This window comes from Chiloscyllium punctatum, chromosome 2 (assembly GCF_047496795.1).
Source record: "Chiloscyllium punctatum isolate Juve2018m chromosome 2, sChiPun1.3, whole genome shotgun sequence".
NCBI classification, from domain to species: domain Eukaryota; kingdom Metazoa; phylum Chordata; class Chondrichthyes; order Orectolobiformes; family Hemiscylliidae; genus Chiloscyllium; species Chiloscyllium punctatum.
Window position 1 is genome coordinate 25,992,956 of NC_092740.1, and position 144,179 is coordinate 26,137,134.

At 45.8% G+C, this 144,179-nt stretch overlaps 2 protein-coding genes across 3 annotated transcripts; one reads left to right on the top strand and one right to left on the bottom strand.

Annotated features, from left to right (window-relative positions):
• Nucleotides 1-13,081: 13,081 nt before the first annotated feature.
• neil3 (nei-like DNA glycosylase 3) lies at nucleotides 13,082-75,264 on the top strand. Of its 2 annotated transcripts, none has more exons than XM_072594595.1 (10): nucleotides 13,082-13,251; nucleotides 35,023-35,147; nucleotides 37,438-37,572; nucleotides 46,036-46,249; nucleotides 50,271-50,345; nucleotides 54,263-54,429; nucleotides 59,589-59,758; nucleotides 60,403-60,850; nucleotides 65,889-66,060; nucleotides 74,793-75,264. In XM_072594595.1, the coding sequence occupies exons 1-10, from the start codon at nucleotides 13,159-13,161 to the stop codon at nucleotides 74,973-74,975; spliced, it is 1,782 nt and encodes a 593-aa protein (XP_072450696.1). In that variant the 5' UTR covers nucleotides 13,082-13,158; the 3' UTR covers nucleotides 74,976-75,264. The 2 variants fall into 2 exon arrangements, with proteins under 2 accessions (XP_072450696.1, XP_072450697.1); XM_072594596.1 differs by having other exon boundaries at nucleotides 35,056-35,147.
• An 11,342-nt stretch (nucleotides 75,265-86,606) lies between these two features.
• LOC140495489 (N(4)-(Beta-N-acetylglucosaminyl)-L-asparaginase-like) lies at nucleotides 86,607-132,778 on the bottom strand. Its single transcript, XM_072594598.1, has 9 exons — nucleotides 132,556-132,778; nucleotides 124,508-124,661; nucleotides 122,894-123,006; nucleotides 121,696-121,808; nucleotides 121,469-121,586; nucleotides 121,266-121,341; nucleotides 109,802-109,909; nucleotides 101,410-101,543; nucleotides 86,607-86,875 (listed from the first exon to the last, which is right to left on the bottom strand). The coding sequence occupies exons 1-9, from the start codon at nucleotides 132,671-132,673 to the stop codon at nucleotides 86,781-86,783; spliced, it is 1,029 nt and encodes a 342-aa protein (XP_072450699.1). The 5' UTR covers nucleotides 132,674-132,778; the 3' UTR covers nucleotides 86,607-86,780.
• Between the last annotated feature and the right edge of the window lie 11,401 nt (nucleotides 132,779-144,179).

The window sequence follows — 144,179 nt, forward strand, 5'->3', positions numbered from 1 at the left end:
GAGGACAAGTCCCAAAAACTTCACTTATTTTTGACAGCGCTTTACCTTATGGGGTGGGACCACACACCCAAGGGAGTACGAGAAGTTCAGCAGTACTGTGGTGCCAGTCTCGCAGTGGACAGGCTGCTACTGGCGATGAACAGGTCATCTACGTATTGGACAACTGTCGATCCCTGCGGGAAGTGCAGGGTGTGTAACTGACCATGGAGGGTTTGTGAGAATAGAGTTGGAGAGTGGACAAAGCCCTGGGGCAGGCAGATCCAAGTGTACTGCTGGCCCTGTTTGGTGAAAGCAAACAAATAATGAGTCCGGGTGCAGCAGAACAGCAAAAACTATGTGCTGTAGGTCAACAATTGTAAAAATGCAGGCATCGGCAGGTATGCAACTGAAAATAGTAGCCGGGTTTGGGACAAGGGGGTGTAAGGGTGCAACAATACTGTTAATCTTCCTCAAGTCCTGCACTAAGCGCCAGTCCTACTGGCCCGGTTTGGGGATTGGAAAGATTGGGGTGTTGCAAGGTGATTTGCACAGGACCAGAATACTTTGTGCCAGCAAGGAGTTAATAAGGGTCTGGATTCCTTGCTCTGCCTCCAGCTTAATGGGATACTGTGGGATTGAGGGCAGAGTCTGATTATCTTTTAGTTTTATCTTTATGGAACACAAGGGGTATAGCCAACTTCGTGCCTAGAGGCAGCCCACAACTGGAGTTCAATTTCTCTGGTTGGGTCCACAGAAGATATGTGGTGGGTCAGAATGGCAATTTTCTCTTGTGGGAATTCCCAGTATTTCAAGCAAGCCCCTGTAAAGTGCTGCCACAGCCCCTTGGTGTCTGAAGTGAGTTGTGTCAGGGTGTAGGCAAGATGACCCAAGTCTTTAGGCTTATACTCAAGGTGGACGGTTCAAGTGATATGTGGGACTACCAACCCCGTCTGCTGCCACAAGTAATCTGGGATCCGAACAAGATAAGCAGAGCCTTCCTTACCTTCAACATCACCAATAACCGAAATGGAGAATTCCACACCCCGAACAGTGTAATACTGGCTATGTTCAGCTGAGCGTCCAGTGGAATCAGAGCAAACCATCACTAGAGGGTCCGGTGTTGGGATCGGCGGTGTGAAAGTACAGCGGTCAATGCTGAGCCCCCACATTGGGATAACCGCAAACTAGGGATAGTGTGTTCTGCTGTGTAGTCCCAAAGTTATTCCCTCATCCATCCAGATGACCTCAACTCCTAGGGGACAGAGCAGATCCCTCCCTGCCAACTCCATCCAATCTTAATTGTTACCATGAAAGCAATAGTACAGACCCGTCTATAGAACTCAGTATCCTGCGGCACGGTTTTAGAATATATTCCATTTGTTCCTTCAAACCCAGCAAGAGCCACAGTCTCACCCGATAACAAATCCTTCATCCCTCATAATTTTCAGATCGAGGGTGGAATTGGTTGCCTCCGTATCAATCAAAACAGGATTGGAATTCTAGCCACCTATAAGGTAATATTTGGTTCCTGCTGTGGGGGGGGCGGGTGATGGACTGATGACTGGGAGATTCCAGCTCGAATGTCAGGCGAAGGGATTGGGGGTAGAAAGATTCTGGGGTGGCAGACCTGTTGGGAGCATTTGATGGACTCTGGGCGAAAGGGACATTCAGCCCTCCAGTGACCAGGTTTCCCGCAGCTGAAACACAGGCCTGTCTGCCTAACTGGATATCGACCCCGTCTCCCCCTCTTCCAAGGTACATCAAAGGACACCCCCGGTTCACCCCCTCTCCAGGGGCCCCCTTGGGGAATGGCCACATGGCATGAGCTGAGGAATAGACTTCTGAGGGAGATTGTGTCCCCACGGGGTATCGTGGTGAAACTGACTGAAGGTGCATTGTAATCTTGGAGCAGCGGAACAAACTCAGTTTTTGTCTGACCTTTAGAGCAGGAGTTGCGGTCATTCTGGTTGTCCCAGAAGTAAATAAGGGCTCTCCTCATCTGCAACCTGGTGTTCTCAGACCAATTCATGTTATTTGTGTGTATAATGTCCGTGACACTCGAGGGGACACATTGTAAAAGCATAGAGTTAAACAATGGTGAGTCCCTTCCGCAGTTAAGAACTTGATCCTCAGCAAAGATCCCATTACAGGGAACAAATCTTTCCCAGAAGTTCCTCCGGACTCTCCCAACTTAGGTCTGCAGTCCAGGACCTTACTACTGTTGATAGCCTGTTGCAGGGTGTGCTCTAACGACTGGACAATTTGGTTTGCTTGAATGTCATCTTTGAATGTCATTTAAATCATCATAGGTGTGGACAGGTCCCTTTCCGTCACCCTCGCCCATTTGCTCCTGCCACTTAGTAACTTCTTCTGGTGACAAGATCATACAACAGAAGGCAAACAGATCCTGGGGTGTTGCATTGTATATTTGAATTGTGCACTGGATGTATTGGGCTAATTGGGTAGGTTTCCCTTTACAATCCGGAGCATGATTCATTACCATGATCATCTCTTGGGGTTTCCAAGGGAGATAGACCCTAATAGTTGGCAGTTCATCCTCCTCATCTGTCTTGGAGTTTCACAGCTGCCTTATAGGGAGCATAGTTTTGGGGGTGACATGGAGATAGTCAACTCCAGTGCAAAGGTCACAGGATCCCGCTGGTTTTCTACAGCACATCTTAACCCGAGCAGCTGTACAAGTTTTCTCAGGTCTCGCGTATGGATGTGGGGACGGAGTCATAGATGGCTCAATGGGAGGCACTGGCGCACTAGGGTCACATCCTCATTTCTTCTCTACCTCGGTATCATTCCCTCCCTCCTCAAACAGGGTCGATATGCCAGACCTGAGCTCGGGATCCCAAGAAGTGCTTAGGTTCTCTCTACAGCGCTGTTGTTTAAACCCCTCTTGTTTATCTTTCTCAGCTTTAGCCTCTTTACACTGTTTCGCCTGTTCCTTTTCTCGGCTACCATCTACCCAGTCGCATTCAGCCTTCAATGCCTCCCAACTGTTGGGAGTCCCATCTGCCATTAATACCTCCATTCCCCTGTCACAAGCATTATTTCTCCGGCTGGCTAGTTAGGTGGCCTGCTATTTACTGTCAGCTCTCACCTTCCATTCCTTAATAATGGATTTCCATTTTTACCCACAATTTGTTTTGCCAATTCAAGTGCACCGTCTGCTCACGGGAGTCCACATCCCAAGTCTAATCCAGAGGCCAAATCTCGTCCCCTAATCGTTTGTGTAGTGCCGCACATAATTTTCACAAATCATTTTCCTGATTAGGTAATATGCTCTGAGGGGTGTGGGGAGAGCCTCCTTCCCAGCCACATCAAATGATTGCCCCATTATCCCTACCTGCTCTAACATGAACACATTTCCACTGGCCATATTAGTACTTATTATCTATTAATTTCCACTGACCATATCTGAAAGAGGCAGCTCCCTAAACCAAATCCGTCAGGTAGTGCCAACCACTTCTCTGACCAGGGTACCCAGTTCTGACTTTTCTCCTACAGAAAGAATACAGAGTAACCAATGTCACCACGCAGCAACATAGAGCAATTGGATAAAACTTTCCCACCTTACAAGCTGGCTCCAGGTAGTTCATTCGACCTTTTCAAGGTACCAGTTCCACTGGGCAAGGGACAGATTGTCTGGCCGAACACAAGGAGTGGTCTGGGCTAAGATACCCTGGGCTGCCCTTACTATTTATTCTGTTCAATTCAGACTTTCAGGCCACTTATTCAGCCCATTGAGATGTTCCCTATGTTGAGATCTGAGTCATGGCACCAAATGTTGAGTCTTAACTCTGGACAACACAAGTTTCAGTTCAAAGATGGACACATTATTACTCAACAGCTGGCGAGAGATTCAGGGTGACACCAAAAGGAGTCTTGTAGCCTTCTTGTGGTGGCAATCCTCAATGAATCTCTGAACATTGCATGCAAGCAGTATATTTTATGCCGTGTTCGGGTATGACTATTACGAAGTCCGTAACATCACATGGCTGATTGCTGTTATGTTGTTAAAACAGGTGTTTCTCAATCTTACAATGACTAATGATTTCAACCTTCCTGTGACAGATTTCAAATTGTCCACAAGAGCTTGTTACTGTATTATTCACAATCGTATGTTAATAAGAAAGGAGGTAGATATTAGGATTTAGTATTGTCCTCATTGTTGGTCTTCACATACCCTTGTTCATAGGCAAGGAGATGTGTTAATAGGAACAGGAGGCAGTTAATAAGATTTATAATCAGGGCTGAGAGTCTTAGTCAGGGAAACAGGTGTCTTTGTCTGGGGCTGGGAACAAAATACACTTACGGCTCCAGACGATTTTGACAGTTCGGAAGTAGCCAGACATCCACTGTGATTTCCGGTCTCAGCCTATCAAAGGACAGGTACACAATCAAACATATAGTGAGTCACTCTAATAGGGGATCTTTAACCACTGAGTTGCCAATACTCCAAAACACTATGATAAGCCAGTAAACTAGAAGTCTTTTTTACTTTTGGGGTTCTCAAACTTCATCAGTGCCATTAAGAGGTCATTTGGGAATAAGGAAAACTCAAGCCAAAATACAAAAACATTTTTCGGGCCTGGACTGTATACAGACGCAGTTGAACTTTGACAGATATATCACACTTGTCAGATAATAGGAAAACCTCAGGCAGTGATAAACACCAGCATCCTTAATACAGGTCATTCTGCTATAACACCCACTTCATTAATGCGGATTTGTTGTAACACGGTTGACAAATTGGAGACATTGTTTCAACAGTGCAAACTTTTAAAGCATGCGTCGGCTGTAACATGATTACATCGCCAACACTTTAAGCGCTGATTCTAAAGTGCAATTTTTCTATAATGAAGGGTTGCACAAGAACGCAACCATCACGTTACAGAACAACTACCTGCACCTATTCCAGCATTTGAGACACCTTTTTGAAGAGTATTTAATGATTGTGTTGGACCCCTCCCTAAAACAAAAAATCGGAATCAATATTTGTTGACCAAAATGGATTTGTCTGCTAGATTTCTGGAGGCCATTTCATTACAAACCATCACAGCTCAGAGGATTGTAAAAGAGCTACTCAATTTTTAAAAAATTTAATACCAGCTACACATAGAAATACTATTAATTCAAGGTCAAGTTTTACATCAAAATTATTCAAGGAAGTTATGGATTGCTTAGGAAAAGAACAATTTAAATTTACTGCATACCATCTAGAACAGTGGCATCAAACCACAAAGGCCATGTTGAGGGCTTCTCATCAAGACTATCCAGAGGAATGGGATAATGGAATTCCATTTGCACTTTTTGCAATTAGGGATGCATCAAATAAATCAACTAAAGTCAGTCCATTTGAATTAGTTTTCGGGTCTGAGCTGAGGACCATTGAAATTAGTTAAGTAAAAAATTGTTAAGTCAAAGTTCAGAGACCACACATTTGGACTATGTTTCAAATTTTAAGGAAAGATTAAGTCAGGTGGGGGAGTTGGCTAGACAGCATTTGAAAGTAACACAGTATGCGATGAAACAGGAAGCAGTTGAGAAATCAAAAATTCATAACTTTGCTAGGGGAGATGAAGTGTTAGTATTACTACCAATGGTAAGTAAACCTTTCAAAGCAAGGTTAAGTGTGTCTTAATAAATGAAAAGGAAATTGAGTGAGGTGAATTATTTGATAAGAATGCCAGATAGAAGGAAAACTCACAGAGTGTATCATGTGATTATGCTCAGATATTATTTTGATAGGGAAGGAAAATAAAAAGAGAATGTGGTACAACACAGAGTGAAGAACCAAGTTCAGATGATTCCAATTGAACGTTCTCAAATTAAATTGGGTACTTGCTTTCATCAGTCATGGCAAGAAGAAAACACAATGTCACACTTATACAGTTAGCTCGTTAGGCCAAAGCTGAAGTACTATGTGCAGATTTGGCCACCTCACTACAGGAAAAATGTGATAGCACTGGAAAGGTACAGAGGAGGCTCACCAGGACGTTGCCAGGGATGGAGCAATTGAACTATAAAGGAGACACCAGGTAGGCTTGGATCATTTTCTTTTAAGCACAGAAAGCTGAGGAAGTCATGTGTTTGAGGTGTAAAAAATTATGAAGGGAATGGACAAGGTGAGTAGGGAACAGTCATTCCCCTTGGTTGACGTTCAATCAGGAGGAGGCATTGTTTAAGGGTAAAGGACAGGAGATTCAGAGGAAAATTGAGAAAAATCTTTTTCACTCACAGGATGCTGGGAATCTGGAATGTACTGGTTGCGAAGGTATCAGAGGCTTGAAACTTTATCAGCTTTAAAAAAATATTTGGATAAGAATTTGAAATATCATAATATTAAAGGATATGAACAAGAGGAGGAAATTCGAATTAGCACGCTTTTAGTGATAGTTATTATCAGTGTAGACTTAATAGGCTGAAAGGCCTTTTCTGTGCTGTATGACTCTGACTCTGCAGTCACAAATAGTGGTGGAGAATTAAACAACTCAATGGAGAAGGAGATTCCACAAATATCCTCATTCTCAATAATGAAAAAAGCCTAACGCATAAATGTAAAAGTCTGAAGCATTTCCAGCAATCTTCAGTCAGAAGTGCAAAGTGGATGATTCATCTCAGCCTTCACCAGTGATCCTCAGTCTTGAGGCAATTCAATTCACTGTACATGATATCAAGAAATGGTTAGAGGCTCCAGATACTGTAGATATCACAGGCCCGACAACATTTCTGCAATAGTACTGAAGACATGTGCTCCCAGCCAAGTTCTTCCAGTAGTTACAACATAGGCACCAACCTGGCAATGTGGAAAATTGCCTTTGTGTGTCCTGTACACAAAACACGGGATAAATCTAACCGAGCCGATTAAGTACACTGAATACCAGAGGTGAAATGAGAGAAATAGCTCTTCAAATGAAGGGCTTTTGCCCGAAACGTCGATTTCGCTGCTCCTTGGATGCTGCCTAAACTGCTGTGCTCTTCCAGCACCACTAATCCAGAATCTGGTTTCCAGCATCTGCAGTCATTGGTTTTACCTAAATCAAGGCTACAGTCAACCGAACATGGCATCAAGGAACCAAGCAAAACTGGAATCAACAGTTATCAGCAGGAAAACTCTCCACTAGTTGGAGTCAAATCTGGCACAGGAAGATGGCTGTGGTTACTGGAGATCAGTCATCTCAGCTTCAGGCCACCTCTGCAGAAATTCCTCAGAGTAGTATCCTCAGATGAACCATCTTCAGCAGCTTCGTCGACGACCTCCCCTCCATTATAAGGTCAGAAGTGGAGATGTTCACCAATGATTACATAATGCTGACTTAGTTGTTTTATCTCAGTTATGGTCTTGTGAGCTGTGAAGCTTTTCCCCTTGAATACGCACACAACTGAGAGCTTAAACATTTTCAGTCTTTTAATAATCTGCAAAACTTTAAACAAACACTCCTCATCTGAAAGTTAAAAAATTGTATTCACTGAGTTTTGTTTTATTAACTTGTGGGATGCGGGCATCACTGACTTGCCTGTCCCTGGTTGCCCTTGAGAAGGTGGTGGTGATGAGCTGCTTTCTTGAACTGCTGCAGTCCATGTAGACAGACCCACAAAGATGTTAGAAATGAAATTCCAAGATCTTGACCCAATGACATTGAATGGTGATATATTTCCAAGTCAGGAAGGTGAGTGGCCTGGAAAGGAGCTTGCAGCTGGTGGTGGAGTTCCCATGTATCTGCTGTCCTTGCCCTTAAGGATGAAAGAGGTTGTGGGTTGGAAGATGCTATTTAAAGATCTTTTGTGAATTTCTGCAGTGCATCTTGCAATTTTGAACAGTGCTGCTACTAACCCTTAATGGTGGAGGGACTAAATGCTTGTGGATACGATGCCATTCAAGTGAGCTGTTTTGTTCTGGATGGTGTCAAGTCTGAGAGTGATGTTGAAGCAACACCCATTCAGGCATGTGAGGTGTATTCCATCTTACGCCTGACATGTGATAGTGGACAGGCTTTGTAGAGTCAGTCGCTGCAGTATTTCTAGCTTCTGGCTTGCTCTTGTAGCCACTGTTTATGCGGTGAGTCCAGTTGAGTTACTGGTCATTGGTATCACCCAGGATGTTGGTACTGAGGGATTCAGTGATGCTAACACCATTGAATGTCAAGGGGTGGTGATTAGATTGTCTGTTATTGGAGATGGTCATTACCTGGCATTTGTGTGATGTGAATGATGCCTGCCACTTATCAGCCCAAACCCAAATATTGTCCAGATCCTGCTACATTTGAACCCTGGACTGTTTCAGTATGAGTCATGAACAATGCTGAACGCTGGGTTGTTGAACAAGGGATTCTAAACTACAAACACTGCACAGAAACATATTATTTTCAGTTAACAATTATTATTATATGTCCTGTAAGCTGATAAAATTTATGATTAGGGTATTCTATAAAGTTCTTGGATAAATTTAAACTCCAATGACTTGGATATACAAACATCAGCAGCAAGTTAAACAGGAGGTATTAAGAGGCTGCTGCTGTGGTGAATGCAGTGCCGATCCAGGTGTACCTTGTGGCCATTGCAATTGTGTCCTGGTGGGTCCTATGATGTGGTAGATTGCTTCGGCGATGAGGTGGGTCTGGATAAGGGATTGCAATGGCCCAGGATTCCTTATAGTGGCTTCTGCAGCATGGAGGGTCCAGCCTGGCCTGGGATTCCTTGCAGCAGCTTATTTGGTGTCATGGTGGGTCCAGCCCAGGATTCCTTATGGTGCCTTTTGGCATCCTTGGCATTGATTTCTGGCAGTGGCTTGGGATTCCCTGTGGATGCTGCAATGTTGGGTTTCCTGAACCTCAGGAGCCCTGGAGCCAAGATGGACTTTGTCTTAATTGTTTTGTTTTTTTTTAACATATGTAATGTTATTAAAATGGTGATGCAGTACTGCTATTTAAACACTTTTCACAGTATATTTTTATAAAAAATATTAAAAATACAACGGACAATAAATTACCGTTGCACTCAATATTACGCAATCATTGACAAACATCTCGACTTCTAACCTTATTATGGAGGTAAAGTCATTGATGAAGCAATGTTTCAGCAAAAGACCATAAAGTTACACTTTTAAAAGTAAACAAATCAAAATATGATCTCAGGCCAGATTTCATTCTGAGACCTGACTTGTTCAATTGTAACAACAGCTGGGACAATAGCAATATAACTAAAGGAAACTTTGTTAAGCAGAAATCTGCAAAGCTTACAGATAGCTATCAATGCTCCCTAAAATTTTAAAGAAATTGCTTATTACTACAAAACTGGAAATAAGACTAGAAGACATAGGAACAGAAGTAGGCCATTCACCCCATCAAGTCTGCTCAGCCAATCAATCAAATCATGATTGATCTGATAATTATCAGCTCCACTCTCCTGCTTTTTCCCCATAACTCTTGATTCCCTTTCTGATTAAAACACTGTTTATCTCAGCCTTGAATACACTTAACAACCCAGTCTTGAAAGTCTGCTGTGGTAAAGAATTACACAAATTCGACAACATCTGATTCTGCACAATCTCTTATTTTGATGTAATGCCCTCTTGTCCAAGACACTCCAAGGGAAAACAACTTCTTCTTATCAGGTCCCCAAAGAATCTTGTAGATTTCAATAATTCTCTGCATTATTCTGATTCACAGACAAGGGCTCCCAAATTCCTCTGTTCAGTAGCTTTTTGTCATCTTTCTCCAATTAAGTAATATTCAGCTGCTCTACTCTCTTGCCAAAGTGCATTATCTCACAATTTTCCATATTTTATTCAGTCTTTCAAGTTTTTGACCACTCAGATAACCTGTCTTTATCCCTCTGCAGACTCTCTATGTCACCTTGGCCCCTTGCTTTCTCACCTATTTTAGTGTAATCTGCACACTTGGCTATAAATAGATTAGATTAGATTAGATTACTTACAGTGTGGAAACAGGCCCTTCGGCCCAACAAGTCCACACCACCCCGCCGAAGCGTAACCCACCCATACCCCTACAGCTACATCTACCTCTTACCTAACACTACGGGCAATTTAGCATGGCCAATTCACCTGACCTGCACATCTTTGGACTGTGGGAGGAAACCGGAGCACCCGGAGGAAACCCACGCAGACACGGGGAGAACGTTCAAACTCCACACAGTCAGTGGCCTGAGGCGGGAATTGAACCCAGGTCTCTGGCGCTGTGAGGCAGCAGTGCTAAGAAAAGTATTAATTTTCTTTATCCAGATCATTAATATATTTTCTAAATAGTTGTGGCCCAGCACTGATCCCTGTGGAAATCTGCTAGTTATACACTGCTATCCTTAAAATGGCTCCCTTACATCAAATCTGCCTTCTCTTGGCTTGCCAATCCTCTTTTCCAGCCCCACATTCCTGATGAAGAGCTTATGCCCGAAGTGTCGACTCTCCTGCTCCTTGGATGCTGCCTGACCTGCTGTGCTTTTCCAGTGCCACACTTTTTGACTCCAATTTCCAGCATCTGTAGCCCTCACTTTCTCCTAATACTCTATCCATGTTAATATACCTCCAACATACACTATTAGTTCTTATCATGTTAAATAGCATAATATAACCACACTATTTAAAATGGGGTAGACAGAAAACAGGGTCAGTTCGCCTGACATAAGCAGTGGGAAAATGTTAGAGTCCATTATAAAAGATTTAATAGTGGTGCACTTGAAAAATGGTAGCAGGATCAGACAAAGTTCATATGAACTTACAAACTGCAACTCATGCATTGTGATTATCTTAATCGAAGGCATATGACATGGTGGTGTTGCTATCTCTGGTCCAAGAGGCCTAGGTTCGAGTCCCACTTGCTCCAGAAGCCTGTTGTAATGCATGCATTTTGCCCCAAAACTAAGCAGTTATTAAGAGAGAAAGAGGAGACCGTAAGCTTGGTTAGCCTTGGAAAAAAATCAATATTGCAGTTATGCTGGAGGTGAGCAAAACCACTGACACCATTACTCTGTAAGTTTAAGCAGACATTGGACACTACATCCAAATTTTACCCATTCGCTAGCACTGATGTTCTCTCCTCTGTTCAGCACAGAAGTCACAAAAACTAGTTAAGTTGTTCAATTAAATAATAAAATATAGTCAATAGAAGCGCCAATCCACCAGAGCTGACAAAAACAAAATGATACAGAACAGGATCAAGTGAGTAGAAGCCAAATTGTCATTAAAGCATTATGAGAAGTGAATTAAAAAATTGAATAAACAACCCTAATGAGAAATAGATTACTGGAAAAAATGTCACTGAAAATCTGAGTTTGGGTTCAGTGTGAGTTGAAGGACACATACCCAAATGTTAGGTCTGACCCATCTATTGCAATAACCTGAACTGATAAAGTACATTTATTTGGCATACAACATACTGAATTACAAGTGATAATTTATTTTGTATGTTGATTTAACTAAATTGATTGATAGGCAGACTCATATCCCAGAGTGACCAAGGTCAACTCAACTCTATTTCTTAATCTGAATTCTCTTGTGTTTGCTTGAGTAATAATTCAATGCAAGCAAATACATTCGTATAACTTTTAAAATTTCCAAAGACATCCACATGCAGACATACATATCATGTTATGTGATTATACCACCTCATTACAAACAAACACAAGAGCAATTTCAAATTCTGGAAATAGTGCAGCAAAATGTCACAAGAGAAACCCTAGTCTCAGGGATAAGACTTCAACATGAGGAATTTTTTATTAATTTATGGGGGCTTGCCACCATTTGTTACCCATGCCAATGGTCTTTGCTGGCTCATTTTATGAGTCAGTTAAGATTCAATCACATTGCGTGGGTCTGAAGTCATGTATAGGGCAAACCGTGTAAGAAGAGCAGATTAGACTCCTTAAATGGCATTTGATGGGTACTTACACTATTCATCACAATGATCACCACGAGACAGTTTTTGTTTTAAGTTGAGAGTATGATGCCAAAAAAGCACAACAGGTCAGGCAGCATCCGAGGAGCAGGAGAGACAACATTTTGGGCATAAGCCCTTCATCAGGAGTGAGACTTGTGGGCCAGGGAGGCTGAGATAAATGGGAGGGCTTGGGGTTCAGGGGAAGCGAGCTAAGAATGCATTAGGTTGGGGAGAAGGTGATAGGTAGGAGAGGAGGGTGGAGCAGATAGATGGGAAGGGCAATGGACAGGTCAAGAGGGCGGTGCCGAGTTGGAAGGTTAGGACTGGTAATAATGAAGGGGGAGGAGGAATCAGGTTTTTGTGGAATTCAAATTTCAGTATCTGCCATTGTGGGGTTCAAACCCACGTCTGTATCCGAGGACAATGGAATGCTATTCCAGTGACTTCATCATTATGCCACTGCTGGAGCTAGATGCTTCTTACATCCTGGAGATAATAACTACTGGACATGCTTAAAATCCTTTCTGCGGGTTTCCTGTTCCAGTCAGGCTGCTTAGAGACAAAAAGAAATTGCAGATGCTGGAGTCCTGAAGAAGGGTTACACCCAAAACATCAACTTCTCCATCTCCTGATGGTGCCTGGCTTGCTGTGTACTCCCAGCCTCCTGAGTGAGAATATCTACGCCACATGTAAGACGCAGACAGAAGAAGGGGTTAGGTGGAGGGTTGAGTGTGAGGTGGGCTGATAGCAATATTGTTGTGGGGCAGAAAGGTAGAGATAAGATGGGCACAGGGCTGTATGTGAAGGCAGAGGCAGATCTCAAAGGGGCACTTCACATCCAAGACCAAAAACAACAATTTGTGTTTCTGTTTCTTTTCTAATGGACTCAGCCCTTCGCAGCTTCAGTTACCTACAGGAATAAAACCACAGTAAAATCAAAGTCACCCACACTGTACTTGCGCAGACGCAGTTCCACCTCACGTTGGACTGTTTCGGCGAGTTTTTCACTGCGCATGCCCATTGCTGGCCACGGAGAAAATGTTTTGCAGACGCGCATGCTCCGTACCGGCAGTGGTGCTCATGGTATTAGCTAAAACGCATGCCCCGTCCTTAATCCGGGCACGTTCCTTCGCTAGGGCGCATGCTCCGTGCCGGCCGCTGTGTGGACTGTTCGCTGGGCGCATGCTCTATGCCGGCTGCCCGGTTTAACTGATTTTGGCGGGTTCCTTCTCCCTGTCTTGGTGCTGGTTCCTGTTGTTCACTGATTTCATTCGACATGGTGGAAGGCCCTGGCTGTACCTTAAATGGAGAGAAGATCAGGAGCCGAGTGAAGCAAGGGCAGCGAGTAGTGGAGCTGAGAGGGAGCGTGGTGAGTGGTAGGGCTGGAGGATATCACCATAGACTCTGTCAATATAAAAACAATATAGACAGTGACTGTCAATGTAGGGGCGGTGTGGACAGTGTCAATGTAGGGGCGGTGTGGATAGGGACTGTCAATGTAGGGGCGGTGTGGACAGTGACTGTCAGTGTAGGGGCGGTGTGGACAGTGTCAGTGTAGGGGCGGTGTGGACAGTGACTGTCAGTGTAGGGGCGGTGTGGACAGGGACTGTCAATGTAGGGGCGGTGTGGACAGTGACTGTCAATGTAGGGGCGGTGTGGACAGTGTCAATGTAGGGGCGGTGTGGACAGTGACTGTCAGTGTAGGGGCGGTGTGGACAGTGTCAGTGTAGGGGCGGTGTGGACAGTGTCAGTGTAGGGGCGGTGTGGACAGTGACTGTCAGTGTAGGGGCGGTGTGGACAGTGTCAATGTAGGGGCGGTGTGGACAGTGACTGTCAGTGTAGGGGCGGTGTGGACAGTGTCAATGTAGGGGCGGTGTGGACAGTGACTGTCAGTGTAGGGGCGGTGTGGACAGTGTCAGTGTAGGGGCGGTGTGGACAGTGACTGTCAGTGTAGGGGCGGTGTGGACAGTGTCAGTGTAGGGGCGGTGTGGACAGTGACTGTCAATGTAGGGGCGGTGTGGACAGTGTCAGTGTCGGGGCGGTGTGGACAGTGTCAGTGTAGGGGCGGTGTGGACAGTGTCAATGTAGGGGCGGTGTGGACAGTGTCAGTGTCGGGGCGGTGTGGACAGGGACTGTCAATGTAGGGGCGGTGTGGACAGTGTCAGTGTCGGGGCGGTGTGGACAGTGTCAGTGTAGGGGCGGTGTGGATAGTGTCAGTGTAGGGGCGGTGTGGATAGTGTCAGTGTAGGGGCGGTGTGGATAGTGTCAGTGTAGGGGCGGTGTGGACAGTGTCAGTGTAGGGGCGGTGTGGACAGTGTCAGTGTAGGGGCGGTGTGGACAGGGACTGTCAGTGTAGGGGCGGTGTGGACAGGGACTGTCAGTGTAGGGGCGGTGTGGACAGGGACTGTCAATGTAGGGGCGGTGTGGACAGGGACTGTCAATGTAGGGGCGGTGTGGACAGTGTCAGTGTAGGGGCGGTGTGGACAGGGACTGTCAATGTAGGGGCGGTGTGGACAGTGTCAGTGTAGGGGCGGTGTGGACAGGGACTGTCAGTGTAGGGGCGGTGTGGACAGGGACTGTCAGTGTAGGGGCGGTGTGGACAGTGACTGTCAGTGTAGGGGCGGTGTGGACAGTGTCAGTGTAGGGGCGGTGTGGACAGGGACTGTCAGTGTAGGGGCGGTGTGGACAGGGACTGTCAGTGTAGGGGCGGTGTGGACAGGGACTGTCAGTGTAGGGGCGGTGTGGACAGTGACTGTCCGTGTAGGGGCGGTGTGGACAGTGACTGTCAATGTAGGGGCGGTGTGGACAGGGACTGTCAGTGTAGGGGCGGTGTGGACAGTGTCAATGTAGGGGCGGTGTGGACAGTGACTGTCAATGTAGGGGCGGTGTGGACAGTGACTGTCCGTGTAGGGGCGGTGTGGACAGTGTCAATGTAGGGGCGGTGTGGACAGTGACTGCCAATGTAGGGGCGGTGTGGACAGTGACTGTCAATGTAGGGGCGGTGTGGACAGTGTCAGTGTAGGGGCGGTGTGGACAGTGACTGTCAATGTAGGGGCGGTGTGGACAGTGTCAATGTAGGGGCAGTGTGGACAGTGACTGTCAAAGTAGGGGCGGTGTGGACAGTGTCCGTGTAGGGGCGGTGTGGACAGTGACTGTCAGTGTAGGGGCGGTGTGGACAGTGACTGTCAGTGTAGGGGCGGTGTGGACAGTGACTGTCAGTGTAGGGGCGGTGTGGACAGTGACTGTCAATGTAGGGGCGGTGTGGACAGTGACTGCCAATGTAGGGGCGGTGTGGACAGTGACTGTCAGTGTAGGGGCGGTGTGGACAGTGTCAGTGTAGGGGCGGTGTGGACAGTGACTGTCAATGTAGGGGCGGTGTGGACAGTGTCAGTGTAGGGGCGGTGTGGACAGTGACTGTCAGTGTAGGGGCGGTGTGGACAGTGACTGTCAATGTAGGGGCGGTGTGGACAGTGACTGCCAATGTAGGGGCGGTGTGGACAGTGACTGCCAATGTAGGGGCGGTGTGGACAGTGACTGCCAATGTAGGGGCGGTGTGGACAGTGACTGTCAATGTAGGGGCGGTGTGGACAGTGACTGTCAATGTAGGGGCGGTGTGGACAGTGACTGTCAATGTAGGGGCGGTGTGGACAGTGACTGTCAATGTAGGGGCGGTGTGGACAGTGACTGCCAATGTAGGGGCGGTGTGGACAGTGACTGCCAGTGTAGGGGCGGAGTGGACAGTGACTGTCAGTGTAGGGGCGGTGTGGACAGTGACTGTCCGTGTAGGGGCGGTGTGGACAGTGACTGTCCGTGTAGGGGCGGTGTGGACAGTGACTGTCCGTGTAGGGGCGGTGTGGACAGTGACTGTCCGTGTAGGGGCGGTGTGGACAGTGACTGTCCGTGTAGGGGCGGTGTGGACAGTGACTGTCCGTGTAGGGGCGGTGTGGACAGTGACTGTCCGTGTAGGGGCGGTGTGGACAGGGACTGTCCGTGTAGGGGCGGTGTGGACAGGGACTGTCCGTGTAGGGGCGGTGTGGACAGGGACTGTCCGTGTAGGGGCGGTGTGGACAGGGACTGTCCGTGTAGGGGCGGTGTGGACAGGGACTGTCCGTGTAGGGGCGGTGTGGACAGGGACTGTCCGTGTAGGGGCGGTGTGGACAGGGACTGTCCGTGTAGGGGCGGTGTGGACAGGGACTGTCCGTGTAGGGGCGGTGTGGACAGGGACTGTCCGTGTAGGGGCGGTGTGGACAGGGACTGTCCGTGTAGGGGCGGTGTGGACAGGGACTGTCCGTGTAGGGGCGGTGTGGACAGGGACTGTCCGTGTAGGGGCGGTGTGGACAGGGACTGTCCGTGTAGGGGCGGTGTGGACAGGGACTGTCCGTGTAGGGGCGGTGTGGACAGGGACTGTCCGTGTAGGGGCGGTGTGGACAGGGACTGTCCGTGTAGGGGCGGTGTGGACAGGGACTGTCCGTGTAGGGGCGGTGTGGACAGGGACTGTCCGTGTAGGGGCGGTGTGGACAGGGACTGTCCGTGTAGGGGCGGTGTGGACAGGGACTGTCCGTGTAGGGGCGGTGTGGACAGGGACTGTCCGTGTAGGGGCGGTGTGGACAGGGACTGTCCGTGTAGGGGCGGTGTGGACAGGGACTGTCCGTGTAGGGGCGGTGTGGACAGGGACTGTCCGTGTAGGGGCGGTGTGGACAGGGACTGTCCGTGTAGGGGCGGTGTGGACAGGGACTGTCCGTGTAGGGGCGGTGTGGACAGGGACTGTCCGTGTAGGGGCGGTGTGGACAGGGACTGTCCGTGTAGGGGCGGTGTGGACAGGGACTGTCCGTGTAGGGGCGGTGTGGACAGGGACTGTCCGTGTAGGGGCGGTGTGGACAGGGACTGTCCGTGTAGGGGCGGTGTGGACAGGGACTGTCCGTGTAGGGGCGGTGTGGACAGGGACTGTCCGTGTAGGGGCGGTGTGGACAGGGACTGTCCGTGTAGGGGCGGTGTGGACAGGGACTGTCCGTGTAGGGGCGGTGTGGACAGGGACTGTCCGTGTAGGGGCGGTGTGGACAGGGACTGTCCGTGTAGGGGCGGTGTGGACAGGGACTGTCCGTGTAGGGGCGGTGTGGACAGGGACTGTCCGTGTAGGGGCGGTGTGGACAGGGACTGTCCGTGTAGGGGCGGTGTGGACAGGGACTGTCCGTGTAGGGGCGGTGTGGACAGGGACTGTCCGTGTAGGGGCGGTGTGGACAGGGACTGTCCGTGTAGGGGCGGTGTGGACAGGGACTGTCCGTGTAGGGGCGGTGTGGACAGGGACTGTCCGTGTAGGGGCGGTGTGGACAGGGACTGTCCGTGTAGGGGCGGTGTGGACAGGGACTGTCCGTGTAGGGGCGGTGTGGACAGGGACTGTCCGTGTAGGGGCGGTGTGGACAGGGACTGTCCGTGTAGGGGCGGTGTGGACAGGGACTGTCCGTGTAGGGGCGGTGTGGACAGGGACTGTCCGTGTAGGGGCGGTGTGGACAGGGACTGTCCGTGTAGGGGCGGTGTGGACAGGGACTGTCCGTGTAGGGGCGGTGTGGACAGGGACTGTCCGTGTAGGGGCGGTGTGGACAGGGACTGTCCGTGTAGGGGCGGTGTGGACAGGGACTGTCCGTGTAGGGGCGGTGTGGACAGGGACTGTCCGTGTAGGGGCGGTGTGGACAGGGACTGTCCGTGTAGGGGCGGTGTGGACAGTGTCAGTGTAGGGGCGGTGTGGACAGTGTCAGTGTAGGGGCGGTGTGGACAGGGACTGTCAATGTAGGGGCGGTGTGGACAGGGACTGTCAATGTAGGGGCGGTGTGGACAGTGTCAGTGTAGGGGCGGTGTGGACAGTGACTGTCAATGTAGGGGCGGTGTGGACAGTGACTGTCAATGTAGGGGCGGTGTGGACAGGGACTGTCAATGTAGGGGCGGTGTGGACAGGGACTGTCAATGTAGGGGCGGTGTAGACAGGGACTGTCAGTGTAGGGGCGGTGTGGACAGTGTCAGTGTAGGGGCGGTGTGGACAGTGACTGTCAGTGTAGGGGCGGTGTGGACAGTGTCAGTGTAGGGGCGGTGTGGACAGTGACTGTCCGTGTAGGGGCGGTGTGGACAGTGACTGTCCGTGTAGGGGCGGTGTGGACAGTGACTGTCCGTGTAGGGGCGGTGTGGACAGTGACTGTCCGTGTAGGGGCGGTGTGGACAGTGACTGTCCGTGTAGGGGCGGTGTGGACAGTGACTGTCCGTGTAGGGGCGGTGTGGACAGTGACTGTCCGTGTAGGGGCGGTGTGGACAGTGACTGTCCGTGTAGGGGCGGTGTGGACAGTGACTGTCCGTGTAGGGGCGGTGTGGACAGTGACTGTCCGTGTAGGGGCGGTGTGGACAGGGACTGTCCGTGTAGGGGCGGTGTGGACAGGGACTGTCCGTGTAGGGGCGGTGTGGACAGGGACTGTCCGTGTAGGGGCGGTGTGGACAGTGTCAGTGTAGGGGCGGTGTGGACAGTGTCAGTGTAGGGGCGGTGTGGACAGGGACTGTCAATGTAGGGGCGGTGTGGACAGGGACTGTCAATGTAGGGGCGGTGTGGACAGTGTCAGTGTAGGGGCGGTGTGGACAGTGACTGTCAATGTAGGGGCGGTGTGGACAGGGACTGTCAATGTAGGGGCGGTGTGGACAGGGACTGTCAATGTAGGGGCGGTGTAGACAGGGACTGTCAGTGTAGGGGCGGTGTGGACAGTGTCAGTGTAGGGGCGGTGTGGACAGTGTCAGTGTAGGGGCGGTGTGGACAGTGACTGTCAGTGTAGGGGCGGTGTGGACAGTGTCAGTGTAGGGGCGGTGTGGACAGTGACTGTCCGTGTAGGGGCGGTGTGGACAGTGACTGTCCGTGTAGGGGCGGTGTGGACAGTGACTGTCCGTGTAGGGGCGGTGTGGACAGTGACTGTCCGTGTAGGGGCGGTGTGGACAGTGACTGTCCGTGTAGGGGCGGTGTGGACAGTGACTGTCCGTGTAGGGGCGGTGTGGACAGTGACTGTCCGTGTAGGGGCGGTGTGGACAGTGACTGTCCGTGTAGGGGCGGTGTGGACAGGGACTGTCCGTGTAGGGGCGGTGTGGACAGGGACTGTCAATGTAGGGGCGGTGTGGACAGGGACTGTCAATGTAGGGGCGGTGTGGACAGTGTCAGTGTAGGGGCGGTGTGGACAGGGACTGTCAATGTAGGGGCGGTGTGGACAGGGACTGTCAATGTAGGGGCGGTGTGGACAGGGACTGTCAATGTAGGGGCGGTGTGGACAGGGACTGTCAATGTAGGGGCGGTGTGGACAGGGACTGTCAATGTAGGGGCGGTGTAGACAGGGACTGTCAGTGTAGGGGCGGTGTGGACAGTGTCAGTGTAGGGGCGGTGTGGACAGTGACTGTCAGTGTAGGGGCGGTGTGGACAGTGTCAGTGTAGGGGCGGTGTGGACAGTGACTGTCCGTGTAGGGGCGGTGTGGACAGTGACTGTCCGTGTAGGGGCGGTGTGGACAGTGACTGTCCGTGTAGGGGCGGTGTGGACAGTGACTGTCCGTGTAGGGGCGGTGTGGACAGTGACTGTCCGTGTAGGGGCGGTGTGGACAGTGACTGTCCGTGTAGGGGCGGTGTGGACAGTGACTGTCCGTGTAGGGGCGGTGTGGACAGTGACTGTCAGTGTAGGGGCGGTGTGGACAGTGTCAGTGTAGGGGCGGTGTGGACAGGGACTGTCAATGTAGGGGCGGTGTGGACAGGGACTGTCAATGTAGGGGCGGTGTGGACAGTGTCAGTGTAGGGGCGGTGTGGACAGTGACTGTCAGTGTAGGGGCGGTGTGGACAGTGTCAGTGTAGGGGCGGTGTGGACAGTGACTGTCAGTGTAGGGGCGGTGTGGACAGGGACTGTCAGTGTAGGGGCGGTGTGGACAGTGTCAGTGTAGGGGCGGTGTGGACAGTGACTGTCAGTGTAGGGGCGGTGTGGACAGTGTCAGTGTAGGGGCGGTGTGGACAGTGACTGTCAGTGTAGGGGCGGTGTGGACAGTGACTGTCAATGTAGGGGCGGTGTGGACAGTGACTGTCAGTGTAGGGGCGGTGTGGACAGTGACTGTCAATGTAGGGGCGGTGTGGACAGTGACTGTCAATGTAGGGGCGGTGTGGACAGGGACTGTCAATGTAGGGGCGGTGTGGACAGGGACTGTCAATGTAGGGGCGGTGTAGACAGTGACTGTCAGTGTAGGGGCGGTGTGGACAGTGTCAGTGTAGGGGCGGTGTGGACAGTGACTGTCAGTGTAGGGGCGGTGTGGACAGTGTCAGTGTAGGGGCGGTGTGGACAGTGACTGTCAGTGTAGGGGCGGTGTGGACAGTGACTGTCAATGTAGGGGCGGTGTGGACAGTGACTGTCAGTGTAGGGGCGGTGTGGACAGGGACTGTCAATGTAGGGGCGGTGTGGACAGTGACTGTCAGTGTAGGGGCGGTGTGGACAGTGACTGTCAGTGTAGGGGCGGTGTGGACAGTGACTGTCAGTGTAGGGGCGGTGTGGACAGTGACTGTCAGTGTAGGGGCGGTGTGGACAGTGACTGTCAGTGTAGGGGCGGTGTGGACAGTGACTGTCAGTGTAGGGGCGGTGTGGACAGTGACTGTCAATGTAGGGGCCGTGTGGACAGTGACTGCCAATGTAGGGGCGGTGTGGACAGTGACTGCCAGTGTAGGGGCGGTGTGGACAGTGTCAGTGTAGGGGCGGTGTGGACAGTGACTGTCAATGTAGGGGCGGTGTGGACAGTGTCAGTGTAGGGGCGGTGTGGACAGTGACTGTCAGTGTAGGGGCGGTGTGGACAGTGACTGTCAATGTAGGGGCGGTGTGGACAGTGACTGCCAATGTAGGGGCGGTGTGGACAGTGACTGCCAGTGTAGGGGCGGTGTGGACAGTGTCAGTGTAGGGGCGGTGTGGACAGTGACTGTCAATGTAGGGGCGGTGTGGACAGTGTCAGTGTAGGGGCGGTGTGGACAGTGACTGTCAGTGTAGGGGCGGTGTGGACAGTGACTGTCAATGTAGGGGCGGTGTGGACAGTGACTGCCAATGTAGGGGCGGTGTGGACAGTGACTGCCAATGTAGGGGCGGTGTGGACAGGGACTGTCAGTGTAGGGGCGGTGTGGACAGGGACTGTCAATGTAGGGGCGGTGTGGATAGGGACTGTCATTGTAGGGGCGGTGTGGACAGTGACTGTCAATGTAGGGGCGGTGTGGATAGGGACTGTCAATGTAGGGGCGGTGTGGACAGTGACTGTCAGTGTAGGGGCGGTGTGGACAGTGACTGTCAGAGTAGGGGCGGTGTGGACAGTGACTGTCAGAGTAGGGGCGGTGTGGACAGTGACTGTCAGTGTAGGGGCGGTGTGGACAGTGTCAATGTAGGGGCGGTGTGGACAGGGACTGTCAGTGTAGGGGCGGTGTGGACAGTGACTGTCAATGTAGGGGCGGTGTGGACAGTGTCAATGTAGGGGCGGTGTGGACAGTGTCAATGTAGGGGCGGTGTGGACAGTGTCAGTGTAGGGGCGGTGTGGACAGTGACTGTCCGTGTAGGGGCGGTGTGGACAGTGACTGTCCGTGTAGGGGCGGTGTGGACAGTGACTGTCCGTGTAGGGGCGGTGTGGACAGTGACTGTCCGTGTAGGGGCGGTGTGGACAGTGACTGTCCGTGTAGGGGCGGTGTGGACAGTGACTGTCCGTGTAGGGGCGGTGTGGACAGTGACTGTCCGTGTAGGGGCGGTGTGGACAGTGACTGTCCGTGTAGGGGCGGTGTGGACAGTGACTGTCCGTGTAGGGGCGGTGTGGACAGTGACTGTCCGTGTAGGGGCGGTGTGGACAGTGTCAGTGTAGGGGCGGTGTGGACAGTGACTGTCCGTGTAGGGGCGGTGTGGACAGTGACTGTCCGTGTAGGGGCGGTGTGGACAGTGTCAGTGTAGGGGCGGTGTGGACAGTGTCAGTGTAGGGGCGGTGTGGACAGGGACTGTCAATGTAGGGGCGGTGTGGACAGGGACTGTCAGTGTAGGGGCGGTGTGGACAGGGACTGTCAATGTAGGGGCGGTGTGGACAGTGACTGTCAATGTAGGGGCGGTGTGGACAGGGACTGTCAATGTAGGGGCGGTGTGGACAGGGACTGTCAATGTAGGGGCGGTGTAGACAGTGACTGTCAGTGTAGGGGCGGTGTGGACAGTGTCAGTGTAGGGGCGGTGTGGACAGTGACTGTCCGTGTAGGGGCGGTGTGGACAGTGACTGTCCGTGTAGGGGCGGTGTGGACAGTGACTGTCCGTGTAGGGGCGGTGTGGACAGTGTCAGTGTAGGGGCGGTGTGGACAGTGACTGTCCGTGTAGGGGCGGTGTGGACAGTGACTGTCCGTGTAGGGGCGGTGTGGACAGTGTCAGTGTAGGGGCGGTGTGGACAGTGTCAGTGTAGGGGCGGTGTGGACAGGGACTGTCAATGTAGGGGCGGTGTGGACAGGGACTGTCAGTGTAGGGGCGGTGTGGACAGGGACTGTCAATGTAGGGGCGGTGTGGACAGTGACTGTCAATGTAGGGGCGGTGTGGACAGGGACTGTCAATGTAGGGGCGGTGTGGACAGGGACTGTCAATGTAGGGGCGGTGTAGACAGTGACTGTCAGTGTAGGGGCGGTGTGGACAGTGTCAGTGTAGGGGCGGTGTGGACAGTGACTGTCAGTGTAGGGGCGGTGTGGACAGTGTCAGTGTAGGGGCGGTGTGGACAGTGACTGTCAGTGTAGGGGCGGTGTGGACAGTGACTGTCAATGTAGGGGCGGTGTGGACAGTGACTGTCAGTGTAGGGGCGGTGTGGACAGGGACTGTCAATGTAGGGGCGGTGTGGACAGTGACTGTCAGTGTAGGGGCGGTGTGGACAGTGACTGTCAGTGTAGGGGCGGTGTGGACAGTGACTGTCAGTGTAGGGGCGGTGTGGACAGTGACTGTCAATGTAGGGGCCGTGTGGACAGTGACTGCCAATGTAGGGGCGGTGTGGACAGTGACTGTCAGTGTAGGGGCGGTGTGGACAGTGTCAGTGTAGGGGCGGTGTGGACAGTGACTGTCAATGTAGGGGCGGTGTGGACAGTGTCAGTGTAGGGGCGGTGTGGACAGTGACTGTCAGTGTAGGGGCGGTGTGGACAGTGACTGTCAATGTAGGGGCGGTGTGGACAGTGACTGCCAATGTAGGGGCGGTGTGGACAGTGACTGCCAATGTAGGGGCGGTGTGGATAGGGACTGTCAGTGTAGGGGCGGTGTGGACAGGGACTGTCAATGTAGGGGCGGTGTGGATAGGGACTGTCATTGTAGGGGCGGTGTGGACAGTGACTGTCAATGTAGGGGCGGTGTGGATAGGGACTGTCAATGTAGGGGCGGTGTGGACAGTGACTGTCAGTGTAGGGGCGGTGTGGACAGTGACTGTCAGAGTAGGGGCGGTGTGGACAGTGACTGTCAGAGTAGGGGCGGTGTGGACAGTGACTGTCAGTGTAGGGGCGGTGTGGACAGTGTCAATGTAGGGGCGGTGTGGACAGGGACTGTCAGTGTAGGGGCGGCGTGGACAGTGACTGTCAATGTAGGGGCGGTGTGGACAGTGTCAATGTAGGGGCGGTGTGGACAGTGTCAATGTAGGGGCGGTGTGGACAGTGTCAATGTAGGGGCGGTGTGGACAGTGACTGTCAGTGTAGGGGCGGTGTGGACAGTGTCAGTGTAGGGGCGGTGTGGACAGTGACTGTCAGTGTAGGGGCGGTGTGGACAGTGACTGTCAATGTAGGGGCGGTGTGGACAGTGACTGCCAATGTAGGGGCGGTGTGGACAGTGACTGCCAATGTAGGGGCGGTGTGGATAGGGACTGTCAGTGTAGGGGCGGTGTGGACAGGGACTGTCAATGTAGGGGCGGTGTGGATAGGGACTGTCATTGTAGGGGCGGTGTGGACAGTGACTGTCAATGTAGGGGCGGTGTGGATAGGGACTGTCAATGTAGGGGCGGTGTGGACAGTGACTGTCAGTGTAGGGGCGGTGTGGACAGTGACTGTCAGAGTAGGGGCGGTGTGGACAGTGACTGTCAGAGTAGGGGCGGTGTGGACAGTGACTGTCAGTGTAGGGGCGGTGTGGACAGTGTCAATGTAGGGGCGGTGTGGACAGGGACTGTCAGTGTAGGGGCGGTGTGGACAGTGACTGTCAATGTAGGGGCGGTGTGGACAGTGTCAATGTAGGGGCGGTGTGGACAGTGTCAATGTAGGGGCGGTGTGGACAGTGTCAATGTAGGGGCGGTGTGGACAGTGACTGTCAGTGTAGGGGCGGTGTGGACAGTGACTGTCAGTGTAGGGGCGGTGTGGACAGTGACTGTCAGTGTAGGGGCGGTGTGGACAGTGACTGTCAATGTAGGGGCGGTGTGGACAGTGACTGTCAGTGTAGGGGCGGTGTGGACAGTGACTGTCAATGTAGGGGCGGTGTGGACAGTGTCAATGTAGGGGCGGTGTGGACAGTGTCAATGTAGGGGCGGTGTGGACAGTGACTGTCAATGTAGGGGCGGTGTGGACAGTGACTGTCAGTGTAGGGGCGGTGTGGACAGTGACTGTCAATGTAGGGGCGGTGTGGACAGTGTCAATGTAGGGGCGGTGTGGACAGTGACTGTCAGAGTCGGGGTAGGTGTGGACAGTGACTGTCAATGTAGGGGCGGTGTGGACAGTGTCAGTGTAGGGGCGGTGTGGACAGTGACTGTCAGTGTAGGGGCGGTGTGGACAGTGACTGTCCGTGTAGGGGCGGTGTGGACAGTGACTGTCCGTGTAGGGGCGGTGTGGACAGTGACTGTCCGTGTAGGGGCGGTGTGGACAGTGTCAGTGTAGGGGCGGTGTGGACAGTGTCAGTGTAGGGGCGGTGTGGACAGGGACTGTCAATGTAGGGGCGGTGTGGACAGGGACTGTCAATGTAGGGGCGGTGTGGACAGTGACTGTCCGTGTAGGGGCGGTGTGGACAGTGTCAGTGTAGGGGCGGTGTGGACAGTGTCAGTGTAGGGGCGGTGTGGACAGGGACTGTCAATGTAGGGGCGGTGTGGACAGGGACTGTCAATGTAGGGGCGGTGTAGACAGTGACTGTCAGTGTAGGGGCGGTGTGGACAGTGTCAGTGTAGGGGCGGTGTGGACAGTGACTGTCAGTGTAGGGGCGGTGTGGACAGTGTCAGTGTAGGGGCGGTGTGGACAGTGACTGTCAGTGTAGGGGCGGTGTGGACAGTGACTGTCAATGTAGGGGCGGTGTGGACAGTGACTGTCAGTGTAGGGGCGGTGTGGACAGGGACTGTCAATGTAGGGGCGGTGTGGACAGTGACTGTCAGTGTAGGGGCGGTGTGGACAGTGACTGTCAGTGTAGGGGCGGTGTGGACAGTGACTGTCAGTGTAGGGGCGGTGTGGACAGTGACTGTCAATGTAGGGGCCGTGTGGACAGTGACTGCCAATGTAGGGGCGGTGTGGACAGTGACTGTCAGTGTAGGGGCGGTGTGGACAGTGTCAGTGTAGGGGCGGTGTGGACAGTGACTGTCAATGTAGGGGCGGTGTGGACAGTGTCAGTGTAGGGGCGGTGTGGACAGTGACTGTCAGTGTAGGGGCGGTGTGGACAGTGACTGTCAATGTAGGGGCGGTGTGGACAGTGACTGCCAATGTAGGGGCGGTGTGGACAGTGACTGCCAATGTAGGGGCGGTGTGGATAGGGACTGTCAGTGTAGGGGCGGTGTGGACAGGGACTGTCAATGTAGGGGCGGTGTGGATAGGGACTGTCATTGTAGGGGCGGTGTGGACAGTGACTGTCAATGTAGGGGCGGTGTGGATAGGGACTGTCAATGTAGGGGCGGTGTGGACAGTGACTGTCAGTGTAGGGGCGGTGTGGACAGTGACTGTCAGAGTAGGGGCGGTGTGGACAGTGACTGTCAGAGTAGGGGCGGTGTGGACAGTGACTGTCAGTGTAGGGGCGGTGTGGACAGTGTCAATGTAGGGGCGGTGTGGACAGGGACTGTCAGTGTAGGGGCGGTGTGGACAGTGACTGTCAATGTAGGGGCGGTGTGGACAGTGTCAATGTAGGGGCGGTGTGGACAGTGTCAATGTAGGGGCGGTGTGGACAGTGTCAATGTAGGGGCGGTGTGGACAGTGACTGTCAGTGTAGGGGCGGTGTGGACAGTGACTGTCAGTGTAGGGGCGGTGTGGACAGTGACTGTCAATGTAGGGGCGGTGTGGACAGTGTCAATGTAGGGGCGGTGTGGACAGTGTCAATGTAGGGGCGGTGTGGACAGTGACTGTCAATGTAGGGGCGGTGTGGACAGTGACTGTCAGTGTAGGGGCGGTGTGGACAGTGACTGTCAATGTAGGGGCGGTGTGGACAGTGTCAATGTAGGGGCGGTGTGGACAGTGACTGTCAGAGTCGGGGTAGGTGTGGACAGTGACTGTCAATGTAGGGGCGGTGTGGACAGTGTCAGTGTAGGGGCGGTGTGGACAGTGACTGTCAGTGTAGGGGCGGTGTGGACAGTGACTGTCCGTGTAGGGGCGGTGTGGACAGTGACTGTCCGTGTAGGGGCGGTGTGGACAGTGACTGTCCGTGTAGGGGCGGTGTGGACAGTGTCAGTGTAGGGGCGGTGTGGACAGTGTCAGTGTAGGGGCGGTGTGGACAGGGACTGTCAATGTAGGGGCGGTGTGGACAGGGACTGTCAATGTAGGGGCGGTGTGGACAGTGACTGTCCGTGTAGGGGCGGTGTGGACAGTGTCAGTGTAGGGGCGGTGTGGACAGTGTCAGTGTAGGGGCGGTGTGGACAGGGACTGTCAATGTAGGGGCGGTGTGGACAGGGACTGTCAATGTAGGGGCGGTGTAGACAGTGACTGTCAGTGTAGGGGCGGTGTGGACAGTGTCAGTGTAGGGGCGGTGTGGACAGTGACTGTCAGTGTAGGGGCGGTGTGGACAGTGTCAGTGTAGGGGCGGTGTGGACAGTGACTGTCAGTGTAGGGGCGGTGTGGACAGTGACTGTCAATGTAGGGGCGGTGTGGACAGTGACTGTCAGTGTAGGGGCGGTGTGGACAGGGACTGTCAATGTAGGGGCGGTGTGGACAGTGACTGTCAGTGTAGGGGCGGTGTGGACAGTGACTGTCAGTGTAGGGGCGGTGTGGACAGTGACTGTCAATGTAGGGGCCGTGTGGACAGTGACTGCCAATGTAGGGGCGGTGTGGACAGTGACTGTCAGTGTAGGGGCGGTGTGGACAGTGTCAGTGTAGGGGCGGTGTGGACAGTGTCAGTGTAGGGGCGGTGTGGACAGTGACTGTCAATGTAGGGGCGGTGTGGACAGTGTCAGTGTAGGGGCGGTGTGGACAGTGACTGTCAGTGTAGGGGCGGTGTGGACAGTGACTGTCAATGTAGGGGCGGTGTGGACAGTGACTGCCAATGTAGGGGCGGTGTGGACAGTGACTGCCAATGTAGGGGCGGTGTGGATAGGGACTGTCAGTGTAGGGGCGGTGTGGACAGGGACTGTCAATGTAGGGGCGGTGTGGATAGGGACTGTCATTGTAGGGGCGGTGTGGACAGTGACTGTCAATGTAGGGGCGGTGTGGATAGGGACTGTCAATGTAGGGGCGGTGTGGACAGTGACTGTCAGTGTAGGGGCGGTGTGGACAGTGACTGTCAGAGTAGGGGCGGTGTGGACAGTGACTGTCAGAGTAGGGGCGGTGTGGACAGTGACTGTCAGTGTAGGGGCGGTGTGGACAGTGTCAATGTAGGGGCGGTGTGGACAGGGACTGTCAGTGTAGGGGCGGTGTGGACAGTGACTGTCAATGTAGGGGCGGTGTGGACAGTGTCAATGTAGGGGCGGTGTGGACAGTGTCAATGTAGGGGCGGTGTGGACAGTGTCAATGTAGGGGCGGTGTGGACAGTGACTGTCAGTGTAGGGGCGGTGTGGACAGTGACTGTCAGTGTAGGGGCGGTGTGGACAGTGACTGTCAGTGTAGGGGCGGTGTGGACAGTGACTGTCAATGTAGGGGCGGTGTGGACAGTGACTGTCAGTGTAGGGGCGGTGTGGACAGTGACTGTCAATGTAGGGGCGGTGTGGACAGTGTCAATGTAGGGGCGGTGTGGACAGTGTCAATGTAGGGGCGGTGTGGACAGTGACTGTCAATGTAGGGGCGGTGTGGACAGTGACTGTCAGTGTAGGGGCGGTGTGGACAGTGACTGTCAATGTAGGGGCGGTGTGGACAGTGTCAATGTAGGGGCGGTGTGGACAGTGACTGTCAGAGTCGGGGTAGGTGTGGACAGTGACTGTCAATGTAGGGGCGGTGTGGACAGTGTCAGTGTAGGGGCGGTGTGGACAGTGACTGTCAGTGTAGGGGCGGTGTGGACAGTGACTGTCAATGTAGGGGCGGTGTGGACAGTGTCAATGTAGGGGCGGTGTGGACAGTGACTGTCCGTGTAGGGGCGGTGTGGATAGGGACTGTCAGTGTAGGGGCGGTGTGGACAGTGACTGTCAGTGTAGGGGCGGTGTGGACAGTGACTGTCAATGTAGGGGCGGTGTGGATAGGGACTGTCCGTGTAGGGGCGGTGTGGATAGGGACTGTCAGTGTAGGGGCGGTGTGGACATTGACTGTCAGTGTAGGGGCGGTGTGGACATTGACTGTCAGTGTAGGGGTGGTGTGGACAGTGACTGTCAGTGTAGGGGCGGTGTGGACAGTGACTGTCAATGTAGGGGCGGTGTGGAAAGTGTCAATGTAGGGGCGGTGTGGACAGTGTCAATGTAGGGGCGGTGTGGACAGTGTCAATGTAGGGGCGGTGTGGACAGTGTCAATGTAGGGGCGGTGTGGACAGTGTCAATGTAGGGGCGGTGTGGACAGTGTCAATGTAGGGGCGGTGTGTGCAGTGTCAATGTAGGGGCGGTGTGTGCAGTGTCAATGTAGGGGCGGTGTGTGCAGTGTCAATGTAGGGGCGGTGTGTGCAGTGTCAATGTAGGGGCGGTGTGTGCAGTGTCAATGTAGGGGCGGTGTGTGCAGTGTCAATGTAGGGGCGGTGTGTGCAGTGTCAATGTAGGGGCGGTGTGTGCAGTGTCAATGTAGGGGCGGTGTGTGCAGTGTCAATGTAGGGGCGGTGTGTGCAGTGTCAATGTAGGGGCGGTGTGTGCAGTGTCAATGTAGGGGCGGTGTGGACAGTGTCAATGTAGGGGCGGTGTGGACAGTGTCAATGTAGGGGCGGTGTGGACAGTGTCAATGTAGGGGCGGTGTGGACAGTGTCAATGTAGGGGCGGTGTGGACAGTGTCAATGTAGGGGCGGTGTGGACAGTGTCAATGTAGGGGCGGTGTGGACAGTGTCAATGTAGGGGCGGTGTGGACAGTGTCAATGTAGGGGCGGTGTGGACAGTGTCAATGTAGGGGCGGTGTGGACAGTGTCAATGTAGGGGCGGTGTGGACAGTGTCAATGTAGGGGCGGTGTGGACAGTGTCAATGTAGGGGCGGTGTGGACAGTGTCAATGTAGGGGCGGTGTGGACAGTGTCAATGTAGGGGCGGTGTGGACAGTGTCAATGTAGGGGCGGTGTGGACAGTGTCAATGTAGGGGCGGTGTGGACAGTGTCAATGTAGGGGCGGTGTGGACAGTGTCAATGTAGGGGCGGTGTGGACAGTGTCAATGTAGGGGCGGTGTGGACAGTGTCAATGTAGGGGCGGTGTGGACAGTGTCAATGTAGGGGCGGTGTGGACAGTGTCAATGTAGGGGCGGTGTGGACAGTGTCAATGTAGGGGCGGTGTGGACAGTGTCAATGTAGGGGCGGTGTGGACAGTGTCAATGTAGGGGCGGTGTGGACAGTGTCAATGTAGGGGCGGTGTGGACAGTGTCAATGTAGGGGCGGTGTGGACAGTGTCAATGTAGGGGCGGTGTGGACAGTGTCAATGTAGGGGCGGTGTGGACAGTGTCAATGTAGGGGCGGTGTGGACAGTGTCAATGTAGGGGCGGTGTGGACAGTGTCAATGTAGGGGCGGTGTGGACAGTGTCAATGTAGGGGCGGTGTGGACAGTGTCAATGTAGGGGCGGTGTGGACAGTGTCAATGTAGGGGCGGTGTGGACAGTGTCAATGTAGGGGCGGTGTGGACAGTGTCAATGTAGGGGCGGTGTGGACAGTGTCAATGTAGGGGCGGTGTGGACAGTGTCAATGTAGGGGCGGTGTGGACAGTGTCAATGTAGGGGCGGTGTGGACAGTGTCAATGTAGGGGCGGTGTGGACAGTGTCAATGTAGGGGCGGTGTGGACAGTGTCAATGTAGGGGCGGTGTGGACAGTGTCAATGTAGGGGCGGTGTGGACAGTGTCAATGTAGGGGCGGTGTGGACAGTGTCAATGTAGGGGCGGTGTGGACAGTGTCAATGTAGGGGCGGTGTGGACAGTGACTGTCAGAGTAGGGGTAGGTGTGGACAGTGTCAATGTAGGGGCGGTGTGGACAGTGACTGTCAATGTAGGGGCGGTGTGGACAGTGTCAATGTAGGGGCGGTGTGGACAGTGTCAATGTAGGGGCGGTGTGGACAGTGACTGTCAATGTAGGGGCGGTGTGGACAGTGACTGTCAGTGTAGGGGCGGTGTGGACAGTGACTGTCAGTGTAGGGGCGGTGTGGACAGTGACTGTCAGTGTAGGGGCGGTGTGGACAGTGACTGTCCGTGTAGGGGCGGTGTGGACAGTGACTGTCCGTGTAGGGGCGGTGTGGACAGTGACTGTCCGTGTAGGGGCGGTGTGGACAGTGACTGTCCGTGTAGGGGCGGTGTGGACAGTGACTGTCCGTGTAGGGGCGGTGTGGACAGGGACTGTCCGTGTAGGGGCGGTGTGGACAGGGACTGTCCGTGTAGGGGCGGTGTGGACAGGGACTGTCCGTGTAGGGGCGGTGTGGACAGGGACTGTCCGTGTAGGGGCGGTGTGGACAGTGACTGTCCGTGTAGGGGCGGTGTGGACAGGGACTGTCCGTGTAGGGGCGGTGTGGACAGGGACTGTCCGTGTAGGGGCGGTGTGGATAGGGACTGTCCGTGTAGGGGCGGTGTGGACAGGGACTGTCAGTGTAGGGGCGGTGTGGACAGTGACTGTCCGTGTAGGGGCGGTGTGGACAGTGACTGTCCGTGTAGGGACGGTGTGGATAGGGACTGTCCGTGTAGGGGCGGTGTGGACCGTGTCAATGTAGGGGCGGTGTGGACAGTGACTGTCAGTGTAGGGGCGGTGTGGGCAGTGACTGTCAGTGTAGGGGCGGTGTGGGCAGTGACTGTCAATGTAGGGGCGGTGTGGATAGGGACTGTCAGTGTAGGGGCGGTGTGGACAGTGTCAATGTAGGGGCGGTGTGGACAGTGACTGTCAATGTAGGGGCGGTGTGGACAGTGACTGTCAATGTAGGGGCGGTGTGGGCAGGGACTGTCAATGTAGGGGCGGTGTGGACAGTGACTGTCCGTGTAGGGGCGGTGTGGACAGGGACTGTCAGTGTAGGGGCGGTGTGGACAGTGTCCGTGTAGGGGCGGTGTGGACAGTGACTGTCAATGAAGGGGCGGTGTGGGCAGTGACTGTCAATGAAGGGGCGGTGTGGGCAGTGACTGTCAATGTAGGGGCGGTGTGGGCAGGGACTGTCAATGTAGGGGCGGTGTGGACAGTGACTGTCCGTGTAGGGGCGGTGTGGACAGTGTCAATGTAGGGGCGGTGTGGACAGTCTCAATGTAGGGGCGGTGTGGACAGTGACTGTCAGTGCAGGGGCGGTGTGGATAGGGACTGTCAGTGCAGGTGCGGTGTGGACAGTGTCAATGTAGGGGCGGTGTGGATAGGGACTGTCAGTGTAGGGGCGGTGTGGACAGTGTCAGTGCAGGGGCGGTGTGGATAGGGACTGTCAGTGCAGGGGCGGTGTGGACAGTGTCAATGTAGGGGCGGTGTGGACAGGGACTGTCAGTGTAGGGGCGGTGTGGACAGTGTCAGTGTAGGGGCGGTGTGGACAGTGTCAGTGTAGGGGCGGTGTGGACAGTGACTGTCAGTGTAGGGGCGGTGTGGACAGTAACTGAACTGTCCACACCGCCCCTACATTGACAGTCCTTATCCACACCGTCCAACATTGACAGTCACTGTCCACACCGCCCCTACACTGACAGGTCCTGTCAACACCGCCCCTACATTGACAGTCCCTATCCACACCGTCCAACATTGACAGTCACTGTCCACTCCGCCCCTACATTGGCAGTCACTGTCCACACCGCCCCTACATTGGCAGTCACTGTCCACTCCGCCCCTACATTGGCAGTCACTGTCCACACCGCCCCTACATTGACAGTCCCTATCCACACCGTCCAACATTGACAGTCACTGTCCACTCCGCCCCTACATTGGCAGTCACTGTCCACACCGCCCCTACATTGGCAGTCACTGTCCACACCACCCCTACATTGGCAGTCACTGTCCACACCGCCCCTACATTGGCAGTCACTGTCCACACCGCCCCTACAGTGGCAGTCACTGTCCACACCGCCCCTACACGGACAGTCACTGTCCACACCGCCCCTACACGGACAGTCACTGTCCACACCGCCCCTACACGGACAGTCACTGTCCACACCGCCCCTACACGGACAGTCACTGTCCACACCGCCCCTACACGGACAGTCACTGTCCACACCGCCCCTACACGGACAGTCACTGTCCACACTGCCCCTACATTGACACTGTCCACACCGCCCCTACATTGACAGTCCCTGTCCACACCGTCCCTACACTGACAGTCACTGTCCACACTGCCCCTACATTGGCAGTCACTGTCCACACCGCCCCTACACGGACAGTCACTGTCCACACCGCCCCTACATTGACAGTCACTGTCCACACCGCCCCTACACGGACAGTCACTGTCCACACCGCCCCTACACGGACAGTCACTGTCCACACCGCCCCTACATTGACAGTCACTGTCCACACCGCCCCTACACGGACAGTCACTGTCCACACCGCCCCTACACGGACAGTCCCTGTCCACACCGCCCCTACATTGACAGTCCCTGTCCACACCACCCCTGCACTGACAGTCCCTGTCCACACCGTCCCTGCACTGACAGTCCCTGTCCACACCGTCCCTACACTGACAGTCCCTGTCCACACCGTCCCTACATTGACCGTCACTGTCCACACCGCCCCTACATTGACAGTCCTTATCCAGACTGCCCCTACATTGGCCGTCCCTATCCACACAGCTCCTACATTGAGACTGTTCACACTGCCCCTACATTGACAGTCCCTATCAACACCACCCCTACATTGACAGTCCCCATGGTGTGGATCTTGACTGTGAATGTAGGGGCGGCGTGGACAGTGTGAATGTAGGGGCGATGTGGACTGTGACTGTCGGTGTAGGGGCCGAGTAACAGTGACTCTTGCCGTAGGGGCGATGTGGACAGCGACTGTTGGTGTAGGGGCGATGTGGATAGGGACTGTCGGTGTAGGGGCGGTGTGCACAGTGACTGTCAGTGTAGGGGCGATGTGGACAGTGACTGTCAGTGTTGGGGTGGTATAGGAGTATCTGGATCTCTGGGATAACAGTCCAACAATAATACCACTCGACCAACACCACCTCTCAGTAAAGGGTAGGTATGGAAAGTGTCTGTCAAAGTAGAAGCAGTACATGCAGTGACTGTCAATACAGAGATGGTGTCTATATTGACCATCACTGTCCACGCAGTAGACTGTCGTCAGTGACAGTCAATCAAGGTTGTTGGAGCTGCATTTGTCCAGCCACGTTGGGCACATTCCATCACATTTCAGACTTGTGCTTTTTAGATCATTCACTTTCCTGCATGAGTTCAGCTCCAACAATATAATAAGCTCAACACTGTGCTTGTCAAAGCACCCCCTTTGATTGACTCCCCATTCACCACCTTCTACGTTTCTTCCCTTCACCACTGCGCACTCCATCTGCAAGATATGTTGCAGCACTAAATCTCCCCCAACAGTACCTTCCACACTTGTGATCTGTAACACTGTGAAGGACAAGGACAACAGCTGCATGGAATCTGACCTGTAAATTCCCCTCCAAGCTACTTATCTTCCTGATTTCAAACAGTAGTGCTGTTCTTTCAGTGACACCGGATCAGAAAAGTTATAAGGACATGGTGCAGGAGCTGGAAATCGGGATTAGTGTGGTTAGATCTCTGTTGTGACTGGTGCGGACGTAATGAGTTGAATGGCCACCTGAGCTGCAAATGTTTAGCAGTCTGTCTGTGGATTTCAAGAAGACACCACCATCTTTTGAAGGGCTTTTGGGGATGGACAGTAAATGGTGGCTTAGTCAGCTTTGCCCATATCCAGGAATTGGCATATAAAAACAATTAAAATCAGGCTGTTCTGCGTTCATGTCAGCATAATAACTCACTTACAAAAGTCAAGAGAAATCTGTTACTTCCCCTAAAAACCTTTTGAGGATGAGTAAAATCAAAAGCACCGAGACCATAAGAAATAGAAATAGGAGTAGGCCATTTGGTCCTTGAGCCTGCTGTGTCTTTCAATAGGATCATGACTCATCTAAGGTTTCTCATATTCACTTTCAAATGTTTTCCCCATAACCCTTGATTCCCTGACTGATGAAGAATCTATCTATCTCAGCCTTAAATGTACATGAAAACTCTGCCTTCCACAGCTCTCTGTGGCAGTATTTCAGAAGACTTTCAGCCTGCCAAGAGAAGAAATACTCCCTCATCTCAGTCTTAAATTTGCACCCCTTTATGTCCTGTTCTAAGCTGAGATTTGTATATTTATGTTTAGCAAAGGGACTCAAAGGTACAAGTCAAGGAGTTAAGGTGCAAGTAAACCATGAACAGGCTTGAAGGGCTGAATGGCCTCCCATAGTTCCTGTACTCTTAACATTTTCTTCTGATTTCTAATTATAGTTGAGATATCATTTAAAAATGCCTAAGATACATTACTTTAAAATGGGGATAGAGTTAAGTTGCTTAATTTAAATGATTGAACTCTTTAAGCACATAAAAATGTAAATGCCCTAGTTATGTTCTGCTTCAGAACTGCAAATGAGCGAGAGAGTTTATGTTTCAGATCAATGATCTTTTATTGGAACTGAAAAATAAACTTGGCGATTTACTTTTTTTATTCTTTCTCCAGATCACTCAAATTAATGGATCTGTTTCTTGTCAGAATGGAATCCTACTCCTCAAAGGAAAGGTTTACACTGATGTGAAGACATTGGGCAAGGAACTTTTCATTTTCTTTGGCCTAACTACGCTAAGGTAGTCTGTCTTTTTTTTTAACTGAATAAAGTACACCCTTGTTGAAAGACTCTGTTTATTGTAATAATCCTGCAAAAATGTTGGACACTGAAATGTAAGATTAAAGTTCAACTTTTCTGTGGCTGAATTCAATGATAATGTCTCCACTGAGTCCCCTGAAAAGGACAAGTATTGACTGAGAGCCCTGCCCTGGGTTGTTGCTCTTAATCACCACCTATATTGGAATAGTCATAAATATGCACGCAAGAATTTCGAAATAAGAAGTGCTTATGAAGTGCTGAGGGTTATCTTAGTGAGCTGCAGGTTTTTAAAATGTTTAAAAATATTGCTGCAATGTATTGAATTGCATGGTTTAATTAGTCATTGGGAATTGTAATTTAACAAAAATGTATCCATAATATATTGCTCAATGTATCAATATCATAGAGGTCAAATAGTTAGTATAGTCTCTTTCTCATTGCTTTGTGGAATGTATTTATTGCTGAATCAAATTGCAGTGTTTTATTTATAATGTACTGAGCCAGTAAGAACAGTTCTTGTATCATTGAAAAAAAATTGGGAAAACCATTTTTTTGAAGGCATAGTTTAGCTTCAGTGCCAACTTCAAAAATCATACAGTAGAACTGCTGTGGATAAATGATATCTGGAATGTGTTTGCATGTCAGTACTTTAGCTTGTATTGAGAATAGAACTTGACCTTCATAGAACTTCAGTGAACAAAACACTGAACTCCAACTCAAACAATGCCAGTTCCAACATTTACATGATCTTTATATCTGACTTGTTCCACTAGATCTTGATAGTCTACTGTTTTTTTTCTTTATTCATTCACGGGATAAGGGAATTGCTGGCTAGGCAGCATTTATTGTTCATCTCTAATTGCCCAGAGGGCATTTAAGAGTCAGCGGCATTGTTGTGGGTCTGTAGTTACATATAGGTAAGACAAGGTGAGGATAGCGGTTTCCTTCCCTAAAGGACATTAGTGAACCAGATGGGTTTTTCCAACGATCGGCAATGAATTCATAGTCATCATTTGACTCTTAATTCCAGATTTTTATTGCATTAAAATTCCATCGTCTGTTGTGGGGGGATTCGAACCCTGGTCCCCAGAACATTACCTGGGTCTCTGAATTATCAGTCCTGTGCTAATACTGATAGGGTTGTAATTTAGGAGAGGTGATAACCTAAGATATCTTAAGAGTCTTGGTGTATTACTTGCCCATTTATTTCCTTCATTCTCACTATCCAAGGCCCCAGACATACCTTCCAGGTGAAGCAGCGATTTATCTGCACATTATTCAAACTAGTTTACTGTATTTGCTGTTCACAATATTGTCTCCTCTATATTGGGGAGACAAAATGCAGACTGGGTGATTGCTTTGCAGAACATCTACAGTCTGTCCATAGATATGATCTCAAACTTCCCGTTTCCTGCCACTTCGACACACCAGTGTTCCTACATTTCTGTCGCAGGGCTGCTGTAGTGTTCCAGTTACTGTTAGCGAAAGCTTGAAAACCACATTCTCATTCCCTTGTAGACTCTAGAACTCAACACCGTGTTCAATCACTTTAAAGCATAATTTTGTCTTTTTATGTTTTTCTACCCACTCCCACACCCTGCCCCTGTCATGACATGATGCAGTGCAGCCAACCCATTCTTTCCTAATCTCAGCTGTCATTATCACTTATTCAGCCTCTCTTCTCTTCAGGTCTACTGTCAAGAAACAACCACCATTCCTTGTGCCTCCCAAGCTCCTTCCACATCCTCCCAACCTCTCATCTTTCATATCTTGCACAGTGTTTCTCGCAAACTATCCCCACAGCTCTTTGGCCCCTACACACAGCACCCCACCCACCAAACCTCTTTGTCAGCATGAATACTGCCTTTTCCTATCTATTATCAGTTCTGATGGTGAGTCACCAGATTTGAAATGTTAACTCTGCACGCTTCTCATGGATGCTCCCAGACCTGCTGATATCTGCTTGCAATGTCTAATTTTGTCTCAGCTCTCTGGCTCTGCAAACTTGCAGACTAATCCGTATTTGAAAATTTTCATCAATTCAATGTTTATTTCAAAGTGAGTGTATCATTATTTTTAAAAAATATTTTCCTGACTAATTTTTCATTAATGCAGACACCAGTATATGAACGTAGGTTCAGAATAACCAAAAGTTTTTGATTTGATTTTGTATTTCACTTTGGAGGGTTTGTCGAGAGGGGCATTCAAGGAAAATTCTGACATGCCCTTAGTTTGAAATAAGTAAAACTGTCATTCCTATGCCATTACAGGATACATTTTGGTATGCATGGTTCAGTGTGTATCAATTCATCTGAGAGAAGGCAAAAGGATGGAGCTGCAGCAGTTTTAGAAATCCAGCTGACCAATGATTTGATTTCCTTCTTTGACTCCACAGTGGATGTCAGGTAAATATGTATAAACTTAATTTTTTTGTTTATTTTTGAGATATTCTTTGTAATTTTATTTATCAATTTATATGGTTTTTTAATCTCTGAAAGTAAATCACAAGTTTCTTATCAAAATGTCTGAACTTTAGCACTGAATTTGATGGGTGGATGGTGAAAACATGTTTACTGTTATGGTTGAATCTAGAATTAGGGGTCATAGATTAAAAATGCAGGTGCGCCCATTTAAAACAGAGTGGAGGAAACATATTTTCTCTGAGGGTTGAGTGTCTTTGGAATCCCCTTTGTCAAAAGGCAATGGGTGTAGAATGTTTAACTACTTTTAAGGCAGAGGTATATAGATTCTTTACACCAACTTTTGTTTTTTGTTCATGTGTTTGTATAGTTGTGTGTTTTCGTTCCACACATTTATTTCCTATGCCATTTTGAAGTATGGGTTATCAAGCCACTACTTATGAAAAATGTCCACAATTTTATTATCATATCGTTGTCTGTGCACTGTTCATAGTTTTAAGTACTTGCCGTGTCAGCTGTAAATTTTCTCTGTTGTATATGTATTCTCATGTCAGGCAGTACCTCAGTGAATCTGTGCTGCATCCTCTTCACTTTCTGAATATTCTATAATAAAGATCCATTAACTCATAGAGTAAAAGATTTTTATAGCACAGATTTGATACTCCTCAGTGAGTATAAAAGTTCCCGTCGCCACAACCAACAGTTATATACAAAAATCACTTTCTCCTAAAAACCATGTAAAGACTGCCACAAACATTACATAGGGCAAACTAGTAGAAAACTACCCATCAGGATACTTGAACACTAACTCGCCACCAAGACACATGATCAACTATCACTGGTGTCCACACGCACAAGGAGGGACAACAATTCGATTGGGACAACGTATCCATCCGAGGATAAACCAAACAGAGACATGCACGGGAATTCCTGGAAGCCTAGCACTCAAACCGGAACTCCATCAACAAACATGTAGAGTTAGAGCCCATATACACGAACCACTAAGAAACAAAACTGGAAGTGATATCATGCATTCCAGCAAACCAGGGAACATAATAGCAAGAAGGACAGAACACCCATGCTTTATCAGAGGCGCACTGATGATGTTACCTAGAATGGTGACAAAATGTCTGCAAACAAGCTCATTAGCTCAGCGAGCAATACAACAACCTAATCCACACCCTGAGCTACAGATATTCTCCAGAACTTTTTTTTATGGTGTCTGCAGAGCAATCATATCCTTCCTATAATGTGGTGATCAGAATTGCTTACAGTTGTGGCTTAACTAACATCTTATACAATTCTATCATAACCTCACAGCTCTTGTATTCAGTGCCTTGACTAATAAAGGCAGGTATCCTATATGCCTTCTCAATCATCTTATCCATCTGACCTGTTGCCTTCCCTTATAGGAAGGGGGGAAAGTCTCAGATACAGTCACATAGATGGGTTAACTCCAGGATGGGTACAAGAGGTAGGCAGCGAGAGCAGGAGTCTTTTGTGAATATACCCATTTCAAACAGGTATGCTGTTTTGGAAAATGTAGGGGATGATGGATTCTCAGGGGACGTGTACACCAAGGTCCCTTTGATCCTCTAAACTACATAGGTTCTTATCACTCATTGTGTGTACTGTCTTATTTTATTAGCCCTTCCAAAATACATCATCTCTCACTTCCATGGATTCAATTCCATTTGCCACTGTTCTGCGCATCTGACCATTTATATTGTCCTGTGTTCTTCCACGTTATTTACCACACAACCAATTCTCGTTTCATTTGCAAACTTACTGATCAAACCCTCTACATTTCTGCCTGGATCATTTAATGTACTAAACAAAATTAATTTGTAACTCTTAAAATTTCTTCAATTGAATTCTAATTAGGATTTGATATAAATTCACAAATGTATCTTGTTTTTTATATTCTATATTCTATATTACTTGCCTTAAAACTGGTGAACATTGGCTTTTGTTACAACCTTATCACTTGTGGTGCTGCTTTTAACTATATGAGAATATGAACACAAACATTTTGCTCTTCTTCATCCAGTTTTTCAACCGTAATTATTTTTACTTTTTATAATATTTCCAGTCTCACATTTGAAATCCATGTCTTTTTTTTCAATCCATTTCACCATCTTGTCATTCTGCCTTTGCAGCTCTCGGTAGTTCTCCTGAGCAGAATAGATGGATTTAGTAATATAGCACATAGCAGGAAGAGAACATGCAAAAAATGCAATGCCGTGAGAATACAAAAAGTGGCATGCACTTGTGTAGGAAAGGAAACACAAAGTAGAGCTTAATTAATTTTGATCAAGAGTGCAGAAGGAGAACAGTTTGTGCAAAGGAAAATGGCAAGTATGATGCACTCAGAATGAAAAGGTAACATACAAAGTATGTAATGAGAAAAAAATTGCACAAATATGTCCAGAAAAAATAAGGGGGAAAATGTAGTGGAAAACGTAAGCTCAATGTGACTTGAGATTTTGAAAAAAGTGAAATAACTGAAGTTAAAGGCAATAATGCCTTTGATATTACACTTTGTAGAGTAAGATAAAAATATCTTAAATATGTCTACAAAATGAACTCAAACTGGAATAGTGCAACCAGGGTAATTGCATTGGTTCATTTAAATTGTTTGGCACAAAAAAATGCACAATGGAAATATTTTTGAAAGAAAACCAAATTAGTAGGGACTGACTGCACAGTTACCGCCTTTGCTGTTTGAATTTGTGTATCGCTGGACATCGGAGTGCATCTGGGAAAATTAACAAACACTGAAATTCACAACTAATCTTGGAGGAACTGTTGGGCGAAGTTCGCAGCACAGAATCAGATAAGTTCATTGTTGTTTTAAGTCTGTCCAAGAATAGGTTGCAGTAGCGGGTACAGTGGATTCTTTCTTGATTCTATGTTTTTGGAGATAAGTCTCTTGATTAAACTTAAAATATAAGCCATAGCTATTAATTTAACCTGGGGCAGTGTTTGTAGAGGAATAAGATGGTGTTGTTTTCAGGGTCTGTAGATTGTGAAGGAGCAAAAATGGCCTTTGCAGTGATATGTACTTCTTGTCAGATGTGGGAGTTTAAAGAGAGTTTTAAGGGTTTCTGTGGATTATATCTGCCATAAATGCTGTTGGATGCAAATCTTATCAGATCAAGTGGATCGGTTGGAGAGACAGATAGAAGCAATGAGGAATTTGCAACAGCAACTGTATGTGATGGATGGCAGTTATAGGAAGGGGGGAAAGTCTCAGATACAGTCACATAGATGGGTTAACTCCAGGATGGGTACAAGAGGTAGGCAGCGAGAGCAGGAGTCTTTTGTGGATATACCCATTTCAATCAGGTATGCTGTTTTGGAAAATATAGGGGATGATGGATTCAGGGGAACGTAACACAAACAGCCAAGTGCCTGGTATTGAGACTGGCTCTAATGCGACGAGGGGTACGTCAGCTTCCAAGAGATCAATTGTGTTAGAGGATTCTGTAGTCAGAGGTACAGACAAACGTTTCTGTGGCCAGCAGAGAAAAAGCAGAATGGTGTGTTGTTTCCCTGTGTGCCACGATCAAGGATATCTCAGAGAGGGTGCAGAATGTTCTCACAGGGGAGAGGGGCCAGCAGGAGGTCATTGTCCACATTGGAAGGGAAAAGGTTGAGACTCTGAAGGGAGATTACAGAGAGTTAGGTAGAAATTTAAAAAGGAGGTCCTCAAGGGTAGTAACATCTGGATTACTCCCAGTGCTACGAGCTAATGAGGACAGGAATAGGAGGATAAAGCATATGAATGCATGGCTCAGGAGCTGGTGTATGGGAGAAGGATTCACATTTTTGGATCATTGGAATCTCTTTTGGGGTAGAAGTGACCTGTACAAGAAGGATGGATTGCACCTAAATTGGAAGGGGACTAATATACTGGCAGGGAAATTTGCTAGAACTGCTTGGGAGGATTTAAAGATGGGGGGGGGGAGGAGTGGGACCCAGGGAGATAGTGAGGAAAGAGGTCGATCTGAGATGGGTACAGCTGAGAACAGAAGTGAGTCAAACAGTCAGGGCAGGCAGGGACAAGGTAGGACTAATAAATTAAACTGTATTTATTTCAATGCAAGGGGCCAATCAGGGAAGGCAGATGAACTCAGGGCATGGTTACGAACATGGGACTGGGATATCATAGCAATTATGGAAACATGGCTCAGGGATGGGCGGGATTGGCAGCTGAATGATCCAGGATACAAATGCTACAGGAAGGATAGAAAGGGAGGCAAAAGAGGAGGGGGAATGGCATTTTTGAAAAGGGATAGCATTTCAGCTGTGCTGAGGGAGGATATTCCCGGAAATACATCCAGGGAAGTTATTTGGGTGGAACTGAGAAATAAGAAAGGGATGATCACCTTATTGGGATTGTATTATAGACCCCTCCAGTAGTCAGAGGGAAATTGAGAAACAAACTTGTAAGCAGAACTCAGCTATCTGTAAGAATAATAGGGTAGTTATGGTAAGGGATTTTAACTTTCCAAACATTGACTGGGACTGCCATGGAGTTAAAGGTTTAGATGGAGAGGAATTCTTAAGTGTGTACTAGACAATTTTCTGATTCAGGATGTGGATGTACCTACAAGAGAAGGTGCAAAACTTGACCTACTCTTGGGAAATAAGGCAGGGCAGGTGACTGAGGTGTCAGTGGGGGAGCACTTTGGGGCCAGTGACCATAATTCTATTCGTTTTAAAATAGTGATGGAAAAGGATAGACCAGATCTAAAAGTTGAAGTTCTAAATTGGAGAAAGGCCAATTTTGACGGTATTAGGCCAGAACCTTCAAAAGCTGATTGGAGGCAAATGTTCGCAGGTAAAAAGATGGCTGGAAAATGGGAAGCTTTCAGAAATGAGATAACAAGAATCCAGAGAAAGTACATTCCTGTTAGGGTGAAAGGGAAGGCTGGTAGGTATAGGGAATACTGGATGACTAAAGAAATTGAGGGTTTGGTTAAGAAAAAGAAGGAAGCATATGTAAGGTATATACAGGATAGATCGAGTGAATCCTTAGAGTATAAAGAAAGTAGGAGTATAACTAAGGGGGAAATCAGGAGGGCAAAACGGGGACATGAGATAGCTTTGGCAAATAGAATTAAGGAGAATCCAAAGGGGTACTTACAAATATATTAAGGACAAAAGGGTAACTAGGGAGAGAATAGGGCCTCTCATAGAACACATTCCACCCTGACCTTAAATTTACCTGGACTATCTCTGACACCTCGCTCCCCTTCCTGGACCTCTCCATCTCCATTAGTGACGACCGACTTGACACTGACATTTTTTACAAACCCACTGACTCCCATAGCTACCTGGATTACACCTCTTCCCACCCTATCTCTTGCAAAAATGCCATCCCGTATTCCCAATTTCTCCGCCTCCGCCGTATCTGTTCCCAGGAGGACCAGTTCCACCATAGGACACACCAGATGGCCTCCTTCTTTAGAGACCGCAATTTCCCTTCCCACGTGGTTAAAGATGCCCTCCAACGCATCTCGTCCACATCCCGCACCTCCGCCCTCAGACCCCACCCCTCCAACCGTAACAAGGACAGAATGCCCCTGGTGCTCACCTTCCACCCTACAAACTTTTGCATCAACCAAATCATCCACCGACATTTCCGCCACCTCCAAAAAGACCCCACCACCAGGGATATATTTCCCTCCCCACCCCTTTCCACCTTCCGCAAAGACCGTTTCCTCCGTGACTACCTGGTCAGGTCCACACCCCCCTACGACCCACCCTCCCATTCTGGCACTTTCCCCTGCCACCGCAAGAACTGTAAAACCTGTGCCCACACCTCCTCCCTCACCTCTATCCAAGGCCCTAAAGGAGCCTTCCACATCCATCAAAGTTTCACCTGCACATCCACCAATATAATTTATTGTATCCGTTGCTCCCGATGTGGTCTCCTCTACATTGGGGAGACTGGGCGCCTCCTAGCAGAGCGCTTTAGGGAACATCTCCGAGACACCCGCACCAATCAACCAAACCGCCCCGTGGCCCAACATTTCAACTCCCCCTCCCACTCTGCCGAGGACATGGAGGTCCTGGGCCTCCTTCACCGCCGCTCCCTCACCACCCGATGCCTGGAGGAAGAACACCTCATCTTCCGCCTCGGAACACTTCAACCCCAGGGCATCAATGTGGCCTTCAACAGCTTCCTCATTTCCCCTTCCCCCACCTCATCCTAGTTTCAAATTTCCAGCTCAGTTACTGTCTCCTTGACTTGTCCGACCTGCCTATCTTCTTTTCCACCTATCCACTCCACCCTCTCCTCCTTGACCTATCACCTTCATCTCCTCCCCCACTCACCCATTGTACTCTATGCTGCTCTCTCCCCACCCCCACCCTCCTCTAGCTTATCTCTCCATGCTTCAGGCTCACTGCCTTTGTTCCTGATGAAGGGCTTTTGCCCGAAACGTTGATTTCGCTGCTCGTTGGATGCTGCCTGAACTGCTGTGCTCTTCCAGCACCACTAATCCAGTATTTGATTTTCAGCATCTGCAGTCATTGTTTTTACCCCTCATAGATCAGCAAGGCGGCCTTTGTGTGGAGCCACAGAAAATGGGGCAGACACTAAATGAATATTTTGCATCAGTATTTACTATGGAAAAGGATATGGAAGATATAGACTGTAGGGACATAGATGGTGACATCTTGCAAAATGTCCAGATTATAGAGGAGGAAGTGCTGGATGTCTTGAAACGGTTAAAGGTGGATAAATCCCCAGGACCTGATCAGGTGTACCCGAGAACTCTGTGGGAAGCTAGAGAAGTGATTGCTGGGCCTCTTGCTGAGATATTTGTACCATCGATAGTCACAGGTGAGGTGCCGGAAGACTGGAGGTTGGCAAACGTGCCACTGTTTTAGAAGGGCGATAAAGACAAGCCAGGGAACTATAGACTAGTGAGCCTGACCACGGTGGTGGGCAAGTTGTTGGAGGGAATCCTGAGGGACAGGATGTGCATGTATTTGGAAAGGTAAGGACTGATTCGGGATAGTCAACATGGCTTTGTGCGTGGGAAATCATGTCTCACAAACTTGATTGAGTTTTTTGAAGAAGTAACAAAGAGGATTGATGAAGGCAGAGCAGTAGATGTCATCTATATGGACTTCAGTAAGGCGTTTGACAAGGTCCCCCATGGGAGACTGATTAGCAAGGTTAGATTTCATGGAATACAGGGAGAACTAGCCATTTTGATACAGAAGTGGCTCAAAGATAGAAGACAGATGGTGGTGGTGGAGGGTTGTTTTCAGACTGGAGGCCTGTGACCAGTGGAGTTCCACAAGGATCAGTGTTGGGCCTTCTACTTTTTGTCATATGCTCGCATACAAATCATTTATGTAAAAGGTACAGTTAGTAAGTTTGCAGATGACACCAAAATTGGAGGTGTAGTGGACAGCGAAGAGGGTTACCTCAGATTACAACAGGATCTGGACCAGATGGGCCAATGGACTGAGAAGTGGCAGATGGAGTTTAATTCAGATAAATGCGAGGTGCTGCATTTTAGAAAAGCAAATCTTAGCAGGACTTATACACTTAATGGTAAAGTCCTAGGGAGTGTTGCTGAACAAAGAGACCTTGGAGTGCAGGTTTATAGCTCCCTGAAAGTGGAGTCGCATGTAGATAGGATAGTGAAGAAGGTGTTTGGTATGCTTTCCTTTATTGGTCAGAGTATTGAGTACAGGAGTTGGGAGGTCATGTTTCGGCTGTACAGGACATTGGTTAGGCCACTGTTGGAATATTGCCTGCATTTCTGGTCTCCTTCCTATTGGAAAGATGTTGTGAAACTTGAAAGGGTTCAGAAAAGATTTACAAGGATGTTGCCAGGGTTGGAGGATCTGAGCTACAGGGAGAGCCTGAACAGGCTGAGGCTGTTTTCCCTGGAGCGTCAGAGGCTGAGGGGTGACCTTCTAGAGGTTTACAAAAGTATGAGGGACATGAATAGGATAAATAGGCAAAGTCTTTTCCTTGGGCTCGGGGAGTCCAAAACTATAGGGCATAGGTTTAGGGTGAGAGGGGAAAGATATAAAAGAGACGTAAGGGGCAACTTTTTCATGCAGAGGGTGGTACGTGTATGCAATGAGAGGATGTGGTGGAAGCTGGTACAATTGCAACATTTAAGAGGCATTTGGATGGGTATATGAATAGGAAGGGTTTGGAGGGATATGGGCTTGGTGCTGGCAGGTGGGACTAGATTGGGTTGGGATATCTGGTCGGCATGGATGGGTTGGACCGAAGGGTCTGTTTCCATGCTGTACATCTCTATGACTCTATGACCTGTCAATGTAGTTAACTCAGCACCATTAGGTTGATTTAAACAATCCTTGGATTAACACATGGATGATGATGGGATAGTGTAGGGGGAAATTGTATGTAATTTTTAACACTGATTTTGTTTTCTCATCAATCAGGAATACATCTGAGTGCGAGCAGAAATTAAAATTGTTGGAAGAACTGGATGTTTGTTCGGCTAGATTCAGTCATTCCCGAGCTGAGAATGAATTGAAGCAACATGGTGCTCGCATGATCTGTGATGTGCTGTTGGACCAGACTGTGTTTCCTGGAGTGGGAAATATCATTAAAAATGAATCCATGTTTGATAGCAGCTTACATCCTGCTGTGAAGGTAGAAGCCTTATTTAGCTGAGTCCATATTTGAGTGCCATTAATTGAAACTGATCTTCATTTTTTAAAAAATTAATTCACTGCTGTCACTAGCTGCGTCAGCATTTATTGCTGTCTCCCGAATTGCCTGGTTATTGTTCACACCTCGTTGCATTTGGTCATGGACTGTTCCAGTACCTGAAGTCATGAATAGTTCTGAACGTTGTGCCATGATCAGTGGACATCCCTACTTCTTACTTTACAATGGTAAGACAGTCATTAATGGAGTAGATGAAGTTGGTTCTGCCTGCAATGAGGGTCTCCCACAAAGATGTGCTGGAGCTGAGATGGCTGACTTCTGACAGTCATGCTCATTTTCTTTTGTGCCACTTATGACTTCAATCGATGGAGAGTTTTCTTCTGATATAATTAATTGCAATTTTGCAACGACTTCTTTATACCATACTTGGTCAAGTACTACCTTTGATGTCAAAGGAAATCAAACATCCTCTCTGGAGTTTCGCTCATTTATCCATAATTAATTAATTGAAACCATGTTTGGACAAATGCTGTAATGAGATCAGGAGTTGCGCGAGCCTGTTGGAACTCAAACTAAGCATCAATAAGCAGTTTATTGTTGAGTGAATACCATTTCAAGGCAACGTCATTGGCCCCTTTCATCACTTTGCTTATGATTGAAATTTGACTGATTGGACAGTAATTGGCCAGATTGCGATGGTTCTGATTGCGATATACCTGGCAGTTTTGCACATTGCTGGGTACATACCAGTGTTGTAACTGTACTACCTAGGCTTGGCTAGAAGTGTGGCTAGTTCTGAATCATAAGTCTTTGGTAGTGTTGCTGGAATATTTTGAGGATTCATAGGTTTTGCATTCAACAGTTTTTTTGATATCAAGTGGTGTGAATAGAATAAGCTGAAAATTGGTGTCTGTAATGTTAAGGATTGGAAGAGGAATCTGAGATGGCATAAATGGTAGGCATTTCTGGCAGAAGATGCTTGTGGATGTTTAGGCCTTGTCTTTTGTACTGATATGCTAGATTCTAACCCGCCCTACCTCCCATAATTGAATGGGATATCTGTAGAACTTCTTTTTCCAATGAGTTATTTGATTGTCCACCACCATTCACAACTGGATGTGGCTGGACTGCATAGCTTGGACCTAATCCATTGGTTATGGGATCACTTAGCTCTGTCTATTGCATGCTGTTTATGCTGCTTGGCATGCAACAGAATGACACCTTTATTTTTAAGATATGCTTGGTAATGATGCTAGACTGGGGTATTCTGGACTATTTTGTTACAGATTGTGGTAGAATACGGTTCAGTTGCTGCTGATTGCCCAAAAATGGGTCATGGATACCAAGCCTTAAGAGGCTAGATCTTTCCAAAATCTATCTAACCTAATTAGTGCATTTGTGAGTGTCACAGAATGTGGGAGTATGCTCCCTATGAGAGTGGAACTTTGTATTCACAAAGGTTCTGTAAAGATCACTTCTGTTGATGATTCCACGGACAGATGTATCTGCTGTCGTTGGATTTCAGAAGATTAGGTCAAGTAAATGTTTTACTGAAAGTTGATTTCCTGAACCCTTACTGCAAACTAGTTTAACAGTCCTATCCTTTAGGACTTGGCAAGTTCACCTAGATATATATATACTACTGAGGTGATACATTCTGGGCCGTTGCTACTTTCCATATGTAGTCTAAGTGGTGTTACATGTGGAGGAGAGCTAATTCATTGGCAGAGGATGGGATGAATAAAAAAAGAGTGACTTCATTTGAAAGGGCATTTGTTCAGGGTCCACTCTGTAGTGTTGGATCCATAATTGAAACTTGTCAATTAGGTTGCCTTTTAAATTGGATTATGAGAGCATTTGAATTTATGCTGGCGTTCTAGGTTCCCTAGAGCGAGGGAAACCCAGAAGTTAAAAGGAGACCAGAACAGATGGACCAAGCAAGTGAGTGTTTTTCAACAATGCTTTGGAGAGCAACACAAGCATGCGCTCACCTTTCTCATTCCCTCACTATCCCCTCCCCCCCGCCGCCACCAGTTGCTTAAGCAATCCGCTGCAAGGATTGTCCGACACACCATCCCTTTGACCCAAACTGCAACCTATTTATTTAGTGCCTCTCTCTCCCATTGTCTCTCCAGCTCTTAACCCCACTGCCACATGAACATGAACATTTGCTGGGCATCATCTTCATAGACCCTTCCTATAGCTTTCTCCCCGAGCTGGGCGGCACGGTGGCACAGTGGTTAGCACTGCTGCCTCACAGCGCCGGAGACCCGGGTTCAATTCCCGCCTCAGGCGACTGACTATGTGGAGTTTGCACGTTCTCCCCGTGTCTGCGTGGGTTTCCTCCGGGTGCTCCGGTTTCCTCCCACAGTCCAAAAGATGTGCAGGTCAGGTAAATTGGCCATGCTAAATTGCCCGTAGTGTTAGGTAAGGGGTAGATGTAGGGGTATGGGTGGGTACGCTTCGGCGGGGCGGTGTGGACTTGTTGGGCCGAAGGGCCTGTTTCCACACTGTAAGTAATCAAATCAAATCAAATCTAATCTATCCTGTTGACCAGTCTCTCAACTGGCCGATTGCTAGGAGATCGGTTTCAATTAATCATTGCACAGATCCCAGAAACTTCAAAGCTTTGGTCTCAGAATTATACAACACTCTAAAATTCTGTCAAATGCAGAATGCTACAGTCCTAATTGTGTGTTTAATACATTCCACACAGTTTAGCTATTTGATTTTGAATGTTTTGTTAATTCTGTATAGGAATTGCAATTCTAAATGGGACTTGTCTCTATGACATTTGATAACTTCTTCAATATTTGGTTAACCACTTGTGCAGTCTTCCATGCACACACATGTTTGATTTCAAATGCAAGAGCAAACTGCAATCATTTAATGCTTTCGTAGTAAATGTCCCAATGCACTGCACAAATCCCAGTGCTGGATTGCTGCAGACTTCCAGAGGTGGGTCTCATTCAAAGTTCCTTAGTCCCTCAACAAGGGATCCAGCTGAGAGCTGCACCCCTTCCTTTACTGCCGACCCCCACCACCTCCACATTTCTTACTCTGTGACACCCACTCACCAGTGTTCACCTGAGGCCTGCGATCCAGTGAAATCATTTTGCCTTGGCATTGGGATTTACTAACAACAGGCATCAGCTTCCTTGTGGTGCTGCTGTTAAATAAAATTGCTGGTTTCTGAAAGGCCAGCACCTCTTGGTAGGCAGAACCTCTGTCCTGGAAAAAGTTGCCATTATCCAGTTAAGTGCCTGAGTGCCAGAGATATGGCAGGCCTTCCCTCGGAGGTGGTACAGTGCTCTTGCTGGCTATCCAACTGGCAGACATAATCTTTGAGGCCTCTATTAAATGCTGCGCATTGTTGGAAAAAAGATTATCCATTACACTTAAACTGAGGTACAAAATAATGTAAACCTGTGAAGGTTAATTTTAATTCATTATTTCTGTGTTTCAGACCTGCCTCTCTCTTTGTCGAGTAATTCTCTGACCACTTTAAATTAAAAGATCAATCTTTGGCCAACCTCCTGTTCAGGCACATGCTCCAGGCAACACCTGCACCTGAACGAAACTACAGTGGTGGTTAAAGTTTGCACTTATATTTTGGAGTATTTTCATTTAGTGACATCAAAAGGCACTGTAAGGCCAGTTAGTTGTTTCAAGTTAAGTTTAAAATCAAACTGCAACTGGAAATGATTTGAGGTAAACCAATATCTCTGACACATTGAGCTCTTCTGATGCAGTGATACTGTCCCTACCTCTGAGTCAGAAGGCCCAGGTTAAGTCCAGCCTCCTCCAGAGGTATGCCATAATGTCATTGATTGATTGATTAGAAAATATCTCTGATGCATGGGTGCTTGTGATACAGTGGTAATGTCCCTGTCTAAGGGCCAGAAGACAGGATTCAAGTCGAACCTATACTAAAAGTGTCTCACAACACCTCCAAGCAGGTTGTTTCGAAGTACTTATCTCAGATGTATATCCTTTTTCATAGATTTGGCGCTTATCAGCTGAACAAATACACCATCTTGTAAAAGTGACACATGACTTCACAATTCTGTTCTATAAGGTAAGAATGTGTATCTATTTGTTGAAAATAAAACTACAGTTCACATCATCTAAATGACTACTAACTCCCTCGAATTGAAGTTGACAAAAGCTTTACTTTCACTTGAGCATTATTAAATTGTTTTATTTGAAAAATTCTTTTCAAGCTGTAAGCTTGGGTATCTACTGTGGTACGTGTCAAGTAGTGACAGTGCAATGGTTCGCACCTATGATTTTCCATATATCTTTGCTAAACTACTTGGGCCAAACTCAGCATTATTGAATCTTGCAACGTAGGAATGATTTAATCAAAAATTGTGACTTTAAAACAGCTTTTCAATTTATATCTTGTCAGATTCATAGCTGTTTTCATGAACAAATTATAAAAAAGGATCATAAGTCATATTTAACTTCCTGTATTTTTCTTGAGCTTGACAATCATAAAGCTGATTATCTCAAACTTGTCTTAGCTAAGACATCGAAATTCTCTGTAGGATACCTCATTTTAAATTTATTGCTTGTCATTTGTGTCTGTTCCTGTTTATTTATACATAGCAAGGTACCACAATAGTTACTGTTTCAGAAGCAGAAAGTACCAACTATAATTAGATTTAGAATTAGGTCTAATGTAACATGTACTCACATGAGTGCAGTGAAAGGTTTACAAGGTCACCACCATCTTAGGCACAAAGATTCCTAGGTACATGATCTTGGGAATAAATCAGAAAAATAAACAAATAAGAAGTTCAGCACCTTCTGTGGATATGATCGGCACTATAATTTCTAGTTCCTCCTTTTCACTGTCCTAGTTTTATGTTTTACTGCAATTTTACAGCCAATATACTACCTGAAATAATTTTGTTCCACCTTGGGTTTGTCCCAATGCTCCACTTTTGATAACCTTCTTCATCCTGACTTTAATGATAATCATGGATTTACAGTCACACCTCTGGATAATGCATTACTCAAGACTTTTTTAAAAATTCATTATGGGATGTGGGCTTCACTGGCTCGGCCCATATTTACTGACAATGCCTAATTGCCTGGAGGGCCATTAAGACCACATTGTTGAAGTTCTGGAGTCAAATGAAGATCAATCCATGTTCTTGTTACTTCCAGATTGTTATTCTAGTGTCTTTTTTGCTAACTTTACAAGTCATTCCTTTTTCAAACTACAACACCTACAAGCCCCTGCTACCCATTGCCCTATGTACCGTAAGGGCTGTTCCCCTATCATGAGTGCAAGGTATGAGTTATTGGTAGCATTCTTATCTCACAATCAGGTGTTTTCTCAGTTAAATCCAATTTCTACATTTTGCATTCCAGTGTGTTAAAGAATGACTTATTGCTGTCTTTGAACTGAGGCAATAAATCAATGCTCCATCTGTTCCTCAGATCAGTGTTAAAAAGAACGAGGTTGTATCTTGAAGAAGAGCAGGAAACTTCTTCCCATCAACCTTGTCAATATTAACTCCTCAACCAAAAATACTAAAAATGTTTATCTGGTCATTATCGTTTTGCTGTCTGTAGCACCTTTCACAGCTGCTTCTCCTTACATTACAACACTGACTGCACTTCACCTGTAATACGTTGGTTTTGAGACGTTCCAAGGCCATGAAAGATGCCTTTCCTCATGCTTTACCACAGCTGCACTCGCTATTGACAATTATAAAGCTGCAATAGCAGTCCATGTTATTTGGTATGACTCTTGACTCTGAGAAGGGCAGTTACGGCTTCATGGTCCATTCTGGCAACATGAGCTTGGAATCCTGATTAATTGATGACTGCATTGGCGCCACCTCGTGCTCCCGCGAGGAGGTTGAGCAATTCATCAACTTCACCAACACATTCCATCCTGACCTTAAATTTACCTGGACTATCTCTGACACCTCCCTCCCCTTCCTGGACCTCTCCATCTCCATTAGTGACGACTGACTTGACACTGACATTTTTTACAAACCCACTGACTACCATAGCTACCTGGATTACACCTCTTCCCACCCTATCTCTTGCAAAAATGCCATCCCGTATACCCAATTTCTCCGCCTCCGCCGTATCTGCTCCCAGGAGGACCAGTTCCACCATAGGACACACCAGATGGCCTCCTTCTTTAGAGACCGCAATTTCCCTTCCCACGTGGTTAAAGATGCCCTCCAACGCATCTCGTCCACATCCCGCACCTCCGCCCTCAGACCCCACCCCTCCAACCGTAACAAGGACAGAACGCCCCTGGTGCTCACCTTCCACCCTACAAACCTTTGCATCAACCAAATCATCCACCAACATTTCCGCCACCTCCAAAAAGACCCCACCACCAGGGATATATTTCCCTCCCCACCCCTTTCCGCCTTCCTCAAAGACCGTTTCCTCCGTGACTACCTGGTCAGGTCCACACCCCCCTACGACCCACCCTCCAATTCTGGCACTTTCCCCTACCACCGCAGGAACTGTAAAACCTGTGCCCACACCTCCTCCCTCACCTCTATCCAAGGCCCTAAAGGAGCCTTCCACATCCATCAAAGTTTCACCTGCACATCCACCAATATAATTTATTGTATCCGTTGCTCCCGATGTGGTCTCCTCTACATTGGGGAGACTGGGCGCCTCCTAGCAGAGCGCTTTAGGGAACATCTCCGAGACACCCGCACCAATCAACCAAACCGCCCCGTGGCCCAACATTTCAAATCCCCCTCCCACTCTGCCGAGGACATGGAGGTCCTGGGCCTCCTTCACCGCCGCTCCCTCACCACCAGACGCCTGGAGGAAGAACGCCTCATCTTCCGCCTCGGAACACTTCAACCCAGGGCATCAATATGGACTTCAACAGCTTCCTCATTTCCCCTTCCCCCACCTCATCCTCGTTTCAAACTTCCAGCTCAGTTACTGTCGTCTTGACTTGTCCTACCTGCCTATCTTCTTTTCCACCTATCCACTCCACCCTCTCCTCCTTGACCTATCACCTTCATCTCCTCCCCCACTCACCCATTGTACTCTATGCTACTCTCTCCCCACCCCCACCCTCCTCTAGCTTATCTCTGCATGCTTCAGGCTCACTGCCTTTATTCCTAATGAAGGGCTTTTGCCCGAAACGTCGATTTCGCTGCTCGTTGGATGCTGCCTGAACTGCTGTGCTCTTCCAGCACCACTAATCCAGTACAAACTCCTATCCTCATTTATAATTCTGTATGTGGCCTCCTTACTTGACTCTATTTGGTCTTGTGTTCAAAGGCTTTCAGTCAATATGTGTAAAGTTGTTTTTATAGACTAGGTAAGTGTGGTAGTCAATCTCAACAAAACCAGGTCTGACAAACAGCAATGAAATAATAACCAGTTAATTTGTTGTAGTAATGTTTTGTGTTAACTAGGATAGATGGAATTCTTTAACTTTTTCAAGGCATACCAAGGAATCTCTTGTATACAAGTGAAAAGATAAACTGGATTTGCTTTATCGTCCCGTCTAATTGTCCAGCTAGATTATTTGAGTCTCTAGAGTGGAGCTTGAACCTACAAGCTTCTGGCTCAGCTGAAGCAGATGTTTGGAGAATTTTACTTGAGCCCAGTTTTCTTACTGCTTCAAAACCTATCTTTCCTTTATAGTCTTCCTTTTTGTTACCATTGCTTTCCTGCAATTCAATGTCTTTTATCTTTGATGTACTTGAATTATTTTTAACGTTATATTAAAGATGGTATACAAATACACATTAATATTGAATAACGCTGTCATTAGTTGTTTCTATGAAAATCAAATGTGGGGTAAAACGAGAAAACTTTTACACAAGATAAGCATCAAAATTGTTACTTCTGATCCTGAACTACTGTTAAGCAGTACTGATAAACATTTACATGTATTTAGCAGTTTGAGCTCATACTAAATACTGGAAGATTTGGTTTTTTTTCATCATCAGTTATAATTTAATTCTTTTTCTTTCGACGTTTTAGTGTCGTAAGATGGGGTCAGCTTTGTATAAGCATTACAAAGTATACAAGCGTTCCTCTTGTGGACATTGCAATGGTAAAATCACTGTCTGTCGCCTTGGGGAGAATAAACGAATGACATATTTCTGTTCGTGCTGTCAGAAGGAAGATCCCAGTCAGATTAACATTAGGTATTGAATATGTACAAAGTCCATTATTTTGTCATACGTCTTGAGAATGAAGCAAAGATGAGACAACATGAACTTGTCTATCATTTCAAAATTGTAATTTAGATAAATTTTAGATCAGACTATACAACACTTGGCAAACTTGCATGACTTGAATTTTATTACAAACTCATTTTTACTTTTGAAGGCATACCTTCAATCTATAGTTATCTTCCCAGCTCATTTTAACTTTCTTATTTTTGCACTAGTTCCAAATCTTGTAATCTTCATTCATATTTCTTGCTCCCCACTACCTTGCCACTTTGAATGTTTTTGTCCCCTATTTATTTCTGATCACTCTCAGCCATTTTCTCTATTGTGTACTTACTGCTTCTCATCAGTAGTCACCTCCCTTAACTCAATATCTCTTCACCTATTTATTCAACATTTACTTTTACTTCTTATGGCTTGTTCAAATATTGCAAATCTCAAAAAAGAACCAGTATTTTAAACTCTGACTAGACCAGCTACCCTTGGTCTTTACTCATTGCTTTTCTTTTCATTAACCCTTCCCTCTTAATGACCTTCTTTCGGAATCACAATCTAAGTCAATGGAGTGAATGAATTACACTGATGCCTGTTGAAGTTGTTATTTTCAATCTTAGTGTGCCATCACTGGCCAATACTGTCCATCTTTGCTGCACTTGAGAAGGTTGTGCTGAGTCCTCTGAATCGTTGCAATGTGAAACTTTGAATGAACCTGGCCAAAATGTCAATTGAGAATTTTGTGTTGTTAAATTGTATGATGTATGAACAAGATAACTATAATCTCATTGTAATGCCTGTATGAGATTTGCAAAACTTTGATTTCTAACAACAATAAGCATGCTGGGAGACATCCAAGTTCTGGATTGTGTATGATTTTATGGAGAACTTGTAGATCATTCTGGCCTCACTACCTACAGGCATTCTGCTATAACATGCTAGTTGTGTTCTTCTGCAATCTTATCCTATAGAAAATCATGTTATGGGAAACTGCTATATAAATCACGCTTTAGAAGATGGAAATCCTGCTAAACCCATTCAGCAGAAAGTTCATGTTACGCAAACAATGTCCACAATTCATCAAGTGTGTTATAGCCAATTCGCATTGACGAAATCGGTATTATGGAAGAAATACCTGTATTACCTGCACTTATATTCTTATGGATGGTGCAGGTTGTATATGTAAAGGTCCCTTGGCGGGTTGCATCCATGCAGGCTCCTGATAATGTACTCTGCATCTAGGATATGGCTCTTGTAGAGAAAGTGAATGTTTTGGCATGTGGATTGTTGCCAGTCAACTAGATAGCTTTGTCCTGGATGACATCAAATTTCTTTAATATTGTTAAACCTGTATCTTAGCAAGTTTTAAGAAGATTTGTAACTGGATGTAAGTTTGCTCACTGAGCTGCAAGGTTTGTTTTCAGATGTTTTGTCACCATATTAGGTAACATCATCAGTGAGCCTCTGGTGAAGCACTGGTGGTATGACCTGCTTTTTATTTATGTGTTTGTTTCCTTGTGTTGGTGATGTCATTTCCTGTGGTGATGTAATTTCCTATTCTTTTTCTCAGGGGGTGGTAAATGGGATCCAAATCAATGTGTTTGTTGATAGAGTTCCAGTTGGAGTGCCATGCTTCTCGGGATTCTCGCACGTGTCTCAGTTTGGCTTGTCCTAGGATGGATGTGTTGTCCCAGTCGAAGAGGTGTCCTTCCTCGATGTATAAATAGTAATGAGAATGGGTCATGTCTTTTTGTGGCCAGTTGATGCTCATGCATCCTGGTGGCTAGTTTTCTGCCTGTTTGTCCAATGTAATGTTCGTGACAGTTCTTGCAAGGTATTTTATAAATGACATTAGTTTGGCTTGTTGTCTGTATAGAGTCTTTAAGTTCATTTGCTGCTGTTTTACTGTGTTGGTGGGTTTGTGGGCAAGAGGTCTGAGTAATTTCCGAGATGTCTTTGTTGTAGGGGAGAGTGGCTGGGGTTTCTGGACACGTTTTCTCTGCTTCTTTGGGTTTTTTGCTGATAAATCTGCGGATTGTGTTAATTGGGTACTTGTTCTTTTTGAATACACTGTGTGGTGATATTTTTCAGATGATAGGATGAAGAGCAAAGGAAAATCACCGTCCAGAAACCCGAGCCACTCTCCCCTACATCAAAGACATCTTGGAAATGACTGTCAGACTACTCGGACATCTTGGCATCATGGTAGCCCACAAACCCACCAATACGTGAAAACAGCAGCTAATGAACTTGAAAGACCTACACATACGAGCAAAACTAATGTCATTTCCAAAATACCTTTCAAGAACTGTAACAATCACTACATTGGACAAACGGGCAAAAAGCTAGCCACCAGGACCCCTGAACGTCAACTAGCCACAAAAAGACACAGAGTTATAGAGATGTACAGCATGGAAACAGACCCTTCAGTCCAACCGTTCATGCCGACCAGATATCCCAACCCAATCTAATCCCACCTGCTAGCACCCGGCCCATATCCCTCCAAACCCTTCCTATTCATGTACCCATCTAAATACCTTTTAAATGTTGCAATTGTACCACCCTCCAGCACTTCCTCTGGCAGCTCATTCCAGACACGTACCATCCTCTGTGCAAAGACGTTGCCCCTTAGGTCTCTTTTATAACTTTCCCTTCTCACCCTAAACCTATGCCCTCTAATTCTGGACTCCCAGACCCCAGGGAAATGTCTTTGTCTATTTATCCTATCCATGCCCCTCATAATTTTGTAAACCTCTGTAAGGTCTCCTCTCAGCCTCCGACGCTCCAGGGGAAACAACCCCAGCCTTTTCAGCCTCTCCCTATAGCTCAAATCCTCCAACCCTGGCAACATCCTTGTAAATCCTTTCTGAACCCTTTCAAGTTTCACAACATCTATCCAATAGGAAGGAGACAAGAATTGCATGCAATATTTCAACAGTGGCCTAACTAATGTCCTGTACAGCCACAACATGACTTCCCACCTCCTGTACTCAAGACTCTGACCAATAAAAGAAAGCAAACCAAATGCCTTCTTCACTATCCTATCTTCCTGCGACCCCACTTTCAAGGAGCTATGAACCTGCACTCCCTTTGTTCAGCAACACTCCCTCGGACCTTGCCATTATGTGTATAAGTCCTGCTAAGATTTGCTTTCCCAAAATGCAGCACCTCGCATTTATCTGAATTAAACTGCATCTGCCACTTCTCAACCCTTTGGCCCATCTGATCAAGAACCCGTTGTAATCTGAGGTAACCTTCTTCGCTGTTCACTACACATCCAATTTTGGTGTCATCTGCAAACTTACTAACTGTTACCTGTTATACTTGCATCCAAATCATTTATGTAAATGACAAAAAATAGAGGACCCAGCGCTGATCCTTGTGGCACTCCACTGGTCACAGGCATCCAGTCTGAAAAAGAACCCTCCACCACCACTCTCTGTATTCTACCTTTGAACCAGTTCTGTATCCAAATGGCTAGTTCTCCCTGTATTCCATGAGACCTAACTTTGCTAATCAGTCTCCCATGGGGAACCTTGTCAAACACCTTACTGAAGTCCATATACCTCACATCTACCGCTCTCCCCTCATCAATCCTCTTTGTTACTTCTTCAAAAAACTCAATCAAGTTTGTGAGACATGATTTCCCACACACAAAGCCATGTTGACTATCCCTAATCAGTCCTTGCCTTTCTATGACCCCGTCTCACTAGTATCCTTACATACAGATGAGGAAGGACAGCACTTCAACTGGTACGACACATCCACCCTTGGACAAGCCAAACAGAGACATGTGTGAGAATTCCTAGAAGGCATGGCACTCCAACCGGAACTCTACCAACAAACACATTGACATGGATCCCATTTACCACCCTCTGAGAAAAAGAACTGGAAATAACATTACCTCAGGAAATGCCATCACCAACCCAAGGAAACATAAACACATAAATAAAAAGTGGGCCATGCCACCAGTGCATCACCGGAGTTTCACTGATGAGGTTACCTAGTATTGTGACGAAACGTCTGGAAATGAACCAAATTTACATTTAAAACCTGCATCTAATTATGCAAGTAGAGATTTGACCCTTGTAGTTGTGTAGTGGGTTTGGGGTGGTCAGTAAGTGAGCCAATTTCCATAAAAACCCAGACTCTGACGTGCTATAGGAACCATGATGTTTGTATCTGATGCATGATTCTATTTAAATACCCTCAGTAAGGTGCAAGATTACTTTACAGCATAAACGAGTAGGAAGTTTTCATTCTCTTGTTCTGATTCATCCATCCAGAAAAAAAACTAAGTGTCCTTTTTATCCTCCACGTCAACATCTATTATATTCAAATAATTTGATTTTTTCTTTCACATGTTTATCTGGAAAAGTATTCGATAGATTGGTCATTCTTTGTGGTTATGAAACTCTTCCTGAAATCTGTACTACATTTAAAGATTATTACATATTCTGTTCCGAAAAGAGTTTGTAAATATTGTAAAGGGATATAGATAAGCTGCAGAGCTGGGCTGAGAGGTAGCAAATGGAGTTTAATGCGGAAAAGTGTGAGATGATTCACTTTGGAAGGAGTAACAGGAATGCAGAGTACTGGGCTAATGATAAGATTCTTGGTAGTGTTTCTAGGTGCAAAGATCCTTGAAAGTTGCCACCCAGGTTGATACAGTTGTTAAGAAGGCATACAATGTGTTAGCTTTTATTGGTCGAGGGATTGAGTTTCGGAACGATGAGATCATGCTGCAGCTGTACAAAATTCTGATGTAGCCACATTTAAATGGTCATTGGATAGGCATATTGACGAGAATGGAAAAGTGTAGGTCAGATGGGCTTCAGATTGGTTCCACAGGTCAGTGCAATATCGATGGCTGAAGGTCTTATATTGCGCTGTGTTCTAGAAACAGTATTGTTGCTGTGTAACAAAGTTCTCTCAAATTTTCTTTACAAGCGGCCTTTTTTTTCACATTCTCCTAAATGTAAGCAAAACATACATTTACAACATGCTAATTATTAAGAATCTTGTTGTCAACGATTTCTAACATTTTAAATGGAATGTCACATTTTTATTATGTAAATGTCTACTTAAATCACAGCAAAACTACTTTTCTCATGTTTTCAAATGTATTTTTTAAACAGTAATTTGCCTAAACGGAATAGCCTGATGGGATGGGCACATGCCTTTAGACATCATTCTAATGACAACGTTGCCAAAAAAGAGGAGGAAGAATGGACCTGCTCACTTTGTACATTAATAAATGCACCATCATCCAAGTCGTGCAATGCCTGCCTAACACCAAGGCCTGTGAGTAAGTGTAGTCTTCAGCAAGTGGACCAAAACACTTAAGTGTCATTGTCAAGTTAATTTATTTTTGGTATGTTTGTGATTTAATGTCTCCAATTTCTTAGCTCCCTGTAGCATAATCAATATCTATCAAAAGAGATGTATTACTTTTTGGAAATGTAACATGAATTTGCATGAACTTAGAGGCAATGTTTAAAAGGTCAGTTGAAGTTTTCAAATTGTTAAATTTTATTTACACCACCAACAAGATATTGATGACTGTTTACATATGAGAATTTCCTTCACCTCTGGGATGTAGCTTTACCATACCCCTCTCAGGCACGAGTTCTATTGTAGATATAATAGCAATTTTAATAGCTTTGTGGTGCAAAGGTGAATGAAAATTGCAAAACGTTCAAAATTATAGCTGAGTCCTTTACTTGCATTTTGTTGAGCTGAGTATTTAACATCGTAATGGACATTTTATTCACAACTAAATTAATCTATACAATCTCCTTTGCCACCACATATGAAAGTATAATATTTCATTTGCAACAGGAAACTTTTAAAAATAACTTCCATTCATGACATTTGAGATTTATCATGTTTATCAGAGTAAACTGTGTATTCTTTCTGCAATGTTAATTGTGTGTTCTGCATCTTTTAAAGAGGAAACCTCACCTAAGATGTCTGACTTTGACACTGATCTCATAAAATACCCATGTAATGGTTTTGGGAAGCCAAAGATTGAGTGGAAACTGAATCGAAAGGCAGCATTTGGTACAACAACATTAGTTCTCACATCGCTAAGGAGTCCTGGAGAAAGCCCTGAAGCCACTGCCTCAGTTGATGACGAAATGAAAAGGAAGACCCCATTATCACATGGAAACACTTCACGCCAAACTTTGTCTTTGAATAAAAGCAGTTCTGCAAATGCAATGAGCTGGAGCCTCAAGATGAATGGCCCCTTTAATAGCTATGCAAACCAAATGGCCAGCAATTCAATAGCTACAACTTGTACAAACCAAAGTTTATTTCATCAACCTCCCAAAAGAATTAAAACTGACCATAATTTGTCTTTTGATTCCCAGACAACTGATAAAATTTCCGTTGCCAGGTATGCCCGTGTCTTATCTATTTAAATTAAATGTCAATGCAGAAAGTTGTTGTGAAATGTCACTGTTAAAGCAAGCTAGCTGCATAATAGAACTGTTGAATGCTTTCCACATCTTGGGACATTTACATTTAATTAAATATTATGGTGGATACATTGCATGGAGTTGGAGGATATTGGTAGAGTGTTAAGTAAGTATTTCACGCTTGTCTTCATTTTTGTGGAGGATTTAGGTACAGAATTTGGGAAGAGTCTGTGAGGTTCATGAACAGTTTGACATGGGAGTGAGGAGGTATTGGAAGTTTACGCAAGTTTAAACATGGACAAATCGCTCAGTCCGGATGAGTTGTATTCCCGACTGCTGTGAGAGGAGAGAGGAAATTACAGGGACTTTGACACAAATTTTTAATTTCACTCTGACCATTGAAAAGGTGCCAGAAGACTGGAGAATGGCTAATATGGTTCCACTTTTCAAGAACGGTGATAGAAACAAAACAGGGAATTACAGACCCGTGTGTCTTAAGTCAATGGTAGAGAAATTATTAGAGAAACTTCTGAAGGAGAGAATTTATCTCGATTTGGAGAGGCAAGGTTTGATCGGGCTTTGTCAGAAGGAGGTCATGGCTAATAGATTTGATTAAAATTTTCAAGGAGATGACAAGTTGTACAGGTAATGGTAGTGCAGTTGATGCAGTTTACATAGATTTCAGAAAAGCCTTCAATAAGGTCCCAGATGGAAGGCTAATAAACAAAGGGAAAAGCACAGGATATGCAGCATAACTTGGCACGTTGGATCCAAAATTAACTCAGTGGTAGGAGACAGAAGGGTGACGGTAGATAACTGTGAGACTGGATGGCTGTGTCCAGTGATATACTACAGGAATCAGTGCTGAGTCCCTTCTATGAAAGGCTTATGCCCGAAAGGTCAATTCTTCTGCTCCTCGGATGCTGCCTGACCTGCTGTGCTTTGCCAGTGACACACTCTTAACTCTGATATCCAGCATCTGCAGTCCTCACTTTCTCCTGAGTCCCTTATTGTTTGTGATGTAGAAGAAAAAGTTAGTGGAATGATGAGAAAGTTTGCAGATGACACAAAGATTGGCGGGATGGTTAACAGTAAAGAAGGAGGTCTGAGTTACACGAAGATATAAATTAATGGTCAGATGGGCAGATCAGTGGCAGACAGAATTTAATCCTCAAAAGTGTGAGGTAATGCATTTGGAAGAAGTAATAAGACAAGGGAGTATTCAATGAATGGCAGGTCAATAAAAAGCTCAGAGGAACACAGGAATCTTTAGGTACTTGTCCACAGATCCCTGAAGGTGGCAGGACAGGTTGCTAGGGTAGTTAAGGTAAATGGGACATGTGTATTTAACAGTTGTGGCATATGTTATAAGAGCAGGGAGGTTAACGTTGGAGCTGTTAAGGTCTTTGGATAGACCACAGCTGGAGTACTGTGTGCAGTCTGGTCACTGCACTATGGGAAGGATATGGTTACACTGGAAGGGGTGCAGTCATGATACACAGTGATGTTGCATGGATGGTGTAGTTTAGCTATGAAGAGAGGCTGGATGAGCTTAGGTTATTTTCTTTGGTGCAGAGAAGGCTAAAAGGGATCTGAGAGGGTGTAGACAGGTGGATTTAAAAAAAAAACAGCTCATGACCTTTTAAAAGTAATTGGATGAGCACTTCAAATGTCATAACAATGCTGGCAAGTGGGGCAAGTGTAGATTTGGAGTAGTTTTTTGGTGCAGACTAAAGGCCTCTTCTGTACTGTACGATTCTATGATTGCTCTAATCTACCCCCTGCAACTTAATTTTCTGTAAAACGAATGAAGATAATGTCGTCAACTTTTGAACTGCTTAGTTCATATCTGAGCAGCTTCTAATAATTTTTACGGCACTGGATCTGATATATGCAGACCGCATTATTTTTCCACATGTAACATGCGATTTTTAAAAAAAAGTCTTGTGTTTTTATAAGTACAGATTTTTACTTTAAGATCTTTTTCTTTCTTATGTTTGCACATGGGTTGAATGTTCTGTCAGTGGTTTGTTTACAAAATTATTACACATTTTAAAATGCAGAAATGATACAAAAATCAAAACATGGCAGCTGTGTGCTGTGAACAAACTAAAGTGGAAATTAAGAGCAGTTTCAATTGTGTAATGAGCACAGCAGAAAGACTAGTATTGTTTTCAAGGTGGATGTCAATTTAATGAAAGCTTTCTTAATTATTTTTATTCATGGGATTTGGGCATTGCTAGCTGAGTCAGCATTTTTTGTTCATCTGTAGTTGCTATTGAGGAGGATGATATTAAGGAGCAGCTTTTTAAAACTGCTGCAGTTCATTTGCATTAGGAAGGGAGTTCCAGGATTTGGAACCGGGGCAATGAAGGGACAGCAATATATTTCCAAATAAGGATGACAAATCGCTCGGAGGGGAACTTGGAACTTGGACATGGTGGTGATCTCATGTAGCTGCTGTCCTGACATCTAGATGATAGTATTCTTGAGTTTGGAATATTCTGTCCAACGAGTCTTAGAGAATTTTGGCAGAGCATTTTGTGGATAATACGCACTGCTGCTACTGACCATCAGTGACGGAGGGAGTAAAAATGTTTGTAGATGTGGTGCAATTAACGCAGACTGTTTTGTGCTGGATGGTGTTAAGTTTCTTGATTGTTGTTGGAACTGTATTCATCCGGACAAAGAGTATTCCATCATTCTCCTAGCTTATGCCTTGTAAATGTTCGACAATCTTTCGGCGGCCAGGAGGTAAGTTACACATTGCAAGATTTGTGGCTTCTGACCTGATCTTGGAGCCACAGTATTTATATGACTCGTCCAATTCAGTTTCTGATCAGTGCTAACCCCTAAATGTTGATAGTTGGGGATCCAGTGATCATACCTGTAGAGATGATTTGGAGCTGATTTGACTGGCCTCCAACAACTGTAACCATTTTCCTTTGTACCAAGTTTGACTTGAACCAGAGAGGATTTACTCCCGATTCCTATTGATCTTAGTTTTGCTAGAGCTTTTTAATGCCAAGTGTGGCCTTTATGTCAAGGACAATGTTTCTCACCTACCTCTGGAAATCCACTCCTTTTGTTCATGTTTGGTCCAAGGCTGTAATGAGGTCAGGAGCTGAGTGGCCTTGGCAGAATCCAAACTGCATGTCTGAGTGGGTTTTTGCGAAATGCTGCTTAGTTCAAATGGAAAGAGATTGAAATTATATCACAGCCTGGGTTTCCAAAACTTTGTGAGTAAAAGTGTGAACCGACTTTTGCTTTCGGTTGTGCAATGATGTCACATGGCCAGGAAATGAGAATTCCTGTTTTTGGAATAGTGATGAGAAGCGACTAGCCTAGTCGATTACAACCGATAGACAGAGCCTCTGTTAGCACCTCATCTGAAATGCAGCACTTCGGTAATATCCTCGGTAATATTCTACCCTGGGGTCGAGTAACTTTAACTCAAATTGAACCGATCAGTGACTCTTGCTGTGACTAGGCCGGACCTAGGTTTGGGTTTGGTCTGTAACTGATGTTAGACGAGCAGCAGTTGAAGTTCTATTGTTATTCTTACTATCCCTTGGTTAGTAATAAGAGGGATTAATACAAAGGAATTTCTTGACCTAAACTGAGCCACGTGCCATTGTTTTAGCATTCAGGTGTCATGCTCAAAAGATTTATGGGTCACTTTGAGGAGCTAACACTTTGTGGGTGGCACGGTGGCACAGTGGTTAGCACTGCTGCCTCATGGTGCCAGAGATCCGGGTTCAATTCCTGCCTCAGGCAACTGTTTGTGTGGTGTGGGTTTCCTCCGGGTGTTCTGGTTTCCTCCTACAGTCTAAAAATGTGCAGGTTAGGTGAATTGGCCGTGCTAAATTGCCTGTAGTGTTAGGTAAAGGGGTAAATATAGGGGAATGGGTTTGGGTGGGTTGCTTTTCGGAGGGTCGGTGTGGACTTGTTGGGCCGAAGGGCCTGTTTCCACACACTGTAAGTAATGTAATGTAATCTAATCTTAACAGATCCAGTTGATATTGATGGAAGAGGCAGTGGATTTTATCTACCTAGATTTCAGGGAAACACTCATCCAATAGGCTATTGTGAGTTTCAAGAGCATGAGATAGATGTGAATGTATTAATATTGATTGGTAAATGATTGTTAGCCAACAACATAGTAGTACACGGATAGATAATTAGAAATATACCAATGGAATGCTCTGATCAGTTGGCCTAGATGGGCTAAAGCCGAAAAATCGATGTTTTGGGTAAAAGCCTTTCATCAGGCTCTATTCCTGATGAAGAGTCTTTGCCCAAAACTTCGATATTCGTGCTCCTCGGCTGCTGTGTGACCTGCTATACTTTTCCAGCACCACTCTAGACTCTGGTTTCCAACATCTGCAGTCCTGTTTTTACCTAGATGGGCTAAAGGCCTTCTCCTGCCTGCAATTGTTGTTATGCAAAGATCTTAATGAATTCCAGGTTCTTATTGCTACCTCGAAGTATACGTGGATGTCATATGAGGACTGGTCACACTTCAATATGATTTGGCACTCATATTGAAGGTTCTGCAATTTAGTGTCACTGGTGAATTATATGCCTTCCTTCAATCTACAAGCAATATGGTTTCAGTAGCAGAGATGTGGATAAAGCTTGCTGAAATGTCAGAGATTTACCTGCAGTTAAAATTGAAATAGTTTAACAGACAGGAGAAAAATGACTGTCATAAAGTAATTTGAATGTCAAGGTTTGAAAAACACCATGCATTTGTTTTTTCTCCATAACTCCTGAGTGAATCTGAATGGCAAGCTAACGTCCTAGAGTAAATAATTCTAAAATGGTGTATCATTTATAATTATTTTGAAGGTCAGTAACTTCTTCCTGCAAAATGGTGATATTTATCAAGCTTCAGCCTGCAATCTGGTTGTCCAACAAGCACTGATGCCTGAAATTGCACAAAAGGCAGCTTTATTGCAGGATTTTGATAAAAGAATGCCGTTAGATCAATAAAAGAAAATCATGTGTTCACAGGAGTGCTGTTATTATGAATGATGATCCTGCAGTTGTAAATCGTGAAACTACACGTTGCAAAAAGCACAGTCGTCCCTGCACATTGAGGTTGGTCAAGAAAGAAGGAGAGAACAAAGGGAGGCAGTTCTATGTGTGCTCCCTTCCTCGAGAATCCCAGTGTGACTACTTTCAAGTGAGTATGTTGCTATACTTTAGAGTAGTCTGAAATCCTTGACGTGACATTCTTCCAGAATGATTGAAGCCCCAAATATACTTCTAAAAGCTGCCATAATATTATCCAATTTTTTAGCTCCTCCTTGTTACCTCTATTTGTTGCCTCACAATCTCCCTATCTTAGTGATTACTGAACCTGCTCTTGATCAAAGAATGATGCCAGAATACTCGCCACAGTGACAGACACAGCCCCTCTACTTCAGAGCTGGTGTTGAAATAAGTATCCACTTGATTCAGTGGTGGGCAAGTTGTTGGAGGGAATCCCGAGGGACAAGATATAAATATATTTGGAAAGGCAAGGACTGATTCAGGATATCAACATGGCTTTGTGCGTGGGAAATCATGTCTCACAAACTTGATTGAGTTTTTTGAAGAAGTAACAAAAAAGATTGATGAGGGCAGAGCAGTAGATGTGATCTATATGGACTTCAGTAAGGCGTTCGACACGGTTCCCCATGGGAGACTGATTGGCAAGGTTAGATCTCATGGAATACAGGGAGAACTAGCCATTTGGATACAGAACAGGCTCAAAGGTAGAAGACAGAGGGTGGTGGTGGAGGGTTGTTTTTCAGACTGGAGGCCTGTGAGCAGTGGAGTGCCACAAGGATCGGTGCTGGGCCCTCTACTTTTTGTCATTTACATAAATGATTTGGATGCGAGCATAAGAGGTACAGTTAGTAAGTTTGCAGATGACACCAAAATTGGAGGTGTAGTGGACAGCGAAGAGGGTTACCTCAGATTACAACAGTATCTGGACCAGATGGGCCAATGGGCTGAGAGGTGGCAGATGGAGTTTAATTCCGATAAATGCGAGGTGCTGTATTTTGGGAAAGCAAATCTTAGCAGGACTTATACACTTAATGGTAAGGTCCGAGGGAGTGTTGCTGAACAAAGAGACCTTGGAGTGCATATTCATAGCTCCTTGAAAGTGAAGTCGCAGGTAGATAGGATAGTGAAGAAGGCGTTTGGTATGCTTTCCTTTATTGGTCAGAGTATCGAGCACAGGAGTTGGGAGGTCATGTTGCGGCTGTACAGGACATTGGTTAGGCCACTGTTGGAATATTGCATGCAATTCTGGTCTCCTTCCTATTGGAAAGATGTTGTGAAACTTGAAAGGATTCAGAAAAGATTTACAAGGATGTTGCCAGGGTTGGAGGATCTGAGCTATAGGGAGAGGCTGAACAGGCTGGGGCTATTTTCTTTGGAGCGATGGAGGCCGAGGGGTGACCTTCTAGAGGTTTACAAAATTATGAGGGCCATAGATAGGATAAATAGACAAAGTCTCTTCCCTGGGGTTGGGGACTCCAGAACTAGAGGGCATAGGTTTAAGGTGAGAGGGGAAAGATATAAAAGAGACGTGACGGGCAACTTTTTCACGCAGAGGATGGTACGTGTATGGAATGAGCTGTGGTGGAGGCTGGTACAATTGCAACATTTAAGAGGCATTTGGATGGATATATGAATAGGAAGGGTTTGGAGGGATATGGGCCGGGTGCTGGCAGGTGGGACTAGATTAGGTTAGGATATCTGGTCGGCATGGACGGGTTGGACCGAAGGGTCTGTTTCCATGCTGTACATCACTATGACTCTATTTAGCGGGACAGGCCTCATTTAAACAAGTGGTACAGATTTTCATATCAACAGCTTCACTAAGGTCAGCACTGCCGAGGATGCTGAGGTGATTATTGCAGCTGAATATATACCAACTTTAGATTTGCTGGTTGGCTTTCCAGTCCCAAAGCCGAAGTTCTCAGTTCTGCATCAGGATTCACAGCTGGAACTGCAGACAAGTGCACAGGAAACTTTGAATAGTGAAAAGAAAAGAGATTTTTTTTTTAAGAAACTGCTGCTGATGTTGAATCCTACAGACCATCAATTCTGAGATAATCAAGGATACCAGACCATGAGGTTACACTGTGTGACATTATCAATTTAGGAAAAATTCTGCGGTAATTAAAATGCAACAGTCATTTGAACATGAGCATTTTATGATTTTCATTGAACATTTTTATTATTTCAGCTAAATATGGCAAAAAGAATCTGTGAACCTGAAGTCAGTTTTATCAATGTCCGACAGTGATTAACAACAGATTTCATTTTTAAAAAGTCCAATATTGCAATGCCACAAACTAAATTTAGTGTAACCTCAATTTAATTCACTTTGATACCTCTAATGATTATGTACCATTACACTAAATAGCCTCCAGAGGGCACTTCAACACCATTCAAAAACCTGAAGGTGAATAACCACAGTATTCAAGACTTACTATGACTTATATCCCACAGCAAATGAATTAATACAGAATTTGCTTTAAACCTCAGTGGCACTGTAGCTAGACTGTTGATTGAACTATTCAAAATTACTTTTGAAATTGCAATAATTGCTATCTGTACTAGGTAATGGATATAATTGAGTAATATGTTACAGTAAATTGTGTAGAACAGTGTTTCTACTATTTATAATTTAATTACATTTGTTCAGCTCAGTTACACATAATTTGTATAATACGTTTGCAAATCAAAAAGATTTTGCTAATTAACTGAAGATTATAATTTTAATTATGTAGATCTGAATATATTTTACACATCTAGAAAACTGCTGTAGAAATAGACTTGTTTGCATCAGCCATGTTATACAGAAAATGATCAATTAAAATAATTATCTGCAAAACAAAGTAATTCATATGTTAGACATTGCTAAAAGGAGATGAGAAGGTTTTTGAATTGCACTCATCAAGATTGGGATGCAAGAAGTAGATTAAAAAACAGTTACACCAATTTAGACAGCATGAGGATCATAATTGGCGATATAGCGAGTTATCTGTCAATATGAAGAAGAGGTAATCACAAAGAACTGTAACTCTGAAACAAAATGGAGTACGCTAGAGCAACACAGCAGCTCTGAGAAGTGTTTTGATGATTTTAAATTTGTTTCCAGTGTGACTCTTAAAGCAATCTATTATTTAATAAAAGCAAATTACTGCAGATGCTGGAATCTGAAAGCAAAAGAGACCAAAGGAGAGAATGCTTGAAAATCTCAGCAGGTCTGGCAGCATCTGTAAGGAGAGAAAAGAGCTGACGTTTCGAGTCCAACTGACCCTTTGTTAACACTTTGACAAAGGGTCAGTTAGACTTGAAATGTCAGCTCTTTTCTCTCTTTACAGATGCTACCAGACCTGCTGAGATTTTCCAGCATTTTCTCTTCTGGTATTATTTAATAAAGATGTCCAAAAGCAGAATCATCTTAAATTATGGCATTCTTTTCTGAGACTTGCAAGTACTATGGGTGGCACGGTGGCTCAGTGGTTAGCACTGCTGCTTCACAGCACCAGGGTCCCAGGTTCGATTCCAGCCCTGGGCGACTGCCTGTGTGGAGTTTGTACATTCTCCCCGTGTTTGCGTGGCGTTCCTCCGGGTGCTCCGGTTTCCTCCCACAGTCCAAAGATGTGCAGGTCAGGTGAATTGGCCATGCAAAATTGCCCATAGTGTTAGGTGCATTAGGTCAGAGGGAAATGGGTCTGGGTGGGTTACTCTTCAGAGGGTCGGTGTGGACTGGTTGGGCCGAAGGACCGGTTTCCACACTGTAGGGAATCTAATCGGTACAATCTGGTTAAGTGCAATTGGTATGCTGTTTCACTTGAACTGAGCAGCCCCCAGTCTCACTCAGATTACACAGTAAAGGTAGGGGGAGGGGGGGGGGAGGGGGTGGTGTCCCAAGCTCTGAACAGGTATGCTGCTTCTTTGTATTAAACTCACAAAAGATTTTGTCCATTAACAAGACGTCACATTCAAGACAAAATGTCATTTTGCCTACCACAAAAAATTAGTAGTGTGATATGATTTTTCAGGGCCATGTGATGCCAGTATGCAAGCAGTTTGTTCCAATTGGCAAACCATACCAAACAGCAGGTCCCATTGACTAATCATTGTGGGCAATATGTAGATTGTGCTCAACCACCCTAAACTGGCAAACTTCAAAGGTATGCCCATAACTAGATGTGATTCTCCTTTTGGAAATCATTTATTAAATAATCTGGACTGTGTTGAGAGTTACACTGGGAACCAACTTAAAATCAATAGTTAAGCTCGCCGTGTGATTCATTTGTGCATGCTGGAAGCTACATATATTAATACACAGAGCCCTGTTTTATGTAGGCAAAAGGAAATAGCAACCAACATTGGATTTTGCCAATCTCTGCTGCATTTCCTTGATAACACCTTGAACAATCAGAGTCTACCTCATTGATCTGAAACCAAAGATTGCTAGCTAACTGGTCTTGCAGCACATCCATGCTAATGATGGACCAACCAGTCAGCACCTTCTTCTCATGCTGTATAAACCAGTGTGTCCCCTTTTCATGTCCATTTCTGGCATCATAATCCCTAAAAGGGTGAGATGAAGAGCTTCAACTTATCTTTTAACAATATTTAAATTCTGTACTATGGAGCAATTATTAATATGTAGAGATTAATTACATCGGGACAGCAAATTCAAAACTTTCCTGCAGGTGAGTTCTGATCGTATTCACTGTCTCCTTTGTAAATACCACAATATCAGTAGCTTGCAGTTATACAGCAACTTTAACATAGTCAAACATCCCAAGGTACTTGACAGAAAATAATCAAGCAAATGTTTTTCATTCAGCCTCAAAAGACAGATACTAAGACAGTTGACTTGGTTAATGTGGTAGATTTTAAGAAACATCCTAAGGAGGAAATGGAGGTAGAGGGGTGTGAGTAGATAATCTCAGAGCTTAATGCCTTGATAGTTGAAGAAATAACTAGCAGTGCTGGAACACTGGACATGAAGGACATGCAAGAGGCCAGATTTGGCATGGCGTGGATCATGAAGTTTGGAGAAGTTAATGACAACAGGGAGAGGGGCAAGAGGAACTGGAGAATTTCAAATGTTTCTGTGTTGGTAATGGAGGCTGAGTTTAAAAGTCAATGCCTACAGACCGGTCAGTTTGACCTTAGAGGAAATCTTTAGGAATGATAATCCAGGACAGAATTAATCATCACTTGTTCAGTTGTGCATTTAAGAAGAAAACCAGTATGTACATATTACTTTCATACAGAATTTTGATGTAACATGTAAATGCAAGAAAGTCTTGCATTTTTTTTAATGTGTATACCTATCACTGCCATCAAAGGTCTCAAAACACTTTACAGCAGTTAAGTATTTTTAATACATAGTCACTAAAGTAGAAAATTTGGCAGCCAAATGGCATACCACATTACACAAACAGCAGTGTGATAATTATCAGATTTTGTTTTGTGATTCTGACTGAAAAATAAGCATTGACCAAGATACAGGGAAAATACAGAAACTCCTCCACAGAAGGGACATACTGTCCTTCCTGAAATTAAATGCAAAACCCCTCCCCTCCCCACCAGCGTTCCTACCATTAGGGAACCGTGATGTAGTTACTGGGTTTTGGTCTGAGGTGCAAACCTTGTGTGCTAACTGGAAATTTCAGTGGGTGCATCATATGGCCCTGTTTTCCTCACTTGCAACTAATTGGCTGTTTTGATTCCAAAAAAGACTCAGGGTCAGAATGTAATACTAAACTCGCACTATGGCCAGCTATGCAAAACTTTGGGCCTACCCACTTCTAATCTCAGTCCCGCAGCTGACTGGAAACCTTGTCCAAGAGGACTGTTCTCATTGGTTGCAAGGCGAAAATGAAGACTTCAGATGTTGGAGATTAGAGTCAAGAGTGTGGTGCTGGAAAAGCACAGCAGGTCAGGCAGCATCCAAGAAGGAGAATCAACGTTTCAGGCAAAAGCCCTTCATCAGTAATGAGGCTGGGAGCCTTGGGGGTGGAGAGATAAATAGGAGGGAGGTGTGGCTGGTGGGGAGGTAGCTGAGAATGTGATAGGTAGCTGGAAGTGGGAGTAATGGTGATAGGTTGGAGAGGAGGGTGGACCGGATAGGTGGGAAGGAAGATGAACAAGTAGGACAGGTCATGAGGGCGATGCCAAGTTGCAAGTTTGGAACTGGGGTAAGGTGGGGGGAGGATGAATGAGGAAATTGGTGAAATCCACATTGATGCTGTGGAGTTGGAGGGTCCCGAGGCGGAAGATGAGGCATTCTTCCTCTAGGCGTCAGGTGGTTAGGGAGTGACGATGGAGGAGGCCCAGGACCTGCATGTCCTCGGCAGAGTGGGAGGGGCAGTTGAAGTGTTCGGCCACAGGGCGGTGGGGTTGATTGGCGCGAGTGTCCCGGAAATGTTCTCTGAAGCGCTCTGCAAGTAGTCATCCTGTCTCCCCAATGTAGAGGAGACCGCATCGGGAGCAACAGATACAGTAAATGATGTGTGGAAGTGCAGGTAAAACTCTGATGGATGTGGAAGGCTCCTTTGGGACCTTGGAAGGAGATGAGGGGGGTGGTGCGGGCACAGATTTTGCAATTCCTGCGGTGGCAGGGTAAGGTGCCAGGAGGGAAGGGTTGTCTGGTGAAGGGATGTGGACCTGACAAGGGAGTGCAAGGCCGAGTGATTGGCGAGTCTACCTGAGGTGACAAGGGGAAGAATAGTCTGTTATGCGGAGTGATGATTTTTGATGCAGAAACATTACCAGATTAGTATTGGAGATTTCTTTAAAATGTCTGTGGAGTCTGTAATAGTTTTTTAGGATTTGCAGCAATTGCGAACCAATCAATTTCAATTTTCTTAGATAGCATGAAATACTAGTATATGTAATCTGGTGATGTTTGACTGACAAATTGCACAACAGCAAAGAAATTAAGATCAGAAATAGATCAGACCATAGTGAAAGCCACAGGTAGGAGAGCTGGATGGTGAAAGTGACTGGCAGACATAAAGTGGAACAAGGAGTTTGTGTGAGAAGAAACCAGCAAAATACCACAAAAAGATCGATTTTCGATTTGATAAGAAGGAAAATTGAACTTCAGGATCTCCATTTGGGGAAACGATGTATAAGCGAGCTAAAGGCGGGTGGGCACACTGTTAGCACTGTTGCCTCAAAGCACCAGGGACGATGGATTCAATTTGGCTGTCTGTGTGGAGTTTGTACATTCTCTCTGTCAGTGTGGGTTTTCTTCCCACAGTCCAAGATGGGCAAGTTAAGTAGATTGGCTATGTTAAAAATTGCCTCATAGTGTGCAGCGATGTGCAGGTTAAGTGGGTTAACCATGATAAAATCTTAGGGTTGGTTGAAAGGTAAAGCTGGAAGGCTACTCCATCAAGACTCTCATGATCTGACTAAGAGAAGGCCGGATAGTAATGTGCCATGTCAGTGCTAATCATGTCAAGGACTTCACATGGAATGCATCTGCTTGCGAATGTGAATCAGGAGCTGAATTGAGTTGGACAGCTATTGTGCAATTGTATGCAGTGCTACTTTTTGAATAACCAGTAATGTAGGTTGTTTAAGATGCATCTTTGTTCTATAGGCTATTTGAAGTGAAATTTTATCTTTTATACTTTGCTGTTATTTCATGTTTAATTTGCATGGTTCTGATTGGTATTAAGGTAAGTTACAGGAAGTGGAATGCTGAATAAAAACACATTTTGTGGAAGCTTTTTACACTCAAGGAATTTACAAGATATACCAAAGTAAAGAGAAAACAATGTTTCTATTTTTATTTTTTTTTAGGAAAACACCCGAGTGGCCAGTGACAAGCACTGCCCTTCACATCAAAGGGCAATGCTGTGTGATCAAAACAGTGAAGGGGAGGGTAGGGACTAAATCAAAATAAAAACAATGTTTCTACAGTGTAAGTAGAGAGCGCTGATTGGTTGGTAAGTGGACTCTGATTGGTAGAGGCATTATCATTAGAAAATACAACAATTAAATGATGACTGACAGTTAATTGCTAAGATTTGTCTGAATTTTAAACCAGGCAGGTTGATTCTGAATTAATCAAAGTATTGCTCTGAGAAATGAATCAGAGTTGAAATCAGGGCAGTGTGTGCACATGTTGCTTGAAGACAAAGAACAAGTCCCTGTGCATTAATTACAAAGCTTCCAGTATGTGAAAGGCTTCGACAAAATGCCTTTATTTTCAGCAGTACTGAAGTAATTGGAACCTTGTGGTAATTTCTTCTGTTGGGGTCCTTTAGTAAATATGAGTAAATTGTTTTGTGGTTCAGTCCCACCGGGATTGTAACAGTATTGAGTGGTTAGGCTCCACACCGTACCACTTGAGAGTGTGGTGATTCAATCATAACTTCAACAATTACCCAAAGAGAGATCTTTTCAGAACAATGGGGATAAGACTTAGGTGGAGGTGATAAAGCAAATTGTTGTTCTGGAGTGCCAGAAGGGATGTGAGAGATTGAATGAGGTATAATTGTGCTGTAACCGTTCTATAAATTGAAAGTAGGGATGATTCTTTTTAAAAGATGTTTTGTTGGACGTAGTACTATTGTAAGTCAGCAAGCGTTTTGGATCCTGGGTATTATTGTTAAATGTAAACAGCAAACATTGTAAGCCTTACATATCACTTGAGATTTCATCTTTGATGAAAAGGTCATCATTGTTTTGCTGAAAATTGCAAACACTTCACAAATATTCACTTATGTCATACAATTATGTTCATTTTCTGTACTGCAATGTGGAAAGAAATGGCGTAAGCACTTGAAGTATTTGAGACTGATTTTGTAAACTTGAAGTAAACAATTATGTGCAAATTCTTGAGAATTAACTCTACTTTGTATTTCATAGTGGGCTGATTTGCATTTTCCATTCTGCAAACATGGAAAACGATGCATCATGAGGACAGTGCTGAAACTTGGCCCCAATAACGGACGTAACTTTTATGTGTGCTCACAAGGAATAGGAAAACAGTGTAATTTCTTTCAATGGGCAGAGAATGGATCAAGCATCAAGATCATGCCAGACAGCTGAAACTCCACTCGTATTGCTGAGGCAAGCATTTTTGGAATAGGACCAGAAAATGAAGAAATCTTTGAATTATACATTTTTATAAACACTTAAAATTGTAACTGTTTCTGAAATCTTTATTTTGAATCAAGATTATATTTATTCCTCCCATCATTCCTAACTTTTCCCTTAGCGCTGACCATATCAAGTGAATTTTTCAAAATTAGTATTTTTAAGTAATGTCTTTTGTTCTTTATTTTATCTCTGTATCATTCTGTAACATGTTTCAGTAAATGATTAGATCCTCCTTGTCACCTGGCTTTTTCTGTGTATCTTTGTAATAAAGATTAATAAATTGGAGAATCTGTTTTTAAACACACTTGATTTTATAGGTGTAATAAGCAACAGAATGTGAATTTCCTCAACTGAAATTTCAGATTCTGACTTAATCCAAGGATTATGTACCTCTAAGGTCTGTAGATTTCAGATTTTTGAAGAGGTGACAAAGAAGATTGATGAAAGCAGAATGAAGACATTGTCTACACAGACTTCAACAAAGCATTCAAGGGTCCGCATGGTAGACTGGTTAGCAAGGTTAAATCATATAAGATCTGAGGGAGCTAGGCAATTGGATACAAAATTGGCTTGAAGTTAGGAGACCGAGAGGGATAGTAGAGGGCTGCTTTTTGGACTGGAGGCCTGTGACCAGCACTGTGCCTCAAGGTTCGGTGCTGGTTGCACTGCTTTTTGTCATTTATATAAATGATTTGGATCTGAATATCAGAGGCATTGTTAGTAAGGTTTGCAGATGACACCAAAATAGGTAGTGTGGATAGTGAAGATTATCTTAGAGTACGATAGGACCTTGATCAAATGGATCAATGGGCTGAGGAGTGCCAGGTGGAGTTTAACTTAGATAAATGTGAGGTGATGCATTTTGGTAAAGCAACTGGGGCAGGACTTGTACACTTATTGGTAGGTCCCTGGGGAGTGCTGCTGAACAAGACACTTAGGGGTGCAGGTGCACAGTTCCTTGAAAGTGGAATTGCAGGTAGACAGGGTGATAAAGAAGATATTTGGCATGCTTGCCTTCATTGGTTAGTGCATTGAGTATACGAGTTGCAGCTGCACATTGGTGAGACCACTTTTAGAATATTACATACAAATCTGATCACTCTGCTCTATGAAGGATGTTGTTAAACTTGAGAGGGTGCAAAAAAATTGATAAGGATATTGCCAGGACTGGAGGGTTTGATTTATAGGGAGAGGCTGAATAGACAGGGGCATTTTATCCCTAGAGTACCAGAAACTTTGGGTGTCCTTATAGAGGTTTATAAAATTATGAGGGACATAGAGTGTAAAGCTAAGGTCCTCTTCCCTAGGTTGGAGGAGTCAAAAACTAGAGGGCATAGGTTTAAGGTGAGAAAGGAAAGACTTAAAAATTATTTCGTACAGAGGGTGGTGCATTTCTGGAACAAACTGCCAGGGGAAGTCGGAGGCAGGTACAAATACAACATTTAAAAGACATCTAGATGGGTATATGAATAGGAAGTGCTTTGAGGGATATGGGCCAAATGCTGTCAAATGAGACAAGATCAGTTTAGGATATCTGATTGACGTGGATGAGAAGGACTAAGGTTGGACTGTATGACTCCAAGTACAAAAGAATCCTCTGGTCCTGTGAAAGGATTCTAAGAAATTTGGTTGGGATATCGGTATACAAACAGTAATTCTGAATATAGTTTATCCACCAGCAAAACAATTAAACCTCTGTCCATGAAAGGGAAGATGGAATTTAAATTGTTGCATTTATTCTGTCAATACTGTCTTGCTATGTTGTCTGCAAACCCAACCCAGTTATTTTTAATAGTAAGATTTGAGTGGTGATTTATTCTTCTCAAAATTAGTTATAATTGTATTGACTTAGCTTCACCCTCTAGGATGTATAGGATTTTTGTTACTTGATTAAATCAGTCATTATCCCATTCATAAGCCTAATTTATAGTTTATTAATAAAGTATGTACTGCGTTTGATTTGTCATACTAGTTATCCAATATTCATTCCTGGATGTGCTATAATTTTTTACTTGATGATACACTATCAGGGCTAAAACTATTGTTTTTGAACAATCAAATTCCTGTCACAAGCTAATGATTCCATTCCCATACTGCACCATTTTCTCATATTGAATTAATGATGTTCCTGTTTGACCCCGAGCAGCATTTCCAATGCTGTGTCCTCTTCATCACTAAAGAAAATCAACCTTCATTCCTGTTACATCAATTACTAATGCACTATCTCAAAAATTTTTCATCTTTTCCCTCCAGACATAATTATTTTATGAGTGAGCTTTGAGAACATTTGTAGCTCAGGTTGAGGTTCAGGCTGAGCTGGAAGGTTCGTTTTCAGACGTTTCATCACCATAGTAGGTAACATTATCAGTGAGCCTCCGGTGAAGCACTGGTGTTAGTGACCTGCTTTATATTTATGTGTTTAGGTTTCCTTGGTGACATCATTTCCTGTGTTGTTGCCATTTCCTGTTCTTTTTCTCAGAAGGTGGTAAATGGGGTCCAAGTCAATGTGTTTGTTGATAGAGTTCCAGTTGGAATGCCATGCTTCTAGGAATTCTGGTGCGTATCTCTGTTTGGCTTGTCCTATGATGGATGTGTTGCCCCCAGTCGAAGTAGTGTCTTTCCTCATCTGTACATAAGGATACTAGTGAGAGTGGGTCATGTCTTTTTGTGGCTAGTTTTTTGCCTGTTTGTCCAGTGTAGTGTTTGTTACAGTTCTTGCAAGGTATTTTGTAAATGACATTAGTTTGGCTTGTTGTCTGCATTCGGTCTTTCAAGTTCATTAGCTGCTGTTTTAGTGTGTTGGTGGGTTTACGGGCTACCATGATGCCAAGAGATCTGAGTAATCTGGCAGTCATTTCCAAGATGTCTTTGATGTAGAGAAGAGTGGCTAGGGTTTCTGGACACTTGTTTGGGTTTTTTGCTGAGAAATCTGTAGACTGTGTTCATTGGGTACCTGTTCTTTTCAACTACGCTGTATTGGTGATTTTCCTCTACGCTTTGTAGTTCCTCTGTGCTATAGTATGTGGTGGCTCATTGAAATAATGTTCTAATGCAGCTTTGTTTGTGGTCTTGGGATGTTTGCTTCTGTAGTTCAGTATTTGGTCTGTATGTGTTGTCTTCCTGGAGACGCTGGTTTGAAGTTCCCCACTGGCTGTTCGCTCTACTGCGACATCTAAGAATGGTAGTTTGTTGTTGTTTTCCTCCTCTTTAGTGAATTTTATGTCAGTAAGGGTATTATTGACGGTCTTATAGGGTTCCTCTAATTTGTTCCATTTGGTGATGATAAAAGTGTCATTCACGTAACGGACCCAAAGTTTGGGTTGGCTGGTTGGCAGAGGTGTTTGTTTGAGTCTCTGCATTTCTGCCTCTGATAAGAACCCTGATATTGAAGATCCCATGGGTGTTCCGTTGGTTTACCTGTAGGTTTTGTTGTTTAAAGTAAAGTGGGTGGAAGGGCATAGGTCCGTGAGCTTGATAATATTGTCCTTGCTGATGAAGTTAATGATGTTTGGTGTGTGTGTCTTTTGGTTCTTCCAATAATTTAGTCAGTGTTTCCTTGGCCCGGTTGATGTTGATGGATGTGAGCAAGGCTGTTACGTCAAAAGAGACCATTATTTCATCATCTTCTATCTTCATGTCTTTGATCTTTGGGAATTCTTGGGTGGAGTGAATGGAGTGGCGAGAGTCTTCTCCTAAATGTTTGTCTTTGATGTAGCTCCTTGGCTAATCTGTAAATTAGTGTTCCAGGTAGCGAGACTATGGGTCTGCGGAGGTTCTTAGAAAATAGAACAATACAACGGAGAACAGACCTTCAGCCCTCGATGTTGCACCGACCCGTGAACTAATCTAAGCCCATCCCCCTTCACTATCCCATCATCCATATACTGATTCAAGGACTGCTTAAATGCCCCTGATGTGGCTGAGTTAACTGCATTGGCAGGCAGGGCATTCCACGCCGTTACCACTCTGAGTAAAGGATCTGCCTCTGACATCTGTCTTAAATCTATCACCCCTCAATTTGCAGCTATGCCCCCTTGTACAAGCCAACGTCATCATCCTAGGAAAAAGACTCTCACTGTTTACCCTATCTAACCCTCTGATCATCTTGTATATGTCTATTAAATACCCTCTCAGCCGCCTTCTCTCCAATGTGAACAGACCCAGGTCCCTCAGCCTTTCCCCATAAGACCTTCCCTCTGGACCAGGTAACATCCTGGTAAATCTCCTCAAAAAGAACAGGAAATTATGTCACCAAGGAAACCTAAACACACAAATAGAAAGCGGGTCATCCCTTGTGGTTGAAGGATTCCTAGTGCTTTAGCGGAGGCTGACTGATGATGTTACGTAGTATGGTGACAAAATGTCTGAAAACAAACCTTCCAGCTCAGCGAGCAAACTTACATCCATAATTATTCTATTGCTTGCTGTCTGACCTCACATCATCCACCTTATAATTTAAAGCCCTACTGTCTGCATCAAAACCAAGTCCGGTTCATCCATTGCAACTATGTCTACTGATGTACATTAGCTCCAGGTCCACCAACATTTTTATTTTTCATAAAAGACAAAACCAGAGCTGAAAATCTTAAACAAAAACAGAAATTGCTAGAGAAACTCAGCAGGTCTTGCAGCATCTTTGCAAGAAAACAAAGTTAAGGTTTCAAGTCCAGTTCTGAATAGGGTCACTGAATTTGAAGCATTAACTTTGCTCTCTCTCCACAAATGGTGGGTACCTGCTGGGTATCTCCAGCAATTTCTGTGTTTTTAAAGGTCTGATGCTTGTGTTCCATATACCCAAGACCTTTCTTTTTCACCTTAACCTTTTCTATAATTTGCAACTCTCAATTAAATATAGTTTCCTCCAACTCTGTCCTTCATGGGCAGCTAACTCCTCCCAAAGCTTTGGAATCATATTCCCAAACCCCTCTGTTTCTCAAGCTTTAAGATGTTCCTTAAAATCCACCATTTGAATGTTTTTCAATTCCCATCCTACTGTCTCGTGCTTTGAGACAATATTTGCCTCATTAATCATGCCTTTGGAGTTTTACTTGTTACTGTTGCTATTTAAATGGAAATCTAAATAGAAGCATAACCATTGCTGCAAAATGAGATCAACACCATTTCTTTGTAGTTAAGCTTCCAAAAAACCTCGTGTATTGGATATGGACTAATGTGAAAATGGTCTCATAAGTTAGTTGGAAAGGAAACTGTATGTAACATAGTTTACTTTTAGCACCCAACTCCTGATTAGGATATTTATTTTGGCAGCTTGATTTATCAGACCAAGCTGGCCTTGAGTAATGAGGACCTATCAACATTACTTTGGTATGATAACTAAGTCAAGAGTGTGGTGCTGGAAAAGCACATCAGGTCAGGCAGTATTTGGGGAGCAGGAGAATCGACATTTCATGCATAAGCCCTTCATCAGGAACTACATGTTTGATGTTGCTTGTGAAAAGTTTATTTGAGGAGAAAGTGAGGACTGCAGATGCTGGAGATCAGAGCTGAAAATGTGTTGCTGGAAAAACGCAGCAGGTCAGGCAGCATCCAAGGAACAGGAGAATCGACGTTTCGGGCATAAGCCCTTCTTCAGGAATGAGGAAAGTGTGTCCAGCAGGCTAAGATAAAAGGTAGGGAGGAGGGACTTGGGGGAGGGGTGTTGGAAATGTGATAGGTGGAAGGAGGTCAAGGTGAGGGTGATAGGCCGGAGTGGGGTGGGGGCGGAGAGGTCAGGAAGAAGGTTGCAGGATAGGAAGGCGGTGCTGAGTTCGAGGGATTTGACTGAGACAAGGTGGGGGGAGGGGAAATGAGAAAACTGGAGAAATCTGAGTTCATCCCTTGTGGTTGGAGGATTCCTAGGCGGAAGATGAGGCGCTCTTCCTCCAACCGTCGTGTTGACCCCTCTTGTACAAGAACTGACGCTAGGGAAACTAAGCAAATTTCCAAAATAAAGTTATTGGCAATTAATTTCCTTTCTCTTTTCCCCCCATTTTCTGCCTTGTGGCCTTGTCCCATTAACGGAACCTTCTATCAGGTGTGGCATGACTGCCGAGTTTCAAAGAAGGAGTGTGACTGCAATTAAGACGAGTAGTCATAGAAGGAGAGCACAATGAAGTTATACATCAATGCAAAGACATAAAAAACTACAAATGATGGAAATCATAAATAAAAATAGGAAATACTAGTCAATGGGAAATATGATCTCAAAGGGCAGGATTTACCCCTCATTAGAAAAGAGGCAGGAAGGGCAGATAATGGGATGGCTTGTCATCTGGGGGAAGTTAAGGCTTGCATTTAATGTGCAGGCGGAGACCAGTGAAAGCTTTATTCCCTTTCCCACCCACTCCCCCCCCCCCCCCCCCCCCCCTCTCACAAAGCTCTTATCTGCATGACTGTTGCCAAGGCTTCCAAAGACACTCAGTAGCTTCTGATCAGCCATCCACTTCAGGCAGCCCTTCTCTGATGTGTGACCTGAAAAGGCAAGAAGCCTGTTGGATAGGAGTTATATGCCTAATTGGCACTCAATTCAGCATACTTTCTTGCTGCTGGGAGCAGAGAGATCCTCTTTAAAGGCACCTGCTCTCACACTTCGAGCAGAAGCCATTAAATCCTTGCTTTTGTTTCTCTCTCCTAGAATCCCTACAGTGTGGAAGCAGGTCATTCAGCCCATCATGTCCACACCAATACTCCAAAGAGCATCACACTCAGACCCAGCCCCTATAACCCTGCATTTCCCATGGCTAACCCACCTAGTCTGCACATCCCTGGACACACTGTGGACAATTTCACATGGCCAATCCAAATTACCTCCACATCCTTGGACTGTGGGAGGAAATCAGAGCACACAGAGGAAACCCAAGTAAACTCCACAGAGGCAGCCGCCTGAGGCTGGAATCGAACACAGCACTGCTGCCTCACAGCACCAGGAACTAACTACTCAGCCACCATGTCTCTTCCCACCCACCCCCAAACACTCAAATGTTGCTTGACCTGTTTCTAGCATTTCCTGCTTTTATTTCGTATTTATTATAATACCTTTCCACACAGATTACAGAACTGATTTTAAAATGCATTATTCAATCTCATTAATTTCAATCATTTTTTCAATTGTAAGGTCAGAGATTGCATCGTGGGGTGGGGGGACAGTAAAAGGTAGAGACATGCCAGAAGAGCCCTGAAGTAACTAATCAATTGTGAGAAATAGAGAGCATTTTAAGTATAGCTTAATAATTGAAAGCAGATAATATTCCATAAGTAAAATTGGAAATTAGTATAGCACCAGTTCTGAACAGTTAGTTGCAACACAACAGTTCTTAAATGTTACTTCAGCTCAGCAGCATCTCTGCAAATCATCCCATTGCTGGCTAGTTCAAGCTGGTTAGCACAATGACATCATTGGGGGCTGTTGTGGGTGCAGTGATGGTGTTCTACCTTTGAGCCTTGTACAGGGTGCTGTTAAAGCTGAAATTAAATCATCGCCAAAAGATGACCTGTGTTTATTTCCAGATCCAGGTCAAGAGTGATCAGATTGAAAGGGGCAAGCTTAAGTGTCTGAATGGAGGACAACATGCCCAAAGTTTCATTCATAAAGCAATAACAGCCCATTGTCAATGTTAGAGGGTTTCAGGAAGGAGGCACTAGACTACTAACATAACTCTAAAGTCCGTTATCTGAGTGTGTAAAAGAATTCCAGAGGGAGAAACTCGTGAAACCTGCAAAAGACACATACTTGTGTGCTTCAAACAGAACTTCGGTATGACCAGTACATTCAATTCCTACTATGCCTGTTCTTCCCTCCCTCGTGGAGGTCTTTTGTTTGTCCTTTAGCAATATAAAAGTTCTATGCACTGCATCTGCAGCTTGGACCCCATTTTCAATCCTGAACCTTGTTTTAAAGATTTCTGTAACCCAATTTAACTCAAATGCTGCTCTTTCACTTCTGGCTTCCTATCTTCTTGTTGAGGTGAGATTCCTGTCAGAATCATGGAAAGGCTAGTAGGGGACCCAGAAAGAGATCCGGAGGTGGTGGCCGACAAAGAGGTTGACTCTCAGAGATCTTTCCAATTGAGAATGGTGGAGTTCTCCACGTCCAACAGTCAATCTGACTGCCAGAGGCTGTGGGTACCCATCAACTCCAGCAGGAAGTGTGGGTGCTGTCAAGCAAATGAAAGAATGAGACAATGACTAAGGGTGAACTTTCCAATGTTTCACAAAACTTGGTCACAGCCACAGGCCATTAGCCTGAAGAGAGAACCGCTCCACAGAAAGGCCTTTGACTGCGGCTGGTAACTGTAGTCACAGGGTACAGGCATCAGTGAGTCACACACATTCCCATGACATCACTTTCATCCATTAAATTGTCCACGGCCTCAGCAGGGAGCCTTCAAATGCTGTTTGGAAAATTCCACACACAGTAGGTATTTTAATTGGTAAAATTGACTACCCACAGAAGGAACATGCTGGTAGATGACCATGCCAGCTGATATTACAGAATGTCCTGTCCACCCAACTCTAAAATCAGTCCCTGTCATGGAATGTAAATCTAGCTTACAGTACAGCTTTTTAAAAATTCTTTCATGGGACGTGGCTATGGGAGCTAAAATTTATTGCCCGTTCCTAATTGCCCTTCGAAAGCGGTCAGCCACCTTCTTGAAGCACTGGAATCCACATGGGTAGGTACACACACTATCCTGTGGGCTGAAGGGTCTTTATCTGTGTCGTATACCTCTATGGTTAGGGGAGTTCTAGGATTTTGACCTAGTGAAAGTAATAAGCTTTAATCAGCGCGTTTAGATAAATGTCATTTGGTTATGTGAGCCTAATTAAAAGTCTTAAACTGATCTCCTTGAACCATTTAGCTCAGATATTTCACATTCAACAAACATACACCATAAGGCAAATTCCCATCTCATTTTGTGGCTGTACAAGACATTGATTAGGCCACTGTTAGAATATTGCATGCAATTCTGGTCTCCTTCCTATCGGAAAGATGTTGTGAAACTTGAAAAGGTTCAGAAAAGATTTACAAGGATGTTCCCTGGGTTGGAGGATTTGAGCTATAGGGAGAGGCTGAACAGGCTGGGGCTGTTTTCTCTGGAGTGTCAGAGGCTGAGGGGTGACCTTAGAGAGATTTATAAAATCAGGAGGGGCATGGATAGGGTAAATAGACAAAGTCTCTTCCCTGGGGTGGGGAAGTCCAGAATTAGAGGGCATCAGTTTAGGGTGAGAGGGAAAAGATATAAGAGAGACCTCGGGCAACGTTTTCATGCAGCAGGTGGTATGTGTATGGAATGAGCTGCCAGAGGAAGTGGTGGAGGCTGGTACAATTGCGATATTTAAAAGGCATTTGGATGGGTATATGAATAGGAAGGGTTTGGAGCGATATGGGCCAGGTGCTGGGAGGTGGGACTAGATTGGGTTGGGATATCTGGTCAGCATGGACATGTTGGACTGAAGGGTCTGTACATCTCTATGACTCCATGACGCAGAACAACACTTCATCTGCTCTCGGTAGTCTTAACAGAACTTTAAAAAAAGGCACTAAAACCATTCTATTTATATCCAATTTGTGATCAATTCCACTCATAAGTTGTTGTTGAAATCCAATTTGCCAATAATAAGGCAGTCAATTTGATTGGATCTGTCCATGAGTTTTGGTCTCACTCTACAACAATATACAGCCTCTGTTTTTATCCTAAATTCAAACAAAACAATTGTTCTTTATGTTCTTATAGCTTTTGTGCTAAGGAGAGTATTACTGATAAGGCCCTGGAGGTGCTTTTTTCCCCACACAATTTTAAAAAATGGAATTAGTGGAAAATAATAAAAATAAATAGCCTTAATTCCATTGATTTATAACTTAGCTGTAAATTCCAGTATAATTAACATACTCCTAACCAATCAGCTCTTGCTATTCACTTCAAGTTTGTCAGAGTTCTAGGATTGGCTATTATCATAGTCTTTTTCTGGACCAAGTACAAAATGACATGCTACCCTTATTAATGTGGTAGAATAGATGTGTTTGTAAATGCGAATTATGGACAGATTAAACAAAAAACTGAAACTCAGATGAAGCAGGAAAGTGTGTGGCTTGGAGGTGACCTGGCAGATGCTGGTATTTGCAGGTGTCTGCCGCCTTTGTCCTTTAGATGGTGGAAGTCATGGATTTGCATGATGCTATTTGGGAGGCATGGTGACTCAGTGGTTAGCGCTGCTGTCTCACAGACCAGGGACTAGGGTTTAATTGAAGCCTTTGGTGATGCATGGGTGGAGTTTGCAGGTTCTCACCGTGTCCACGTGGGTTTCCACTGGGTGCTCCAGTTTCCTCCCACAGTGTGAAGATGTGTAAGTTAGGTGGATTGGTCATCCAAATTGTCCATAATGGCCAGGGATGTGTAAGCTAAGTGCATCAGCCACGAGAATTGCAGAGTTATAGGTAGGGGAGTCTGGGTGAAATGCTGTTCGGAGGATCGGTCTGGACTGAATGGCCTGCTTCCTCACTGTAGGGATTAAATTATTCTATTGGAAGCTTCTTGAGAATTGCTGAAGTGCATCTTGTGGACTGTACATCGTGCTGCCACTGTGCAACTGAGATTGAGAGACTGAACAGATAAAGGATGGAGTGTCAATCAAGTGAGTAGAGAGTGTGGTGCTGGAAAAGCACAGCAGGTCAGGGAGCATCCGAGGAGCAGGAAAGTCAATGTTTCAGGCAAAAGCCCTTACTCCTGATGAAGGGCTTTTGCCCGAAACATCAACTCTCCTGCTCCTTGGATATTGCCTGACCTGCTGTGCTTTTCCAGCACCACACTCTCGACTCTGACCTCCAACGTCTGCAGTCCTCACTTTCACCTTGTCAATCAAGTGAGCAGGTTTGTCCCAGATGGTATTGAGCTTATTTATGTTGTAGCTGCACTCATCAGAGCAAGTGGACAGTAGTCCATTTCACTCCAGACTTACAGATGGGAGACAGGAACCGGCGAAACAGGAGTTAATAACACAACACTAATCGTCCAGCTTCTGATCTGCTCTTCAAGTCACATTATTTATGTGGAACACAGAACAGTACAGCGTAGGAATAAACCACCATTCTGTGCTGACCAGGACGTGGTCCTAAACAAATCCCATCTGTCTGCACATGGTCCATATCCCCTTAATCCCATGCCTGCTCATGCATCTGTCTAAATGCTTCTTAAATGTTACTATCATATTAGCTTCTACTACTTTCCCTGGCAGCATGTTCCAGGCACCCAACACGCTCTGTGCAAAAAAGACTTGCCTCTCACATCTCCTTTAAACTTTCCCCAACTCACCTTAAACCTATGCCCCCTAGTATTTGGCATTTCGACCCTGGCATAAGGTCACCTCACATTCATCTTAACCAACCTAGTGTTCACCTGGCAATTACAATTAAAGTGGCTGGTCGAGTTCAGTTTCTGATCAAGGGTAATCCCCAGGATATTAACAGTGAGAGATTCAGTGAGAACAATGCCAAGGATACCGTTAAGGAGAGATGGTTATATTCTCTCTTGTCAGAGACAGCCATTGACTGACATTGTGTGGCATGAATGTAACCCACTAATGTTTGAAATATGATTGGTATAAATTTAATTTCCATTACCACCACCATTCTGTACAATTTCAGAATGCATTATCAACACTATTTTCTACGAAATTTAGTTCATCTGAAGCTGAACTTGATTCACAATCAAGAATAAACAGCCTTAAAGGCTCCAAAAAAGATGCATCACTGCAGCTTCAAATGCAGTCTACTATTTCTTCCGAGACCTTCGATGGATTGTAAACCATGAAATGAAACTGGACAAGTTCTGGAGATTTACTGCATGCAGCACCTGTAAAAGAAACAGACAAGATATCAGGAAAACCCAGTTCTGGTTATAGTAATTCATCAGAAATAGACGTGTCATCTTGACACTATTTATTTGGAAGATTTAAGTACCACGAATTTCATGTGTTAGCAACCAAAGGAATTTGTCCAGGCAATGTGTCTTTTCAATTAAGCAAACACTTGTGGAGCACTGTTCGCTGGTGCATTGCCTATGTCACATCTTGGCAAGAGTTATAGAGTCATAGAGATGTACAGCATGGAAACAGACCCTTCTGTCCAACCCGTCCATGCCGACCAGATATCCCAACCCAATCTAATCCCACCTGCCAGCACCCAGCCCATATCCCTCCAAACCCTTCCTATTCATATACCCATCCAAATGCCTCTTAAATGTTGCAATTGTACCAGCCTCCACCACTTCCTCTGACAGCTCATGCCATACACATACTACCCTCTGCATGAAAACGTTGCCCCTTAGGTCTCTTGCATATCTTTTCCTTCTCACCCTAAACCTATGCCCTCTGGTTCTGGACTCCCCAACCCCAGGGAAAAGACTTTGCCAATTTACCCTATCCATGCCCCTCATAATTTTGTAAACCTCTATAAGGTCATCCCTCATCCTCTGACGCTCCAGGGAAAACAGCCCCAGCCTGTTCAGCCTCTCCCTGTAGCTCAAATCCTCCAACCCTGGCAACATCATTGTAAATTTAGAATTTAAACCAAAGTCTTGGGGTAGTTGTTCCTTGGTGGATGACAACATCTCAACCAGAGTCTACCTGCCAACTAATCAACATCTGGTTACTCATACACTATAAATTGTGGCCTTTGAAATTTTTGCATTTGTCGTGATCAGTGTAAGACAAAAAAAATCTTCAACAGCAGGTCTCTTGTTTCCACAGTATTGAAGTTCTGCAGTACAAAACAATTAGAGTCACCATATTCCTACCAAACTATAGATGTGCTCTTTTGTTAGAGAGAGGTAACTGGAGGTGGTTTAACCTGATGGTCACCACACCTCAGACAAGGGGAGAGCATGAGGATAGTCCTTCATGGGAACCATAGCTGGTGCAAGAATTGAACCCATGCTGTTGGTATTACTTTGAATTGCAAAACAGCTACACAACCAACTGAGCTCTGACAATGAAAGCCTGATCTCAAACCTGGCTGTGCTCCTGATCAAGATTAGAGTCACTGCTCTCATGACATCCATCAGTGACCTCTGCCAGAAATAATACAAATAAATGGACGTAGGTTTGCTTGCTGAGCTGGAAGGTTCGTTTTCATCAAAGCCTCAACTTGAGCTGCAAATCTTCTCAAAACTTGCTAATACAAGTAAATATTGGGCAAGACATTACTAGACTCCTGTTAGAATAACTTACAGCATCATCAGATGTAGAATCATATGAAGAGTAACTACTTTAGGCTAAGTAATAGAGAACTTTCTCAGTAACTGACTAATGGTAACAAGAATAACTTCCATTTGCACAACACAGCGAGATGCCCAAATGTGCTTCATGTGAGCATTGTAAAATTTCATTTGGTAACAAATCACATAAGGAATTTTTTTTAAAATGCAGGTATAAAAGAAAGTGGTGAGCAGGATATAGAGGCAGAGAAATTTAAAAAGGGAATTCCAGACGTTAGATATTTGAAGTAATTGCTGCTGATGGCGGAGCAACTGAATTAAAAGACTGCAAGAAATCATAACTGGTGGAACACAGATCTGGAGGCTTTGGAGATAGAACCGGCAAAGCCAAACAGGGAGTTGAAAACAGGAATGACATTTTTAAAATGAGAGGCATTGCATGACTGGGAGTAAAATAAAAGCTAAGATCGATGCTTTTTGAACAATAAAGGAATTAAGGGTTATGGTGACAGGGCGGGTAAGTGGAGCTGGGTCCATGAAAAGATCAGCCATGATCTTATTGAATGGCAGAGCAGGCTCAAAGAGCCAGGTGGCTGCCTCCTGCTCCTAGTTCTTATGTTTTTGCACTTCCTTATTTAAATGAGGATAGTGATCAAGGGTTCTCATGGCTGCAGTAATTCAAATTGACAGTACATTCATCGCTGATGCCTGTATATTTATGACCCAGCCCGAACAACCCTTCCATGCTGTAGTTACTGCCTGGAATGATTGATAATTACTTGAATAAGTGTTATTGCCTCGTCATGAAAATGTGGTCTTCAATCTGGCCAACAAGATAGATCTTCAAGACTGCGAGTGTGGCGACATTTTGTGAGCTGTCCACAGCAGATCATATTCTTACATATTTTATTCTCGTTCTGCTTTTCTTAACCTCAATTCTAAGTCTGTCAGAATTTCTAACAGTGCTCTCTTTAATCTGCTGTCAGGTTTAAAGACTCTATGACTGATGAGGCACAAACACCGAAGCTGGAATCGTAAGCCCAGAGAAACGAGGGGTCTACCAGCTTCCTGTAAGCCAGACATCCTTATGGAAACCTGGAACTGAGGCCCACCCAATGCAGGAACGAGACCCTACCCCACGGTGCTGTGACATCAAAGAGGCCTGACCAGTCCTACATCTAAGGCCTGTGCCCGCGCGACCCCCATCCCAGAGTGCTCGTGAATGAGACTAGTGCCCAGGACGCCATTGGATGAACCCAGTTAGCTGGCCAACACTGGAACTGCAAGCCCAGAGGCCTTCCTGCCTCTTAGAGGCTACATCTGACTGTGCCTTACAACTTCTTAGTTCACTCAGTGTCCTCTAGTAAGGCAAGGGGTGGTGTGAACAGCCTCCTAAATGACACGCCAACTGCTCATACATGGTCACCATGGTGAGTTACTGCTCCCCAGACCTAGAGTATTGAACTGCCATGTGAGTTCACCTCTGCTGTCCTGACAGCAGTCTACATCCTGCCCCCATTCAGAGGCAAGGAGTGCACTTGGCGAAGTGTACAATGCTACAAACAGTCTTGAGACAGAATACCCCGAGGCCTTTGTTCATCGTAGCTGGTGACTTCCACTAGGCCAAGCTCAAGAGTGTGCTACCAAAATACCATCAAGATGTCTCCTGTCCCACCAGACATCTGAACATCCTTGATCACTGCTATACAACCAAAGATGCCTATCACTTCAACCCCCATTCGCATTTTGAAAAATCAGATCACTACACTGTGCTCCTCCTCCCAACTCAGAAGCATCAACTTCTGTGATGCAGTGTTAGTCTGAAGCAACAGAAGAGCTCCTATGGGACTGCTGACAATCAGTGGACTGATCCATATCCAAGAACTCAGCAGCCAACCTAAATAAGTATGCCACTCTCGTTAGTAAACGTATAGAGGAAGGTATCCCAAAGAAGTTAATTCAAACACTCCCCAAACAGAAACCATGGATGAACTCTGGGATCCACTCCCTACTGAAGTCCCGGTCTGAGGCAAACAAGTCAGGCAACCCTGACTTATAAGAAATTCCAGATACAATCTTCGTAAGGCCACCAAAGACACCAAAAGGTAACACCAAACTGAGCTTAAAACCCAGCCCAACCACATGACCTCCGTTGCTTGTGGCAAGCCTTACATGACATAATGGACTACAACGTGAAGTCAAACAGAATCACGGACAATAGTACATCTGAACCTGATGAGCTCAATGCATTCCATGCTCAGTTTGAACAGTAGGTCAGGGAAACAACGTCACCTATCCCACCAGCCTCAGATGTACGTGTACCCATGGTCAACACCGCAGACGTTAGATTGGCCTTCTTGAGAGTGAACCCATGGAAAGCAACTGGCCTGGACAGAATCCCCGGCTGCGCACTCAGATCCTGTGGACCAGCTAGCAGGAGTATTCACTGACATCTTTAGCCTCTCCTTACTGCAATCTGAGGTCCCCACCTGATTCAAGAAGACCACCATCATCCTAGTGCCAAATAAAATTCGTGGTGTTCCTCAATGATTGACCTCCATATTTATGACCCCCATGACTCTGACTTCCATAATTATGAAGTGCTTCGAGAGGTTAGTCATGACTCACATCAATTCCAGCCTACCTGCACAGGGTCAATAAGATTAAGCAAGTAAATGCGTGGTCAAAGATGGTGTGGGAGAAATGGGTTTGAATTCATGGGATACTGGCACCAGTACTGGGGAGAAGGGAACTGTTCCAATGGGACAGTCTTCATCAGAACCGTGCTGGGACCAGAGTCCTAGCAAATCGCATAACTCGGGCTGTAGACAGGGCTATGAACTAAATAGGCAGCGGTGGGGAGGGTTCAGTTAAAGGGAAAATCAGGAAACCAGACCTTGCAGTGCAGGTTCATTGCTCAACTAGGTTACACCACAAAAGAGAAGATGGGGAAATGTTATCTTTCACTAACAATTTGTTTCTCCAAAGTCACAATAGAATATTTGGCAGGAATGAAGTGGTCCGTACGGCCTTACTTGAGCAAAAGACTCTCTGGCTCCTTTTCCCCTCTCGAATCCCAACTAAGGAGAATAGAATGCTTCTAAAGTGTTTACTGGACATAATATTTCTTTTGATTTCTTTTAATTATTACTTATCCCCACCTGCTAGCTGCTTATGGACTTCTTCCAAAAAAATCCGAGGTAGCTTATCTGAACTGGTACAATGGTAAAGGATGGGGGTGTACTTACGTTAGTGTGACCAAGACTATTCCCTGCACAATGATCAAATGTACCAGTCGCCACTGCTCCCCTGGAGGGCCTCACATCTCATGCGTATGCCTTGGGGAGGAGCATGTCTCTGTTATCGCTGATATTTAGGCCCTTTGTGGAATGGGTAATAGCACCCACCTTCATTATGAGACCCCTAATGGCACCTACATCTTCCCAATTGTGGGATGGAAGGAACCATTCTGGGACAATAACCGTATCTCTTTCCGAAAGACCCATCTCTTTCTATTGAACAGCTTTCACCCCACGTACTCAGGACAGCCATACTTTGTAGCCATGGACTATCCATAAGTTCCGGGAAGTCACAAAGATAGGCCCACTTCTTATTGGGAAGCTCCCTCCATTATCTATACTAAACCTGATTACTATTTTTTCAGCCAAGGCAAAGCAACGAACTTCCTTGTCCTTAATGAAATAGGTATTTCCCAAGCTGTAGCTGTAGGAACACTTTTTCCGACCACTGCTCCCTGTCTAATTACCTGGCAATGGGATTGGGATTTCCCTGTCAAACGTTCTGTCTCACCTGAGTTCTGCATGAATTGAAAGAATCCAAAGGCTTTGAGCACTATTAAGGCTCACTCTCTGGGGTATGTATTTCTTAGGTTTTTTTTCTGTAGGAGGGTCTGCAGGAATTATTAGCCATCAAAACCGAAATCATTTGCGGTCTCAACCTCTTAGGTAGTGAGACAACTGCTGCCTTAACAGGAGTTAAGGACATACTTTCAGAATGACATCTATCTTCCCAATAAAACCGGTATGCTGTTGACTACATACTCACCAAAGAAGGGGGAATTTGTGCCATAGTCAAAGGCAAATGCATCATGGGGGTCACTGACCTCATCGAGAATATGATCAGGCACGTAGATAACATCCGCACCTTCATCAGCCAAATGATTGTGGGCCGGGAGATTGGGGTTTCAGCTCATGGTACAACTGGCTGATAAATATGGCTATGTATACTGCTATTGTGTTAGTTGGTCTTTTTGTTGGCATTGCTATTGTTAAGTGTATTCTTGCTAAAACACAAACTTCTATTGACAGCATCGGTTCCACCTGGAAAATGCTTCTTCTCCAATCAGATGAAGATGAGGAGGCACCAGTGCCTAACCCTACTTCCTCCCCATTTGATTGGACTGATCTAACCTATGGGGCGGTCATGGAACCTAAAATCTGGACTTAGGTTGTTGTCGGGAGCAACCATTTAATGCATGCTTTTACCAACTACAAAATGGCTTCTTAATGCAAGTAACAAAGTAATATACAAAATGGCTTCTAGGAGCATAATTATTATTATGGCATTTAACTCTGCTGAAAACTGCATTCCTGAACTAATTGAAAGAGATTAACAAACAATGTCTTCTCCATAGTATGAATTAATAAAGCAAGATATGGCATTATTAAAGCATTCTAACTGGCCTTGGGATTCAGGTGGCAATAGATAAAAATGTGCGAAACAAGTCAGTTCCCAAGATATATCATTGGCTCAATTTTATGTCTATTTATTATTTTATTACATTTTATTGGATTAATTTTGCAATTAAGGCTGTACTGTTTGGTAAGAGACCTATAAAAGTTGCCTCTGTTTTAAGCTAAAGTGTACAGCTTTTCCAGAGTACACAGAGGTGCTTAACCCCTGTGTTGCCGGATAACCTTTGTCTAGATCTTCACTTGAAAGTGGAGTTGCAGGTAGATAGGATAGTGAAGAAGGTGTTTGGTATGCTTTCCTTTATTGGTCAGAATATTGAGTACCGGAGTTGGGAGGTCATGTTGTGGCTATACAGGGCTCAAGTTAGGCCACTTTTGGAATATTGCGTGCAATCTGGTCTCCTTCCTTTCGGAAGGATGTTATGAAACTTGAAAGGGTTCAGAAAATATTTACAAGGATGTTGCCAGGATTGGAGCTACAGGGAGAGGCTGAATAGGCTGGGGCTGTTTTCCCTGGAGTGTCAGAGGCTGAGGGGTGACCTTATAGTGATTTATAAAATCATGAGGGGCATGGATAGGATAAATAGACAAAGTCTCTTCCCTGGGGTGGGGAGTCCAGAACTAAAGGGCATAGGTTTAGGGTGAGAGGGGAAAGAAATAAAAAAGACCTAAAGGGCAACTTTTGCACGCAGAGAGTGGTATGTGTACAGAATAAGCTGCCAGTGGAAGTGGTGGAGGCTGGTACAACATTTAACAAACATCTAGATGGGTATATGATTAGGAAGGGTTTGGAGGGATATGGGCCAGGTTCTGGCAGATGGGACTAGATTGGGATAGCTGGTCGGCATGGACAATTTGGACCGAAGCATCTGTTTCTGTGCTGAACATTTCTATGACTTTATGACTTTTAAGGAGGTAAAAGTGCAGAACTCAGCACAGGTTATGAAAATCTCCAGCATAGACACAAATAGGACAGAGTGTATGGAAAGGATTAGCAATCAAACTTCAAGCACATTGGACAAATGAATGTCAATGAGAAGAGGGATGGTTAACAGAGGACTGAAGGTGTTATATCTGAATGCATGCAATATAAGGAATAAAGTAAATGAGCATGCAGCTCAATCGAAATTGGCAGGTACGATGTGGTGGGCATCACGGAGAGATGGCTGCAAGGGGATCAGGATTGGGAGCTGGATATTCAAGGATATATATCCTATTGAGATGATAGGCAGGTGGGCATAGGGGTGGGATTGCCTTATTAATAAGAAATTAAATTAAATTAAATCAATGTTAAGGTTGAAGTAGGATCAGATGTTGTGGAATCCGTGTGGGTAGAATTGAGGAACCACAAAGTTAAAAAAAAACATAGTTGGAGTTATGTCCAGGGTTCCAAAAAGTAGTCAGGAGCTGGGGCGCAAGATACACCAGGAGATAGAAAAGATGTACAGGATGACAAATTAACGGTGATCATGGGAAATTTCATTATGCTGGTGGACTGGGAAAATCAGGTTGGCAGTGGATTGCAAGAAAAAGAATTTGTGTAATGTCTATGAGATGGCTTTTTGGAGCAGCTTGTGGTGAAGCCCACGAGGTAACAGGCAATACTGGTTTTAGTGTTGTGCAATGAGACAGACTTGATAAGGGAGCTTAAAATAAAGAAACTCTTAGGAGGCAATGATCATAAAATGATTGAATTTACTCTGCAAATTGAGAGGGAGAAGATAGAATCAGAGGTAACAGTACTGCAGGTGAATAAAGTCAACTACAGAGGCATGAAGGAGGAGCTGGGTAGGATTGACTGGAAGGGGAGCCTAACAGGAAAGACAGTGGAACAGCAATGGCAGGAGTTTCTGGGAGTAATTCAGGAGATACAGCAGAGATTCATCCTGAGGGAAAAGAAGCCTGGTACAGGGAGGATGAGGCAACCATGGCTGATGAGGGAAGTCAGGAACAGCATGAAAGCAAAAGAGGAAGCATATAATGTGGTGAAGGGCAGTGGGAAACCAGAGGATTAGAAAGCTTACAAAGACCAACAGAGGGCAACAAAAAAAATGAAATAAGGAGGGAGAAGATTAAATTTGAGGGGAAGCTAGCCAGTAATATAAAGGAAGACTGTAAAAGTTTCTTTAGATATATAAACAGCAAAAGAGAGGCAAAAGTGGGCATTGGACTGCTGGAAAATGATGCTGGAGAGATAGTAGTGGGGAACAAGGAAATGGCTGAGGAACTGAATAATCAGTTTGCACGGTGGAAAACAGGAGTAATATCCCAAAAATTCAAGAGAGTGTGGAGCAGAACTGAGTATGGTGGCCATCACCAAAGAGAAGGTGATAAAAAGACTGAATGGCTTGAAGGTGGATAAATCACTGGGACCAGTGTACTACAGCCCACGGTTCTAAGATAAATAGCTGAAGAGATAGTTGAGGTGACAGTGGTGACCTTTCAGAAATCGCTAGAATCAGGGCAAGTCCCAGAGGTCCTATCAGAAAGATGTTGTGAAACTTGAAAGGATTTAGAAAAGAATTACAAGGATGTTCCAGGGTTGGAGGATTTAAGTTGTAGGGAGAAGCAGAACAGGCTGGGGCAGTTTTCCCTGGAGCTGAGGGGTGACCTTATAGAGGTTTACAAAATTATGAGGGGAATAGATAGGGTAAATAGACAAAGTCAGGTCAGGGAGTCCAGAACTAGAGGGCATAGGTTTAGGGTGAGAGGTGAAAGATATAAAAGAGACCTAAGGAGCAACTTTTGCATGCAGAGGGTGTTACGTGTATGGAATGAGCTGCCAGAGGAAGTTGTGGAGGCTGGTACAATTGCAACATTTAAAAGGCATTTGGATGGGTATATGAATAGGAAGGGTTTGGAGGGATATGGGCCGGGTGCTGGCTGGTGGGACTAGATTGGATTGGGATATCTGGTCGGCATGGATGGTTTGGACTGAAGGGTCTGTTTCCGTGCTGTACATCTCTATGACTGGAAAATTGCCATTGTGCTACCTCTATTTAAAAATGGAGTATGGCAAAAGAGGAAAAGTTACAGGCCAATTAGCAAAACCTTGGTCGTAGGTAAGATCCTGGAATCTATTGTGAAGGATGAGATTCCTAAATATTTGGAAGTGTCATATAAAATAGGGCAAAGTCAGCATGGCTTTGTCAAAGGGAGGTCATGCCTGACAAATCTGCTAGAATTCTTTGAGGAAGTAATGAGCAGGTTAGATTCAGGAGAGCCAATGGGTGTTATCAACCTGGACTTCCAGAAGGCCTTTGACAAGGTGCCGCACAGGAGGCTACTGAGTAAGATAAGGGCCCATAGTGTTAGAGGCAAGGTGCTAGCATGGATAGAAGCTTGGCTGTCTGGCAGAAAGCAGACAGTGGGGATAAAAGGGTCCTTCTCCGGATGGCAGTTGGTGACAAGTGATGTTCCGCAAGGCTCAGTGTTGGGACCACAATTTTTCACTTCATACACTAACAATCTGGATGAAGGGACTGAGGGCATTCTGGCTGAGTTTGCAGGTGATACAAAGATAGGTAGAGGGACAGGTAGCATTGAGGAGGCAGGGAGGCTGCAGAATGATTTGGACAGGATAGGAGAATGAGCAAAGAAGTGGCAGATGGTATATAACATGGGCAAGTGTGAGGTCATGCACTTTGGTAGGAAGAATAGAGGCATGGACTATTTTCTAAATGGGGAGAAAATTCAGAAATCTGAAGTGTAAAGAGACTTGGGAGTTTTAGTCCAGGATTCTCTCAAGGTAAACTTGCAGGTTGAGTCAATAATTAGGAAGGCAAATGCAATGATGGCATTTATTTTGAGAGGACTTGAATATAAAAACAAGGATGTACTTCTGAGACTCTATAAGGCTCTGGTCAGACCACATTTGGAGTATTGTGCACAGTTTTGACCCCCATATCTCCAGAAGGAAGTACTGGCTCGGAGCATGTTCAGAGGAGTTTCATGAGAATGGCTCAGGAATGAAAAGCTTAACCTAAAAGGAATATTTGAGGATTCTGGGTTTATACTCGATGGAGTTTCGAAGGATGAGGGGGGAATCTAATTGAAGCACACAGAATAATGAATGGCCTGGACAGAGGAGATATTAGGAAGGTGTTTCCATTGGTAGGAGAGAAGAGGACCAGAGGTCACAGCCTTAGAGTAAAGGGAAGACCTTTTAGAATGGAAATAAGGGAAACTTTTTCAGCCAGAGAGTGGTGAATCCATGAAATTCATTGCCACAGAAGACAATGGAGGCCAAGTCATTGAGTATATTTAAGACTAAGATAGATAGGTTCTTGAGTATCAAGGGTTATGGGGACAAAGCAGAAGAATGGTGTTGAGAAATTTATCAGCCGTGATTGAATGGTGGAGCAGACTCGATGGGCTGAATGGCCTAATTTATGCTCCTATGTCTTATGGTCTTAATACCTCCTCCAGCATAATTCTCAACACTGCACTCTGCAAGACTGCACTGTCAACTCCTACATTCAGCCCCTCCTTATACACTCATGACTGCATAGCCAAATTCCATCTCAATTCCATTTACACGTTTGCTGAAGACACCACCATTGTGGTGTCAAACAATGTCATTTGATCTCAAAGAATGACAACACAGAATACAGGAATGAGATTGAGTGCTTTGTGGCATGGTGCAAAGCCAACAATGTTAGCAAAACAAAGGAGCTGATCGTTGATGCTCTGAAGATGTGGGTGCACTGTATCTTTAAGCAAGTTAAAAGCCATCAGAACTACCTGACAGTACCAAGTGTTCTCAACAACTTACAATGTAGCATGTGGTCCAGCAGTTAGTGTAGTTGGTTGCCTGGAGACTAAAACAAATTCAAATTCAACCAATCAGTTTAAATTATATCACAAAATACCAACTTCCAATCAAGTTTGGATTTAGTATATCGACAATATTAAAAACCAATGAAACAATCCAATGCTTTGGGGTATAAGACTGAGGAAAATTTAACAGTTGGAAGAGAACTGCCAATCCACCAGCATGCAGAGACTGCCTGTAAAATAGCTGTCTTAAAAGGTACCTTTATTGATCAGTCACCCATGAAACAAAAACCCCTGAGAAGAAAATTCGACCAAGGAATGGAAGATTTGACGTCTGGCTAGTTTTGAAAACTTGTATTTTTGATAAACTTTAATCAGGGGCGGGGGATGAGGGGGGAATATCGGACTAGTATTGTAGAAGGGGAAGGTAAAGGATAGGTTAGAGGAAGGAGTTGTAAATAGTTGTTAGTTAACTATTCTCTGTTATACCTTAAGAGATAAAGGTGTTAATTTTTACTTTAAATAGTTCTTGGCCTCTCGAATTTTCACAGACTACTGCACAGGATAAATCTTTTCTGTGTTGCTGGTTAAAATTAAGCAGGAGTCTTAACATCGTGTTTTAACATTGACTTCAGGAAGTGGAGTGGAGGCACACCCCTGAACGTATCAATGGTGCTGAGGTGGAGGTTGTCGAAAGCCTCAGGTTCCTGGGAGTGATAATCACCAACAATCAATCCTGGTCCACCCATGGCCACGCGATGGTCAAGAAAGCACAACATCTCTGCTTCCTCAGAAGGCAAAGGAAATTTGCCATGTCCATAAGGATCCTGACCATTTTTTATAGATGCTCTATAGAAAGCATCCTGTCTGGATGACAACTGCTCTTCCCAAAACCACAAGAAACTACAGTGAGCTCTGAACACAGCCCAGTCCCATACACAAATGAGCCTTCCATCCACTGACTCCACCTATACTTGCAGCTTCCTCGGGAAAGCAACCAACATAATCAAAGATCCCCGTCACCCTGGTTAAAAGATGCCATTTTTTTTGTCGTGCAGAAGATTTAAAAGTTTGAATACATGTACGAACAGATTCAAGAGCAGCTTCTTCCCCGCTGCTAACAGACAGACCTTTGAAATGATTTCTCAAATGTTAATTGAGACCTCTCTCTCTGTACCTTCTCTGAGGCTGTAGCACTATATTCAGCACTCTGTTCTGGTACCCTAATACAATCTGCCTGTACAGCACATAAAACACTTTTCATTGTATCTCGGTACATGTAACAATAATAAATCAATCAACCTCCTGTGACAGCTCATGCCATAGTTTCAATCACAAATATATTCATCTAAAGGCAGAGGAACACACTGAATGTGATCATTATACCTCCTCAGCCCAATCAGGGGAATCATTTCCAATCAATCTTGATTCTTTTGATAAGAAAACATGAATTTTGTTGTAACCAAACATGATGGTTTAAACTGGAGCTACAAAGGCATCAACACAAAGAAAATTCACAGCTATATACAACAGAAGTCTGCTATAATGTGGATCTGTATAATCATTTCGATTGTCACGATAGGAATTCAGTTATAAGCATATCACAATTCCTTTTCAGCAAGAGGGTGGAAGTTTTGAAATTTTAACTTCCCATTGAATGAGTCAATACTTAAGCTAGACCCACACAAAGAAATATTTTAAAAAGATGCAGCTTTGGGATTTGCTGAGCACTGCCTTTTACAGCTAATCTTATAAAGTAAGGGCTTTGTGCACTCAGTGGCAATTTAATATTTATTCTCTGAACACTCGATCTACTTCCCATGTACTAGGAAGTCGAAAGAAAGTTTTACAGTTCCAGAATTTTTTTAAATTTAATTTTTGGATGTTGGAACGTCTTGATCGATTAAAAATTAAAACCTCAGCTCTGATCAAAAATACTTCATGAAAAGGTGACCAAAGCAAGTTGCAACTTTGAGGTGATACGTTTGAATATTAGTTCAGGATGCAAGAAGGAAACACTACCCACCTCCTGCAAGATTCCAGTGAGATGCTAGGCCAAGCAAAGCTTCTGAAGCTTTACAGAAAGGTCGCATAATATCATTACTGTGTTGGTTTTTAAACACCTCTGGAATAATGGATTTAAGGGGGAAACATTCCATTACGAAAACTAGCAAAGAGAAACAACTGGACAAAATTCCCCACAAGAAAACTTGAATCCATGTTGATGAAAAATTGTTTTTAAACATTCTGAATATTATGCAGTCATATATACCCCTCTCCAGCAACAACATAAGATATAGAACAAAGAAAAATACAGTACAGAAACAGGCCCTTCCTCCCACCAAATATATGCCGAGTCCTATTTCTTAATTAGACCAGCTACGTATTGTTTATTCATGGTTTTTATCCCTCTGTTTGCCTCACATTCATAGGTTTATCAAGATACACCTTAAACATTGCAAACGTGACTGCTTCCACCTGCTGTGTTACAGGCAAACATCATCCTCTATGCAAGAAATGTGCTTCGCACTTCTACCCTTAACTTTCCCCTCTCATCTTGAGCCCGTGCCGTCTTATAGTTGACCTTTCCACTCTGAGGAAAAAAGCCTCTGAATGCCTAAACACCCTATCTATGCCTCTCATAATTTTGTAGACTTTTGATCAGGTCGCCCCTCAGCTCTGTCTTTCCAGTGAAAAGAATCAGAGTTTAACCAACCTCTCCTCATACCTAAAGTCCTTCAGACCAGGCAGCATTCTGGTAAACCTTCTCTGCATCCTCTACAAAGCATCCACATACTTCGACTGGTATGGCAACCAGAACTGCACACAGTATTCGAAATGTGGCCCAACTAAACTTTAAAACAGCTGCAACATCACTTACCAATTTTTATATTCAATGCCTCAACTGATGAAGGCAAGTGTGCCATATGCCTTCCTGACCACCTGATCCACCTGTGTTGCCACTTTCAGGGATATGTGGACCTGTACACCAAGATCCCTCTGCATGGCAATGCTCCAAAAGGTTAAAAATGCTTTCCTGGAAAGGGGCTGTGCTAATAAGGCTAGTACTTAATACATATCCTCAAGGGCCGTCGAGAAGGTGGTGATGAGAAGTCTTCTTGAACTGGGGTGTTGGTAGACCCACAATGCTATTAGGAAGGAAGTTACTTGCATGTGTTATAACAAATGCAAGTTTAACTGCACATTTAAACATGCATTGGTGGGCGGCACGGTGGCACAGTGGTTAGCACTGCTGCCTCACAGCGCCAGAGACCCGGGTTCAATTCCCGCCTCAGGCGACTGACTGTGTGGAGTTTGCACATTCTCCCCGTGTCTGCGTGGGTTTCCTCCGGGTGCTCCGGTTTCCTCCCACAGTCCAAAGATGTGTAGGTCAGGTGAATTGGCCATGCTAAATTTCCCACAGTGTTAGGTAAGGGGTAAATGTAGGGGTATGGGTGGGTTGCGCTTCGGCGGGTCGGTGTGGACTTGTTGGGCCGAAGGGCCTGTTTCCACACTGTAAGTAACCTAATCTAATCTAGGCCCTTGCAGGATTTCACAATATAAATTATTTGAGGAAGATGCATTCAGTCACAGTAGCTTCTCACTAGTATGGCTTTTATAACCTCTCTGTCAGGTAACCAGTTTCATACCTGCCCTTTAACAGATTTTATTTCTAAGACTTACCATAACCCCCAGTTCTGTTTGCACAGATAAGGGCACCAAACATCTGTGGATAATATTTTTGAATTCTGTTAATCGTCTTCTGACAAGCTCTGGCTGGTTCAATTCCCATCCGCATATACTCCACTGCTTGATAACTAATTCGAGAGACAAAGGAAAAACAATCACCACATTACAAAAATGTCCACATTAAAGATGACCATTGATCGGCAGAAGAAATCCAGAACAATCTAGTGAATCATGCTTTGTGGAGATTAGGCAAAATGTATACATCCAACTATAGCATTTTTAAAACATCTACCATAATTTAGAACAACCACTTAAAAAGAATTTGTTACTTTCTGAGCCAAAGCAATATGTTCAGTGTACAGAATTGAGAGGGCGTTATATCAGGAAAGCTGAAAAAGAGTAGAAATGCAGGTGACTTGTTGGAAGTCTTCAACATTATAGAAGGTTTTGATAAATAGTGTAGATCACAGGATCAGTACAGACTTGGGCTATTTTCCCCAGAGCGTCAGAGATTGAGGGGTGACCTTGTAGAGGTTTATAAAATAATGAGGGGCATGGATAGAGTGAAAAACCAAGGTCTTTTTCTCAGGGTAATGGAGTCCAAAACTAGAGAGCATAGATCTAGTGTGAGAGGGGAAAGATATGAATGAGACCGAAGGGGCAAACTTTTCAAGCGAGGTTGATGCGTGTATGGAATGAACTGCCAGAGTAAGTGGTCGAGGCTGGTAAAATTTCAACATTTAAAAGGTAACCAGATGGGAACATGACTAGGAAGGGTTTAGAGGGACATGGGCCAAATTGGACTGTATTAATTTAAGCTATCTGATAGGCATGGATGAGTTGGACTGAAGAGTCTGTTTCCATGCTGTGACTCGATGATTCAGTACAACACCGAAGGAAGCAATTTGGCCCATTGTGTGGAGGAGGTTCCCTGTCAGAGTAACTCATCCAGTTCTGTTCTCCAGTCTCCGTCCTTGTCACCCTACACATTCTTCCTTTTCAGATAATAATACAACTCCCTCTTAAATGTCTCCGTTCAAAATGTTCTCACCACATTTTCACCCGGCACTTTCCATATCGAAGCCACTTGCTGTCTGGCTATTGTTTTTTTTTCCCATTTAGCTTAGATCTGTGCCCTCTGGATCCCCTGATTTTCAAAATGTTTTTCCGTACCCATACTGTCTAGACCACTCATAATTTTGACTGCCTTTGTCAAATCTCCTTTTGAGACAAAAACAAAACTGCAGATGCTGGAATCTAAAGTAGACAGGCAGGAGGCTGGAAGAACACAACAAGCCAGGCAGCATCAGGAGGTGGAGAAGTCATGAAGTTCAGTTACACCCGAACCTTCGGCTTCTCCACCTCCTGATGCTGCCTGGCTTGTTGTCTTCACTCAGCCTCCGGTCTGTCAAATCTCCTCTCAACATTTACGTCTTCAAGGAAAACAGTCCCAATTTCTCCAAGCTATCTTCACAACAGCTTCTCTTTATTCCTGGAATCACTCTCAAGAATAATTTCTGCACCTTTCTTGTGCCTTCACATTGTTCCTTACAGAAGAACGTTTCTGCTTGTGGGGAAGATGGAAGGTGAAGGCCATAAGTACAAGATGGCCAATAATAAATCCAAAAAAGGCAATTCAGCAGAAACCTCTTCACTTCCTTACAAGTGGTTATAATATGGAACATGCTACCATAAGGAATAATTAAGTTAAAGAGAATACAGATGTTTTTGGGGAGGAAGCTAGATAAGCACAAGAGAGAAAATAATTAAGATCATATTCAAACAAAATGGATGCAAAGAAAACTAAATTCTGGCAATTTCCTATTGAGCCAAATGGTCACTTCCTGGATTGGAAATACTTTGCAATTGTTATATACCATCAGTAGCATAGTAGTCATGTCACTAGATTAGTAAACCAGAACCCCAGGCTCAAATGTTCTGCAGACATGGGCTTGAATCCCACAACGGCAGATGGTAAAATCTGTATTCAGTAAAAATATAGAATTAAACGCTAGCCTAAAGGTGATCGCATAATCATCATCTAAAATCTTAAAAACCCCATCTGGTTCACTAATGTACTTTAGGGAAAAAAAAACAAAAATAAATAGGTAGGGTTCATGTGCAATTCCAGATTCACAGCAATGTGGCTAACTCTTAAAGCCACTTTAAATTACTAAGCAAGTCACTCAGTTCCAGGCCAATTAGGAACGAGGTAAAAATGCCGGACTCGCCAGCAACTTCCACATCCCTTGTATGAAATAAAGGAAACATTTCAATTACATTTGCCTTTTCAAACCCAGAATCCAAATTCAGATATTCTGAAATTGTGGGCAGCACGGTGGCACAGTGGTTAGCACTCCTGCCTCACAGCGCCAGAGATCTCGGTTCAATTCCCGCCTCAGGCGACTAACTGTGTGAGTTTGCACATTCTCTCCGTGTCTGCGTGGGTTTCCTCCGGGTGCTCCGGTTTCCTCCCACAGTCCAAAGATGTGCAGGTCAGGTGAATTGGCCATGCTAAATTGCCCATAGTGTTAGGTTAGGGGTAAATGTAGGAGTATGGGTGGGTTGTGCTTCGGCGGAGCAGTGTGGACTTGTTGGTCCGAAGGGCCTGTTTCCACACTGTAAGTAATCTAATCTAAAAAAAATATGAAATCATGTTGGGATACAGTTCCAAATACCCTAATAAAAGTTTTGCTCACAGTCAACATTCTCTAAGATCCCAGGTATTGAGTGTGAGCAAGTTATTTCATCAAACGTGGACAGTGACTTCTCTCTTCCCATCCATATTCAATAGTATTGGTCAGACAATGACATTGGGTTGGAATTATTCAAAGAAAAACCAAGATAGAAAACCTGAAGTCGAAATTACAGACCATGGGAAGCTCTGGGGAGAAAAAGCCTGCAGATGACAGTGTCGGAGACAAAATGCTAAATTTTACAGGGTCCTGAGTGACATGGATGATAAATCTAGTAGCTGAAAATGTGTTGCTAGAAAAGCACAGCAGGTCAGGCAGCATCCAAGGAACAGGAGAATCGATGTTTCGGGCATGAGCCCTTCTTCAGGAATGAGGAAAGTGTGCCAAGCAGGCTAAGATAAAAGGTAGGGAGGAGGGACTTGGGGGAGGGGCGTTGGAAATGTGATAGGTGGAAGGAGGTCAAGGTGAGGGTGATAGGCCAGAGTGGGGGTGGGGGTGGAGAGGTCAGGAAGAGGATTGCAGGTTAAGAAGGCGGTGCTGAGTTCGAGGGATTTGACTGAGACAAGGTGGGGGGAGGGGAAATGAGGAAACTGGAGAAATCTGAGTTCATCCCTTGTGGTTGGAGGGTTCCTAGGTGGAAGATGAGGCGCTTTTCCTCCAGCCGTCGTGTTGCTATGGTCTGGCGATGGAGGAGTCCAAGGACCTGCATGTCCTTGGTGGAGTGGGAGGGGGAGTTGAAGTGTTGAGCCACGGGGTGGTTGGGTTGGTTGCTCCGGGTGTTTCAGAGGTGTTCTCTGAAACATTCCGCAAGTAGGCGGCCTGTCTCCCCAATATAGAGGAGGCCACATCGGGTGCAGCGGATGCAATAAATGATGTGTGTGGAGGTGCAGGTGAATTTGTGGTGGATATGGAAGGATCTCTTGGGGCCTTGGAGGGAAGTAAGGAGGGGAGATGTGGGCACAAGTTTTGAATTTCTTGCAGTTGCAGGGGAAGGTGCCAGGAGTGGACCTGACGAGGGAGTCACGGAGGGAGTGGTCTTTTCAGAACGCTGATAGGGGAGGGGAGGGAAATATATCCTTGGTGGTGGGGTCTGTTTGGAGGTGGCAGAAAGGACGATGGATGATACGATGTATATGGAGGTTGGTGGGGTGGTAGGTGAGGACCAGTGGGGTTCTGACCTGGTGGCGATTGGAGGGGTGGGGCTCAAGGGCGGAGGAGTGGGAAGTGGAGGAGATGCAGTGGAGGGCATCCTCCCTACCTTTTAAGATAGGGACTCCTCCCTACCTTTTATCTTAGCATGCTGGATTTACGATGCCCTCCACCGCATCTTCTCCAATTCCCGCTCCTCCGCCCTTGAGCCCCGACCCTCCAATTGCCACCAGGACAGAACCCCACTGGTCCTCACCTACCACCCCACCAACCTCCATATACATATCATCCGTCGTCATTTCCGCCACCTCCAAACAGACCCCACCACCAGGGATATATTTCTCTCCCCTCCCCTATCAGCGTTCTGAAAAGACCACTCCCTCCGTGACTCTCTCGTCAGGTCCACACCCCCCACCAACCCAACCTCCACTCCTGGCACCTTCCCCTGCAACTGCAAGAAATGCAAAACTTGCGCCCACACCTCCCCCCTTACTTCCCTCCAAGGCCCCAAGGGATCCTTCTATATCTACCACAAATTCACCTGCACCTCCACACACATCATTTATTGCATCCGCTGCACCCAATGTGGCCTCCTCTATATTGGGGAGGCAGGCCGCCTACTTGCGGAACGTTTCAGAGAACACCTCTGGGGCACCCAGACCAACCAGCCCAACCACTCCGTGGCTCAACACTTCAACTCCCCCTCCCACTCCACCAAGGACACTCAGGTCCTTGGAATCCTCCATTGCCAGACCATAGCAACACGACGGCTGGAGGAAAAGCGCCACATCTTCTGCCTAGGAACCCTCCAACCACAAGGGATGAACTCAGATTTCTCCAGTTTCCTCATTTCCCCTCCCCCCACCTTGTCTCAGTCAAATCCCTCGAACTCAGCACCGCCTTCCTAACCTGCAATCTTCTTCCTGACCTCTCCGCGCCCACCCCCACTCTGCCCTATCACCCTCACCTTGACCTCCTTCCATCTATCGCATTTCCAACACCCCTCCTTCAAGTCCCTCCTCCTTAACTTTTATCTTAGCCTGCTGGACACACTTTCCTCATTCCTGAAGAAGGGCTTATGCCCGAAACCTCGATTCTCCTGCTCCTTTGATGCTGCCTGACCTGCTGCGCTTTTCCAGCAACACATTTTCAGCTCTGATCTCCAGCATCTGCAGTCCTCACTTTCTCCTCGATAAATCTAGTAGAACCACATGAGAAATCCAGCAAGGCTTTCTCAATGTAGGGAAGTAAGTTCTCACTATCGAGTCAAGGTTCTTGCTAGACTGCAGTCAGTTGCCTATTTAAGGAGATAATTGCTTGATGACCTCACTAACTGCCATGTGCAGAACAAAGCAGACATCAACAATTCGCAACATAGAAATAAGAGGAGCTCCCTGACGACTCCAGCTCTTCACTTGCTCCAAAAGGACCTTTGTCTTGGACAGCAGGAACGAACATCGCAGACAAACCCCGTGGGCACTGGGCACACTCTGCCCATATACACTCACCCTAGAAACCCACATCCCAGAATGAATCACAATTTTGAAAAAGATCTCTATTTCCACCCAAGGTGGGATCAACTCAGCAGGATTCCTTGAAAGGGAAGTCACAGGGAGACAGATGTTATGACACGGGGTAAACCCTTCTGCTGGTTTAAACCAGACCCACAGAAAAACTCACCTCGCCTTGTAATCTGTAACAGTATAAATGACAGAGAGCTACCCAAATTCCACTATTTAAAGAAAAAATTAACTATTTATTCTTTAACTCCAAAACAGAACATTGAACAACAATTATTTACACTGTAAGCCTCCTTTGTCTTAACAATTTATCTACCTCCCACTCTACAACAACATATCGATCTGATAAAGCCCCTAGTAAATTTATAGCAAATCAATTTTCAAAACCAGGTGTTGGCTTGATGTGGTGAACTACTTCTGTTTTTAGATTTCCCCTGGATCATCATTTGTCTTCTGCTGCAAAGATATTTGATTTGAAAATGATACCTTTCAGAGAGAATGTTTTTGAATAGCAGTCATTCGATGGCATAAGGTGCCCTTTCTTGGTTAACTGCTCAAAATGCCTACTTTTTATATTCCAAAACATCGGATTGTCTCATTGGTTTGATGTTGTCAAAACAGTAAAATTCGATTGGGTTTTCATATCTTGGGACATAATTTAAACTGATTGGTTAAAGTCAAACGGTTGTGAAAACAACTCTGATTTACAGCTCAAAATGCTACAACTTCAAATTATCCAGCACACTCTGTGCCTGCAGTCACATGACAGGCTTGCCAGCTTTTCAACTTTCACTCTTTCTTAAAAGGTACAGTACACATCTTCAACACCACAACACAAAGTAGTGAAGAAGGTGTTTGGTACACTTTCGTTTATTGGTCAGTGCATTGAGTATAGGTGTTGGGAGATCATGTTGAGACTGTATAGGACATTGGTTAGACTACTTTTGGAATACTGCATGGTCTCCCTGCTATAGGAAAGATGCTGTGAAGCCTGAAAGAGTTCAGAAAAGATTTACAAAGATGTTGCCAGGGATGGCGGGTTTGAGCGTCAGAAGCTGAGGGGTGACATTATAGAGTTTTATAAAATCATGAGGAGCATGGATAAGGTGAATAGTCAAGGTCTTTTTCCGAGGATTGGGGTGTCCAAATCTACATGGCATAGGGTTAAGGTGAGAAGGGAAAGATATAAAAGGGACCTAAGGGGCAGGTTTTTCCATGCATGTATGGAATGAGCCTCTGTATGAAGAAGACAGCTCACCACCATCTTCTTAGGGGCAACAAGAGGTGGGTGATAGATGCTAGCCAGGTAGCCAGCGATGCCCACGTCTCACAGCTGAAGGAAGTAAAAGGGACCCTTGGAAATAAAGAAGATCAAAAGGACCTTGGCTCAACATCCACAGATTCTTGCAAGCAACAACACTGGTGGATAAGATGGTTAAGAAGGGATATTGGAGATTTTCCTTTATTGGAGTATTAAATACAAGAACAGAGAGGTTGTGATGGATCTGTAAAAGACTCTAGTATCATAGATGTTGCCTAACTTTGTGCTGTTCTGGTTGTCACATTATAGAATGGATTTAAGTTTGTTAGAGCGTACAGAGGAGATTCACCAGGATACTGACTCGGCTGGAGTGTTTCAGCTATGAAGAGAAACTATATAGATTGAAGTTAGTTTCCTTAGATCAGAGAAGACTAAAGCGGTGTAATTAATTGAGATGTAGAAAATCAGAGGGGCATAGATAGGAAGAACCGTCCCTCATTGGTACAGAGATGAATAAATTTAGTGTGAGAGACAAGATATTTAAAGAAGATTTATGGAAGAATTTTACTCACTGCCTAAAAGAGTGGTAGATGCAGGAACCATTACTGTATTAAAAACTATTTTGACAAACACTTAAAACATCACAACATATCAAGGCAACAGGCCGAATGCTGGAAAGTGGGTCAGAATTAGATGTGTGTTTGAGGACTGTCATGAGCATGGTGCGTCGAAGGACCTCTCTCTATGCTGTAAACTATAACTGTTTCTTTCTGCAGCTTTCAGGATCCTATGGCCAATGACTGGATGGTGTCCCAGTAACAGGATATTGGAACCAGGTTGAAAGTATAGGATTGGTAATATCTGTATCAAATAACATCTGTACTGATTAGGTGCAAGACTAAAAATGTACTCTTAAGTTTGGAGTTATTTTAATAACCTACACAAGTCAAACTGCCATTAGAAATAGTGAAATTGAGCCTATTTTGAATGGGCAGGAAGACAGGTATGAGGCTTCCATTAAGATTGCTGGGTGATTATTGTTCCTTTATTGGCTGATGGGATAAGGGTGTCAACGGTTAAGATAACATTTACTGTCCATCCCTAATGTCCCCGAGAGTAGTTATGAGTCAGTCACATTGCGGAGAGTCTGGAGTCACATGAAGACTGTACCAGGTATGGATTGCAGGTTTCTTTCCCTAAAGGACGTTAATGAAATAGATGTTTTTTTTCAACCGATTGGGGGGTAGTTATATTTAGATTAGCTTCTCAATTGCAGGCTTTTTGATTGAATAATACATTTTATAAAATCCACCATCTGCCTTTGAACCCGTGTCCCCAGAATATTAGCTCTGGATGAGTAGCCTGGTGCGAACACTGCTAATGCCATCACCCCGTAGTGAAGCATAGACCAATCAGCCATGCCTCATCTGGGAACATGACTGAAATGGGAAACGTCCAGACCCATTTCTTCAACCTGGACAGTATTAAAATTCAAAAACCCGAAAACACACTAAATATCTGTTACTCACCCATGACATGGTTACATAACAACATTTTCTTCTTAATAGTGGTGGTAAAACAGAAACAAAACACTTTTTTGAAAAAGGTACTCCTGCTAGAAGAATTCTGTTCTAGGAGAGAATTTACTTGGCATATTTTTGAGCACCAAATACTTATTTTAGATATCACAGCTTCAGTCAACTCATTATAGTTCACCAACTTCAGAAACAGCCCAAGCAGATCTGGTAAGAAAGACATACCTTGGGAGAAACCGCATCATAATATCTCCAATCCCTGTAGCAGCTGCAGCTCCAGCTGTGCTATCGGCATAAGCACCTGCCCCAACTATTGGTGAATCTCCCACACGGCTAGAAGGAACACAAATAAAAAGTTTGGTTAGCAGTTTGAAGAAAAACATGCGTGAATTAACCCTCGGAATTAATTTTGATGTGGGAAAGGTGGGTATAGGGGTAATGTCACTGGTTTAGTAAGCCACACACCAGGTTATTAGACTCAGAGAAGTTGACAGCACACAAAAAGGCCTTCGGCCCAACGAGTCTGTGCCAGTCAGAAACAACCACCTAATTATTCTAATCCAATTTTCCAGCACTTGGCCCATAGCCTTGTACACTTTGGCATTGTTCCTTATTAGGAGAAAGTGAGGACTGCAGATGCTGGAGATCAGAGCTGATAAATGTGTTGCTGGAAAAGCGCAGCAGGTCAGGCAGTATCCAAGGAGCAGGAGAATCGACGTTTCGGGCATAAGCCCTTCTTCAGGAATGAGGAAAGTGTGCCAAGCAGGCTAAGATAAAAGGTAGGGAGGAGGAACTTGGGGGAGTGGCGTTGGGAATGCGATAGGTGGAAGGAGGTTAAGGTGAGGGTGATAGGCCGGAGTGGGGGTGGGGGCGGAGAGGTCAGGAAGAAGATTGCATGTTTAGAAGGCGGTGCTGAGTCCGAGGGTTGGGACTGAGACAAGGTGGGGGGAGGGGAAATGAGGAAACTGGAGAAATCTGCATTCATCCCTTGTGGCCAGGCTGCCTACTTGCGGAATGTTTCAGAGAACACCTCTGGGACACCTGCACCAACCAACCCAACCGCCCCGTGGCTGAACACTAACTCCCCCTCCCACTTCGGCAAGGACATCCAGGTCCTTGGCCTCCTCCATCACCAGACCATGGCAAGATGACGCCTGGAGGCAGAGTGCCTCATCTTCCACCTAGGAACCCTCCAACCACAAGGTTGCCTGACTTGCTGTGCTTTTCTAGCAAGACATTTTTCAGCATTGTTCCTTATTAGCCTTGGCTAATATTCTGGGGACATGGTTTTGAATATGACAATGGTATATAGAGTCATAGAGACGTACAGCATGGAAACAGACCCTTCAGTCCAACCTGTCCATGCCGACCAGATATCCCAACCCAATCTAGTCCCACTTGCCAGCACCCGGCCCATATCCCTCCAAACCCTTCCTATTCATGTACCCATCCAAATGCCTCTTAAATGTTGCAATTGTACCAGCCTTCACCACATCTACTGGCAGCTCATTCCATTCCCATACCACCCTCTGCGTGAAAAAGCTGCCCCTTCGGTCTCTTTAATATCTTTCCCCTCTCACCCTGAACCTATGCCCTCTAGTTCTGGACTCACCCACCCCAGGGAAAAGACTTTGCCTATCTACTCTGTCCATGTCCCTCATAATTTTATAAACCTCTAGAAGGTCACCCCTCAGCCTCTGATGCTCCAAGAAAAACAGCCCCAGCCTGTTCAGCCTCTCCCTATAGCTCAAATCCTCCAATCCTGGCAACATCCTTGTAAATCTTTTCTGAATCCTTTCATGTTTCACAACATCTTTCCGATTCGAAGGAGACCAGAATTGCTCACAATATTCCAACAGTGGCCTAACCAATGACCAGTACAGTGGCAACATGACCTCCCAACTCCTGTACTCAATACTCTGCCCAATAAAGGAAAGCATACCAAACGCCTTCTTCACTATGCTATCTATCTGCGACTTCACTTTCAAGGAGCTATGAACATGCACTCCAAGATCTCTTTGTTCAGCAACACTCCCTACGACCTTACCATTAAGTGTATAAGTCCTGCTAAGATTTGCTTTCTCAAAATGCAGCACCTCACATTTATCTAAATTAAACTCCATCTGCCACTTCTCAGCCCATTGGCCCATCTGGTCCAGATCCTGTTGTAGTCTGAGGTAACCCTCTTAGCTGTCCACTACACCTCCAATTTTGGTGTCATCTGCAAACTTACTAACTGTACCTCTTATGCTTGCATCCAAATCATTTATGTAAATGACAAAATGTAGAGGGCCCAACACCAATCCTTGTGGCACTCCACTGGTCACAGGCCTCCAGTCTGAAAATCAACCCTCCACCACCACCCTCTGTCTTCTACCTTTGAGCCAGTTCTGTATCCAAATGGCTAGTTCTCCCTGTATTCCGTGAGATCTAACCTTGCTAATCAGTCTCCCATGGGGAACCTTGTCGAACGCCTTACTGAAGTCCATACAGATTACATCTACTGCTCTGCCCTCATCAATCTTCTTTGTTACTTCTTCAAAAAATTCAATCAAGTTTGAGAGACATGATTTCCCACGCACAAAGCCATGTTGACTATCCCCAATCAGTCCTAGCCTTTCCAAATGCATGCACATCCTGTCCCTCAGGATTCCCTCCAACAACTTGCCCACCACTGACATCAGGCTCACTGGTCTATAGTTCCCTGGCTTGTCCTTACCATCCTTCTTAAACAGTGGCACTATGTTTGCTAACCTCCAGTCTTCTGGTACCTCACCTGTGACTATCGATGATACAAATATCTCGGCAAGATGCCCAGCAATCACTTCCCTCACTTCCCACAGAGTTCTCGGGTACACCTGATCAGGTCCTGGCGATTTATCCAGCTTTACCTGTTTCAAGACATCCAGCACTTCCTCCTCTGTAATCTGGACATTTTGCAAGATGTCACCATCTATTTCCCTATGGTCTATATTTTCCATATCCTTTTCCACAGTAAATACTGATGCAAAACACTCATTTAGTATCTCCCCCATTTTCTGCGACTCCACACAAAGGCCACCTTGCTGATCTTTGAGGGGCCCTTTTCTCTCCCTCGTTCCCCTTTTGTCCTTAATGTATTTGTAAAACCCCTTTGGATTCTCCTTAATTCTATTTGCCAAAGCTATCTCATGTCCCCTTTTTGCCCTCCTGATTTCCTTCTTAAATGTACTCCTACTTCCTTCATACTTTAAGGATTCACTCCATCTATCCTGTACATACCTTACATATGCTTCCTTCTTTTTCTCAATTTCTTTAGTCATCCAGCACTCCCTTCTACTTACCAGCCTTTCCTTTCACCCTGACAGAAATATACTGTCTCTGGACTCTCGTTATCTCATTTCTGAAGGCTTCCCATTTTCCAGCCGTCCCTTTACTTGTGAACATCTGCCTCCAATCAGCTTTTGAAAGTTCTTGCCTAATGCCGTCAAAATTAGCCTTTCTCCAATTTAGAACTTCAACTTTTAGATCTGGTCTATCCTTTTCCATCACTATTTTAAATCTAATAGAATTATGGTTACTGGCCCCAAAGTGCTCCCCCACTGACACCTCAGTCACCTGCCCTGCCTTATTTCCCAAGAGTAGGTCAAGTTTTGCACCTTGGTAAAAACAATGACTGCAGATGCTGAAAACCAAATACTGGATTAGTGGTGCTGGAAGAGCACAGCAGTTCAGGCAGCATCCAACGAGCAGCGAAATCGACGTTTCGGGCAAAAGCCCTTCATCAGGAATAAAGGCAGTGAGCCTGAAGCATGGAGAGATAAGCTAGAGGAGGGTGGGGGTGGGGAGAGAGTAGCATAGAGTACAATGGGTGAGTGGGGGAGGGGATGAAGGTGATAGGTCAAGGAGGAGAGGGTGGAGTGGATAGGTGGAAAAGAAGATAGGCAGGTCGGACAAGTCCGGACAAGTCAAGGAGACAGTTACTGAGTTGGAAGTTTGAAACTAGGATGAGGTGGGGGAAGGGGAAATGAGGAAGCTGTTGAAGTCCACATTGATGCCCTGGGGTTGAAGTGTTCCGAGGCGGAAGATGAGGCGTTCTTCCTCCAGGCGTCTGGTGGTGAGGGAGCGGCGGTGAAGGAGGCCCAGGACCTCCATGTCCTCGGCAGAGTGGGAGGGGGAGTTGAAATGTTGGGCCACGGGGCGGTTTGGTTGATTGGTGCGGGTGTCTCGGAGATGTTCCCTAAAGCGCTCTGCTAGGAGGCGCCCAGTCTCCCCAATGTAGAGGAGACCACATCGGGAGCAACGGATACAATAAATGATATTAGTGGATGTGCAGGTGAAACTTTGATGGATGTGGAAGGCTCCTTTAGGGCCTTGGATAGAGGTGAGGGAGGAGGTGTGGGCACAGGTTTTACAGTTCCTGTGGTGGCAGGGGAAAGTGCCAGAATGGGAGGGTGGGTCGTAGGGGGGGTGTGGACCTGACCAGGTAGTCACGGAGGGAACGGTCTTTGCGGAAGGCGGAAAAGGGTGGGGAGGGAAATATATCCCTGGTGGTGGGGTCTTTTTGGAGGTGGCGGAAATGTCGGCGGATGATTTGGTTGATGCAAAGGTTTGTATAGTGGAAGGTGAGCACCAGGGGCGTTCTGTCCTTGTTACGGTTGGAGGGGTGGGGTCTGAGGGCGGAGGTGCGGGATGTGGACGAGATGCGTTGGAGGGCATCTTTAACCACGTAGGAAGGGAAATTGCGGTCTCTAAAGAAGGAGGCCATCTGGTGTGTTCTATGGTGGAACTGGTCCTCCTGGGAGCAGATACGGCGAAGGCGGAGAAATTGGGAATACAGGATGGCATTTTTGCAAGAGATAGGGTGGGAAGAGGTGTAATCCAGGTAGCTATGGGAGTCGGTGGGTTTGTAAAAAATGTCAGTGTCAAGTCAGTCGTCACTAATGGAGATAGAGAGGTCCAGGAAGGGGAGCGAGGTGTCAGAGATGGTCCAGGTAAATTTAAGGTCAGTGTGGAATGTATTGGTGAAGTTGTTGAATTGCTCAACCTCCTCGCGGGAGCACGAGGTGGCGCCAATGCAGTCATCAATGTAGCGGAGGAAGAGGTGGGGAGTGGTGCCGGTGTAATTACGGAAGATCAACTGTTCTACATAGCCAACAAAGAGACAGGCATAGCTGGGGCCCATACGTGTGCCCATGGCTACGCCTTTGGTCTGGAGGAAGTGGGAGGATTCAAAGGAGAAATTGTTCAGGGTGAGGACCAGTTCGGCCAAACGAATGAGAGTGTCAGTGGAAGGGTACTGTTGGGGACGTCTGGAGAGGAAAAAATGGAGGGCTTGGAGGCCCTGGTCATGGCGAATGGAGGTGTAGAGGGATTGGATATCCATGGTGAAGATAAGTCGTTGGGGACCGGGGAAACGGAAGACTTGGAGGAGGTGGAGGGCGTGGGTGGTGTCTCGAACGTATGTGGGGAGTTCCTGGACTAGGGGGATAGGACAGTGTCAAGGTACGTAGAGATGAGTTCAGTGGGGCAGGAGCATGCTGAGACAATGGGTCGGCCAGGGTGGTCAGGCTTGTGGATCTTGGGAAGGAGGTAGAACCTGGCAGTGTGGGGTTCCTGGACTATGAGGTTGGAAGCTGTGAGTGGGAGATCTCCTGAGGTGATGAGGTTCTGTATGGTCTGAGAGATGATGGTTTGGTGATGGGGGGTGGGGTCATGGTCCAGGGAGCAGTAGGAAGAGGTGTCCTCGAGTTGGCGTTTGGCTTCAGCGGTGTAGAGGTCAGTGCGCCAGACTACCACTGCGCCCCCTTTATCCACTGGCTTAATGGTGAGGTTGGGATTGGAGCAGAGGGATTGGAGGGCTACGCGTTGTGAGGGTGAGAGGTTGGAGTGGGGGAGGGGGGACGACAGGTTGAGGCGGTTAATGTCCCGGCAGCAGATGGAAATGAAGAGGTCGAGGGCAGGTAATAGGCCAGCGCGGGGTGTCCAGGTGGATGCAGTGTGTTGGAGGTGGGCGAAGGGGTCCTCGGAAGGTGGGCGGGAGTCCTGATTGTGAAAGTAAGCTCAGAGGCGGAGGCGACGGAAGAATTGTTCGATGTCACGTCGTGTCTTAAATTCATTGATGCGTGGATGGAGGGGGATGAAGGTGAGTCCTTTGCTGAGGACTGATTGTTCGTCCTCAGTGAGTGGGAGGTCTGGAGGGATGGTGAAAACTCGGCAGGGCCGGGAGCTGGGATCTGGTGTGGGTGTGGAGCTGGGAGTGGGGTCGGAGCCAGTACCTGGAATGGGTGTGATGGTGGGAGGAATGGGGGTGGAGGCATGAGGTGGGGTAATGTTGCCCTCGGGGTTCTGGGGTGTGGGGATAGTGACAGTGGGGTCTGTGGGGGGCGTGTCAGCAGAATGCAGGTGAGTGGCGCTGGTGGGGGTGGAAGTGGTGGTGATCATGGCAGTAGGGGTGGCAGAAGTCACTGAGCGTGTGGCATCAGCGATGATGTGAGGGCCGAAAGTGGCTGTGGGAGTGGCCATGATGTGGGCGGAAGTGACATCATCACTCAGCGTGGGGGTGGTAGCTGCGTCAGCCGCATGGCTAATGGCGTTTCCGAGGCCCGTGGCCCAACATTTCAACTCCCCCTCCCACTCTGCCGAGGACATGGAGGTCCTGGGCCTCCTTCACCGCCGCTCCCTCACCACCAGACACCTGGAGGAAGAACGCCTCATCTTCCGCCTCGGAACACTTCAACCCCAGGGCATCAATGTGGACTTCAACAGTTTCCTCATTTCCCCTCCCCCACCTCACCCTAGTTCTAAACTTCCAGCTCAGTAACTGTCCCCATGACTTGTCCGGACTTGTCCTACCTGCCTATCTCCTTTTCCACCTATCCACTCCACCCTCTCCTCCCTCACCTATCACCTTCATCCCCTCCCACACTCACCTATTGTACTCTATGCTACTCTCTCCCCACCCCACCCCCCTCTAGCTTATCTCTCCACGCTTCAGGCTCACTGCCTTTATTCCTGATGAAGGGCTTTTGCCCAAAACGTCGATTTCGCTGCTCGTTGGATGCTGCCTGAACTGCTGTGCTCTTCCAGCACCACTAATCCAAGTTTTGCACCTCCTCTAGTAGGTACAACCACATGCCGAATCAGAAAATTGTCTTGTACACACTTAAGAAATTCCTCTCCATCTATACCTTTAACACTATGGCAGTCCCAGTCTATGTTTAGAAAGTTGAAATCCCTGACCATAACCACCCTATTACTCTGACAGATAGCTGAGATCTCCTTACAAGTTTGTTTCTCAACTTCCCTCTGACTATTAGGGGGTCTATGAAACAATCGCAATAAGGTGATCATCCCTTTCTTATTTCTCAGTTCCATCCAAATAACTTCCCTGGATGTATTTCCGGGAATATCCTCCCTCAGCACAGCTGTAATGCTATCCCTTCTCAAAAATGCCACTCCCCCTCCTCTCTTACCTCCCTTTCTATCCTTCCTGTAGCATTTATATCCTAGAACATTAAGCTCCCAGTCCTGCTCATCCCTGAGCCATGTTTCCATAATTGCTATGATATCCCAGTCCCATGTTCCTAACCATGCCCTGAGTTCATCTGCCTTCCCTGTTACGCCCCTTGCATTGAAATAAATGCAGTTTAATTTATTGGTCCCACCTTGTCCCACCTGCCCTATTTGACTCACTTCTGTTCTCAACTGTACCCATCGCAGATTGATCTCTTTCCTCACTATCACCCTGGATCCCACCCCCCCCACCTTACTAGTTTAAATCCTCCCGAGCAGCTCTAGCAAATTTCCCTGCCAGTATATTCGCCCCCTTCCAATTTAGGTGCAATCCCTCCTTCTTGTACAGATCACATCTACCACAAAACAGATTCCAAAGATCCAAAAATGTGAATCCTTCTCCCAAACACCAGCTCCTCAGCCATGCATTCATCTGCTCTATCCTCCTATTCCTGCCCTCACTAGCTTGTAGCACCGGGAGTAATTCAGATATTACTAACCTCCTTTTTAAATTCCTGCCTAACTCTCTGTAATCTCCCTTCAAAATCTCAACCTTTTCCCTTCCTATGTTGTTGGTTCCAATGTGGATAATGACCTCTTGCCGGCCCCTCTCCCCCGTGAGACCATTCTGCACCCTCTCTGAGACATCCTTGATCCTGGTACCAGGGAAGCAACACACCATTCTGCTTTTCTGCTGCTGGCCACAGAAACGTCTGTCTGTACCTTGGACTACAGAATCCCCTAACACAATTGATTTCTTGGAAGCCAACTTACTCCTCATTGCATTAGAGCCAGTCTCAATACCAGAAACTTGGCTGTCCGTGCTACATTCCCCTGAGAATCTATCACCCCTACATTTTCCAAAACAGCATACTTATTTGAAATGGGTATATCCACAAAAGACTCCTGCACTAGCTGCCAACCTCTCTTATCCTTCCTGGAGTTAACCCATATATCTGACTGTATCTGAGACTTTCCCCCCTTCCTATCACTGCCATCCATCACATATTGTTGCTGTTGCAAATTCCTCATTGCTTCTAACTGTCTCTCCAACCAATCCATTAGATCTGATAAGATTCACAGCCTACAGCATTTATGGCAGATATAATCCACAGTAACCCTCAAACTATCTTTAAACTCCCACATCAGACAAGAGGTACATATCACTGTACTAAAGACCTTTTTTGCTCTTTCACAGTCTACAGACCCAGAAAATAACACCATCTTATTCCTCTACAAAATAGTGCCCCAGGTTAAATTAATAGTAATGGCTTATATTTTAAGTTTAATCGAGAGACATATCTCCAAAAACATATAATCAAGAAATAACCCATTCTAATCACTACTGCAGCTTCTCTGTAGGCCATACTTAAAACAACAATTCACTTATCTGACTCTGTGCTGTAAACTTTGCCAAAACAGGTTCCTCCAAGATCAGTTGTGAATTTCACTGTTTGTTAATTTTCCCAGATGCACTCCAATGTCCAGCGATACATGAATTCAAAACAGCAAAAGCAGTAACAGTGCAGGTTCTCTCTCTCTCTCTCTCTCTCCTGCACTGTCCTCACCATGTGCTTCTTTGTCTGCTCTTCTCCCTTTTAAAACTGCTGTTGTTTTGACTTTTTTTTTTCCCAAATTTCCGAAACAATGCAACAGCATATGAAATAGTAATCGCTGCTCCTGGAATTTGAGGAAATCACCTCAAAAAAAGGAGCAGCTGTTACAGCCAAAGTTTTTTTTCTGTCCTCCATCTTGGATTACCCAGAATCCTCTTTACGGTGAAATGTGAATTCAGCAGGAGAAAGGGCTGGGCTTATGGTGACCATGCAACCACAATGATTGCTCTCAAACCCCATCTGATTTACTAATGTCCTTTACGGAAGGTTATTAGCCTTCCTTACCTGGTCTGGCCTACACGTAGCTCCAGATCCACAGCAATGTGGTTGACTCTTGACTGCCCTCTGGGCAATTAGGGATGGGCAATAAATATTAGCCTCGCTAGTGACAGCCCACATCCCATAAACAAATAATTTTTAAAAGTTTTATCAATCAGCAATACTAAAGCAAACCAGGTTTGTATCATTCTCTAATGTAATAAGGGGTACACTGGGTTATGATAGGGGGGCTCTCTAGTCAGAGGCACATGACAAACATTTCTGCAGCCAGCAGTTAAAAATCAGAATGGTGCATTGCCTCCCTGGTGCCAGGATCAAGGATGTCTCAGAGAGGGTGCAGAATGTTCTCAAAAGGGGGAGAGGGCCCAGCGAGGTCATTGTATACATTGGAATTAATGACATTGGAAGGGAAAAGAATGAGATGCTGAAGGGGGAATTTCAGAAGTTAGGCAGGAATTTAAAAAGGAGGTCCTCGAGGGTAGTAATATCTGGATTACTCCTGGTGCTACGAGCCAGTGAGGGTAGAAGTAGGAGGATAGAGCAGATGAATGCATGGCTGAGGAGCTGGTATATGGGAGAAGGGTTCACATTTTTGGATCATTGGAATCTCTTCTGGGGTAGAAGTGACCTATACAAGAAGGAGGAATTGTACCTGATTTGGAAGGAACTAATATACTGGCAGGGAGATTTGCTACAGATGCTTGGGAGGATTTAAACTACTAAGATGGGGGTGGGGTGGGGGGACCAGCGAGATAGTGAGGAAAGAAATCAATCTGAGACTGGTACAGTTGGGAAAAGGAGCGAGTCAAACAGTCAGGGCAGGCAGGAACAAAGCAGAGAACAAGGTTCAACTGATAAATTAAACTACATTTACTTCAATGCAAGAGGGCGAACGGGGGGGAAAGTGACATTTCTGATAAGGGATAGCATTACTGCTGTACTGAGGGAGGATATTCCCGGAAATACATCCAGGGAAGCTATTTGGGTGGAACTGAGAAATAAGAAAGGGATGATCACCTTAGTAGGATTGTCCTGTAGACACCCTAATAGTCAGAGGGAAATGAAGAAACAAATCTGTAAGGAGATTTCAGTTATCTGTAGGAATAATAGGGTGGTTATGGTAGGGGAAATTTAACTTTCCAAACATAGACTGGGGCTGCCATAGCGTTAAGGGTTTAGATGGATAGGAAGTGCTATGAGATGAGGAGTGGCAGATGGATTTTTTTAAGATGAATGCAAAGTACTGCGTTTTGGAAAAACAAATTAGAGCAGGACTTTTACACTTAAATGGTAAGGTCCTGGGGAGTGTTGCTGAACAAAGACCTTGGCGTGCAGGTTCATAGCTCCTTAAAAGTAGATTCGCAGGGAGAAAAGATAGTGAAAAAGGCTTTTAGTATGCTTTGCTTTATTGGTCAGAGCATTGAGTATAGGAGTTGGGATCTCATGTTACGGCTGTACAGGACATTAGTTATGCCAATTTTGGAATATTGATATTTCCTATCAGAAGGATGTTGTGAATACTTACAAGGATGTTGCCAGGGTTGGAGGATTGGAGCTTTTGGAAGAGGCTGAATAGGCTGCGGCTGATTTCCCTGGAGTGTCGGAGACTGAGGGGTGACTTTACGGAGGTTTATAAAATTGTGTGGGTCATGGATAGGATAAATAGACAAAGTCTTTTCCCTGGGTGGGGGAGTCCAGAACTAGAGGGCATAGGTTTAGGGTGAGAGGGGCAAGATATAAAAGAGACCTAAGGGGCAACTTTCTCAGGCAGAGGGTGGTATGTGTATGGAATGAGCTGCCAGAGGAAGTGGTAGAGGCTGGTACAATTGCAACATTTAAAAGGCATCTGGATGGATATATGAATAGGAAGGGTTTGGAGGGACAAATGCTGGCAATTGGGTCTCGATTAAGTTAGGATATCTGGTTGGCATGGACGAGTTGGACAAAGGATCTGTTTCCGTGCTGTACTTCTCTATCCCAGGAAAGGGCAGGGTGTACTCAAGAGGTGAGGTAGCAAGAGAGATGAAGGGTCACTGACTCAACATTTTAACTCTGAGCTCTCAACAGATGCTGCCTGACCAGCTGTATATTACTGGAACTTCTTGTTTTTAATCCTGTGCAGTATACTGTTTTATAATAGTCAACTCTAAAGATTGATAGCATTAAGCTCATCCAGGATATTGTTTTAGATTTAAGACATTGGAAAACAAAGGGCCAGATTGCCGAAAATGATAGACACAAAAATCTATTATGCAAGGGAGAGAGACATTTTTACAAGGTTAAAACACTAAAATACATACCCTGGGATTTTGTGTGATAGGCCATTAGTAGACGTCCCAGCAGCTACACTTCCAGTCTTGTCAATCACAACCATTCCTAATTGAAAAAATCAACAATAAACCATGAATCCTCAAGTCCTGAGAGTTGCACAAAGTACTTTCATCTTAAATATCTCCAAAACATTCCAATATATATATATAACTTATCAAAATAAAAGACTTACCAATGGTGTCATGGTTATGAATATTGCCAAGCTGTGCTGATATTCTGTTCTGTTTGGACAGTGGACCCTTCATTGGTTTGTATGGCCCACAGGAAGTTTCTGCATTTGGTACAACATTCTGTGAAAATCAAAGTGTCTTTCCATAGAATTAGATGACATTGTAAACTTCTCCTTTCATACCTTATAAGCATCTAAAATAATTGCCCTTCATTTGAAGTCAGACTCACTTTCCAGAAATTAGGTTGACATCTTTGGTTCAGCCAGTCTGCATGCATGGACAGAGATTTGTTTGTTGTTAAATCTTCACTTGGGAAACCCATATTCTGAGCAAATTCTGAAGCTGTTGAAAAAAATATTGTTTTTTTATCATGACCCTTTTAGCTATCCAAGTGCATGAAACAATAAAAGCTAAATACATTCTATATTACTGTTGTCATAATCTTCTAATTCACTGCCTTTTAGACACTTAATATAAAGTGGAGGAAGTTATGCTGTACAAAGCCCTGGTCAGATAAGGAGATGTAGAAGCAGTATTCCTTAGGGAGGTTAATTGGCTTCAGAGGAAGGACAGCACAACTATTTAACAGAATGATGGCTGGACTCCAAATTCTACACTGATAAATTAGACAAATGAGATTTCCCTGAAATTTAGACATTCACAAAGTGATCTGTTTGAAGTTTGTGATGTAAAGGAGAATAGATGGGGTAGATAGGAGAGAAAACGTAGTTGTACTAGTTGGGAGATCCAGGATGAGGGGGCTCAAAATTGGAACTGGGGCTTTCGGGGGTGAAGTTAGGAAACACCTCTAAACACAAACAACGTTGGTAGTTTAGAATTCTTTATCCCTACAATTTGGGTCCAGGACTACCACTAACTCTGAGGTAACATTACACAGGAACACTAGATTATTGAGACATTTTCAACTAAGGACTTCATAGGATTATGCAAAAGCAAAACTAAAAAACAAAATCTCAGCTATGGGTATTTCTCACAAGCTGAAAAAAACATCACATTCCTGAATTTCTAAACTGGAGCTTGTTTATCTTCTTTGGTTGATATAATCCCATAAATTCTATGGGTGGGCCTCAAAAACTGTTTCAGAAGGAATCATGATGATAGAAATGAAAGTTAATTAACCTCACAGACACTGAAAACCCAAAAAGGTTCCGAATTCAAAAACTAAAATCCCAAACGTACAGAAAAAAAATAAATCCAAACGAAGTGCATTGTCTGTATCACCCACCAGTTAGTTTTTCCAATCTAAAATTTTTCCTCGATTGTCTCAGAATAGCCAGCAACTTTCATTTGTGGACCTTACTGTGCATGTTTCTCAAATTGTCAATGAAATTTGCAAGGTCAAGAAAGGTATCTGGAATAAACAGCTACCATTTTTTTCCCTTCAAACAACAAGGACTGAGATTTACCTGATTCTCCCACCAACAGTGAATGACTGGTGTGTTCCATCACTGCTCGAGCAACACGAATCGCACTTTTAATCCTTCGAAGCTGCCCAACTCCTCCAGCCTCCATTGTATCACTGAAGAAGTTTTAAAACATGGGCAGTGATCAATATCAGTTGTTGAGAACATGCATGATTTTCACTCTCCTACATTCTCACGCTGGCTTTGATTTCAAGTGCTGCACGTTGTGATCAAAGTTACGAAAGAATAATTTCAAAATCAGCTCACAATGTGAAATCTAGTGAACAAATCACCTAAACAGAGGGCTAACTGCCCAACTCTCTTTCTCAGGTATGTCCATGTCTTGAAAAGGTAGCCCACAGAGCCCATTATTACACGCAAGACCTTTTCTGGCTGATGGGCACCACGGGGACTGGAATGCATGTGCAGACTCCAAAAATCACATTTTGATTTGAATCAGTAAATACCATTTGGAACTTCCTTCAGTTACAGTGCCCCTTTAAGGGCATTGATTTTGGTTTATTTGTTCATAGCATTTCAAAACAAAAGAGAAACTATCACACTATTCTAAAGGGTCCTGGGGCTGTGGCAGTGTCCCTATCTCGAGACTAGAAGGTTCAAGTTCATGTAGCACCTCAGGCTGTGACAGTGTCATATCACATTCAAATAGTTTTTTTGAAAAGAAAAAAGTCACCTAATCAGAAACTGAACTGGGGAAGCCAAACACTCAATACTGTAACTACTAGAACAGATGAAAGACAGAGTATAGACTCCCCAAAGCCTGTCAACTGTCTGTAAAGTAATAGTCTGGAATGTGGTGGAATTACCACCCTTTGCCTGGATGAGTGTTGCTCCAATAACACTCGAGCAGGTAGACAGAACAGGTAATTTGATTGGCAGCCCATTTTCCATCTTAAACACTCACTCCCTTCATCACTGGTGTACTGTAGCTTCAGTGTGTACCAGCTGCAAGAATCACTGCAGAATCTCAGCAAAGTTCCTTTGACAGAATCTTCCAAACTTTGATCTTAAAACCTCTTAAGCCTGACAGATAAGGGAACCAGGCACTTGGGAACTCAGCCGTACACAAGTTCCCAGATCATGTGACATCTGGATTTCGAATTCTATCACCATTCCTTCATTGTCGCTGGGTAGTGATTCACAACAACGTTCAAAAGCAAGCAGAGATTGGCAATGACTTGACAATGATGTTCATATTCTGTGAATACAAAACGATGAAACAAAAAGTGCCCATTATTGGCCCAACAGAGATTCCTTGTTTGAACCTCCCTCGTAGACAGTAGATAGCATAGTCCTGCTAAGCATATATACAATGTAGTCACTCGTTCTGCAAGTAGAAGATGATGGCTCAAAGTATTATTGTGGCCTTGAATCACAGACCAGGACTAGAGCATATCAACCAACACACTAAGATCTTCAGGAGACACTGTGTTTCTCCAAGAAATTAGAGGTCACATGTTAGCTTTCTCACATCATGGGAAATTGTACATAGAGGCTGGCATGATAAAAAGATCACTGCACATTTGATTTGAAAAGCAGCTTTGTTAAGTAGATATATTTCCCTAGTATGAAGTAATAGTCAGGAATATGACCTACCCATTCATAATCATGGCATCTAATGTTGTCTCCCCATGCTCATCCGGGTTTCCTCCGTAACCCACAGTACCTCGACACTGGTCGATCTCACATCGACTGCAACCTTCCTCTACTGCATCCAATGCAGAGCCTCCAGACTGAAGTGTGTTCCATGCTAAATCAAATAAAAACAGACATAAACGTTTGAGCGTTGTGGATACGGCAGGGGAATGGAACGGAATTGATGTAGCCACCATGGACAAATCTGAATTATACAATAAATGGCAGAACCTTTAGGAGCATCGACATATGGAGGGATCTGGGCATACAGGTCTACAAAGTGGCATCACAGGTGGATAAGGTGGTCAACAAGGCAGTAAAGAAGGCATGCAGCATACTTACCTTCATCAGCCAGGGAAGCGAAGATAAATCTTTGCAAGTTATGATAGAGTTGTATGAAAATTAAGTTGACCACATTTGGAATACAGTGTGCAATTCTGGTTTGATTCTACCAGAAGGACGTGGATGCTTTGGAGAGGGTGCAGAGAAGGTTTACTTTATGCTGCTTGGTCTGGAGGGTTTTAGGTATGAAGAGTGGTTGGATAAAGTCAGATTATTTTGTCCGATAGAAGACGGCAGAGCGTTCAATAGAGGATGGCAGAGAGACTTCGCCGAGGAGCGTGCACAAACTCTTGGGTGGAGTGCATTGCCAAAATGAAGCAGAAATTGGTCTTTTGGGAGCATTGCTCCCACTCCATTGTTTGGTCAAACATGGTCATCAGGTGTGAGGACTCTCTCCAAAATGGCGCTGTTTCAGTCACCTGAACCATCTTCTATTTCCTCTGGAAGTCTAAGATAGACTGGGTCTGCAAGGACTCCAAGTACAAAACTCTGGATAAAGGGGGAAAAAGAACATATCCAATGCTGCTTGCATCCTGATGGCCATCTTTGTGTGTGGCTGCATCAAGTTGTGTGTAGACCCTCGATATAGAAACACTAACTGTCACTCTGTACTGAAGTTCTACCTGTCCCCAGTGTTGCAAAGGATGGGACTAGCCTCGCTGCCATGCAATGTTCCAAGTAGTTGGACTGTTCTGTATCATCTGTCCTTTGTGGAGAAATTTGCAAAGAAAAGCACCTTTGACCACAAGTCCACCCGGAAGTGATTAGCTCATGGCGTTCTTGAGACACTGAGGGAAAAGAGGGTGAATTCTGTTGTGTGTTTCCATGAGCAGACTGTCAAATTCATTTGGCAGAATGCTTCATCACCAGAAACAAGCACCAGGCCATCGTTTGGATGGTGGTGAGAAGGGCACTACCTGTGAGGTCCTTCATGAACACCATGTCAATCTATGCCACCGCACGCTGCCCCTTGAAGCCGGGGTTGGGGGGGGGTGGTGGTGCTGGTTGCGACTGGCACACATTACCTTCTAGAATGTGCATTTGCAAAGAAAGGCTGAGGGAAGATGCTGTGTTTTTCATTAACATTCATCCTGAGCAGCTCTGCAGCTCTGGGACTGCATGCTCTACGGTCTGTTCCCTGGGTCGCACACCGACACAAATAATTGATTACGCCTGGAGGACCACCAGCTTCGTGAAAGATGCTCTTTGTTCTTCCCGAACCTTGTTCGTTTTCCAGGAGTTGACCTCGACTGAGTCTTGCAGATTGGCACATTCCAAGGTCCAGCACTATGTGCTGAGGGACACGCTAAAACTTGGGGCGGCTGCTGCTAAGGTGTAGTGGGGAAAGACCACCATCTGGGGTCTTCCGGCTGAAGGTAAATGAGGGTCCGTTCAATTATCAGACCCTCCTAGTGCCTCAAATATATGGAAATATTAATATTGTATGTATAAGAGAGGTCTACAACTGTACAGAACCAAACCATATTTGTGACAATGTTTATATATAAAAAGAGATTCTTTTATGAATAAAGCATATTTTTCAAATAAAAAAAATTTCTGGGAGAAGTCAGCTCACTCACCACGACTGATCAGCGGAGTGAGGAAGAACACTCATATCCCATTCAACCCCCCCTCCCAGTGATAAGCAGGAGGGAGGACAGCAGAGAGACTTCACTGAGGAGCATTCTGGGAGAAGTCGACCCACTCACCATGAGGTGAGGAGCTGTTATCAGGCAAGTCCCCATTTAACATGTGGGAATTGCTTAAAGACCTGTTGGTGAGAGTTCAGCACGTTCCAATAAGGAGGAAGGACAGGGGTGGCAAAGTAAGGGACCGTTGGATAATGAGGGACATTATGAATTTAGCCAGAGGGAGAAAAGAAGCATATTGCAAGGTTTAGGCAGCTAAAATCGACTGGGCCCATCAGGAATAAAATGAAAGCAGGAAAGAACTCAAGCAGGGAATTTGGAGAGCAAGAAGGGGTTATGAAATGACCTTGGCAAGTAGGATTAAAGAGAATCCCAAAGCATTCTATACATACATTAAATACAGGAGGATAACTAGGGAGAAGATGGGACCACTCAAGGATAAAGAACTTGTGCTTGGAGGCAGAGGATTTGTTTGAAATCCTAAAAGAGTATTTTGTGTCGATATTCATTCAGGAGAAGGAAATGGAGAATAGTGAGATTTGAGTGGAGAGTTCTAATATACTACAGTACTTTGAGATCAAGAAAGAAGTGGTGTTGGGAGTCTTGAAGAGCATTAAGGTGGATAAGTCCCCAGGGTCCGATGGTATCTACCCCAGGTTATTTGAGAGACAGGGGAGGAGATTGCTGGGGCCTTGACCAAGATCTTTGTACCTTCATCACCAATGGCTAATGTTTTTCCTCTATTCAAGAAGGGAAATAGAGATAATCCAGGAAACTAAAGACCGATGAGTCTCACATCGGTGGTTGGGAAGCTATTAGATAGAATTCTTAGGGATAGGATGTATGCACATTCGGAAAAAGCATGGCCTAATTAGGGACAGTCAGCATGGCTTTGTGCAGGACAGGTCATGCGTACTAACTTGATTGAATTTTTTGAGGAGGTCACAAAGGTATTCAATGTAGGTAGAGCAGTGAATGTTGTCTGCATGGATTTTAGGAAGGATTTCAACAAGGTCCCTCCTGGTAGGCTGGTCCAGAAGATTAAAATGCACAGGATTCATGGGAACTTTCCCACATTTATTTAGAATTGGCTTACCCATAGAAGGCAAAGGATAGTGGTGAAAGAGTATCTTTCAGGCTGCAAGTCTGTGACTAGTGGTGCTCCTCACAGATCTGTGGTTTGTGATATATGTAAATGACTTAGATGGAAGTGTTGGAGCTGCCCCTATTTTTAAGAGACACAAATGGCCAGAAGTTAACAAGCCCGCTTCAAGTAAAAACAATAATGCCTTTGAAAAGGGAGTTATTCCGAGACATTGCATCAAACACGAAAGACATAGGTTCAAGGCAGAATGTTTAAAGAAATGAGCAAGACAAGTACCTTTTTACACAGACGTGCCTGGAACACAATGCCAAGGGAGGGAATAAAAGCAGATACAATAGCAACATTTCAGAAGCGTTGTTGTCAGACACATAAACAGGCAGGGAACAGAGGGACACAGACCATGTGCAAGAGGGTGGGATTAGTTTAGAATGACATTAAGGTTGGCACAGAGCTGGTGGGCTGAAGGGCCTATTCTTGTGCTGTGCTGTTCTATGTTCTAAGTCAAGAGTCTGGCACTGGAAAAGCATAGCAAGTCAGGCATCATCCGAGCAGCAGGAGAATTGACATTTCAGGCAGAAGTCTTTCATCAGGAATGTTCTAACGTTGGAAGGCCTCTGTTTTAATGCTGCAGAGACAGTATCCCAGAGCACCAATTCAGGTCTACCTCAGTATCCAGCAGGCCTAAGGCTGTGCCCTCGACTTTCCATGGTAAGCTCTCACCAATTCATTTGCCTAATACCCATGACCCCACCTCAGCTGGAGCACGGAATTTGATAATGCCATCAATTCAAGTGGGCATTAAAAAAAATTCTATGACACAATTTTGAAGAACAGGAAAATTGCTGAATCTCTGCCATTATTTATTCCTCCGTTTCAGTACCAGCTGGTTATCTGGACATGGTTGCACCCAGTTGTACAATCTTTCTGTGCACAGTTTGACTGTTGTGTTACAGCTCTGACTGAAGATGTCTTTCATGGATGGAAAGCAAGGCCTAGATGGCTCGTTTCTACAGACTTTTCTTACCTCTTGATAGGTATGAGCATAGATGACAAACTACTATCAAAACCACCTCTGGAATATTTCACGACTCTGGCCTGCCCAACTTATCCCTTGCTGAAACCCTCTCATCAATGCCCATGTTATCTCGAGACCTGGCTTTCCAACATACTCCTAGTTGGGACTCCCACATTCTAACTTCTCTCAACCAGAGATCTCCAAAAACTCTGCCCCTGTCCTATTCTGCTCCAGGTTCCCTATCTGTTTCCCTATCACCCCCTTCCTCCCATATTCTCCATGGTTTTTGCCCCTTCCTGATGTTGTAATGTCCTCTAACTCCCCTCTTTAACTCTGAACTCTTGAGCTCCACAACCACTTGATGAAGAAGCAGCGCTCCAAAAGCTAGTGCTTCCAATTAAACCTGTTGGACTATGACCTGGTGTAGTGTGATTTTTAACTTTGTACACCCCAGTCCAATACCAAATCACATCCACAACAAGCTTTCTTGGACTCTTCCTGTGGACACACTGGTTACAAAGGCCCAACAATGTCTCTTCTTCCTCAGGCAGCTGAGAAAATTTGGCATGACGGCGAATACCCTTGCCAACTTTTGTAGGTGGTCATCGAGAGCATTCTGTCTGGATGTATCACTACCTGGTACGGCAACTGTACCATTCAAGAGCGGAGACGGTTACAGAGAGTGGTGAACTCAGCCCGGACAATCACAAAGGCCATCATCCCGTCTATAGAATCCAGGCCCGCAGTCAAGGAAAAGCCACCAGCATTCTCAAAGATCCATCCCACCCTGGCAATGTTTTTCTACAACCTCTACCATCGGAGAGAAGGTACAGAAGCCTGAACACACGCACCAGCCAGTTTCGAAGTAGTTTCTACCCTCCTGTTGTTAGAATACTGAATGGACTCACAAATTTTTAACATTCGCCTGGACCTGTGTTTTTGTTTTTGCTGCTGTTTACCTAATATTCCTTTATCTATGCTACTTAACTCTGTGATCTGCCTGTATTGCTCGCAAGACTGTGCCTCGGTACACTTGACAATAAATTCAATGCAATTCAATGAAACTCTATCTGCCACTCCTCAGCCCTTTCACAGTGGATTAGTGGTGCTGGAAGAGCACAGCAGTTCAGGCAGCATCCAACGAGCAGCGAAATCGATGTTTCGGGCAAAAGCCCTTCATCAGGAATAAAGGCAGTGAGCCTGAAGCATGGAGAGATAAGCTAGAGGAGGGTGGGGGTGGGGAGAGAGTAGCATAGAGTACAATGGGTGAGTGGGGGAGGAGATGAAGGTGATAGGTCAAGGAGGAGAGGGTGGAGTGGATAGGTGGAAAAGAAGATAGGCAGGTCGGACAAGTCAAGGAGACAGTAACTGAGCTGGAAATTTGAAACTAGGATGAGGTGGGGGAAGGGGAAATGAGGAAGCTGTTGAAGTCCACATTGATGCCCTGGGGTTGAAGTGTTCCGAGGCGGAAGATGAGGCGTTCTTCCTCCAGGCGTCTGGTGGTGAGGGAGCGGCGGTGAAGGAGGCCCAGGACCTCCATGTCCTCGGCAGAGTGGGAGGGGGAGTTGAAAGGTTGGGCCACGGGGCGGTTTGGTTGATTGGTGCAGGTGTCTCGGAGATGTTCCCTAAAGCGCTCTGCTAGGAGGCGCCCAGTCTCCCCAATGTAGAGGAGACCACATCGGGAGCAACGGATACAATAAATGATATTGGTGGATGTGCAGGTGAAACTTTGATGGATGTGGAAGGCTCCTTTAGGGCCTTGGATAGAGGTGTGGGAGGAGGTGTGGGCACAGGTTTTACAGTTCCTGCGGTGGCAGGGGAAAGTGCCAGAATGGGAGGGTGGGTCGTAGGGGGGTGTGGACCTGACCAGGTAGTCACGGAGGGAACGGTCTTTGAGGAAGGCGGAAAGGGGTGGGGAGGGAAATATATCCCTAGTGGTGGGGTCTTTTTGGAGGTGGCGGAAATGTCGGTGGATGATTTGGTTGATGCAAAGGTTTGTAGGGTGGAAGGTGAGCACCAGGGGCGTTCTGTCCTTGTTACGGTTGGAGGGGTGGGGTCTGAGGGCGGAGGTGCGGGATGTGGACGAGATGCGTTGGAGGGCATCTTTAACCACGTGGGAAGGGAAATTGCGGTCTCTAAAGAAGGAGGCCATCTGGTGTGTCCTATGGTGGAACTGGTCCTCCTGGGAGCAGATATGGCGGAGGCGGAGAAATTGGGAATACGGGATGGCATTTTTGCAAGAGATAGGGTGGGAAGAGGTGTAATCCAGGTAGCTATGGGAGTCAGTGGGTTTGTAAAAAATGTCAGTGTCAAGTCGGTCGTCACTAATGGAAATGGAGAGGTCCAGGAAGGGGAGCGAGGTGTCAGAGATAGTCCAGGTAAATTTAAGGTCAGGGTGGAATGTGTTGGTGAAGTTGATGAATTGCTCAACCTCCTCGTGGGAGCACGAGGTGGCGCCAATGCAGTCATCAATGTAGCGGAGGAAGAGGTGGGGAGTGGTGCCGGTGTAATTACGGAAGATCAACTGTTCTACATAGCCAATAAAGAGACAGGCATAGATGGAGCCCATACGTGTGCCCATGGCTACGCCTTTGGTCTGGAGGAAGTGGGAGGATTCAAAGGAGAAATTGTTAATGTCCGCAATTTCCCTTCCCACGTGGTTAAAGATGCCCTCCAACCCATCTCGTCCACATCCCGCACCTCTGCCCTCAGACCCCACCCCTCCAACCGTAACAAGGACAGAACGCCCCGGTGCTCACCTTCCACCCTACAAACCTTCGCATTGACCAAATCACCCACCGACATTTCCGCCACCTCCAAAAAGAGCCCACCACCAGGGATATATTTCCCTCCCCACCCCTTTCCGCCTTCCGCAAAGACCGTTCCGCCCGGGGCTACCTGGTCAGGTCCACACCCCCCTTCGACCCACCCTCCCATTCTGGCACTTTCCCCTGCCACCGCAGGAACTGTAAAACCTGTGCCCACACCTCCTCCCTCACCTCTATCCAAGGCCCTAAAGGAGCCTTCCACATCCATCAAAGTTTCACCTGCACATCCACCAATATCATTTATTGTATCCGTTGCTCCCGATGTGGTCTCCTCTACATTGGGGAGACTGGGCACCTCCTAGCAGAGCGCTTTAGGGAACATCTCCGAGACACCCGCACCAATCAACCAAACCGCCCCGTGGCCCAACATTTCAACTCCCCCTCCCACTCTGCCGAGGACATGGAGGTCCTGGGCCTCCTTCACCGCCGCTCCCTCACCACCAGACGCCTGGAGGAAGAACGCCTCATCTTCCGCCTCGGAACACTTCAACCCCAGGGCATCAATGTGGACTTCAACAGCTTCCTCATTTCCCCTTCCCCCACCTCATCCTAGTTTCAAATTTCCAGCTCAGTTACTGTCTCCTTGACTTGTCCGACCTGCCTATCTTCTTTTCCACCTATCCACTCCACCCTCTCCTCCTTGACCTATCACCTTCATCTCCTCCCCCACTCACCCATTGTACTCTATGCTACTCTCTCCCCACCCCCACCCTCCTCTAGCTTATCTCTCCACGCTTCAGGCTCACTGCCTTTATTCCTGATGAAGGGCTTTTGCCTGAAACGTCGATTTCGCTGCTCGTTGGATGCTGCCTGAACTGCTGTGCTCTTCCAGCACCACTAATCCAGTATTTGGTCTGCAGTCATTGTTTTTACCTTTCACAGTGGAACTGAGTGACAGTAAGATCACGTTTCCCTAGGCACATTTCCCCTAATTTACCACCAGTAATATGCATTGAATTAATATTCTTAAAATCAGCAAATACTGCAGAAGCTTGCAATAGCCCTCACTTTACACATACGTAAGCAAGTCGAGAAGCGGGGGGGTGACAGCAGTGCCTGCTTGCACTTACCTGTCTGCACAGCACTGTGGTAAGGCCAGGTAGTAACGGCCAGGGGGAGCTGAGAGGCCGCAAGGAAGCAGGAAGCGCTGAGCGCGAGGATCAGTGGAACGTAGCCCGGGGATCCCATAGGAACGTGAAGTGTGCTCCCATTCACAGAAAAGCCCACTCAGCCCAGGTCACCCACATACAGCGGCTGCAACAATAAACCAGGCTATTCGGACACACTCACTCACTGCTCCGCCTCTCATCGATCCTTGTCTGAAAGCACCGCCCCTTCCCTTATTTGTCATTCTATCTAATTTAAAGAAGAAGATGACAAATATTTTTATGACCAATATGACATTTATCTACTTGAATTCTCGATTTTAATGCGCTCCAGTTCATCTCTTTTTGCTGTTGGAATAGGCAATAAAAATAAGCAAAATTTGCTGTAATATCTTTCGGTGTACAAGACAAACAGTGATTTGCGGCAGACGGATTTTAATATCATGAAGTGAGCTTGGCAGAGGGAATCATTCTCTATAATAGTGTAAAAATCTCAATTAGATTCGCTCAGAAAGTTAGTGCTTCCAATTAAATCTGTTGGACTACAACCTGGTGTTGTATGATTTTTAACTTTGTACACCCCAGACCAACACCGGCATCTCCTAATCAATTAGATTCGTTGGTATCAGTTACTGTCTGTTAAAAAAAAGTCAGCTTCACAAAAATAAATCAATTTATTTGATCTTGTTCTGATAATTATAATCATATTTAAGTTTGGAGTTGAAATAAACGATTGTTTGTGATCATATTGAATAACAGTGACTTGAGAGGACATATGATCTAATCCTTTATTGATTATGATATAGTTCTGTTACAAGGGTTGAGCTTGCACTGTCATGTCAAAAAAAAGCCAACCTATTTAAGCGGTAAGTGGAGTCTGCTTGTTTGAAGCTTGACAATAAACAATGGTTGGTAGTCCTGATGAAGGGCTTTTGTCCAAAACGTCGATTTTACTGCTCCTCGGATGCTGCCTGAACTGCTGTGCTCTTCCAGCACCACTAATCCAGAAAATGGTTGGTAGTCTACTATTAGAAGATATAAATAGTAGGGTGGGGGTGGGAGTAGGGGGAAAGTAGCTGGGTAGGCGATAGGTGGATGCAGTTGGGGACTGATAGTGATAGGTCGGAAAGGAGAGTGGAGTGGATACGTGGGAAGGAAGATGGACAGGTAGGACATATCAAGGTGGCAGTGCCGAGTTGGAGGGTTGGATCTGCGATGAGGTGGGGGGAGGAGAGAATAGGAAACTGGTAAGTTTGATGTTGATGCCGTGTGCTTAAAGGGTTCCATGGCAGAAGATGAAGTGCTCTTCCTCCATTTGACAGGTGGCTTGGATTTGGCGGCGGAGGAGGCCCAGGACTTCACATCTTTGGCAGAATGGGAGGGGGAGTTGGAGTGGTTGGCTACAGGGTGGTGGGCTGTTTGGTGCATGTGTCCCAGAGAAGTTTCTGAAATGTCCCACGATTGGGAGCCCTGTCTCCCCGACGTAGAGCAGACAACATTGTGTGCAACGGCGCAGTAGATGAGGTGTTTAGATGTGCAGGAAAATCCCTACCGGATGTGGAAGGATCCTTTGGGGCCTTGGATGGAGGTGAGGGAGGACTTATGGGCGCAGGCTTTATACCTGTTGTGGTGGCAGAGGAAGGTGCTGGTTATGGAGGGTGTGTTGATGGTGGGACGTGGACCTAACGAGGGAGTCACGGAGGGAATAGTATCTGCAGAACGCAGATAGAGGTTGGAGGGAAATACCGATTTGTTGGTGAAGTCTGATTGTAGGTGGTTGAAATGGCTGAGGATAATGAGGTGTATCAGAGATTAGTGGGATGCAAGGTGAAGACCGGGGGGGGGGAAGGGGTAGGGTTCTATCCTTGTTGCAGTTGGAGGGGTGGGGTTCAATGGACGAGGAGTGGGAAGTGGAGGAGATGTGCTGGAGGGAATTGTTGATCATGTGGGAGGGGAAATTACAGTCCTTGAAATAGGAGGCCATCTCCGATGTCCTGGATATGGCAGAGGGGATTAAGAGACTGCATTTTTACCGGGGAGTTGGGTGTGAGGGGGTGGGAAGAGGTGTAGTCCCAGTGGCTGTGCGAGTCGGTGGGTTTGAAATAGATGTCCATCATGAGTCGGTTGCCAGAGATGAAAATGGAGAGGTCCAGGCAGGGGAGGGAGGTGTCTGAGATGATCCATGTGAACTTAAGGTCAGGGTGGAAAGTGCTTGTGAAGTTGCTGAACTGTTCAACTTCCTCGTTGGTGCATGAGATGGCACCAATACAGTCATCAATGTAGCGGAAGAAAAGGTCGGGGAAAGAAGTGAGGGAAAGAAGGCTGCAGAGGCCAGGTCACTGAGTATATTTAAGACTGAGATAGTTAGGTTCTTGAGTATCAAGAAGATCAAGGGTTATGGGGAGAGAGCAGGAAAATGGGGATGAGAAACGTAATAGCCTTAGTTGAATAAAGGATCAGACTTGATGGGCTGAAAGGTCTAATTTCTACTCCTATGTCTTATGGTCTTATGGTTTTACCCATTCATAATCATGGAATCCAATGTTGTCTCCCCATGCTCATCCAGCTTACCTCCATATCCCATAGTGTCTTGACACTGGTCAGTCTTTCACTGATGCAAACCTTCCTCCACTGCATCCAATGCAGAACCTCCAGACTGAAGTGTGTTCCATGCTAAATCAAATAAAAATGGAAATAAACTTTTAGGTGTGGTGTATACTACAAGGGATTGCTCTAGGTACAGCCAGCACAGACTCAATGAACTGAATAGTCTCCTGCAAAATAAATAACTTGATAAATATAATTCACTTTTATACCACAAAACATTGAGCAATCACATAATCCAATAGGAAATTGTAGAATGCAGATTTCTCATGGAGAAATTTCAACCAAGTAGAAATTGGTTGATAAAGAAAAACAAAACTATACATTTCAATCTGGTAACAACAAAAAAATAAAGTTAAAATCAGGTTCAACGTAAGTTTTCAAATCAGTTCAAGGTGGCCCTGATCTGTCAGCTCCCTCGGGAATGCCTTAGTGTGCATCTCTCTCCTTGGCTAGCCACTATCATTTAGATTAGATTCCCTACAGTGTGGAAATAGGCCCTTCGGCCCAACAAGTCCACACCGACCCTGCGAAGAGTAACCCACCCAGACCCATTTCCCTCTGACTAATGCACCTAACACTACGGGCAATTTAGAATGGCCAATTCACTTCACTTCATCTTTGTGACTGTGGGAGGAAACTCACTCAGACACTGGGAGAATGTGCAAACTCCACACGGTCACCTGAGGCTGGAATCGAACCTGCATCCCTGGCGCTGTGAGGCAGTGCTAACCACTGAGCTACCATGCCAGTCTAGTATTGGTCCTTCTCCAAACTCCTCTTTTTCAGTGTTTGAGCTCCCTTGACAGTATTGTGGGCACACAGGATCATATCCAAAAGTTTGGATTTACATAGTCAAGAGGCATGGCTTGATTTGATAGCTCTGGCTATCTATCAATTTCACTAAATTTATTTGCAGAGTGTTTCAAGCATCACATTATTGAGACTTCAAAGGTTCTGGACGACTGACACATTTATTGCCCTGTATTAGGAAAGAGTATGTTTTTTTAAAGTTAAAGTTTATGAATGAATCACTTTTGAGAGAGGGACATGATGGACGTTGAGGTGAGGGAAAAATGTGTGAATATTTTCGGGCAGGTCAACAGAATAAAGGAGGAAGTGTTGGGTGTCTTGAAATGCATTAAGGTAGACAAATCCCTCGTGCCAAATGGAATCTATCCGAGCATACTATGGGAGGCAAGGGAAGAAATAGCTCAGGCCTTAAGAGATATCTTTGCATCCTTTGGCCTCAGGTGAGGTTCCAGAGGACTGAAGAATAGCCAAAGGTGTCCCTTTGTTTAAAAAAGAAACAGATAGTCGAGGCAATAACAGGCCGGTGAGCCTGACGTCTGTGATGGGGAAGCTGTTAGAGAAGATATTGAGAAATAGGATTTATTTACATTTGGAAGCAAACAGACTTGTTAGTGAAAGGCAGCATGGATTGTGTGGAGAAGGTCATGTCTCGCCAACAGGATTGAGTTTTTTTAAGAATGTGGCATGAATGACTGACGACAGAACAGCAGCACTTGTTAACTACATGGACTTTAGTAAGGCATTTGATAAGGTACCTCATGGCAGCCTGGTCCAAAAGGTAGAGTGTCATGGGATCTGGGGTGTGTTGGCTAGATAGATACAGAACTAACTTGGTCATAGAAGAACAATCCAAGTGTATCTAACCTCTTGGAAGGATGCAAGCAACCAGGTCATACCCTCTATTTGTGGTCATCTATCACTACCTCACCACTCTGCCCCTCTCCCCTTTAATTGCAACTCCCCTGACACCTACCCCCAGTCCTGAAGAAAGGTTATACACACAATGTTTACCCCTCCATCTTCTGATGCTGCCTGGCTTGCTGTGTTCATCCAGCCTCCTGCTTGTCTACCAGTTCATCTCAGTCACCCGTTTTACTGGATTCTCCTTCTCAGTTACCACATTTTTTTCCTGCTAAAATGCTCCTGAAAATAAACCTTTTTGAGCAAACTTTCGATCATCTATTCCAATGACTTATTGTGCCTTCATGTGATGTATCGGTTTACCATGCCCTCATGGAGTATGTTGTGATATTTTCAGGAGAGTTAAAATGCACTTAAATTCCAGTTGTTTGTTAGTTCACAGAGGTGACATAGATAAGTCATGTTGAGGCATTACACAAACCTTAAAGAAAGGCATTTCTATTCCAGGCATTGACACATATCAGGGACCACTGCTGAATTGACAGGAGTTGGTGTGGATTACAACATGAAAACAGGTTTTGCACGAATGAAAGTTTATTCACAGTAGAATCCGGTGACAGAAAAATCAAATATTCCTGAGGCATATTTCCCCAGTGCTACCAGCAGTATATACAATGATATAGTTTTAAAGGGAGCATTTAAACTTCATAAAAACTGTAAATCACCCCCAACCTCATGGTTGAATGTGTTGAATTACACTTACTCAGAAGCCGTGTATTTTCAGTTATTAAAAACCGCCAACACCCTCCCATTCAAACAAGCAACTAATATTCTTAAAATCAGCGAATAGTGTGGAAGCTTATAATAGCCCTCACTTTATATACACATAAGCAAGCATAGAAGCAGGGGTGAGAGCAGTACCCTCTTGCACATACCTGCCTGCACAGCACTGTGCTAAGGCCAGGTAGTAATAACCAGGAGGAGCCAGGCATTCGCTAGGAAGAAGGAGGTACTCACCATGGGGATCAGTGGAATGTAGCCCAGGGATCCCATAATAACATGAAGTGGGCTCCCACTCACAAAGACCCCCAGGCTCATACACAGAAAACCCAACTACTACTCAGCCCGTTAAGATTAGGTCACCCACATACAGTGGCTGCAATAATAAACCTGGCTGTTTGGACACTCACTGCAAAATTTGCTTCCACCCACCTAGCTGTCGTTGTCTGAAGGCACTGCCCCTACCTCTACTTGTATTTACTTTCGAATTTGAATGGGAACTTAAGTGATATTTTAATGACAAATATCGTTCAGTTCCTCAAATTCTTCAATTTTAAAGCAAATATATAACAGGCACGTGGGTGGCACAGTGGTTAGCACAGCTGCCTCACAGCGCCCGAGACCCAGGTTAATTCCCGCCTCAGGCGACTCTCTGTGTGGAGTTTGCACATTCTCCCCGTGACTGCATGGGTTTCCTCCGGGTGGTCTGGTTTCCTCCCACAATCCAAAGATGTGCAAGATAGGTGGATTGGCCATGCTAAATTGCCCGTAGTGTTAGGTGAAGGGGTAAATGTAGGGGAATGGGTCTGGGTGGGCTGTGCTTCGGCGGGTCAGTGTGGACTTGTTGGGCCGAAGGGCCTGTTTCCACACTGTAAGTAATGTCATATAATGTAATCTAGGCAGAATTTGCTGTAATATTTTTAGATGTACAAGACAAAAGGTGATAGTTGACAGATGGAGTTTGATTCAATAAATCAGCTTGACAGAGGGAATTGGAAGAGGCAATAGACACTTAACACAGGGACTTTTTGACTCTGACAGAGACTGATGGAGTACATTTGCAAGATCTGTAAAAGGTGGCACAACTTCTTGAGAAAATGGTGAGCAAGGTATATAGCATGTTGGGCTGTCTAAATGGTAACTGGTTATGCATTGGTAACCAGCATTCCCCTATATTTTCCTCCCTTCTGCACAGACCTCAGAAGTGCATGTGCAGCAACAAGCTCTGGAATTAGTAGTCAACACTGTGACCATATCAGCATGTTGATCATGGACTATCAGGATGGTTGAACACTGCATGTAATGATTATCCACTGACATAGAAAATGGGGAGGAAAATGGGCTCTGTCAGGCTTAAAAACAGACAAATGCCCTGGCCTGGATGACTTATATCCCAGGCTGCTTTGAGAGCCAAGGCAGGAAACTGCAGGGGCTCGGAGACAACTATTAATTCCTGTTTGGTCACAGGGTAAAAGCCAGTGCACTGGAAGATGGCTAATATGGTTCCACTTCATAAGAGGGGTATTAGAGATGAACCAGGAAATCACAGACCAGACAGCCACACTTTAGTGGTCGGGAAACTACTGGAGTAAAATTCTTAAGGAGAGAATTAATACCCACGTGGAAAGACATGGGTTAATTAGGGATAATCGGCAAGCCTTTGTCAGAGGGAGGTCATGCTGAACAAATTTGTGAGAATTCTTTGAGAATATGATAATTGTGCGGATAAGGGATGTTCAGTTGATACAGCTTATATGGAGTTTAGCAAAACTTTTGACAAGGTCCTACATGGGAGACTGACTGAGAAGGTTAATGCACATGGAATTGAGGGAAGCCTGGTGAGATGGATCAGAAACTGGCTCAGTAAGTGGACACAGTGTAGTGGTAGAAGGAGGCCGGTGTGCAGCAGTGTATCACAAGGATCAGTACTGGAACACTTATTGTTTGTTAAGTATATCATACAGTCATAGAGATGTACAGCACAGAAATAGACCCTTTGGTCCAACTCGTCCATGCCGACCACATATCCCAACACAATCTAATCCCACCTGCCAGCACCCGGCCCATTTCCCTCCAAACCCTGCCATATACCTATATATATCCAAATGCCTTTTAAATGTTGCAACTGTACTAGCCTCCACCACTTCCTCTGGCAGCTCATTCCATACATGTAACACCCTCTGAGTGAAAAGGTTGCCTCTTAGGTCTCTTTTATATCTTTCCCCTCTCACCCTAAACCTATACCCTCTAATTCTGGACTCCTCCAGCCCAGGGAAAAGACTTTGTCTAATTATCTGATCCATGCCTCTCATGATTTTATAAGCCTCTACAAGGTCACTCCTCAGCCTCTGACGCTCCAGGGAAAACAGCCCCAGTCTATTCAACCTCTCTCTATAGTTCAAATTCTCCAAACATGGCAACATCCTTCTAAATCTTTTCTGAACCCTTTCAGGTTTCACACAATCAAGTTTCACAAGGAAGGAGACCAGATTTGCATGGAATAGTCCAATAGTGGCTTAACCAATATCCTGTACAGCCGCAACATGATCTCCCAACTCCTGTACTCAATACTCTGACCAACAAAGGAAAGCACACAGTGCCAGAGAACCAGGTTCAATTCCCGCCTCAGGCAACTGTCTGTGTGGAGTTTGTACATTCTCCCCGTGTCTGCATGGGTTTCCTCTGGGTGCTCCGGTTTCCTCCCACAGTCCAAAAATGTGCAGGTTAGTTGAATTGGCCATTCTAAATTGCCAATAGTGTTAGGTGAAGGGGTAAATGTAGTGGAATGGGTCTGGGTGGGTTGCTCTTCAGAGGGTTGGTGTGGACTTGTTGGGCCAAAGGGCCTGTTTCCACACTGCAAGTAACGCCTTCTTCACTATCCTATCTACCTGCGACTCCAAGGAGCTATGAACCTGAACTCCAAGGTCTCTTTTGTTCAGCAACACTCCCAAGGACCTTACCATTAAATGTATAAGTCGTAATAAGATTTGCTTTCCCAAAATGCAGCACCTTGCATTTATCTAAACTCCATCTGCCACTCCTCAGCCCATTGGCCCATCTGATCAAGATCCCATTGTAATCTGAGGTGACCTTCTTTGCTGTCCACTATAACTCCAATTTTGGTGTCTTCAGCAAACTTACTAACAATATCTCTTCTGCTCACATCCAAATCATTTATATAAAATGATGAAAAGTAGTGGCCTCAGCACCGATCCATGTGGCACCCCACTGGTCACAGGCCTCCAGTCTGAAAGGCAACCCTCCACCACCACCCTCTGTCTTCTACCTTTGAGCCAGTTCTGTATCCAAATGGCAAGTTCTCCCTGTATTCTATGAGATCTAACCTTGCTCACCAGTCTCCCATGGGGAACCTTGTTGAACACTTTACTGAAGTCCATATAGATGAAAATGTAGGGGTAATGTTAAGCAAATTTGCAGACGTCAAAGATTGGTAAAGTGATAATAGTGAAGCAGATGAATGTAGGTTACAGGAAGATATAGATGGGTTGTTCAGATGGGCAAATGGTATTTAACTCTGGTAAGCGCAAGGTGATGTACATTGGAAGTATTTGTTAAATGGCAGGACACTGGGTAGCTTAGAGGAACGGAGGGATCTTGGGTTAATTACTGACAGATCCCTCATATAAGGCATATGTGACACTTGATTGCATTATCAGATGTGTTGTAGAGTATTAGAGCAAGGCAGCAATGTTGGAGTTGTACAGAGCATTAATTTGACCTCAAATGGAGTACTGTGTGCAGTTCCGGTCACCTCACTACAGGAAGGGTGTGACAGCATGAGAGGGGCTACAGAGAAGATTCATCGGCATGCAGCAGGGATGGAGAAATTGAGCTATAAGGAGAGACTAGTTATGCTTTCGGGCAGCACGGTGGCACAGTGGTTAGCACTGCTGCCTCACAGTGCCAGAGAACCACCCCCATTCCCCCCACCATCACACCCACTCTGCCCCCACTCCCAGCTCTATACACACACCAGATCCCAGCTCCCAGCCCTGCTGAGTTTTCACCACCCCCCCAGACCTCCCACTCACTGAGGACAAATGATCAGTCCTCAGCAAAGGACTCACCTTCATCCCTCTCTGTCCACGCATCAATGAATTTAATACACGGCGTGATGTCGAACAATTCTTCCGTCGCCTCCGCCTCTGAGCTTACTTTCACAATCAGGATTTCCGCCCACCTTCCGAGGACCCCTTCGCCCACCTCCAACACACTGCATCCACCTGGACACCCCACGCTGACCTATTACCTGCCCTCGACCTCTTCATTTCCAACTGCCGCCGGGACATTAACCACCTCAACCTGTCTACCTCCCTCCCCCACTCCATCCTCTCACCCTCACAATGCGCAGCCCTCCAATCCCTCTGCTCCAATCCCAACCTTACCATCAAGCCAGCGGATAAAGGGGGTGCAGTGGTAGTCTGGCGCACTGATCCCTACACCGTTGAAGCCAAACGCCAACTCAAGGATACCTCTTCCTACTGCCCCCTCGACCATGACCCCACCCTCCCCATCACCAAACCATCATCTCCCAGACCATACAGAACCTCATCACCTCAGGAGCTCTCCCACCCACAGCTTCCAACCTCATAGTCCGGGAACCCCGCACTGCCCGGTTCTACCTCCTTCCCAAGATCCACAAGCCTGACCACCTTGGCCGACCCATTGTCTCAGTATGCTCCTGCCCCACTGAACTCATCTCTACCTACCTCGACACTGTCCTATCTCCCTCCAGTCCAGGAACTCCCCACATACGTTCAAGACACCACCCACGCCCTCCACCTCCTCCAAGACTTCCGTTTCCCGGCCCCCAATGCCTCATCTTCACCATGGATATCCAATCCCTCTACACCTCCATTCGCCATGACCAGGGCCTCCAACCCCTCTGTTTTTTCCTCTCCAGACGTCCCCAACAGTACCCTTCCACCGACACTCTCATTCGTTTGGCCGAACTGGTCCTCACCCTTAACAATTTCTCCTTTGAATCCTCCCACTTCCTCCAGACCAAAGGCGTAGCCATGGGCACACGGGTGGGCCCCAGCTATGCCTGTCTCTTTGTTGGCTACGTAGAGCAGTTGATCTTCCGTAATTACACCGGCACCACTCCCCACCTCTTCCTTCGCTACATTGATGACTGCATTGGCGCCACCTCGTGCTCCCGCGAGGAGGTTGAGCAATTCATCAACTTCACCAACACATTTCACCCTGACCTTAAATTTACCTGGACCATCTCTGACAGCTCCCTCCCCTTTCTGGACCTCTCCATCTCCATTAATGACGACCGACTTGACACTAACATTTTTTACAATCCCACCGACTCCCACAGCTACCTGGATTACACCTCTTCCCACCCTACGTCTTGCAAAAATGCCATCCCATATTCCCAATTCCTCTGCCTCCGCCGGATCTGCTCCCAGGAGGACCAGTTCCACCACAGAACACACCAGATGGCCTCTTTCTTTAGAGATCACAATTTCCCTTCCCACGTGGTTAAAGATGCCCTCCAATGCATCTCATCTACATCCCGCACCTCTGCCCTCAGACCCCACCCCTCCAACCGTAACAAGGACAGAACGCCCCTGGTGCTCACCTTCCACCCTACCAACCTTCGCATAAACCAAATCATCCGCCGACATTTCCGCCACCTCCAAACAGACCTCACCACCAGGAATATATTTCCCTCCCCGCCCCTTTCCACCTTCCGCAAAGACCGTTCCCTCCGTGACTACCTGGTCAGGTCCACGCCCCCCTACAACCCACCCTCCCATCCTGGCACTTTCCCCTGCCACCGCAGGAATTGTAAACCCTGCACCCACACCTCCTCCTGCACCTCTATCCAAGGCCCTAAAAGAGCCTTCCACATCCATCAAAGTTTTTCTGCACATCCACTAATATCATTTATTGTATCCATTGCTCCCGATGTGGTCTCTTCTAGATTGGGGAGACTGGGCACCTCCTAGCAGAGCGCTTTAGGGAACATCTCCGGGACACTCGCACCAATCAACCACACTGCCCCATGGCCCAACATTTCAACTCCCCCTCCCACTCTGCCGAGGACATGGAGGTCCTGGGCCTCCTTCGCCGCTGCTCCCTCACCACCAGATGCCTGGAGGAAGAACGCCTCATCTTCCGCCTCGGAACACTTCAACCCCAGGGCATCAATGTGGACTTCAATAGTTTCCTCATTTCCCCTTCACCCACCTCACCCTAGTTCTAAACTTCCAGCTCAGCACTGTCCCCATGACTTGTCCGGACTTGTCCTACCTGCCTATCTCCTTTTCCACCTATCCACTCCACCCTCTCCTCCCTGACCTATCACCTTCATCCCCTCCCACACTCACCCATTGTACTCTATGCTACTTTCTCCCCACCCCCACCCTCCTCTATTTTATCTCTCCACGCTTCAGGCTCACTGCCTTTATTCCTGATGAAGGGCTTTTGCCTGAAACATCGATTTCAAAGCTCCTTGGATGCTGCCTGAACTGTTGTACTCTTCCAGCACCACTCAT

Coding starts and splice junctions, on each gene's coding strand:
- neil3 (XM_072594595.1), top strand. CDS start 13,159: ATGGTGGAAGGCCCTGGCTGTACCTTAAATGGAGAGAAGATCAGGAGC. Junction 50,346..54,262: donor TCACAATTCTGTTCTATAAG/GTAAGAATGTGT, acceptor TCGACGTTTTAG/TGTCGTAAGATGGGGTCAGC. Junction 66,061..74,792: donor CCCAGTGTGACTACTTTCAA/GTGAGTATGTTG, acceptor TGTATTTCATAG/TGGGCTGATTTGCATTTTCC.
- LOC140495489 (XM_072594598.1), bottom strand. CDS start 132,673: ATGGGATCCCCGGGCTACGTTCCACTGATCCTCGCGCTCAGCGCTTCC. Junction 124,662..132,555: donor CCACAGTGCTGTGCAGACAG/GTAAGTGCAAGC, acceptor TATTTGATTTAG/CATGGAACACACTTCAGTCT. Junction 121,587..121,695: donor GTCAACCTAATTTCTGGAAA/GTGAGTCTGACT, acceptor TGATTTTCACAG/AATGTTGTACCAAATGCAGA.